The 141,961-nt window shown below is 47.7% G+C and overlaps 4 protein-coding genes across 13 annotated transcripts; 2 read left to right on the forward strand and 2 right to left on the reverse strand.

Annotated features, from left to right (window-relative positions):
* The first annotated feature begins 583 nt into the window (after positions 1-583).
* On the forward strand, positions 584-29,868 carry MANEA (mannosidase endo-alpha). 3 transcript variants are annotated; one of them, XM_007523788.3, is made up of 5 exons: positions 584-816; positions 6,118-6,702; positions 19,043-19,152; positions 26,337-26,413; positions 27,367-29,868. In XM_007523788.3, exons 2-5 carry the CDS (start codon positions 6,159-6,161, stop codon positions 28,034-28,036), a joined length of 1,401 nt encoding a protein of 466 aa, XP_007523850.1. In that variant the 5' UTR covers positions 584-816; positions 6,118-6,158; the 3' UTR covers positions 28,037-29,868. The 3 variants fall into 3 exon arrangements, with proteins under 3 accessions (XP_007523850.1, XP_060044656.1, XP_060044655.1); XM_060188673.1 differs by having other exon boundaries at positions 584-811; XM_060188672.1 differs by having other exon boundaries at positions 584-806.
* Positions 29,869-36,339: 6,471 nt separating this feature from the next.
* Positions 36,340-44,798, reverse strand: ADAT2 (adenosine deaminase tRNA specific 2). Of its 8 annotated transcripts, none has more exons than XM_060188680.1 (6): positions 44,586-44,798; positions 41,724-41,891; positions 39,583-39,733; positions 38,759-38,862; positions 37,125-37,197; positions 36,816-37,017 (listed from the first exon to the last, which is right to left on the reverse strand). In XM_060188680.1, the coding sequence occupies exons 1-6, from the start codon at positions 44,679-44,681 to the stop codon at positions 36,974-36,976; spliced, it is 636 nt and encodes a 211-aa protein (XP_060044663.1). In that variant the 5' UTR covers positions 44,682-44,798; the 3' UTR covers positions 36,816-36,973. The 8 variants fall into 8 exon arrangements, with proteins under 8 accessions (XP_060044660.1, XP_060044659.1, XP_060044658.1 ...); XM_060188679.1 differs by having other exon boundaries at positions 38,759-38,865; positions 44,586-44,796; XM_007523790.3 differs by lacking the exon at positions 41,724-41,891 and adding an exon at positions 41,551-41,655 and having other exon boundaries at positions 38,759-38,865; positions 44,586-44,787.
* Positions 44,799-44,855: 57 nt separating this feature from the next.
* Positions 44,856-88,181, forward strand: PEX3 (peroxisomal biogenesis factor 3). The gene is made up of 12 exons (XM_060188674.1): positions 44,856-44,989; positions 69,290-69,421; positions 70,863-70,944; positions 72,355-72,398; positions 73,504-73,628; positions 74,081-74,147; positions 74,257-74,311; positions 74,837-75,002; positions 76,930-77,000; positions 79,994-80,116; positions 81,643-81,739; positions 87,938-88,181. The coding sequence occupies exons 1-12, from the start codon at positions 44,917-44,919 to the stop codon at positions 88,019-88,021; spliced, it is 1,119 nt and encodes a 372-aa protein (XP_060044657.1). The 5' UTR covers positions 44,856-44,916; the 3' UTR covers positions 88,022-88,181.
* Positions 88,182-102,096: 13,915 nt separating this feature from the next.
* Positions 102,097-133,573, reverse strand: FUCA2 (alpha-L-fucosidase 2). The gene is made up of 7 exons (XM_060190770.1): positions 133,338-133,573; positions 128,851-129,038; positions 123,525-123,864; positions 119,442-119,652; positions 118,198-118,388; positions 107,078-107,186; positions 102,097-104,691 (listed from the first exon to the last, which is right to left on the reverse strand). The coding sequence occupies exons 1-7, from the start codon at positions 133,571-133,573 to the stop codon at positions 104,551-104,553; spliced, it is 1,416 nt and encodes a 471-aa protein (XP_060046753.1). The 3' UTR covers positions 102,097-104,550.
* Positions 133,574-141,961: the final 8,388 nt, after the last annotated feature.

Below are 141,961 nucleotides of genomic sequence, written 5' to 3' on the forward strand. Positions count from 1 at the left end.
ACTTGGGAGCTGGGGGGGCCCGGGGCTTCACCGCGGGGCCTGCGCACCTGCCTGCGGGCGGTCTGCGGACCTCGGGTGCTGGGTGCTGGGCGCTGGGGCCTCGGTCCTGCGGTTGCGAGCCTGGAGCCTGGAAAGCAAGCTTTCCAGCTTTTCCCTCCCCCCGTCCTCTCCTCTCCTTCCTTCCTTCCTTCCTTCCTTCCTTCCTTCCTTCCTTCCTTCCTTCCTTCTCCGAGCCGTGGCTTGCTGCTTCCCTTTTTGTCCGCCTCCCTGGCTGCCCTGCTCACTGCCGTCTGCCCCTCCGCCGGAGCGGATCTGCCATTCCCCTGGGGTCCCACTTCCCCAGCCCGGCCGCCAGATCCCTTTCTGCTCCTCGTCCTTGTGCTTTGGCCGGCAGCCGGCAGCCTGCAGCCTGGACCCCGGCTCCAGACCCGGGACACGGGGCTGGTTTTTCTCCGCCACCTGCTGCTACGGACTTAGACCCTCCTGCCGCAACTTAGGCTGCAGCGTGGCTGAATCAATATTATCTTGTCTTCATTTTTTTTTTTTTTTTCTTCCAGCAAATGGTGAGTCAGGCTGTGATCATAGTTTGTTTTCCTTTTGTTGCTGCAGGACCCAAGGGGATAAGTGTTAAGGGAAAAATCCTAAAGCGCTTTAAAAATGTAAACAAGGGAAGAATACTGCTGATGATGGGAACTGTAAAAAAGATAGAGCGGCCCTAGGAATCAGCCCGTTTGCATTGCCTGCTGCCTTGTCTTGTGTGTGACTAAGGTTCAAGTCCATCCCCATCCCCAACGCACGAAAACAAAGTTGGGTGATGTAAACAGTTTCTTTCTTTTCTCTCTGCTGGCTTGAAGAGCTCACCCGCCCCCCCCCCACCACCACCATGTGACAAAAAGAGGGAAAAGAGAAACACAGGGCTATAATGGCTAAACAATTTATACAGTCGTGTTTTTTAAAATTTTTAAATATAGGTAGTATTAAGCCAGATTGTTACTTTCTGTTACTTTCATGCTAATAGGTTCCATATTGAGTTATATGTAAACTCTGGAGGGGGAGGATTTGGGGCTGTTCCCATAAAACATGATCACTACATGATCAGAAAATAAACTCCCGTTAAACTTGAACCGTGGTGCATGGAGCAGAGAGATAGACATTGTCTCTGCAGATCATGAAACGTTGATGAAAACACGGTGTGAGTCATCCGCGTCACAGATTCGGCCTCTCAGCCTTTGTCTGTCTGCTGTCTTTGTCTGTCTGTCTGCGGGGGCTTACTTTTTTAGAGCCTAGTCCTCGAGAGTTCCTTGATGTCAGACAGGGTACTTAGCAATTTCTCACCCCAGGACTTTGAAGAAGTTACCTACTGTTCTGGAATTTAGTCAGTTGTAAAATATTTAAAAGGTCAGTTTAAGATTAATGCTAATTCATAGGTTGCTTTGAAAATGAAAATGGAAGGGTGAGATTTGCACTAAAATTGACCTGGGCAAGGAAGCTTTGGTGAAGAAACTGGTTTTGAAAGTTCCAGATGTGTCTTCTAGTCTTAATATCTGGAGTGCCTTTTTAGAAAATAAAATCATAAGAAAACAATACTAGAAAATAGGGGGGGAAATGCTACATGTCTTTTTTTTTTATTATTCCATAAGGTGATGTGTGTATGTATGTATGTGTGTGTGTATAAGATACGCACACGCATACACACATACACACACACACACGATTCCACCTGGGCTGACATTTTTCTCTATGTTTTTGTTTCAGATAGAGAGAGAGAGAGTCATACTAGAGCGCCTCCGAGTCCCCCAGTGCCCAGAACCTTGCAGATCCCAACAGCACATGGTCAAGTATCAAGTATGTGGGGGTGGGTTCCTGGCCCAGTCTGTTCCCCACTTGTCCAAAGGTGTGTCACACATAATCCCAGCAAAGGATTGAGGGGAAAGCATGGTTTTTTTTTTAGGAATCTTCAACTTTATTTAGGAAAACTGAGAACATTCACATCTTAGGCAGAGAGAGACAGACAGAGCACCTGCCTGTACTCACAAGGGGGCAGGGCAGCCTAGGCAGACCCCGCCCAAGCCCCGCCCACAGGGCTGGCTCATAACCATGCAAGCCCCGCCTCCATTTCCCTTTTAGAAGCCACGCCCACTTCCTGTGCAGGGGTTTCCTTCCCCCAGGCACACAGGTGCCACTGGGGAACATGAGTTCTGCTGTGGTGCTGCAGTGTCTGTGTTCCCCGAGGTACTTCCTGTCATTCTCGGTTTTGTGTTTGTGTTTTTGTTTCCTGCCAGCGCACTGCTTAGCTCTGGTTTCTGGTGGTGCGGGCTGTGGAACTTGGGGCTTTGGAGTTCATTGGGCGCGAACTTCCTATCATGTCTGACCTCAACATTTCCCCCTCCGGGAGTATGGGCCCAAAGTTGTTTTTTGGGGTGCTGAGGGACTGAGTTGGGTGAGTTGTCTCCAAGCCCCCAAATACCTTTTTATTGAAGAATTGAAAAGACTTTGAAGTAGATCCACTTTTTTTTTAAAGATTTCCCAGAACCTTAGTGGACCTCTAAGTAATCGACAGTGATGTATCATGCCGAAATTAAAGGTAGTGAAAGTTAAAAGCCGGGGGCTGGGTGGTAGCGCAGTGCAAGGACCGGCGTCAGGATCCCGGTTCGAGCCCCGGCTCCCCACCTGCAGGGGAGTCGCTTCCCAGGCGGTGAAGCAGGTCTGCAGGTGTCTGTCTGTCTCTCCCCCTCTCTGTCTTCCCCTCCTCTCTCCATGTCTCTCTGTCCTGTCCAACCACAATAAATAAACAAGGGCAACAAAAGGGAAAATAAATAATAAAAAAAAAATTTAAAACAAAGGAATTGTTTCTTCACCGTATAGGAAGTTGTTTTTATTTTTTAAAATAAATTTATTTATTTATTTATTATTGGATAGAGAAATTGAGAGGGGAGGGGAAGATAGAGAAGGAAAGAGGCAGAGAGACCCCTGCAGCCCTGCTTTGCCGCTCATAAAGCTTCCCCCCTGCAGGTGGGGACCAGGGGCTTGAACCTGGATCCTTGTGCGCTGTGATGTTGTGTGCTTAACCAGGTGCACCACCACCTGGCCTTCTTAGGAATTTATTTTTAATGGAAATGCGGGAGTGTAGGAAAAGATATAAAGGGTAGACATGATGACCATTTCTCGATAAACTATGGAGTTTATGCTACTTTTTTTTTAATATTTATTTATTCCCTTTTGTTGCCCTTGTTGTTTTATTGCTGTAGTTATTATTGATGTTGTTGGATAGGACAGAGAGAAATGGAGAGAGGAGGGGAAGACAGAGAGAGGGGGGAGAGAAAGACAGACACCTGCAGACCTGCTTCACCGCCTGGGAAGCGACTCCCCTGCAGGTGGGGAGCCGGGGGCTCGAACCGGGATCCTTATGCTGGTCCTTGCGCTTTGCCCCACGTGCGCTTAACCCGCTGCACTACCGCCCGACTCCCAAGAGCTTACGCTATTTGCAAAAGATGTGTGAGGTGTTTGGTAGCACTCGGGGTGGGCCCGGGAGGGGAGCTCTCAGGGCCTGGTGCAAGACGTTAAAGATGCAGAGAAATCCAGCATCATACACCAGGACCTGTAAGCGCCCCTCCCTGCCCCTGCCCCAGTCCTTTGCTTTGGCTCAAATACCTTCCTGTCAGAAAAAAAAAATTGTACATAACAGAGGACTGGACAGTGGTGCGCCTGGCTGAGTGACATTCCAGGTTCAAGCCACTGGTCCCCACCTGCAGGGGGAAGCTTCACGAGTGGTGAGGCAATGCAGCAGGTGTCTGTCTGTCTCTCTCTCCCTATCTCCACATCCCCTCACAGCTTCTCCATTTCCTTTCAAGTGAATGAATACAAAAGTTTAAAAATGCACAAAAAGGGACAGGTATTTTATACACACCTATGTACAGAGTTGCACACATATAAGTATGTATATATACACACTTATTAGTTCTAAACACACACATAAGGTCATTTTTTTTTTGAATAGTCATTTCTCTTATTACCGTAATGAGCGAGATAGAGAAAGACCAAGCAGAGCCCTACTCAGCTCTGAGGTCTGCCTGGTGACGGTGCTGAGGATTGAACCTACAATCTCAGAACTTCAGGCCTGAAAGGTGTTTGCATGACCACTACGCTGTCTTGCCATCCTGGCGATGTCACTGTGGAAGTTAAGAGTTAATGTTTATAGTCTCTGCCCAATGGGATCTTCAGAGTTATAAAATAATAATAGTTTGAATGGGAGATTTCTGATTCACATCATGCTCTCCGATGATGATGCCGGAGACTGAACCTGGCACTTTGGAGCCTCAGGCCTGAGAGCCTCTTTGCAGAACCGTTATGCTATTTAACACCGCCTTTCCCTCAATTTCACTTCTTTCTGTTCAATTTCAAATGTATCATTTAAAATGTGTTCTTTACTATCCTGTGAAATCGTTCTAGTTAAAAAAAAGACAGAAAAAAAAAGCTTGTTGAAAACCTGTTTAGCAGAAGCCTGTGTGACCTCTGCACCCCATATATCCGAGCTCACATTCAGATCAAATCATTGGGGTTACAGTTAACAGTATGTATATACTATTCCCATATTTGGCAGCTACTCTCTTCCCTGATCCAGTTTTCTAGTCCTTTTTCCAGCTGTGAGCCCATGTCCCCAGACAATAACCTGGGTCTACCTTCATATCAGATGTCAGGCTCAGGCAAAAATTAGTAAAGTCATGGACCTCTTGGAATATACCTAAAATAGACCTACTAGCTTTTCCCAAAATGGAGACTCCAAATGTTCATCTGTAGTATTCTTCCCTTCAGGTTCATGATTTAGTCTACAATTTGCTCTGCTTTATATCTTAACTCTTTTTCAGTCACCAGATTCCAGATGCTAGCATGATGCCAACCTGGCTTCCTGGACAGACAACCCCACCAATGTGTCCTGGAGCTCTGCTTCCCCAGAGCCCTGCCCCACTAGGGAAAGAGAGAGACAGGCTGGGAGTGTGGATCCACCTGCCAACACCCATGTTCAGCGGGGAAGCAATGACAGAAGCCAGACCTTCCACCCTCTGCAAACTACAACAACCCTGGGTCCATACTCCCAGAGGGACCGAGAATGGAAAAGCTATTGGGAGGGGATGGGATACGGAGTTCTGGTGGTGGGAATTGTGTGGAGTTATACCCCTCTTGTCCTATAGTCTTGTCAATATTTCCAATTTAAGAATAAAAATTAAATTAAAAAAAGAAAATCCTTTTAAGTATTAAGGATTTCATATATTCCTAACTTTTTAAAGCCTTGAACTTTTAATGTTATATTAACATTGAGGAAAATTTAATCTATATAGAAGATTGCCTATATGTACTCAAAACAGACAAATATTTTTCAAATGACTAACAATATGTTCATGTGCTCAAAACATTTATCTTAAATAATATGACATTTTCAAATAAATATTGTGTCTTGATTATATACAGATTCTTTTGCAGATACCAGGATTTGACAGTGTAGTAAACTGTGTCATAACCTACTATAACTCTTAGTATAATTGATGTTATGAATTTTATTTTTCATTTTGAATACACTTAAGAATTCTATTCATGGTGGTCCAGGAGGTGGCACAGTGGATAAAGCATTAAGATTCTCAAGCATGAGGTCCAAAGTTCAATCCCCGGCAGCACAAGTACCAGAGTGATGTCTGGTCCTTTCTCTCTCCTCCTGTCTTTCTCATTAATAAATAAATAAATTCTTTTTTAAAAAAATAAAAAAGAATGCTATTCATGGGAGTCTGGCAGTAGCGCAGCGGGTTAAGCGCAGGTGGCGCAAAGCACAAGGACCTGCGTTAAGGATCCTAGTTCGAGCCCCCGGCTCCCCACCTGCAGGGGAGTCGCTTCACAAGCAGTAAAGCAGGTCTGCAGGTGTCTGTCTTTCTCTCCCCCTCTCTGTCTTCCCCTCCTCTCTCTATTTCTCTCTGTCCTGTCCAACAACAATAACAATAATAACTACAACAATAATAACTACCACAATAAAACAACAAAGGCAACAAAAGGAAATAAGGAAAAAATATTTTTTAAAAAAGAATACTATTCATGCTATCTAACTAATTTTTATCTTTCAGTACATTACAGCCAACTGCTCACCATCTTGGAGTTTAAACAAGCATGTCAACATGGCAAAGTTTCGAAGAAGGACTTGTATCATCTTGTCACTTTTTATTCTCTCTGTTTTCTCCTTGATGATGGGTTTAAAAATGCTGAGACCTGACAGAGCTGTTTTTGGTGACCCTTTGGGACTTGACCTTCTTCCAGATCTTCGTAAACGGACATCTCACTTGCGCAAAAATTTTGATTCGCAAAGAAACGACAAAATCAACAGTGAAGCAAATACCAAGAATCTAAAAAGTTTGGGGATCACTATGAAACCTTCCAAAACCTCTGAACCTTCCCTAGGAGAACAATCACCTCTGAACTACTACTTCCACGTCTTTTATTACAGTTGGTATGGAAATCCTCAGTTTGATGGGAAGTATATACATTGGAACCATCCAATCTTGAAGCACTGGGACTCTAGGATCAGCAAGGATTTCCCACAGGGGAGACACAGTCCCCCGGATGACATTGGCTCCAGCTTTTACCCGGAGTTGGGGAGTTACAGCTCTCGGGACCCTTCCGTCATTGAGGTGCACATGAAGCAAATACATTCAGCGTCTATTGGTAATTATTCCACACTTGTTAACTCAGAAACATCTACATGTATAAGGTGGATATGATTTCTCTTGACATTTATTTATTTTGCATAGAGACAGAGACAAGTTTTGAGGGAAGAGCAAGATGGGGTGGGGAGAGAGACACCTACAACCCTGCTTCGCCACTTGTGAAACGTGTTACCCCCACCCCCCAACATCCGCAGTTGGGAAGTGGAGGCTTGAACCCCAGTCCTTGTGTGTGGTAACATACAAACTTAATCAGGTGTGCCACTCACTACTCGGCCCCCTGAATATATTTTCTTTTTTTTATTATTTATTTTCCCTTTTGTTGCCCTTGGTTTTTGTTGTTGTTGTAGTTATTGTTGTTGATGTCATCGTTGTTGGATAGGACAGAGAGAAATGGAGAGAGGAGGGGAAGACAGAGAGGGGGAGAGAAAGACAGACACCTGCAGACCTGCTTTACTGCTTGTGAAGCGACTCCCCTGTAGGTGGGGAGCAGGGGGCTCGAACCGGGATCCTTACGCCGGTCCTTGCGCTTTGTGCCATGTGCGCTTAACCCGCTGCACTACCGTCCGACTCCCAAATATATTTTCTTTCTAGCATATATATTTATAGATATTTTACAGGCCATCAAGATACTAATTAATCTCATTGTTATTTACTATAGATTTTAAATTCAAAATCAAACTTTATTTATTTCACCTTTTTAAGATATAATGTGTATGTATGAAATTATGTTGTTTTCTTTCCCTACTTGACTAATTTCACTGAGCATAATACCTTCTAGATGCATCCTTGTTATTGCAAGTGGCAGGAGCTAATTTTATTTTTTTGCCTCCAGAGTTATTGCTGGGGTTCTGTGCCTGCACCACGAATCCACTGCACCTGGAGGCTTCCCTTTTCTTTTGTTGTCCTTGTTGTGTTTTTATCCTTGTTGTGGTTATCATTGTCGTTGTTATTGTTGTTGGTTAGGACAGACAGACATGGAGAGAGGAGGGAAGACAGAAGGGGAGAGAAAGACAGACACCTGCAGACCTGCTTCACCGCCTGTGAAGCGACTCCCCTGCAGGTGGGGAACCGTGGGCTCAAACCGGGATCCTCACGCCGGTCCTTGTGCTTTGTGCCACGTGCGTTTAATCCGTGCCCCACCCCCACAAGAGCTAATCTTATTTAGCTTAATAGTATCCTATATGTATGTATAAGTACATGTATATATCAGTTCTTCATCTATCTTATGAGTCAGTGGATACTTGGTTATTGGTTTTACTTTTTCCTCCTTAATTCCTGTCTTTTGTACTAATACTATAATAAAACAGAACTGCACTTTTGTGCTGATTAGCTTGTGGTCACCAGAACAGAGGGAGGAATTGGGCCATAGGTTGAGACAGAGGAGATAATGCCTTTTGATTGTCAGTGTTATGCTCCTGAAATTTGTTATAATGCTGTTATTTTAATTAGAAAATAATAGTAACTCAGCAGAAATACTGCCATCTAGTGTTTGTGCTGTCAATTCACCCTGTCAACATATGAGCTAGACACAGCGTTCCCTCATGTGAAATCAACTAAAGTCAGCTCAGTTCAGTCAGTCATATGTCACAAAGCATAGTCTGTCACTAAGCCAGCTAGCTTCCATATAAAAACAACAACAAAAAAAAACACTTTGCTTTCTAATTTCTATATCACAGTTGTGTTAACTCTTAACATTTTTGTAGAAGAATTCTTGGACTACTTAGCTTAATGATTTGATTTTAAATCAAAGACACATTTGTGTGTGCCTATATGCCAGCATTTAAGTCTGCATAATCTCCATAGATGTGCTTATGTAATATAACAAATACATATTTAATCTGTAAGTGGGAGACCTTTACTTATTTTTAAATAATTCTTTTCTGAAGGAAGAGAGCAAGATCAAGCGAGACCAGAGCACTGCTGCAGCCTAAGTGTTGCTGGGAATAGAACACAGGACCTACACATGCAAGTCCTGTCCCCTGACCTTTATTTTAGAAACAAATGTATTTATTCTTGGTTCATCGCCTTTAGATTTCAGATTTGAATCTACTTAATATCTGCCAACCGTATTAAACTCCTCATGAATCGTTCAGTTTCACCCTTTATCATGTAGTTGATGCTGCGACTGAATTTATATCGACTGTTTCTTCTTTTCTGCTGACCTTTAATTTGACCTTCATGTCTAATATTTGTTTTGCTTTATTTAGTTTGTTTACTTATTAACTTTTAAAGATCTTTATTATTTACTTATCTATTTTTTATTTATTAGATAGATACAGAGAAAAACTGAGAAGGGAGGTAGAGACAGAGAGAGACCCCAGCAGCCCTTCTTCACCACTCGTGAAGCTTTCCCCCACAGGTGGGCACCGGGGGATTGAACCTGGGTCCTTGCGCACTATGTGTGCCCAGCCAGATGTGCCACCACCTGGCCTCCATATTATTATTATTATTTTAATGAAGGATATATATCTAGAGACCAGAGGACTGCTCAGTCTGGCATGTGAGGTGGTACTAAAGATTGAGCCTGGCATCTCAGAGCCTCAGGCTTGAAAGTCTTTTGCTTGACCATTAGCCCCAAGTCTATTTCATATAATATCACACATAGGTTGAAAGCATGTGGTGCTTGTCTTTCACCGTCTGATGTTATTTGACTAAGAATACTCTCTTGGCTCACCCATACGTGTTAGAAAACAGGATTGCATCTCTTTTTGCAGTCAAGTTGTAGTCACTGTTTAAAGACCACATCATAATCCACAGCCCTCAATCTTTTTCGAGTCTCACATATTGTACAGAATTTTGTAGATCAGTCAACCAAATTATGTTCCTTTGTATTTTGAGACTAAAATTCCCCAACAGAGAATGACTGGATCATATAGAATCAGTATTTTTAATATTTTGAAGAACTTCTGTACTGTTTGCAAATGAGTAGACGTCAGCTTACACTCCTCACTGGGCATACAAGGGCTCTCTCCTCAACATCCTCTCCAAGACCTGTTTGTCATTTTGATAAAAGTCAAAACAAAGGAACCCTAAAGCAACCTGAAGGACAGAAATCACTAAAGTTAGGGCAGAAATCAATAACATTGAAAATAAGAAAACCATACGAAAGTAAATGTTGGTTCTTTGAAAGAGTGAACAAAATCGACAAGCCTTTAGCCAGACTCACAAAACAAAAAAGGGAGAAGATCCAAATAAATCAGATCATAAATGAAAGAGGAAATATCACAACAGACACCGCAGAAATTCAACATATCATGTGAGACTTCTATGAACAACTCTATGCCACCAAGCTAGAGAACCTGGAAGAAATGGATGATTTCCTAGATAACTATGAACTTCCAAAACTAAGTAAAGAGGAACTAGATAACATGAACACGCCCATCACAGCTAATTAAATTGAAACAGTTATCAAATACCTCCCCAAGAATAAAAGTCCTGGACCAAATGGTTTTAAAAATGAATTCTACAAAAACCTTCAAAGAAGAACTAATACCACTACTTTTAAAAGTCTTCCAGAAGATTGAAGACACTGGAATACTCCCTGCCAGCTTCTATGAAGCCAATATCACTCTGATACCAAAAGCAGACAGGGACACAATCAAAAAAGGAAACTACAGACCAATATCTCTGATGAATATAGATGCTAAAATATTGAACAAAATTCTAGCCAACCAGATACAGCAGTATATTAAAAAGATTGTTCATCATGACCAAGTGGGGTTTATCCCAGTCATGCAAGGATGGCTTAATATACGTAAATCAATCGTGATCCACCACATCAGCAAGAACAAGACCAAAAACCACATGGTCATATCAATAGATGTAGAGAAAGCCTTTGTTTGACAAAATACAACATCCCTTTATGATCAAAACTACAAAAAATGGGAATAGATGGAAAATTCCTGAAGATAGTGGAGTCTCTATTATAGCAAACCTACAGCCAGCATACCCAATGGTGAAAACTGGAAGCATTTCCTCTCAGGTCACGTACTACACAGGGCTGCCCACTATCATCATTACTATTCAACATAGTGTTGGAAGTTCCTGCCATAGCAGTCAGGCAGGAGCAAGGAATTAAAGGCATACAGATTGGAAGAGAAGAAGGCAAACTCTCCCTATTTGCAGATGACATGATAGTATACTCAGAAAAACCTAAGGAATCCAGCAAGAAGCTTCTGGAAATCATCAGGCAATACAGTAAGGTATCAGGCTACAAAATTAACATTCAACAGTCAGTGGCATTCCTCTGTGCAAACAGAGTTCAGGGCGCCAGTATTCCGGGCTAGCTTCGCAGGCGGGAGACAAAGAGACGACCAGAAACTCATGGCTGAGCTGAGAACGCAGTTTAATCTTTATTTACCAGCGGGCAAGCAGTCCAACAACCTAATCATAACACAATCCTGTCCTGCCTTTTTCTCCTCTGGGAGAAGAGTCAGGAAAACCAGGCAGTATGTAGGATATGGGGGCGGGGAGAAGGAAGAAGCGCAAAAAGGCAAAGACTAAACCAAAATCTCCCGGAGGCAGGGGGAGTGAGACCAAACCAATGTAACAGAATTACCATGTAAATAGACCACAACGTCAAACAATGTAACAGAAGGGATCCCAGAAGCAGAACTAGAAGCATACCAACAATTCCCCTATTTCTTTTTAACTAATTGACCATAGTATCAGGAGTGTGGGGTGAACAGAAACCTATATCGTACAGGCATCTTCAAAAAAGAAAGTGGCACAAACATGGAGGAACAAGTAAGCGAGCAGCAAGAACCAGTGTGCTGCCAAGGGAAGGCCTGAGGGGGGCGTTTCGTGCCTCTGTGGGCAAGGATTTATCAAGCTAAAGGACATTTCCTGCCTCTGTGGGCTTTTCTTGCCTCGACGGACATTTCCTGCCTCTGTGGGCATTACCTAGCAAGGAGGGAGGGTATGGCCTATAGAGTCCCCAGGCAGCTGGCTGCAGTCAGTCTTTGAGAAACCCAGCAGCATAAAGGGAAGCTACTGTAGAGTTGTGTACCAATAAGTCCGATAGAAGTGCCAGTCCAAAGCAGATGTCCACAGAAGAATGGCCAGGCGGTGAATTGTTGCCCGAGGAAGGTCAGCCGCTGGAATTCCGCTTTTCTGTAGAGAACTTGACAGCTGCAATTTACTTAGTTGTGAAAAAAAATAAAACTTGTAACAAGTTAGTTCACTATAATTAACTCGATGATTATAATTGGTTTAAGTATCTTTATAAATTTGGAAGGTCTTTCTCGTTTCATTTCAAGGCTCCTTAACCAATCTAAGCGCAATAAAGTGTGGTAAGGCAAAAAACCACTGCTAGAGCCTCAGGCGTGAGAGTCATTAGCATAACCAGTGTGCAATCTGTCTTATGCCTGGGCTGGTTCTACCTCTAAATGAGAAGGCAATTGAGAGCTTTACATATCAATAACGTCTTTTTTTTTTAACCTTTGTACACCCATATAAGATGGAGACACACCCTAGGTGTGCGCAGGTTTTTTAGACCAACTCAGTTAAAATATATTGATTTTTAACTAATTTTTACCTCAGACTTTAAATGTAAATTAAGTTTACCTTTATGAGAATTATGTTGAAAACCTTTTTTCATTTAACTTTGCCTGGTAAGAATGCAGCCTTAAAGTTACATTTCTAACCTTAAAGTTAATGTTTACCAAACTTTAAACACACACATAAACATGGTCTTCAATACACAAGGAGAAAAACTTTTGTTATGAAGACATGTTGTTTTAAACACAAATTTAGATATGCACTGTCTTAGTTGTTCGGGGGGTGCGTTATCTGGAGGTGGCCATGCAACTTCACTTCCAGGAATTGCAGTGGTGCCATCACTGCACGTATGTCTGCGTATTATAGCTCCTCTGCCATCAGAGCCGAGCTGGGGATCTCGGCCAGGGGGCCCAGTCCTGGCAGGGAGCCTGCGGTCTCAGGGTGGTCCGGGATCTGCCCAGACTTCATAGCAGGAGGGCGGTCAGGCTGGCCATGCAGAAGGTGTGGGCCGAGGCACTCTGGGGGGGGGCCAGAATGGGCTGCAGCCCTGTCCGCCATGCCCGCTGCCCTGCTCCCGTCTCCCGAGGCTGCAGCAGCTGCACCAGTGGTGGTGGCGGCAACATGTCTCCGAGCCCCGCCCCTCGCCCCGCAGCAGCGAACAGTCTCCTGCGAGTGGGCGGTGGGTGGAAACCAGAGTGTGGCCCAAAGCGAAATGTTCCTGAAACAGAAACTGTCTCCTGAAGAAAGGGCAGAGGCCTTTGGAAGCCTCTAAATAAGTAGAAAAGCAGCCCATAGTGGATAGGGAACCAAACATCTTCACTTATTTGGGGGAAGGGCAGGTTAGGTCCCACATTGTGGCACCATATGTCGTCAAAGTTCAGGGCACCAGTATGCCGGGCTAGCTTCGCGGCGGGAGACAGACAACCAGGGACACAAGGCTGAGCGGAGAAGCAGTATTTCTTTATTCATGAGTGAACGGTTTAAAAACTAATCTAATCTAATCTCAACCCAGTTCTGTGCTGCCTCTCTCCTCCGGCGGCAGCGTCAGGAACCCAGGAAGTATCTAGGATAGGGGGCGGGGAGAAGCAAGAAGCGTGAAAAGGCAAAGATTAAACCAAAATCTCCCGGAGGCAGGGGGAGTGAGACCAAACCAGTGTAACAGAATGATGATGTAAATAGACCACAACATCAAGCAATGTAACAGAAGGGATCCCAGAAGCAGAACTAGAAGCATACCAACACAGAAATCAATTCCTTTTACTATAGCAACAAAAACAATGGAATATCTAGGAGTAAACCTAACCAAAGAAGTGAAAGACTGAAAATTATGAGTCACTCCTCAAGGAAACTGAAAGACACGAAGAAGTAGAAAGATATTCCATGTTTATGGGTTGGAAGAATAACATCAAAATGAATATACTACCCAGAGCCATCTACAAATTTAATGCTATCCCCATCAAGATCCCAACCACATTTTTCAGAAGAATAGAACAAATGCTACAAATATTTATCTGGAACCACAAAAGACCTAGAATTGCCAAAACAATCTTGAGAAGACAGAAAATGGAGGCATCCCACTCCCAGATCTCAAATTGCATTATAGGGCCATTGTCATCAAAACTGCTTGGTACTGGAACATGAATAGACACACTAACTGGTGGAATAGAATTGAGTGCCCAGAAGTAAGGGTACTGGAACATGAATAAACACACTGACCAGTGGAATAGAATTGAGAGCCTAGAAGTAAGCCCCCACACCAATGGACATCTAATGTTTGACAAGGTTGCCCAGACTATTAAATGGGGACAGGGGAGTCTCTTCAACAAATGGTGTTGAAAAAAATGGGTTGAAATATGCAGAAGAATGAAACTGAACCACTATATTTCACCAAATACAAAAGTCAATTCCAAGGGAGTCAGGCGGTAGTGCAGTGGGTTAAGCCCACGTGGTTCCAAGCACAAGGACTGGCATAAGAATCCCAGTTCAAGCCCCTGGATACCCATTTGCAGGGGAGTCACTTCACAGGTGGTAAATCAGGTCTGCAGATGTCTGTCTTTCTCCCCCCTTCTCTGTCATCTCCTCTCTGCATTTCTCTCTGTCCTATCTAACAAGGACATCAATAACAACAACAATAATAATAACTGCAACAATAAAACAAGAGCAACAAAAGGGAAAATAAATAAACATTTATAAAAAAAGTCAAATCCAAGTGGATCAAGGACTTGGATGTTAGACCACAAACTATCAGATACCTAGAGGAAAATATTAGCAGAACTCTTTCCACATAAATTCTAAAGACATCTTCAATGAAATGAATCCAATTACAAAGAAGACTAAGGCAAACATAAACCTATGGGACTGCCAGGCTAGCATGGGGGTGCCTCTTCCCTGGCGCGTACTCTCTGGGTTGGAGAGAATGCGACCGGAGCCAGCCTGGGTTGCTACTCACTCAGCAATGTGAGGGAGATTACTAAAAACAGACTCATGGTGGTGAGATAATTAATTCTTTATTGATCAGAGAGCCCAGGCTTTTAAATGTCAGACCCAGAAGTGTCAAGTTGAAAACGGAAATGGCTAGGAAAGGGGCGGAGAAAGGCAAAAGGGGCTGGAAAGGTAGGAATTTCCTTAGCAAATGTTTCGAGGGTTTTAACTGGTCGGATTAATAATACCCTGGAGGCAGGGAGAGTCTTGAGGGTAGATAGAAGATAGATCAAAGGAATGGAATGGGTGGGGATGTTTCAAGCAAAACAATGATTATGTAGATAGGCCATCGTATCAGGAATGCAGGATGCTTTGTGAGGCTCCTCACAATTTCCCGACATCTCCCCCTTTCTTTTCATCAAATGGCCATAGTATCAGGAATTTGGGGTGCTTTGTGAGGCAGGGAGTCTGATAAGACAGGGCACACTTTTGGAGTTACTCCTGTCCCTCCTTGCTCAACCTCTCGGTAGACTGACAGGATAGACACACTCCTCAGGTCCCAGGCTCTACCACATCCTCACAATTTCGCAACATGGGACTACATCAAATTAAATTAAAAAGCTTCTGCACAGCAAAAGAAACCACTACCCAAACCAAGAGACCTCTCACAGAATGGGGACGATCTTTACATGCTATACATCAGACAAGAGGCTAATAACCAGAATATATAAAGAGCTTTCCAAACTCAACAACAAGAAAACAAATAACACCATCCACAAATGGGGGGAGGACATGGACAGAATATTCACTACAGAAGAGATCCAAAAGGCCAAGAAACACATGAAAAAATGCACCAGTCTTTGATTGTCAGAGAAATGTAATTAAAGACAACAATGAGATACCATTTCACTCCGATGAGAATGTCATACATCAGAATAGGTAACAGCAGCAAATGCTGGAGGGGTTGTGGGGTCAAAGGAACTCTCCTGCACTGCTGGTGGGAATGTCAGTTGGTCCAGCCTCTGTGGAGAGCAGCCTGGAGAACTCTCAGAAGGCTAGAAATGGACTTATCCTATGATCCTGCAATTCCTCTCCTGGGGCTATATCCTAAGGAACCCAACACCCCTATCCAAAAGGATCTGTGTGCACATATGTTCTTAGCAGCACAATTTGTAATAGCCAAAACCTAGAAGCAACCGAGGTGTCCAACAACAGATGAGTGGCTGAGCAAGTTGGGGACTATATGTATAATGGAATACTACTCAGCTATTAAAAATGGTTAATTTACTGTTTTGAGCCGATCTTGGATGGCCCTTGAAAAATTCATGTTAAGTGAAATAAGTCAGAAACAGAAGCATGAATATGGGACAATCTCACTCTCAGAAGTTGAAAAACAAGATCAGAAGAGAAAACACAAGTAGAACCTGAACTGGAATTAGCATATTGTACCAAAGTAAAAGACTCTGGGGTAGGTGGAGGGGGGTGGTGGAGAATACAGGTCCAAGAAGGATGACAGAAGACCTAATGGGGGTTGTATTGTTATATGGAAAACTGGGAAATGTTGACCCTCTTAAAAGTTTAGTCCAGAGAGAACAGAAGCTGGTGGCACAGCTCTATACAGATAATGTCAAAGGACATAAATTATGGTGATGTTGTGTATGATACAGCAAATCCTAACAAAGGGATTTTTCAAAGTTAACCCAATTGCCAAACAATGTGATTATAGCAGTAACTATCTATTGCCTTCTTAAATCCTAAGATAGCAGGAACCTCCCGCTTCCTCTACAGAGCATAAATTTTCCCCTGTCCTGGAACCTCTGGGGTGGAGCTCACTTTCCTTCATGCTTCTCTCAAGTCATACCAAATGATATTGCATCCGCCAATCCCAACCTAAGCAGTGCAACGAGTACCACCTGTGAAGCGACTCCCCTGCAGGTGGGGAGCCAGGGGCTTAAACAGGGTTCCTAAGCCTGGTCCTTGCGTTTCGCGCCACATGTGCTTAACCTGCTGTGCTACCGCCCGACTCCCAGCCATTATTTTTTTAAGTCTTCTGATCCTCACAAAAATCTTCACTTTATGGCAAGTTGACTTGGAACTGTCAAAAAGGGGATACAACAAGATGTCATTCTGTTAGTGATTAGGATGCATCATATCCTATTATAGCAGCAGTAGTCTATTAGCAAGTAAGGAATATTAGCATATGGCAGTGTAGTTTAGCTTAACAAGACATCTAGCAGCAGCAGAGAGTTAGCAAACTGTAAAAAGATATGAATGCTTTGTTTTTTTATCTTTTTTAAATTTTTATTAACAAAAAGGAAACACTGACAAAACCATAGGATAAGAGGGGTACAACTCCACACAATTCCCACCACCAGAACTCCGTATCCCATCCCCTCCCCTGACAGCTTTCCTATTCCTTATCCCTCTGGGAGTATGGACCCAGTGGATATGAATGGTTTTAAGTGAGCTCGGGTGAAAAGGAAAGGAGGGATTCCTTTTTTAGAGAGGGGACTTAATGATCTCACTTATATACAGGACTTAGTGAGTAGGAACAGGAGGAGAGAGCACAGAGTGGAACAGGATGTGGATGTGAACTATGTCACCAAAGCAAAGGATTCTGGGGAGCAAGGGGGAGGGAGGCATGCCAGAGAACTGTGGGGCCTGGTGCATAATGAAATCTTAGTCCTGTGTCAGTGACTGCCCTGTGAGACATCAACTCCTTCAATGAAAAAAAAGAAGAAAAAAAAATATATATATATATGTCTGACTCTTAAGTATTTGTTACCAACTATGAGACCCTAGTCTTTTTTTTTCTTTTTCTTTTTCTTGCTTTATTATCTCACTTGTATGATACCCTAAAAGTCCGCAGAAGTATGGGAGCTATGTAGACAGGTCAGGTTCAAGGGATGGAGGAGGGAGGAAAGGAGGGATGAGTAGGTTTTAGGACACAAAGGGTCCCTAGAGCTGTGAAACTCTGGGGCGTGATGCTGTCGTGGTGGGCTCTGCTTCGTAAGGGCGCACCTGGACAGACTCTTGAGTGTAACTGCAGATCCGTCACACTAAAGTAAGGTGTTGATGACAGTGGGAGGTGTTATGGACTAAAGACAAGAGGCGGGGCTTCTGGAACTTTTTACTCTGCCATTTTTCTGTGAACCTCAAACTTTAGAACAGGAAGCCTACTGATTATAAAGTAGTGATATGTGATTTTAAAAAGTTCTAGGGAGTCAGGCGGTAGCGCAGCGGGTAAGCGCACATGGCACAAAGTGCAAGGACCAGTGTAAGAATCCCAGTTTGAGCCCCCAGCTCCCCACCTGCAGGGGAGTCGCTTCATAGGCGGTGAAACAGTTCTACAGGTGTCTGTCTTTCTCTCCCCCTCTCTGTCTTCCCTTCCTCTCTCCATTTCTCTCTGACCTATCCAACAATGATGACATCAATAACAACAACAGTAGTAACTACAATAATAATAAAAAAAAGGGCAACAAAAAGGTGTCGCTTTGCAGCGGCAGAATGCAGAGGAGAGAGGAAAAGAGGGTCCAGAGCGGAGAGGGGACACAGTTCTTTATTCGCGCGGGCACCTCAGGGTTGGGTGAGAGCGCAGCAGTTTGGGCCACCTGGAGCTAGCCAAAAATGGCCATCCCCAACTACGCACACCACCCTTCTTCACCGAGGTCAAAAACAGGCAAGAGAGAGGGGGGCAGAAGTAGGAGGGCTTTTTATAGGGCAACAGCCAGGAGTGACGTGTTGGGACAGGATTGATTGGGAAAGGTACTTGAGAATACCGTATTAGCTCTCATGGGAAGTGGTAGAGCCTGAGAGCAAAGACTGCATCTGCATAATTCCCCAGGAAAAAGGGAATAAATAAATATTTAATTTTTTTTTTTTAAGTTCTAACTAAAAGATAATGCTGGGAGTCAGGCAGTAGCACAGTGGGTTAAGCACACATCATGCAAAGTACAAGGACCAGACTGAGGATCCCGGTTCGAGCCCCCGGCTCCCCACCTGCAGGGGGTCACTTCACAAGTGGTGAAGCAGGCCTGCAGGTGTCTCTCTTTCTCCCCCCCCCCCGTCTTCCCCTCCTCTTTTCATTTCTCTCTGTCCTATCCAATGACGATGACATCAACAACAACAACAATAACTACAACAACAATGAAACACGGGCAACAAAAAATAAATATTTTTTAAAAAAGATAATGCTAGCTGATAAAGAGTTCTTATGTACTGATCGTACAAAATAGTTACTGTGATCTTTAGTAGAATCAAGTTAAGCAGTGAAGAGGCATTCTGTAAGCAGGTCACTTTTTTGTCATTGATGGTTTAGTGTCTGTTCTCCCTCTTAGCATGTTTGAATGCTAGAAGCCATTTCTGTTCCTGTGTTTACTGTTTTTGTTTATTTGTTTCTTTTCACTTTTTCCTGTTAGGTGTGCTGGCACTCTCATGGTACCCACCTAACGCAAATGATGAGAATGGAATACCTACAGATGACCTGGTACCAACTATTTTGGATAAAGCACATAAATATAATCTGAAGGTATTTTAATTTATTTTTGCTGAGAAATGATTGATGTGTAGCATCATATTGGTCCCATATGTGCAACACAATGGCTTGATATATGTGTATATTGTTGAGAATTCATCACAGCTAGGTCTCCTTAAAGTCATAGCTATGCATAGTACAAAATGTATTATCTTCCGATAAGACTTTCAAAATTTATTGGTGACTTTCAAACATACAGGGCAGTATTGTGAACTGAAGTCATCATGCTGTTAGCTGCCTTTACTGCTTCCCCTGCCTTTACTGATGTGGTAACTGGAAATTTGTACCTTTCATCTGTATCTACCCACTCTTGAACTGAGTTCACAAGTTGGTGAGATTCTAGGGCATTTATTTAATCTGGAATATTGACCTCAGCATCCATACATAGGGTAGGGAATAGCACGTGTGTCTCTCCTTTATTTTTACAGTTGAAAAGCACACACACCACGTTTTTGGTTCTCATGCATCACTGAAGAACAACAGACACTTGATTTTTTTGGTGGATATTATAAATAATGACACAGACAAATTCCTGAAAATATTTTTGTTTATTTTCATTACTGGATAGAGACAGAGAGACATTAAGCAGGTGCACCAATGTCTGCCCCCCAGTAACTTCTCAAAGTCAATAGCTTTATTTGCCTCAGATATACGAAAATTAAATTGCTAGATCAAATGGTAATTCTCTTTTACATTTTTGGAAGAAGCTATGTATTTTTTGTTTGTTTGCTTTTTGTGTTGTTTAATGGTGAATGTACCAATTTATATTCTCATCAGTCGCGAAAAGGTTTCCCCTACAGTTTCTTTGCATTTCACCTCTAACGCACTGTGTTGGACCTGTTCACCATCTGGTTAGTATCTTGGAGAAAATGTCTATTGTGAATTTTTGACAGTGTTGTAATTCAGTTGTTTGTTTTGTGCTAATGAGTCAAGACAAAGAAAAGAGAAATTCTGCATCTGCGATTTCTGCATCCATGATCATCAAGAAGGGTCCTCGGCTTTTCAGCATTCTTGTCTGGTTGTTGACAAAGCTAACACCATCTTTGAAAACTGAATTTGCATCTGTCCCCACTTTCATGGTTGGAAGAATTTGTGCCGCTTGGCTACTATTTCTATTTTAAGTGTTTCATACAATTCCCCAGTCAAGCCACCTGTTCCTGGACGGTTTCTTGGTGGGAGGTTTTTGATAAACTGATTTCCTTTCTTTCCTTGCTTTCTCTTTTCTCGTGATTCAGTCTTAGTAGAATGTGTGCTTCTAGAAATGGATCCATCTAGTTGGTCTGCTTCATGATTCTTTATATTCCTGTAGAAGCCATGGCAATACCACCTGCTTCATTCTGACTTGTAGTTACTTGAGTTCTCTCTTCTGTTATCAGTGATTTAATAATGATTGACAAGATTATAGGATAAGGGGCTTACTTGAGTTCTGACATATTCTTGCTGAATCTGACTAGAGATTTGTTTATCTTCTCTTTTTTAAAAATAGCATCTTTTCATTACTATCTTTTTCATCTTGTTTCCAGTTTGTATTTTTCCACTCTAATTATTTCTTCCCTTCCTCTACCTTTATTTTAAACTTAAGCTTTTAGCTACGTGAACTCTAAAATTTCATTTGAGAATTTTTAAATTTATTTTTTAATCACTTCTTCAGGGTTGGGGAAGGGGGGTGATGGTTTCCAGTATAGTTGCTGACACTTAAGCCCAATCTCTCATCTCTCTGTGATGATAACTGCAGGCAACACACTTTCAACACCAACTTGGGGGTTCCTTTCCACCACCAGGCACTGTGGGGCTGGCCACTCTGGGTCCCACCTGCCTCCCCCGGCCGTTGGGGAGACAGAGGTCAGAGCGGCCACCACATACCGAGGGTGACGTGCACAGAGAGACAGGGCAGTCAGCTCTGGGAAAGCCTCAGTGGGGCAATTCGCTTATTGAAAGAAAAGGCAGGTAAATATATCCATAACTGGGGGGAAGGTTGAGGTAACCATTAACCCAAACACAGAGCAACACAATTTATAGTCACATTTTGACCAACAGACTGTTTGATCACAAGTAAAAGGTTACCATGCAAGGTTTGGTCACAGCTTTACAATGTACATTTTTCCAGAGGTAGATTGCAGGCACTTTAGGGAAGCGGGGAGGTGGCGGGGGGAGGCAGCTGAGCAAGCAGGATGTTTACTGATGGTTGTAAGGTTAACCGCACACAGTAATCCATAGCTTTTAATTAAAGAAGGAAGGGGGGAAGTGGCATGTGTAGAAAGGTGCCCATGTCTGGGTGTCCAGCCGTCATAAATTCCAGAGACTGGGGGGACCTGGCCTTGTCTTAACCCAAAGGGAGAGTTGGGGGTCAACCCACTTGGACCTCATGGAAACAATATTCTGGACTTTCTGGGACAGTGGGCCCAGTCCCCAACAAGGCATGATCACCCTCAGAATGTTTACTTCTCATTGTGGGTATTTATTTCTATGAACTTTCTTACAAATCTGTGACTGCACCACACGATTTTGCTGCCATTTCATTTTGTTTGTGTCACAAGATACATTTTAAAAAAATTTTTCCTTCAATGACTTATTGAATCCAATTCCTGTTCAGTACCATTTTCCTTAGTTATTAGTGTTTGTGAATTTTCTAGTTGTTTGATTTCTAGTTTTTAGGCCTTTGTGATCTAGAAAGGTTGATGATGGAACTCCATCTTTGAGAATGTACTGAGACATGCTTTGTGACCTATCATATTGCCTCCGAGAGAATATACCACATGTTCTTGAGAAGAATGCGCATTTTATTGTTTGTACATGAAGTACCATGTTTGTGCCTGTTGAATATTACTGGCTAAGAATGCTGTTCAAGTCCACAATGTCTCTGTTGATTTTCTGTCTGAATGAATTAACCAGTGATGGAAGTGGGCTGTTCTGTCTTACTTCCGGCTTGTTAATAGCTGACTTATGAGCACAGTGCTTCCTGTCTTTGTAATTGTCATACTATGTAGTTGAATTTATTCCTTCATTACACAGTGACTTTCTTTGTATTTTTGCATCGTTTTTTGGTTTTTTTGTTTTTGTATCGTTGTAGTTCTATCAGTTTTTCATCACTTGCTATTTGTAATGGATCTCTATTGATCCTTTACTTTCACAGTAAATGTCCTGATATCTGAAATCAGTAATTTTAGTTTTGATTTTTATTTATCTATTTTGGATAGAGACAGCAAGAAGTTAAGAGGGAAAGGAGAAGGGAGTCGGGCGGTAGTGCAGCGGGTTAAGCGCAGGTGGTGCAAAGCGCAAGGACCGGCGTAAGGATCCTGGTTCGACCCCCGGCTCCCCACCTGCAGGGGAGTCACTTCACAGGCGGTGAAGCAGGTCTGCAGGTGTCTGTCTTTCTCTCCCCCTCTCTGTCTTCCCCTCCTCTCTCCATTTCTCTCTGTCCTATCCAACAACGATGTATCCAACAACATCAATAATAACTACAACAATAAAAAAGACCAACAAAAGGAAATAAATATTAAAAAAATAAAAAGAGGGAAAGGAGATAGGGGGATTCATGAGTGAGACCCCTGCAGCCCTGCTTCACCACTCATGAAGTGTCCCCTCTGCAGGTGGGGGCCAGGGGCTTGAACTTGGGTCCTTGTGCACTCAAGTGTGTGAGCTCAGCTAGGTGTGCCACAGCCCAGCTTAGCCCAGCCCCTAACGTCAGGACTCTTTTATAGGTAAGAGATTTAAAAAAAAAAAAAAACGATTTGGTCAGTCTTTTGTTTTCTGAATGATTTCATCTGTTTATCATCTATTATCCATTTCACCCATTAATCTTGAATTATTGATCGCACTCATTGTGGTTTTAGCTTTATGATCATCCTAAGACTCGTGTAAATGTCATAACTAAACAGTTAGTCCTACCCTGCTTAGAAGGAGAAATGGAATCCATTTAAAGTCTTGTGTTCTCACTTTTTATTATATATCATGCCACTACATCTTTTTCATCTTATATATTCCTTAAAAAAATATCCTTGGATTCATAGTTGTTTTTCTACTTTGTCTTTTAACATTCATTCCATCCTTAACTGTAACCCATCATTTTTACATAGTATGCTTTCTGTTTTTGAATTTGATTATATATTCACTTTTACTTGTGAATATTTATTTTCTTGTTATAATCAGTCCCCTACTGTTCCCAATAAACATGTCCTTTCACACTGCCTATTCAGCCCCTCAGTTGGTGAACGGTCTGGCCCTGCTACCTTTAGCTTGTTTGGGAAACATATCTCCTTTCATTAGTGCTTTGAATATAAGGTGAGACTCTGACTCTTTCTCTCTCTCTTTTTCCTCCTGTGACTCCTATAATTTGAGTGTTTTTTGCTTGATGCTGTCTCACAGGTTCTTTTTTTTTTATAATTTTGTATATCTATTTTCCCTTTTGCTACCCCTTTTTTATTGTTGTTATAGTTATTGTTGTTGTTGATGTCATTGTTGCTGGATAGGACAGAGAGAAATGGAGAGAGGAGGGGAAGACAGAGAGGGGGAGAGAAAGACAGACACCTGCAGACCTGCTTCACCGCCTGTGAAGCGACTCCCCTGCAGGTGAGGAGCCGGGGACTGGAACCAGGATCTTCATTCTGGTCCTTGCGCTTTGCGTGATGTGTGCTTAACCCATTGCACTACCGCCTGACTCCCACCATTATCTTCCAAGATCAGAGGAGATCGGGCGTGTTCAGGGTGGTATGGCCATAGACAACCATTATCTTTTAGTTAGAACTTTAAAAATTTTTTTTAAATACTTATTTATTCCATTTTTGTTGCCCCCTTTTTTTTTATTATTATTGTAGTTACTACTGTTGTTATTATTGATGTCATCATTGTTGGATAGGACAGAGAGAAATGGAGAGAGGAGGGGAAGACAGAGAGAGGGGGGAGAGAAAGACAGACACCTGCAGACCTGCTTCACTGCCTGTGAAGCGACTCCCCTGCAGGTGGGGAGCCGGGGTTCGAACCAGGATCCTTATGCCGGTCCTTGTGCCTTGCACCACCTGCGCTTAACCCGCTGCGCTACAGCCCGACTCCCTAGAACTTTTTAAAATCACATATCACTACCTTATAATCAGAAGGCTTCCTGTTCTAAAGTTTGACGTTCACAGAAAAATGGCAGAGAGGGGAGTCGTGGCGCAAAGCGCAGGGACCGGCGTAAGGATCCCGGTTCGAGCCCCCGGCTTCCCACCTGCAGGGGAGTCGCTTCACAGGCGGTGAAGCAGGTCTGCAGGTGTCTGTCTTTCTCTCCCCCTCTCTGTCTTCCCCTCCTCTCTCCATTTCTCTCTGTCCTATCCAGCAACGACGACATCAATAACAACAACAATAATAACTATTAACAATAAAACAACAAAAGGGAATAAATAAATACATTTATTTTTTTAAAAAAACTAAGTAGAAACATAATAGGAAGTGAGGTGTAAACTCTCCCTCAATCTCTGAATCCATCCTGTGGGGACACTGAACTCTGTACTTTCACAAATTCTTTTTTTTTTTTTCCCATCTGTTTTGATAGACTCTGGGAGGCTGCAGGGACCCAGAGACTGTCGTGGTTTTCTGCTCTGACAGAAAACCCCCTGAACTAATGGCAGGACTTTCACTTTCACAGTCTGGATTTAATTGACCCTCTACTGCCCCTGGATTCTGCAGGACCTGAATCGCCCTTAAATGAGTGCTTGTCTCTACTTTGAAATCTTTTTTTTAATTTATATTTATTTATTTTCCCTTTTGTTGCCCTTGTTGTTTTTCATTATTGTTGTAGTTATTGTTGTTGTTGTTACTGATGTCATTGTTGTTGGATAGGACAGAGAAATGGAGAGAGGAGGGGAAGACAGAGAGGGGGAGAGAAAGACAGACACCTGCAGACCTGCTTCACCCCGTGAATCGACTCCCCTGCAGGTGGGGAACCGGGGGCTCCAACCAGGATCCTTCCGCGGGTCCTTGCGCCTTGTGCCACGTGCTACTTTGAAATCTTATGTCTTCTGTGGAAAAGTGAAACTATTTCATGAAGAGACATTTCCTCTACTGCAAAACAGTATTTCCCTCTGAATTTCCTCTTCCCTGTTAAATTTTTTTATTATGTGAATGCAAGAAAAAAAATAGTCTTTCATAGAATAACAGATTTTTCAGTAATTTTGTTATAAAGTATCTGATATAGGGGCAGAGGGAGATGTAGCATAATGGTTATGCAAAGAGACTCATGCCTGAGGCTTCAAAGTCCCGGGTCAATCCCCTGCACCACCATAGCCAGAGCTGAGCAGTGCTCTGGTAAAAAAAAAAAAAGTGGGGTGAGGAGAAATAAATAAATTCTCTGATAGTACAAATAATAGATTATTTTATAAAATGCCATAGAAGACTTTTTCATTTAAAGACATATGTTATTGACTCCCTGAACTTAATAATCACACCTAATAGTAGTTGCATTTTTTTGTAATTTGTTTTGTTTTGCCATTTTTAGTTAGGGGAAGATATGTCTGAATATAGAAGAATATATTCCTAGTAACTATTGCATAGATCCATAGGAAGAAGTACTGCACATTGGTTGAACTCAGATTACCTGCTGCTCCCCGTGTACTTGGTGACAGTTCATTCTGCAGCTTGACTTTGATCCCCTCCTTTAGATTACAGGCTTGGGCTGGGCCAATAGCGTGTGGTGCCTGTGCTAAAAGACTGCGTCCCAGGTTCACCCCCACACCTGCTCACACACCACTGCCTTAAGCCAGAGTTGAGCAGTGATGGGAGGCAGGGAGGCAGCAGATAGCATAATGGTTACGCAAAGAGACTCGTGCCTGAGGCTCTGAGGTCTTGGGTTCAGTCCCCTACACCACCACAGATCATAGCTGATAAGTGATCTGGTCAGAGAGAAAGGGGGGGTGGGGCATGGTGGGAGGAGGGGACAGAGAGGAAGGGAGAAGTTAAAGAATGAAAGAGAGTAGGAAAGAGGTAGGAAGGAAGGAGATAATGAGACTTGAGGTAAATAGTATAAAGATTTAGTATACGTTTCAACAGAGAAAGTTCTTCATAAATGTCATTCCTAGGAATCTGAGTGTTCATTATGATATCATAATCTTAATTTTAGTTTATCTGTAACCTTACTAAACTATGGGACATGCTTTTTTCTTTACATAGTAATTATTTTTCCCTAATGACTTTTTTGTTTGTCTTAGGTCACCTTTCACATTGAACCATATAACAATCGAGATGATAAGAACATGCATGAAAATGTGAAATATATTATAGACAAGTGAGTTTCCTTTCTGTTTGTAATTATTGTCTTAGGACCCAAATGACAGCTAACATTATAAAACTCCATTTAGCTTATATCTGACTTGATTTCATAAAGAATCTTTTCGATAGTTTTGAGGAACATTTCTGAACTTCTGTACAATTTCCTGTGTAGTCAGAGACCATTTTGTCTTGTTTCTTGCTACTTTGTGTATATATCAGGCTACTAATTTCTGTCCTGTATTTTCAATTGATAATATTCTCAAAAAGCTTACCAATATTCTTCTATCTTTTTAAAAAGCAGCTTCAGATTATGAACTAGAAGTCCTTCTTGGCAACAGGCTGACTCAGGTTTTCATGTATTTGGTTCCATGAAAATATTTCTGAATGCAGTTTCGTTCTGTTCAAGGACCTACTGCTCCTAGTGTGGCACATGCCGTACTCTGACAGAGAAAGCCGGCTGCAGTAGTGGAGACTGAGGCTTTTTTATATTCACAGAGAAGATGGGCTTGCTTTTATTTATTTATTTATTGTTTTGTTCTGGTTTGGTGGGTTTTGTTTCTTTTTGGAGGAGAGTGAGTCACCTTCAGGGCTTCACCATTCATTCCCAACTTAGCTTTTCAGATAAAAAAAGAAGAAGGCAGAGGCAGAAAGAGAGGGAAAGACACAGCAGCCGGGGTGGAGAAGACACAGGACAAAGCCTCATGCCGTCCCGTCCATTTGAGCTGCCCTGCTGACCCCATCGTGGTTTTTAAATTTCAGTAGAAGATAGTCAAACTCTTAGAATGTCTAAATACACCTCCCTCCCCAGTGTATAACAGTAAATGTATCTGAACGATCACACTGACAGAACGAGTGAACCGTGCGCTCAAGCTACCACAGCCGCCTTCATTTTAAATATACAGAGACAGTACCGACAGGTGGTGCAGGAGCTGGGAACACTCACTTCATTCTTACACATTTGTGTTCTAGATACGGGGGCCATCCAGCCTTTTACAGATACAAGACGAAGACCGGCAAAGCCCTTCCTATGTTTTATGTCTACGATTCCTACGTCACCAAGCCTGAGAAATGGGCCAACCTCTTAACCAGCACAGGCTCCCAGAGCATCCGCAGTTCTCCTTACGACGGGCTGTTCATCGCTCTGCTGGTAGAATACAGGCAAAGATTTGACATTCTGCGGAGCGGCTTTGATGGCATGTACACCTACTTTGCGACCAACGGCTTCACGTACGGCTCATCCTATGAAAACTGGGGTAAGCTGAAATTCTTCTGTGACCAGTTCAACCTGATGTTTATACCAAGCGTAGGCCCGGGGTACATAGACACCAGCATCCGTCCCTGGAACTCCCAGAACACCCGCAACCGAGTCAACGGGAAGTACTATGAAAACGCTCTGAGCGCCGCCCTCCAGACCCACCCCAGCCTGGTCTCCATCACGTCTTTCAATGAGTGGCACGAGGGCACTCAGATTGAAAGAGCCGTGCCCAAAAGGACAAGCCAGACTGTGTACCTGGATTACCGACCTCATAAGCCAAGTGTCTATCTCGAACTGACTCGCAAGTGGGCTGAGAAATACAGCAAGGAAAGGGCGACGTATGTGACAGCTCACCAGCCGCCCGTTTCTCAAGACGGCGTCTGAAGTCGGAGAGTGGCGAGTCTCACCCGAGGTCAGAAACGTGCCTCTGATCGTCAGTCACGGCAGAAGAACTGTCAGGAGCTGTATTCGTCATCACTGTCATCACGAATCAAGACCCTTTGCGCTTGTGATCGCCACTGCCACCCTTCAGGATGCTGCGCTCAGGAAAAGGGGCGCAGATGACATCGCCTAAGTCGGGATTTGCTGAATCTCCCACAGAAATGGAGACCCTGCTTCCGATTGTCACGTTAACATTCCAAAACGGCGCTGGGTGTGTGTTTCTGTATCTGCCGGAAGCAGAAAGGCCCACCGAAACCTTGACAGGTGTTTCCTTTTCTTACTCCCCCGTGACCAGTCAGCTTCACTGAGTGAGTAGTGAGTGAGTAGTGTTCAGACTTGCACGTCACCATGAACCATCCTGCCAGGGAGGCTTGCTTTTTACAGCACGGTGTGCAAAAAAAAAATCGTCATTTGCATACATGGTTCCTTAGAACATGCTGGATGTTTAGCATGTCTAACATTTTTGCTTTTCATATTGACTGTCAGACTGTAGAACATAAGAGGGGTATTTTTATAAGATTGATGATTCCATTGCAGTGAATAAGAAAACATTATTTGCTTGACAATAATCCCTCAAATAGTATTAGTTTTAGGATACTTTGACACTAATTGACTTGTTATTCTTATGCTTAATGCAATGTCAGTAAGAACACAGCTGTCTGGTAGGAAGAAGAAAATTGAGACTAATACTGGACTGCCTTATATTGTTTGATTTATTTTTGTCAGATGGAATAGACAAAATTTACATAGCATTTTAGGGACATGAAAGTAAAATCCATTTATACCTTAAATGTGTACATTAAGTCTAACATTTAACAATGGAAGTAATACTTCATTAGACCATAAGTTATGTAATTATCTAAGTCTAAGTAGACACTATTTCATTATGAACGTAATACTGACTCACTACAGACTTCTGTATATCATGAGAGGGGGTGGGATACGGAGTTCTGGTGGTGGGAATTGTGTGAAGTTGTACCCCTCTTATCCTATGGTTTTGCCAATGTTTCCTTTTTAGAAATAAAATTTTTGGGAGTCGGGCGGTAGTGCAGCGGGTTAAGCGCACGTGGCGCAAAGCGCAAGGACCTGCCTAAGGATCCCGGTTCGAGCCCCCGGCTCTCCACCTGCAGGGGAGTTGCTTCACAGGCGGTGAAGCAGGTCTGCAGGTGTCTGTCTTTCTCTCCCCCTCTCTGTCTTGCCCTCCTCTCTCCATTTCTCTCTGTCCTATCCAACAACGATGACAACAAGAATATCTACAACAATAAAAAACAAGGGCAACAAAAGGGAATAAATTTAAAAAAAAAAAAGAAATAAAATTTTTTTAATTATATAATTATAGCCCCATCTCAAAGCATGATATCTTTATGGTACCTGTCAGATTAAAAACTTGTCAACAGTTGTCTTATCTGACAAGTTAAATTACCTGTAAGTAATTTTAAAAAGTGGCGCAGAATAAAATGGACTCTATTCTAGTAAATCTCTACAACTAAAGCTATTTGAAAATGCCAATAGATGACGCTGCAACAGCATTTCTTAAGCTATTTCTGAGGGAGAGGCCGTGGAAATAGTAACCCACCCTGTAATACTTAGAAATGGCCTGAGACAAATCTGCAGGAGCATTTGTCATTTAAAAGCTGATCAGAAATCAAAATTATTCAAGCAGCAGTTTGAAGTAAACATGCCTTTGGAAAGCATGATTAATACTAAAATTAGTTACAGCTTACAAATTTAACACTTTGTAGAGAATGCTCAAGGCAGGGAGATTGTTAGGAACCCCGAAAGAGGCTAAGAAGATGCTCCTAGACTCAGTGCAATGATATAACCAGGCAGCATTGTAGGAACGGTCCTGCGCATATGACCTGTGGATTTTTTTTTTTTTTTAATTTAACTAGCTGCTGTTTGTGAGAGGGTAGGCCTTAAATATGCTGTGCTTATTAATCTTTTATTGCACGCATAAGGGGATGTTTGTCTTTGTTTGTACAGACTTGAACCCATGGTAACAGAAGATCAATTTTATGAACTAGTTCTGGGATTGAAGGGGGAATATATAAGAGCCGGGTCAGCAAGTCCTCAGCATGGCCCCTGGCACCAGCACCGTGTGGCCTGCCGTCCCTGCAGGCAGACAACTCACCACCGCACACTCTACCTCAGCCCTGCTGAGCTTTCCAACACACACAACTAAATGCCCAGTAGCACAAGTCAGATTTCAAAGCGGATGAATCATTTTCAGTCTTCACTGCAAGAGGAAAGTGTTTGTTATCGGATAATCCTTTGCTGATTTATAGTGCATGTATCTTTTCTCCGTTTTAACAATTTCTTTTAACAGCTATTAAGAGACAATAGCTCTTAATACTTTTGGGGACTCATAGGTAGGAATACTTTCCAAAACTTGCCCCAGGCATTCACTGGACTAATAGATGTCTTGCCCTTTATCATTAGGCGTGTAAGATTAGACCATGATGAGCACAAGTAATCGAGAGCAAAGTACTCATTTCCTAACTTAACAATAGGTTTGAATAAAATAATGTGAAATCACTGCACACACACACACACACACACATATATATATATATATATATATATATATATATATATATATATGCCATATATGATAATAGGTTTTTTTTCATGGTTTAATCAGTATAACTGTTTTCACTATATAGTATAGACCAATCCTTTCTTTTACTACTCCCTTTAAGGACTGATATTGACAAAAAAAAAATTTTTTTAGTGGTTATTTCAATAATAAATTAATTTTTTGCTGCTTGCAAATATGTAACTAAAAGTTTACTATTTTGCTGTGTGGACTAGCTAACATCTCTAATAAAACATATATGCAGTGTAGTATACTGTAAATATAAACATCAGTTCCTTTTTTGACTATTAAATGTCTTTTTTGTTTCTTTTTAACCAGACCACTGCTCAGCTCTGGTTTATGGTGGGGGGGGGGGTTGAACCTCGGATTCTGGAGCCTCAGGGATGACAGTCTCTTGCATAACCATCATGCTATCTACCCCCGCCATACTTTTATAATTAACATCAAACCAAAAAACAGTTTTTAATTTTGAAGATCTTTTCTTATTTTTTTATTCTGTGAGCAAAATAGCTGTGAAATCCTTTTGATAACAAAGCAGCCTCTAAAACAGCAAAAGAAGCAGAACAGCCTGGGCACGTGCATCACCGCACACGTTTTCATACTGACCAGCTTTCCCACTAGAGATTATCACTGTTTCTAAACTCCAGAAGTCGTCCCTAATGGTCTGTATCTAAGTTTTGAACTAAGGTCAGACAGTCTCAGATTCCACAGCACAGAAGCAATACTGTATGTGTGAACAGAATGATCTGCAATTTCAAAGTGAAAACGTGATCTGGCCACAAGCAATATTTTTGTGCCAATGCTCATGTTTAAGAATGGACTCTATATGAGATCTGGATGAGCGTGGTCGCATAAGACCTAAATGCTATTTGCATGCTTAACACAAAGTTGTTGTCCATGAGAATTCAGGCACTGCTTAAGCGTGACAACTTCAGAGACTTATTCCACCTTAGTCAAAAAAAAAGAAAAACAAACTATGCTCAGTTAGCTCTAGTGAAGGGAGAATGTTCTTTCAGTGTTTAGCTTGTTGTTGCTGTATAACTGCTATTTGATTTATGATATCAAAAACAGTAACATCTAAAAAGAAAATAAAGAAATAGATTTTCTCACGTCGAAACACAGTGGTGACTTTATACTAGGAGCACTTTTCATTCGAAAGTGTCCTACAGATTTTAAGTTTCTCAGTTTGTGGGGGGGAAATGGACTTTAAATTTACCCATTAAGTTAAAAAACAAACAAACCAGTTTTAGAAACTACCTCATTGCAATAAATATTCTGTGATACCAACATGTCCTTGGTACAGAATTGTATCAGCAAGCTTTTGTAGTTTTTTTTTTTTTTGAGCATTTGAGAAAAGTTTAAAATCTAATCCATGAGCAATGCAAAATAAAGTAGCAATCTTTAACTACTCGTTCACTTTTTCACTAAACATTTTAATTTTGTCCACGTGGAAATGTTTTCAAGTCACTTTTATATGTCCAATATCAAAGCACTGTATCATGCTCCTAATTTTCTAGTAGTGTCTAATGAAATGTGAACCTTACCCTACTCGTGAGAATGTCAAAGAATAAAACATGGTCACCACATGTCACATTGTACAAAAGCCAACTCCAGATGATTGCAGACTTGGGTGTCAGACCAGAAACCGTGCAGCATATAGCTGAAAACACTGGTAAAGCCGTTCATGGTATCTACTTAGATAGCAGAGAGTTTCTGACGTTAGGATTCAATAGGAAGGCAAAAGATGGGGGGGGGGGTTTGATGTGACAAAGCCAAAAGATATCCTACTGATTGGGAGATCTTTACAGGTCATTATCAAAGGATCAATATATAAAACTAAAATATATAAAGAACTCACACAAGGAAAATAAAATCAAAAGTATAAAAATTGGGGGGGGGGACAAGAAGCAAGTCTCCAAAGATAAGCACAGGGGGGAAAGGCTCCACATTACAGATTCTCATTGCAGTAAATGTTCTGTAACACCCAACAGTGATGCCTTTGTGGAGAGACAATACGGCAGCATGCAATCTAATTGAGGATATATGACTGTATCATCAGGCTTTTGTGGTTTTGTTTTTTGAGCTTTTGAGAAAAATCTATATAGGGATTATTTTAATGAGATATTTGTACACCTGTGTTCATAGTAACACCATTTGTAATAGCCCAAATCTGGAAATATATCCAAGGGCAGAGCAGTGGTTAGGAAGGTTGTGGTTGGGGGCCTGGCAGTAGCACAGCAGGTTAAGCGCACATGGTGCGAAGTGCAAGGACCGGCGTAAGGATCCCGGTTCGAGCCCCCGCTCTCCACCTGCAGGGGAGTCGCTTCACAGGAGGTTAGGCAGATCTGCAGGTGTCTGTCTTTCCCTTTCCTTCTCTGTCTTCCCCGCCTCTCTCCATTTCTCTCTGTCCTATCCAACAACGACAAAAATAACAAGGGCAACAAAATGGGGGGGGGGAGAAAGGCCTCCAGGAGCAGTGGATTTGTGGTGCAGGCACCGAGCCCTAGTGATAACCTTGGAGGCAAAAAAAGAAAAACCCTACACTGTGATCAGGAGCCCACGGAGGCACACTCACTGCGCACTCAGCATCAATCACCGTGCTCGAGAACCGCAGTGGAGCCCTGGTGCCCGCCTGTAGTAACAAGTCTGCAGCTGCTTCTCATTCTCTCTGACCTGCTCTCTTCTCCACCCGCTTCTCTGCCTCTCACCCTCTATAAAAAGTAAAAAAAAAAAAGTGGGGAGTCGGTGGCAGCACAGCGGGTTAAGCGCATGTGGCACTCAAAGCACAAGGACCGGCATGAGGATCCCGGTTCGAGCCCCTGGCTCCCCACCTGCAGGGGAGTCGCTTCCCAGGCGGTGAAGCAGGTCTGCAGGTGTCTGTCTTTCTCTCCCCCTCTCTGTCTTCCCCTCCTCTCTCCATTTCCCTCTCCTATCCAACAACAGCATCAATAATAACTACAACAATAAAAAAAAAAAAGGGCAACAAAAGGGAATAAAAAAATAAATAAAAATCAAAAAAGTGTCACCAGAAATGTAACAGGCAGTAAGCCCCAGTGACAAACCGGAGACAGAGGAAGGAAGGAAGGAGGGAGGGAGGGAGGCTGTGTGTATGTGCACAAGGGAATAGTCCCCGGCTGTAAGGAATGACGAGGTCTCTGCCACCTGGGCGGGACTAGGAGGAATCCAGTTAAGCCAGAGACGTCAAAGGGAGAAGGGCAGATGGCAGACGACCTCACTCAGGTGGAAGTGAAGGGCACAAACATGATGAGACCGGCAGGTCTGGGGACAAGGGGCAGCCAGTACACCCTGGTGGAGGAAGGCCACACCTGGGCTGGGAATAACGCACACAGCTGGCGTGGGGAGAGGGGGGAATCTACATATGTGACAAGTCTCTTGTAAATCATTATTTTTACCAATCCAGAAATCTGAGAACTAAGACAGTAGGACAAACTTTAAAGATATTTAGGAGAAATAAATGTGACGCATGGAGTAAATCTTTTAGAATTGTGAGCACAGTCATGTCACAATAGCATGTATTTGTATTTTTGTATTCATAAAAAATTCATATTTATGGAATGTTGGCCTACTGTGTATTTTTATTTGCCCAGACTGCTATCAACTGAATGGTGTATTCTGAAAATAATTCTGAAGTGAGGCGATCTAATGTGACTTCACGTAGAAAGTAAATTACTAGTCTTGATTGATGGGGGGCCAGGCGGCGACACACCCGATTAAGCACACATGGCACCAAGCCCAAGGATCCAGGTTCAAGCCCCGGCTTCTCCACCTGCAGGGTAGAAGCTTTACAAGCAGTGAAGCAGGCCTGCAGGAGTCTGTTTCTCTCTCCCTCTTTTTATCTCCATTTCCTCTCTCAATTTCTCGCTGTCCTAATAAAAATTAGAAAGAAAAGGGGAGTCAGACTGCAGCAGGTTAAGCGCAGGTGGCGCAAAGCGCAATGACCGGCGTAAAGATCCCGGTTCGAGCCGCCAGCTCCCCACCTGCAGGGGAGGTCACTTCACAGGTGGTGAAAACAGGTCTGCATGTGTCTCTCTCTCTCCCAGCTCTCTGTCTTCCCCTCCTCTCTCCATTTCCCTCTGTCCTGTCTAGCAATGATGACATCAATAACAATAAACAAGGGCAACAAAAAGTGAAAGTAAATTTTAAAAAGAAAAAAAAATGAAAGAAACCAGTTAGTTAATGTTGGATTAGTAGTGCTGGCACTGAGCCCCAGCAATAACCCTGGTAGCCAACAAAAGAAAATCCTGGATGAACTCTTACTTGAAAAAATTCCACAGATTTACTTCCATGTCAGGACCGAGGAATTGACTCAGCAGTGAAACACAAGCTTTACAGGGCCTGACTTTGGTCCCCAGTGTCACCTAAAATGACAGGGCTGCTCTGGTCTTAGTCTTTCTCAGTGTTTAGTTAAAAAGAAAAAAATACATCACTTTTTTTTTTTACCTCTATTTATTTATTGGATAGAGAAAGCCAGAAATTGAGAGGGAAGGGGGTGACAGAGAGACAGAGAGACACCTGCAGCCCTGCTTCACTCGCAAAGCTTTCCCCCTGCAGGTGGGGACCAGGGGCTCAAACCCAGGTCCTTACTCACTGTAACACGTGCGCTCAGCCAAGTGCGCCACCAATATCACGTATTAAAAGAAAGTAAGTTACATTCTTGAAAATCATGCTTTTGACTTCTTAATTGCCTTATAACAAAATATTTGGTGACGGCCATGATTAGTGGCTGAGTTCAACTTGTATTTTATGTTTCTTCATATGATGAGTCGTCTGGGTAGCGCACAAGACTTCATCTTCAGATAAAATATTCTGTAATGCACACTGGTTTTCTTGGTGTCATTATTAGAGATTAGGGAAAAATACACACTCTGGCATTTCACACACACAAAAAAAGCTGATATATCACAAAGCCAATCTATAAATGTTTGATAAAATCTTGGGCAGAATGTGCCTTGAGAGTCCTGGCTACTCGCACGTGGTTTGCTTAGCCGTGGTTTGGGGCTTCTGACATTTATGGAACATACACCGGAGTAAGGACTCCCACCTGCAGGGGACTCACTTCACAGGAGGTGAAGCAGGTCTGCAGGTGTCTGTCTTTCTCTCCTCCTCTCTGTCTTCCCCTCCTCTCTCCATTTCTCTCTGTCCTATCCAACAACAAATGACATCAGCAATAACAATAATAATGAGGCTACAACAACAAGGGCAACAAAAGGGGGAAAAATGGCCTCCAGGAGCAGTGGATTCATGGTGCAGGCACCAAGCCCCAGCAATGACCCTGGAGGCAAAAAAAAAAAAAAAAGAATGAGATTTGGAGTGCTGACAACACACTGAAGGGCTGTAACTACATACCCGGCTCTTTCATATTTCATAGGAAACAGAGAAGAGGAAGTGAAAATGCAGATCCCCCAACTTTACCTTTCTGTTCAGAGTTATCATTTTCGTCTTTTAGTTTCTCAGTTTTTTTGAAAAATAAAACTCATTTCCCATTTGATGCGAGATTCTTAAGAGAATTTCTCAACATTGGATTTTATGCTGGTTACATTTGACAGAAAAAATAGTAAATCACAGCATGTTGCCTGGGCTGATGGGTACGTCAGTTTCCCAGAGCTGCCACGTAAAAGTCCCAGCTCGGTTCTTCAAATCAACAGAAAGATTTTATTTCACAATTTAGAGGCCAGAGATCTGAAATCAATATGTAATATGTGGGTGGGGAAGGGTCCTTCTGAAACTGACACATCTGAGGTTTCTTTACAGGAACACGCTGTAATTTAACAATAACACTTGGGTACTTGCTTTTAAACAGTATGTGTCTGAAAATGTCTTACAAAAGCGAAAAGTTTACTCTACGGGATCCTTGTTTATAAAAATTCCTACACAATTCCCAAGCAAGTCCAAAGTCCCCAACGCCCTGGAAAGCCGCAGTGACTGCAAAGAACGAGCAGTCCAGCTTCCCTGCTAGGCCTGAGCAGCTGGGCACAGAGGCGCACCCGCGATCCCGTGCGGATGAACGTGCTTTTGGAAGTCGGCATGTCTGTAGACTGGAGATAAGGTCAGGTTCTGGCCACAGACTGTACTCATTGCTTACTAGTTTCTGGGTTCTCACAGTTTGTGGTAAAGTCCGTAGCTGTTTCTACCTGTCAGGTCATATATTCTCGTGGGTCGAGGACAACACGGGGACACTTGACTCAGCAGGGCCGCCGCCGCCGCCGCCGTCTCCAGTCCCAGAAGTTCACGGGGGGGGGGGGGCAGTCTTTCATCACAACAGTTTAAGGTTTCTGACGTTCCTTTTTCCGGACTTTTGATTTGGGTGCTGTGAAAAGAACAGAGACACATGAGGAGGCTGGCCAAGGCTGGGCTCTCTTCATCCAGTTTGCTGTCAATGAGGCGAGGGACTGACACACAGCAGGGGAAACTGACCGTTCGGATTTTCCTGCTTGTAGAAGTCCTTCAACATCTCCACGGCTTCCTCAGCCCGGTACCCAGGGAGGCACTGATGAGGAAATGGAGACACACGGAGGGTGAGGGAAGGACAAAGCACACGTGCTGGGTGCAGAACAACAGTGTTGGGGCGCACACCACAGATCTGTTCTCAGGAAATCTTACCCCCCGCCCATATACAAATGTTTTTTATTTGTAAAATGGAACCGCTGGCAAGACTATCGGGTAAGAGGGGTCCGTTTGCACATGACGCCCATCGCCAGAACGCATATGTGTCTTTTCAGTCCTCCAGCTAAGTCTGATACGCAGCCTGTGATAAGAAGATTCGTGCCTCATAGCCAAGGAGCCGTCTCTGTTCTCCCTGGAAGTTTTGAGGTCGTCCTTAGAGCTTTCTCGGAAGTGAAGTCCGGAGCAAGAGATTCCTTCGCCAAGAGTTACGAGCAGAAGTCAAGTTGCTGACCTCTGTGCCTGCTGGGAAAACCAAGCTACGTGGCAGGTTCAGCGCCTCTCCCCACCCCCAGCCCCAGGAAGATGAAGTCGGGGCCTTGGGCACGCACGATGCCTCGGCTGGATGGCCTCCCCGGCGTGACTTTAAAAACCGAGGACAGGGAGTCGGGTGGCAGCACAGTGGGTTAAGCGCAGGTGGCGCAAAGCGCAAGGAGTGGCTCTAGGATCCAGGTTCAAGCCCCCGGCTCCCCACCTGCAGGGGAGTCGCTTCACAGGCAGTGAAGCAGGTCTGCAGGTGTCTGTCTCTCTCCTCCTCTGTCTTGCCCTCCTCTCTCCATTTCTCTCTGTCCTATCCAACACCACCACCAATAATAATAACTATAACGATAAAGCAACAAGGGCAACAAAAGAGAAAATAAACAAAATCTTTAAAAAAAAAAAGAGTCAAGGAGAGAGGGACACGGGAAGGGGGGAGAGATGCAGGACCAGCACCGAGCACTTGCAACGCCCCTGGTAAAATATCTTTAAACATCTTTAAAACTGGGAGACGTGCGCTCTGGCCCCTGGCCCCTCCTCTGCAGACTGGCTGTTAAACGTCCGTCCTTGCGACTGTCCTGCGCACTCGTCACACTGTTGCACCTTTGCTTCTGCTTTCTTGTCAAGAGTCATCTGCTCTGACGCACTCGGGAGTTATGGGAGAGCCAGTCTGCAGCTCGAGAAGCTCACAATGTTCTAAAGCTCGTTCACAGAGAGGTTCCTTCAGATTTAGTCCTTCAAGGTACTTAAACTTCTCCAAGGAATATGCAGGGTCTTTGAAGTTGACCACCTCTCGTGTTCGGCGTTTCTTAAACCCTGATAATTTCACTGTATTACTTTTAAGATTGCTATTACATCTTGAAAAGAAAGATATTCAAACCAGTTCATGCAAGCTGCTGTGTCTACAGGCCAAAGTCTGAAAGGAAGACATTCCTAGAGACTTCGTTGCCTGGCAGAGCAGGTCACCTGTCCTGCTGTGCTGAGGCCTAAGTGAGCTCAGCCAAGGGGTCCAGGAGCGGGTCTGCTTTGATCACGGCTTCCTGGAACACGAATCACCCACTACTTTGAAGTTCACAAGATCCAGATATTGGAAAGCAACAACAAAACAGACGGCGGTGCGATCACATTACCTGAAACGGTCTCCCTGTGTTTGGCAAGTCAGCAGAGGCGATGTCAAGAACAGAACCGCAGCCACCGAACCGCTCGTTCTGACAGCCGTACACCACCAGCGGGACTTCTGGCCAAGAGTTAAGGGGCTTGTCTGTTAAGTGCAGATGGTGACCGAACCAGGCTGTTTACACCAGCCATCCTGAAGAAGAGCTCACGCCACGGGGCCCGGTGGTGGCGCACCTGGTTGAGCGCACGTCACAGGGGACAAGGACCTGCGTTCAAGCCCCCGGTCCCCACCCACAAAGGAAAAGCTTCTCGAGTGGCGAAGCAGGGCTGCAGGTGTCTCTCTGGCTTTCTACCACTCCCTTCCCTCTCAATTTTTAGCTGTTTCTATCCAATATACAAAAAGAAAAAAAAAGTTCATGCCTGTTAGAAGCAGTGGACTGTAGGTTTAGTCTTTAAAATCATACAGTCTAGGGGCCAGAGAGATAGCCCACCGGGCACAGCACCTGCATTGCCCTGTGCATGGTCCCCGGTACCCCCCACAGGAACACTGCGGCACTACAGAAACCTGGGTCTTGTGTTCTCTCTCTGTCCATCTGAAAAAGTCAGCCCAGAGCAGTGAAGGGCCAGTGGGAAAAAAACATACATCTATAATGATAAAAAAAAAAAAAAAAAAGACAGACGTTTTAAAATATTTTTGGCCAAAGGAATACGATACTTTCTAAAGTTTCCTAGAATTTTTTCCCCTTCAGTCTCTGTTTAGTTAGCAGTGGGACGTGTGCGGTCATTTTTAAGATCACGAGAATGGTTCTGCACGCGAAGCCACGGTGTCAAAGGATACTCACGAGACGGAGAGCGGCCGCACACATGATGCAGGGCTCCACCGTGACGTACAGCACTGCGCGCTCAAACACCTCCGACGAGTCCCTGCCGTTCCGCCGACACCAGGCTAAGGCCTGGTCGATGGCCACCAACTCTGCGTGGCGAGTAGCCTGGAAAGAACCGCACTGTTGGCTGCAGGTGACTGGGCTTTTACAAATATCCAGAAACACACGCACACACACACATTTCTCTTCTGCTTCTGCCAACAACTTAGTAAAAGTTTCTAGATGCTCTTAAATTGACAATGCCTGGCACTGCGTGCTCTCCACCAGGTGCACCTCTGCCTGGCCCTGATCTCCGTGAGATAACTCCAGGCAGAGCAATCTCTACCACCTGCAATGTCGTAAATGTCCGAGGCAAGCTTAACAGCCCCTGTGGCCTTTAACTCACTGCGTAGGCTGAGAACTGGAGGGGTTAAGGTAACACATGTGGAACGTGCTATCAAAACACTATTTCACAATTGGTGTGAATTAAATGCCAATTTACTTCACAAAACAAAACCTCACCAATGAAAAGAACACCTAACCTGAAATATCACACAAAGTCTGATCTATTTTTACTTGAGTACTTATGTGCCTTATGAAGTTCCCCTTCCACCCCCCCCAAAAAAAAAAAAACTTTTTTTTGTTTCCAGGAGTATTGCTGGGGCTCTGTGCCTGCATTATAGCATTACAAATCCACTGCTCCTAGAGGCCATCTTTTTTCCACTGTTGTTGCTGCTGCTTCTGCTGTTGCTGGAGAGGACAGAGAGAAATGGAGAGAGGAGGGGAAGACAGAGAAGAGGAGAGAAAGACAGACACCTGCAGACCTGTGAAGCGACTCCCCTGCAGGTGGGGAGCCGGGGGCTTGAACCGGGATCCTTTGCTTCACAAAGTCCGTGGGAATGGTCTTCCAAAGACCAAAGTCCGTGGGAATGGTCCAATAAAGACCAAAGTCTGTGGAAATGATCTCACAGTGACAAAGTCTGCTTCAGGGCCCCTAGTCCCCCTTGCAACATACAAGTTGGCATTTAATTCACACCAATTGTGAAATAGTGTTTTGATAGCACGTTCCACAGGTGTTACCTTAACCCCTCCAGTTCTCAGCCTAGGCAGTGAGTTAAAGGTCACAGGGGCTGTTAAGCTTGCCTCAGACATTTACGTGCAAGGGAGCAGGTGGTAGAGATTGCTCTGTCTGGAGTTATCTCACGGAGATCAGGGCCAGGCAGCCCAGGCAGCGGCGCACCTGGCGGAGAGCACGCAGTGCCATGCAGAAGAACCTGGGTTCAAGGCCCTGGTCCCCACTTGCAGGTGGAAGCTTTAGGAGTGGGGAAGTAATGCTACAGGTGTTTCTCTTTCTCTACCCTTATCTTCTCTCCCCCTCTCGATTGCTCTCTGTCCTATCAAATAAATAAATGTTGGATTATTTGACAGAGGAATAGTTTCCTTCACATAATTCTTTTCTCACTGAGTTTAAATTTGAGGATGAGACTATGTTATTTAAAAGGACATAAGCGTGAGACATGAGTTGAATTGATGTGTGCTTAGTAAGATGTAACTTCCATATATTAGATTTGTTTAAATAGACGTAAACTTGTTTCTGGCAAACCAACAACACGATCATGTAATATAGCCCCCCCCACACACACACACCCTTGGGTTTTACTCAACTAAAACTCCATGAAGAGAAGATTCATCTCAATGATTCTACTGCTTCATTAAAGTTTTATGAATTATCCAAATTCAAAAGAACTCACATGTTCCACCTTAATAATAATACATATAAAATATTGTTTAAGGCACTCATAAGCCTTTAAGAGTAACAATCATTCCTTTATACCCACAGGACTCTACACAGCACCACCCTCTCGCCATCTGTAGCGAGGCCACTCCACTCCCACCATGACCGCTGTAAGTTCGCCATTAATTAGACCCTGCAACTCACGTACATTTTTGGTTTGGTTAACTTCATTTCTCCCCTTCCCCACGACTTCGTCGTTATAGACCATAAGGCAGCCAACAGGAACTTCACTACTCTCCAGGGCATCTCTGGCCTGAAGGACAAAGTGGGAAGTCAAAGAGTCAAAGACGGGGGGCTGATGAAGGCGTTCACAGGACTTACACTCAGCACTTCCCAGGGGCGAGTCCCAGCACCGCCAACGGCCAGAGCTGATCTGTGCTCTGGTAAAGACACAAGGGCGGCACACCCCCAAGGACCCTGGGTTAAGTCCCTGGTCACACATGGTGGAGCACAGTCGCAGATGTCTCTCATTTTTCTCTGTCTCGCCCTCTATCAGAGAAAAAGAAATAAACAAAAAGCCGTTTGGTTGTTGGGGAGTCAGCATGCAGGCACCGAGCCCTAGTGACAGCAAAGCAAAATAAGTAAATAAAAGATAAGAAAGGAATGGAGGTGGATGTAACAATAACCTAATATATGTACTGTATATATATTTTAAAGGCCATCTGAGATATGATGTTGACTCCTTGAGAAGACTCAAGAGGAGCTGGAAGACAGTCTGGCCGGGCCAGAGCAGCACACACCCCACACCCCCAGAGCGTGGGAGCGCTATGCCAGTACCGGGGGACACTTCACCAAGGGTGGAACAGTGTTGAGGTGTCTGTCTTTCTTTCTACTTCTCTGTCTCTATTTAAATAAAAAAGAGCAGAAAGAGACCTCCAGGAGTGGTGGAATCACAAAAACAGAAAGCCCCAGAGCAAGACAAATAAATAAATGGCAAACCCTTGGAAAGCAGTCATAAGCAAAATGCATACACACAAACACTAGAACAAAAAATAATGCTGAATTTCCTCTTTCAAATGGTTCAGGATTTGGTGCCTTTTTTTTTTTTTTTCCCTCAGTGACACCAAAGTAAGAAAGACCCTTTGACTACATCAAATTAAAAAGCTTCTGCACAGCAAAAGAAGCCACCTCCCCCCAAAGAGACCCCCTCACAGAATGGGAGATCTTTACATGCCATAAATCAGAAATGAGGCCAGTAACCAAAGTATATAAACAGCTCACCCAACTCACCAACAAGAAAACAAATGACCCCATCCAAAAATTAGGAGAGGACATGGACAGAATATTCACTACAGAAGAGATCCAAAAGGCCAACAAACATGAGAAAATGCTCCAAGTCTCTGATTGCCAGAGAAATGCAAAAAAGACAACAATGAGATATCACTTCACTCCTGTGAGAATGTCACACATCAGAAAAGGTAACAGCAGCAAATGCTGGAGAGGGTGTGGGGTCAAAGGAACCCTCCTGCACTGCTGGTGGGAATGTCAATGGGTCCAACCTCTGTGGAGAACAGTCTGGAGACTCTCAGAAGGCTAGAAATGCACCTACCCTATGATCCTGCAATTCCTCTCCTGGGGATAGATCCTAAGGAACCCAACACATCCATCCAAAAAGATCTGTGTGCACATATGTTCATAGCAGCACAATTTGTAATAGCCAAAACCTGGTGTCCAACCACAGATGAGTGGCTGAGCCAAGTTGTGGTCTACATACACAATGGAATACTACGCAGCTGTAAAACATGGTGACTTCATCTTCCTTATCTCATTTTGGATGGATTTTGAAGGAATCATGTGAAGCGAGATAAGCCAGAAACAGAAGGTTGAATATGGGATGATCTCACTCATAGACAGAAGTTGAGAAATAAGAGCAGAAGGGAAAACACACAGCAGACCTGGGACTGGAGCTGGTGTCCTGCACCCAAGGAAAGGGCTGGGGTGCAGGGGGTGGTGCTTGGAAGAGGGACTTTTAGGTCTGGTGTAGAGGTTAGAGTGTTTCGCAGAAAACTGAGAAGTGTTACACACATACCAACTACAGTACTTTACTGTCGACTGTAAACCAATAATTCCCCCCCAATAAGAAATAAGTAAAATAAAAAAGGCCCATGAAAACATTCTCTTCGTGGGCCAAGTCCCAGACGTTTTTCTTCTCATTGTTAACAGATGAGATTACAAAAGCAAACGAAAAAGCATACTGACTTGCATTCTGAAACCACCTAAGTGTGCGATTTTCAGGGACGGTGCACGTATTTGTGAAGAAGTAGGTTATTAATGAGGCGTTTATAAAACCCTTCAGTAAGATCTACTTGATTTTTTTTTTTTTTTTTTTTTGCTTTACTTTTCTAAACACCATAGGAAACAGCCTCTCAAGCTCCAACAGCATCAGGTGAATGACAAGATGTCTTCTTTGTGCCCGTAATTTCTGCTCTGACGGAAACAGAAGTCTAGGAGCTTGCTGTGTCAAGACTGCACAATGAAAAGGGGGGGGGGGGGAAGGGGAAGAAGAGAGAAACAAAAACAAAATGACAAAAAAAAAGCTGAACGTTCCATTCACTTAAAAGACGTTTGCCAGCGTTCCTCTATTATCTTCAAGTTTCACCGGTACTGTTGGAGAGTTTGACGACCTTTTAATTCTCATTACTGTCTACGTGACTGCTGTCGCTCAACATTCTGAATGACGCGTGTGTTTCGAAAGATGATAATAATAATAATAATAATAATAATAATAATAATAATAATAATAACTGCAGAGCCCCCAAGCGGAGCGTTCTGCACACCCCTCTGCGAGGAACACGCGCTTGCAGGCAGCCATGCCCAGATACAGAGACGACAACGAGCATCTCGTGGCTGTGCCGGGACCCGGGGCGGAAGCACGGACGGAACCAGACGGAAGCACGGACAGGACTCGGCTGCACGGGGGTCAGCGTGCCGGCGCCCCACACGAAAGACACCCCAGGGTCGCCCAACAAACGCCCCTAACGAGGAACTCGCAGCGGCCGCCGGTGCAAACGCAGAGCCCGGGCGCAGAAAGCACCCCCGGGCGAGTGTCCGTCCGCCCCGGAAGTGGCGCCGGAAGCGGTCCCTCAGCAAAAGCCGCCCGGACTCCGGCGACCGAAACGTACACACGGGACGTCAGGTCCCACGGCTCGCGCCGCGCGAACATCGGCCTCCAGGGCCCCTCACCATCTGCATGGCCGCTTCCATCCACTTGGCGACGTCCGGCGCCGACGCCCCGCAAGCACCGTCCGCTCCGGGCGCGCAGGCGGCCCTCCCCGCCATGCCGCGCCCCAGCCGTACGCGCGCCACCCGGCGGCGGAACTCGGCGGATGCGCCGCCCCCGGCGCAGGGAGGACCGACCCGCGACGCACCCCGGGAGCGCGTACAGGACGCAGGCGCGACGGGGCGGGACCGGAAATGGGGGCGGGACCGGAAGTGGGGGGGCGGGCCGCGGCGGGTTCGGTCCGAGCTCGGCCTGGAGCTGCGTCCCCGCCGCCGCCGTGGCCGCAACCGCAACATGCTGCGCGCCCTGTGCGGCTTCCTGCGCCGCCACAAGAAGAAATGCGTCTTCCTGGGCGCCGCGCTCGGAGGTGGGTGCCGGGGGCGGGGGCGCAGACCGACGGACGGTCCTGTCCTTCCGGGGCGGCTTGGGGGGGACCCGGGGCGGCTGGGGGGGGACCCGGGGCAGGTGGGGGGACCCGGTGTGGGGGGGACCCGGGGCAGGTGGGGGGACCCGGGGCAGCTGGGGGGACCCGGGGCAGGTGGGGGGGGACCCGGGGCAGGTGGGGGGGACCCGGGGCAGCTGGGGGGACCCGGGGCAGGTGGGGGGGACCCGGGGCAGGTGGGGGGGACCCGGGGCAGGTGGGGGGGACCCGGGGCAGGTGGGGGGGACCCGGGGCAGGTGGGGGGACCCGGGGCAGGTGGGGGGACCCGGGGCAGGTGGGGGGAACCCGGGGCAGCTGGGGGGACCCGGGGCAGGTGGGGGGGACCCGGGGCAGGTGGGGGGGACCCGGGGCAGGTGGGGGGGACCCGGGGCAGGTGGGGGGGACCCGGGGCAGGTGGGGGGACCCGGGGCAGGTGGGGGGACCCGGGGCAGGTGGGGGGACCCGGGGCAGGTGGGGGGGGGACCCGGGGCAGATGGGGGGGACCCGGGGCAGATGGGGGGGGACCCGGGGCAGGTGGGGGGGACCCGGGGCAGGTGGGGGGGACCCGGGGCAGGTGGAGGGGGGACCCGGGGCAGGTGGGGGGACCCGGTGTGTGGGGGGGACCCGGGACGGGTGCAGAAGACGTTGGCACTCAGCTGGGGGCTGGCTGTCCGGTTGACTCCGGGGCTTATTGCGCTGTGCAGTCGTGCTGTTCCCGTGTGTCCTGTCTGTAGGTTTATTTCTCTAAAAGCGTGACTTTGCCTGCTGGCTAGAGCAAGCCGAGAGGGGGAGACAGAGGGACCCCGCGGCCCTGCTCCGCCACTGGTGAAGCTTCCCCCCTGCAGGTGGGCACGGGGGCTCGAACCCGGTTCCGCGTGCACCAGCACCCGCCCTGAGCCAGGGCGTCCGTGCTCTCTGTCCGGCTCTGGGGCCCCTGTCCGTCTCTCCCATCCGGTCGCTGGAGCCTCGGCCGCCCTCCTGCCTGCTCTGTGCAGAGTCGCAGCCGGCACAGCCGCGCTGCCCGGGTGGCGACGCCAGAGCCCAGGCAATCTGGAGAGACTGTGTCCCGTGGGATCTGGAGAGTCTGTGTCCCCGTGGGATCTGGACAGTCTGTCCCCGTGGGATCTGGAGAGTCTGTCCCCGTGGGATCTGGAGAGTCTGTCCCCGTGGGATCTGGAGAGTCTGTCCCCGTGGGATCTGGGGAGTCTGTGTCCCCGTGGGATCTGGAGAGTCTGTGTCCCCGTGGGATCTGGAGAGTCTGTCCCCGAGGGATCTGGAGAGTCTGTCACCGTGGGATCTGGAGAGTCTGTGTCCCCGTGGGATCTGGAGAGTCTGTGTCCCCGTGGGATCTGGAGAGTCTGTCCCCGTGGGATCTGGAGAGTCTGTCCCCGTGGGATCTGGGGAGTCTGTCCCCGTGGGATCTGGGGAGTCTGTGTCCCCGTGGGATCTGGAGAGTCTGTGTCCCCGTGGGATCTGGGGAGTCTGTCCCCCTGGGATCTGGGGAGTCTGTCCCCCTGGGATCTGGGGAGTCTGTGTCCCCGTGGGATCTGGGGAGTCTGTCCCCGTGGGATCTGGAGAGTCTGTGTCCCGTGGGATCTGGAGAGTCTGTGTCGCCGTGGGATCTGGAGAGTCTCTGTCCCCGTGGGATCTGGAGAGTCTGTGTCCCCGTGGGATCTGGAGAGTCTGTGTCCCCGTGGGATCTGGAGAGTCTGTGTCCCCGTGGGATCTGGAGAGTCTGTGTCCCCGTGGGATCTGGAGAGTCTGTCCCCGTGGGATCTGGAGAGTCTGTCCCCGTGGGATCTGGAGAGTCTGTCCCCGTGGGATCTGGGGAGTCTGTGTCCCCGTGGGATCTGGAGAGTCTGTGTCCCCGTGGGATCTGGAGAGTCTGTCCCCGAGGGATCTGGAGAGTCTGTCCCCGTGGGATCTGGAGAGTCTGTGTCGCCGTGGGATCTGGAGAGTCTGTGTCCCCGTGGGATCTGGAGAGTCTTTGTCCCCGTGGGATCTGGAGAGTCTGTGTCCCCGTGGGATCTGGAGAGTCTGTGTCCCCGTGGGATCTGGAGAGTCTGTGTCCCCGTGGGATCTGGAGAGTCTGTGTCCCCGTGGGATCTGGAGAGTCTGTCCCCATGGGATCTGGAGAGTCTGTCCCCGTGGGATCTGGAGAGTGTGTCCCCGTGGGATCTGGAGAGTCTGTCCCCGTGGGATCTGGAGAGTCTGTCCCCGTGGGATCTGGAGAGTCTGTCCCCGTGGGATCTGGAGAGTCTGTCCCCGTGGGATCTGGGGAGTCTGTGTCCCCGTGGGATCTGGAGAGTCTGTGTCCCCGTGGGATCTGGAGAGTCTGTCCCCGAGGGATCTGGAGAGTCTGTCACCGTGGGATCTGGAGAGTCTGTGTCCCCGTGGGATCTGGAGAGTCTGTGTCCCCGTGGGATCTGGAGAGTCTGTCCCCGTGGGATCTGGAGAGTCTGTCCCCGTGGGATCTGGGGAGTCTGTCCCCGTGGGATCTGGGGAGTCTGTGTCCCCGTGGGATCTGGAGAGTCTGTGTCCCCGTGGGATCTGGGGAGTCTGTCCCCCTGGGATCTGGGGAGTCTGTCCCCCTGGGATCTGGGGAGTCTGTGTCCCCGTGGGATCTGGGGAGTCTGTCCCCGTGGGATCTGGAGAGTCTGTGTCCCGTGGGATCTGGAGAGTCTGTGTCGCCGTGGGATCTGGAGAGTCTCTGTCCCCGTGGGATCTGGAGAGTCTGTGTCCCCGTGGGATCTGGAGAGTCTGTGTCCCCGTGGGATCTGGAGAGTCTGTGTCCCCATGGGATCTGGAGAGTCTGTCCCCGTGGGATCTGAAGAGTCTGTCCCCGTGGGATCTGGAGAGTCTGTCCCCGTGGGATCTGGGGAGTCTGTGTCCCCGTGGGATCTGGAGAGTCTGTGTCCCCGTGGGATCTGGAGAGTCTGTCCCCGAGGGATCTGGAGAGTCTGTCCCCGTGGGATCTGGAGAGTCTGTGTCGCCGTGGGATCTGGAGAGTCTGTGTCCCCGTGGGATCTGGAGAGTCTGTCCCCGTGGGATCTGGAGAGTCTGTGTCCCCGTGGGATCTGGAGAGTCTGTGTCCCCGTGGGATCTGGAGAGTCTGTGTCCCCGTGGGATCTGGAGAGTCTGTCCCCGTGGGATCTGGAGAGTCTGTCCCCGTGGGATCTGGAGAGTCTGTGTCCCCGTGGGATGTAGAGAGTCTGTCCCCGTGGGATCTGGAGAGTCTGTCCCCGTGGGATCTGGAGAGTCTGTCCCCGTGGGATCTGGGGAGTCTGTGTCCCCGTGGGATCTGGGGAGTCTGTGTCCCCGTGGGATCTGGAGAGTCTGTCCCCGAGGGATCTGGAGAGTCTGTCACCGTGGGATCTGGAGAGTCTGTCCCCGTGGGATCTGGAGAGTCTGTGTCCCCGTGGGATCTAGAGAGTCTGTCCCCGTGGGATCTGGAGAGTCTGTCCCCGTGGGATCTGGGGAGTCTGTCCCCGTGGGATCTGGGGAGTCTGTGTCCCCGTGGGATCTGGGGAGTCTGTGTCCCCGTGGGATCTGGGGAGTCTGTCCCCCTGGGATCTGGGGAGTCTGTCCCCCTGGGATCTGGAGAGTCTGTCCCCCTGGGATCTGGGGAGTCTGTGTCCCCCTGGGATCTGGGGAGTCTGTCCCCGTGGGATCTGGAGAGTCTGTGTCCCGTGGGATCTGGAGAGTCTGTGTCCCCGTGGGATCTGGAGAGTCTGTGTCGCCGTGGGATCTGGAGAGTCTCTGTCCCCGTGGGATCTGGAGAGTCTGTGTCCCCGTGGGATCTGGAGAGTCTGTGTCCCCGTGGGATCTGGAGAGTCTGTGTCCCCGTGGGATCTGGAGAGTCTGTCCCCGTGGGATCTGGAGAGTCTGTCCCCGTGGGATCTGGAGAGTCTGTCCCCGTGGGATCTGGGGAGTCTGTGTCCCCGTGGGATCTGGAGAGTCTGTGTCCCCGTGGGATCTGGAGAGTCTGTCCCCGAGGGATCTGGAGAGTCTGTCCCCGTGGGATCTGGAGAGTCTGTGTCCCCGTGGGATCTGGAGAGTCTGTGTCCCCGTGGGATCTGGAGAGTCTGTCCCCGTGGGATCTGGAGAGTCTGTGTCCCCGTGGGATCTGGAGAGTCTTTGTCCCCGTGGGATCTGGAGAGTCTTTGTCCCCGTGGGATCTGGAGAGTCTGTGTCCCCGTGGGATCTGGAGAGTCTGTCCCCGTGGGATCTGGAGAGTCTGTCCCCGTGGGATCTGGAGAGTCTGTCCCCGTGGGATCTGGGGAGTCTGTGTCCCCGTGGGATCTGGAGAGTCTGTGTCCCCGTGGGATCTGGAGAGTCTGTCCCCGAGGGATCTGGAGAGTCTGTCACCGTGGGATCTGGAGAGTCTGTCCCCGTGGGATCTGGAGAGTCTGTGTCCCCGTGGGATCTGGAGAGTCTGTCCCCGTGGGATCTGGGGAGTCTGTCCCCGTGGGATCTGGGGAGTCTGTGTCCCCGTGGGATCTGGAGAGTCTGTGTCCCCGTGGGATCTGGGGAGTCTGTCCCCCTGGGATCTGGGGAGTCTGTCCCCCTGGGATCTGGAGAGTCTGTCCCCCTGGGATCTAGGGAGTCTGTGTCCCCGTGGGATCTGGGGAGTCTGTGTCCCCGTGGGATCTGGGGAGTCTGTCCCCGTGGGATCTGGAGAGTCTGTGTCCCGTGGGATCTGGAGAGTCTGTGTCCCCGTGGGATCTGGAGAGTCTGTGTCGCCGTGGGATCTGGAGAGTCTCTGTCGCCGTGGGATCTGGAGAGTCTGTGTCCCCGTGGGATCTGGAGAGTCTGTGTCCCCGTGGGATCTGGAGAGTCTGTGTCCCCGTGGGATCTGGAGAGTCTGTCCCCGTGGGATCTGGAGAGTCTGTCCCCGTGGGATCTGGAGAGTCTGTCCCCGTGGGATCTGGAGAGTCTGTCCCCGTGGGATCTGGAGAGTCTGTCCCCGTGGGATCTGGAGAGTCTGTGTCCCCGTGGGATCTGGAGAGTCTGTCCCCGAGGGATCTGGAGAGTCTGTCCCCGAGGGATCTGGAGAGTCTGTCCCGCCGTGGGATCTGGAGAGTCTGTGTCGCCGTGGGATCTGGAGAGTCTGTGTCCCCGTGGGATCTGGAGAGTCTGTGTCCCCGTGGGATCTGGAGAGTCTGTCCCCGTGGGATCTGGAGAGTCTCTGTCCCCGTGGGATCTGGAGAGTCTTTGTCCCCGTGGGATCTGGAGAGTCTGTGTCCCCGTGGGATCTGGAGAGTCTGTGTCCCCGTGGGATCTGGAGAGTCTGTGTCCCCGTGGGATCTGGAGAGTCTGTGTCCCCGTGGGATCTGGAGAGTCTGTCACCGTGGGATCTGGAGAGTCTGTGTCGCCGTGGGATCTGGAGAGTCTGTGTCCCCGTGGGATCTGGAGAGTCTGTGTCCCCGTGGGATTTGGAGAGTCTGTCCCCGTGGGATCTGGGGAGTCTGTCCCCGTGGGATCTGGGGAGTCTGTCCCCGTGGGATCTGGGGAGTCTGTGTCCCCGTGGGATCTGGAGAGTCTGTGTCCCCGTGGGATCTGGGGAGTCTGTCCCCCTGGGATCTGGGGAGTCTGTCCCCCTGGGATCTGGGGAGTCTGTGTCCCCGTGGGATCTGGGGAGTCTGTCCCCGTGGGATCTGGAGAGTCTGTGTCCCGTGGGATCTGGAGAGTCTGTGTCGCCGTGGGATCTGGAGAGTCTCTGTCCCCGTGGGATCTGGAGAGTCTGTGTCCCCGTGGGATCTGGAGAGTCTGTGTCCCCGTGGGATCTGGAGAGTCTGTGTCCCCATGGGATCTGGAGAGTCTGTCCCCGTGGGATCTGGAGAGTCTGTCCCCGTGGGATCTGGAGAGTCTGTCCCCGTGGGATCTGGGGAGTCTGTGTCCCCGTGGGATCTGGGGAGTCTGTGTCCCCGTGGGATCTGGAGAGTCTGTGTCCCCGTGGGATCTGGAGAGTCTGTCCCCGAGGGATCTGGAGAGTCTGTCCCCGTGGGATCTGGAGAGTCTGTGTCGCCGTGGGATCTGGAGAGTCTGTGTCCCCGTGGGATCTGGAGAGTCTTTGTCCCCGTGGGATCTGGAGAGTCTGTGTCCCCGTGGGATCTGGAGAGTCTGTGTCCCCGTGGGATCTGGAGAGTCTGTGTCCCCGTGGGATCTGGAGAGTCTGTCCCCATGGGATCTGGAGAGTCTGTCCCCGTGGGATCTGGAGAGTGTGTCCCCGTGGGATCTGGAGAGTCTGTCCCCGTGGGATCTGGAGAGTCTGTCCCCGTGGGATCTGGAGAGTCTGTCCCCGTGGGATCTGGAGAGTCTGTCCCCGTGGGATCTGGGGAGTCTGTGTCCCCGTGGGATCTGGAGAGTCTGTGTCCCCGTGGGATCTGGAGAGTCTGTCCCCGAGGGATCTGGAGAGTCTGTCACCGTGGGATCTGGAGAGTCTGTGTCCCCGTGGGATCTGGAGAGTCTGTGTCCCTGTGGGATCTGGAGAGTCTGTCCCCGTGGGATCTGGAGAGTCTGTCCCCGTGGGATCTGGGGAGTCTGTCCCCGTGGGATCTGGGGAGTCTGTGTCCCCGTGGGATCTGGGGAGTCTGTCCCCCTGGGATCTGGGGAGTCTGTCCCCCTGGGATCTGGGGAGTCTGTGTCCCCGTGGGATCTGGGGAGTCTGTCCCCGTGGGATCTGGAGAGTCTGTGTCCCGTGGGATCTGGAGAGTCTGTGTCGCCGTGGGATCTGGAGAGTCTCTGTCCCCGTGGGATCTGGAGAGTCTCTGTCCCCGTGGGATCTGGAGAGTCTGTGTCCCCGTGGGATCTGGAGAGTCTGTGTCCCCATGGGATCTGGAGAGTCTGTCCCCGTGGGATCTGAAGAGTCTGTCCCCGTGGGATCTGGAGAGTCTGTCCCCGTGGGATCTGGGGAGTCTGTGTCCCCGTGGGATCTGGAGAGTCTGTGTCCCCGTGGGATCTGGAGAGTCTGTCCCCGAGGGATCTGGAGAGTCTGTCCCCGTGGGATCTGGAGAGTCTGTGTCGCCGTGGGATCTGGAGAGTCTGTGTCCCCGTGGGATCTGGAGAGTCTGTCCCCGTGGGATCTGGAGAGTCTGTGTCCCCGTGGGATCTGGAGAGTCTGTGTCCCCGTGGGATCTGGAGAGTCTGTGTCCCCGTGGGATCTGGAGAGTCTGTCCCCGTGGGATCTGGAGAGTCTGTCCCCGTGGGATCTGGAGAGTCTGTCCCCGTGGGATCTGGAGAGTCTGTGTCCCCGTGGGATCTAGAGAGTCTGTCCCCGTGGGATCTGGAGAGTCTGTCCCCGTGGGATCTGGAGAGTCTGTCCCCGTGGGATCTGGGGAGTCTGTGTCCCCGTGGGATCTGGGGAGTCTGTGTCCCCGTGGGATCTGGAGAGTCTGTCCCCGAGGGATCTGGAGAGTCTGTCACCGTGGGATCTGGAGAGTCTGTCCCCGTGGGATCTGGAGAGTCTGTGTCCCCGTGGGATCTAGAGAGTCTGTCCCCGTGGGATCTGGAGAGTCTGTCCCCGTGGGATCTGGGGAGTCTGTCCCCGTGGGATCTGGGGAGTCTGTGTCCCCGTGGGATCTGGGGAGTCTGTGTCCCCGTGGGATCTGGGGAGTCTGTGTCCCCGTGGGATCTGGGGAGTCTGTCCCCCTGGGATCTGGGGAGTCTGTCCCCCTGGGATCTGGAGAGTCTGTCCCCCTGGGATCTGGGGAGTCTGTGTCCCCCTGGGATCTGGGGAGTCTGTCCCCGTGGGATCTGGAGAGTCTGTGTCCCGTGGGATCTGGAGAGTCTGTGTCGCCGTGGGATCTGGAGAGTCTCTGTCCCCGTGGGATCTGGAGAGTCTGTGTCCCCGTGGGATCTGGAGAGTCTGTGTCCCCGTGGGATCTGGAGAGTCTGTGTCCCCGTGGGATCTGGAGAGTCTGTGTCCCCGTGGGATCTGGAGAGTCTGTCCCCGTGGGATCTGGAGAGTCTGTCCCCGTGGGATCTGGAGAGTCTGTCCCCGTGGGATCTGGGGAGTCTGTGTCCCCGTGGGATCTGGAGAGTCTGTGTCCCCGTGGGATCTGGAGAGTCTGTCCCCGAGGGATCTGGAGAGTCTGTCCCCGTGGGATCTGGAGAGTCTGTGTCGCCGTGGGATCTGGAGAGTCTGTGTCCCCGTGGGATCTGGAGAGTCTGTCCCCGTGGGATCTGGAGAGTCTGTGTCCCCGTGGGATCTGGAGAGTCTGTGTCCCCGTGGGATCTGGAGAGTCTGTCCCCGTGGGATCTGGAGAGTCTGTCCCCGTGGGATCTGGAGAGTCTTTGTCCCCGTGGGATCTGGAGAGTCTTTGTCCCCGTGGGATCTGGAGAGTCTGTGTCCCCGTGGGATCTGGAGAGTCTGTCCCCGTGGGATCTGGAGAGTCTGTCCCCGTGGGATCTGGGGAGTCTGTGTCCCCGTGGGATCTGGAGAGTCTGTGTCCCCGTGGGATCTGGAGAGTCTGTCCCCGAGGGATCTGGAGAGTCTGTCACCGTGGGATCTGGAGAGTCTGTCCCCGTGGGATCTGGAGAGTCTGTGTCCCCGTGGGATCTGGAGAGTCTGTCCCCGTGGGATCTGGGGAGTCTGTCCCCGTGGGATCTGGGGAGTCTGTGTCCCCGTGGGATCTGGAGAGTCTGTGTCCCCGTGGGATCTGGGGAGTCTGTCCCCCTGGGATCTGGGGAGTCTGTCCCCCTGGGATCTGGAGAGTCTGTCCCCCTGGGATCTAGGGAGTCTGTGTCCCCGTGGGATCTGGGGAGTCTGTGTCCCCGTGGGATCTGGGGAGTCTGTCCCCGTGGGATCTGGAGAGTCTGTGTCCCGTGGGATCTGGAGAGTCTGTGTCCCCGTGGGATCTGGAGAGTCTGTGTCGCCGTGGGATCTGGAGAGTCTCTGTCGCCGTGGGATCTGGAGAGTCTGTGTCCCCGTGGGATCTGGAGAGTCTGTGTCCCCGTGGGATCTGGAGAGTCTGTGTCCCCGTGGGATCTGGAGAGTCTGTCCCCGTGGGATCTGGAGAGTCTGTCCCCGTGGGATCTGGAGAGTCTGTCCCCGTGGGATCTGGAGAGTCTGTCCCCGTGGGATCTGGAGAGTCTGTCCCCGTGGGATCTGGGGAGTCTGTGTCCCCGTGGGATCTGGAGAGTCTGTGTCCCCGTGGGATCTGGAGAGTCTGTCCCCGAGGGATCTGGAGAGTCTGTCCCCGTGGGATCTGGAGAGTCTGTGTCGCCGTGGGATCTGGAGAGTCTGTGTCCCCGTGGGATCTGGAGAGTCTGTCCCCGTGGGATCTGGAGAGTCTGTGTCCCCGTGGGATCTGGAGAGTCTGTCCCCGTGGGATCTGGAGAGTCTTTGTCCCCGTGGGATCTGGAGAGTCTGTGTCCCCGTGGGATCTGGAGAGTCTGTGTCCCCGTGGGATCTGGAGAGTCTGTGTCCCCGTGGGATCTGGAGAGTCTGTGTCCCCGTGGGATCTGGAGAGTCTGTCACCGTGGGATCTGGAGAGTCTGTGTCGCCGTGGGATCTGGAGAGTCTCTGTCCCCGTGGGATCTGGAGAGTCTGTGTCCCCGTGGGATCTGGAGAGTCTGTGTCCCCGTGGGATCTGGAGAGTCTGTGTCCCCGTGGGATCTGGAGAGACTGTGTCCCCGTGGGATCTGGAGAGTCTGTCCCCGTGGGATCTGGAGAGTCTGTCCCCGTGGGATCTGGGGAGTCTGTGTCCCCGTGGGATCTGGGGAGTCTGTGTCCCCGTGGGATCTGGAGAGTCTGTGTCCCCGTGGGATCTGGAGAGTCTGTGTCCCCGTGGGATCTGGGGAGTCTGTCCCCCTGGGATCTGGGGAGTCTGTCCCCCTGGGATCTGGGGAGTCTGTCCCCCTGGGATCTGGGGAGTCTGTCCCCCTGGGATCTGGGGAGTCTGTGTCCCCGTGGGATCTGGGGAGTCTGTGTCCCGTGGGATCTGGAGAGTCTGTGTCCCGTGGGATCTGGAGAGTCTGTGTCCCGTGGGATCTGGAGAGTCTGTGTCCCCGTGGGATCTGGAGAGTCTGTGTCCCCGTGGGATCTGGAGAGTCTGTGTCCCCGTGGGATCTGGAGAGTCTGTGTCCCCGTGGGATCTGGAGAGTCTGTGTCCCCGTGGGATCTGGAGAGTCTGTGTCCCCGTGGGATCTGGAGAGTCTGTGTCCCCGTGGGATCTGGAGAGTCTGTGTCCCCGTGGGATCTGGAGAGTCTGTCCCCGTGGGATCTGGAGAGTCTGTCCCCGTGGGATCTGGAGAGTCTGTCCCCGTGGGATCTGGAGAGTCTGTCCCCGAGGTATCTGGAGAGTCTCTGTCCCCGTGGGATCTGGAGAGTCTCTGTCCCCGTGGGATCTGGAGAGTCTGTCCCCGTGGGATCTGGAGAGTCTGTCCCGTGGGATCTGGAGAGTCTGTCCCCGTGGGATCTGGAGAGTCTGTGTCCCCGTGGGATCTGGGGAGTCTGTGTCCCCGTGGGATCTGGAGAGTCTGTGTCCCCGTGGGATCTGGAGAGTCTGTGTCCCCGTGGGATCTGGAGAGTCTGTCCCCGTGGGATCTGGAGAGTCTGTGTCGCCGTGGGATCTGGAGAGTCTGTCCCCGTGGCATCTGGAGAGTCTGTGTCCCCGTGGGATCTGGAGAGTCTGTGTCCCCGTGGGATCTGGAGAGTCTGTGTCCTCGTGGGATCTGGAGAGTCTGTCCCCCTGGGATCTGTAGAGCCCGTGTCCCCCTGGGATCTGGAGAGTCTGTGTCCCCGTGGGATCTGGAGAGCCTGTCCCCGTGGGATCTTAAGAGCCTGTCCCCGTGGGATCTGGAGAGTCTGTGTCCCCGTGGCATCTGGAGAGCCCGTGTCCCCGTGGGATCTGGAGAGTCTGTGTCCCCGTGGGATCTGGAGAGTCTGTGTCCGTGGGATCTGGAGAGTCTGTGTCCCCGTGGGATCTGGAGAGTCTGTGTCCCCGTGGGATCTGGAGAGTCTGTCCCCGTGGCATCTGGAGAGCCTGGTTCCCCGTGGCATCTGGAGAGCCTGGGTCCCCGTGGCATCTGGAGAGTCTGTGTCCCCATGGGATCTGGAGAGTCTGTGTCCCGTGGGATCTGGAGAGCCTGGGTCCCCGTGGGATCTGGAGAGTCTGTGTCCCCATGGGATCTGGGGAGTCTGTGTCCCCGTGGGATCTGGAGAGTCTGTGTCCCCGTGGGATCTGGAGAGTCTGTGTCCCCGTGGGATCTGGAGAGTCTGTCCCCGTGGGATCTGGAGAGTCTGTGTCGCCGTGGGATCTGGAGAGTCTGTCCCCGTGGCATCTGGAGAGTCTGTGTCCCCGTGGGATCTGGAGAGTCTGTGTCCCCGTGGGATCTGGAGAGTCTGTGTCCTCGTGGGATCTGGAGAGTCTGTCCCCCTGGGATCTGTAGAGCCCGTGTCCCCGTGGGATCTGGAGAGTCTGTGTCCCCGTGGGATCTGGAGAGTCTGTCCCCGTGGGATCTGGAGAGTCTGTGTCCCCATGGGATCTGGAGAGTCTGTGTCCCCATGGGATCTGGAGAGTCTGTCCCCGTGGCATCTGGAGAGTCTGTCCCCGTGGCATCTGGAGAGTGTCCCCGTGGGATCTGGAGAGTCTGTCCCCGTGGCATCTGGAGAGTCTGTCCCCGTGGGATCTGGAGAGCCTGGGTCCCCGTGGGATCTGGAGAGCCTGGGTCCCCGTGGCATCTGGAGAGTCTGTGTCCCCGTGGGATCTGGAGAGTCTGTGTCCCTTGGGATCTGGAGAGTCTGTGTCCCCGTGGGATCTGGAGAGTCTGTGTCCCCATGGGATCTGGAGAGTCTGTGTCCCCGTGGGATCTGGAGAGTCTGTGTCCCCGTGGGATCTGGAGAGTCTGTGTCCCCGTGGGATCTGGAGAGTCTGTGTCCCCGTGGGATCTGGAGAGTCTGTCCCCGTGGGATCTGGAGAGTCTGTGTCCCCGTGGTATCTGGAGAGCCTGGATCCCCGTGGCATCTGGAGAGCCTGGGTCCCCGTGGCGTCTGGAGAGCCTGGGTCCCCGTGGCATCTGGAGAGTCTGTGTCCCCGTGGTATCTGGAGAGTCTGTGTCCCGTGGGATCTGGAGAGCCTGGGTCCCCATGGCATCTGGAGAGTCTGTCCCCCTGGGATCTGGAGAGCCCGTGTCCCCGTGGGATCTGGAGAGTCTGTGTCCCCGTGGGATCTGGAGAATCTGTGTCCCCATGGGATCTGGAGAGTCTGTGTCCCCGTGGGATCTGGAGAGTGTCCCCGTGGGATCTGGAGAGTCTGTCCCCATGGGATCTGGAGAGTCTGTCCCCGTGGCATCTGGAGAGTGTTCCCCGTTGGATCTGGAGAGTCTGTCCCCATGGGATCTGGAGAGTCTGTGCCCCCGTGGGATCTGGAGAGTCTGTGTCCCCGTGGGATCTGGAGAGTCTGTCCCCTTGGGATCTGGAGATTCTGTCCCCCTGGGATCTGGAGAGCCCATGTCCCCGTGGGATCTGGAGAGTCTGTGTCCTCGTGGGATCTGGAGAGTCTGTCCCCCTGGGATCTGGAGAGCCCGTGTCCCCGTGGGATCTGGAGAGTCTGTGTCCCCGTGGGATCTGGAGAGTCTGTCCCCGTGGGATCTGGAGAGTCTGTGTCCCCATGGGATCTGGAGAGTCTGTGTCCCCGTGGGATCTGGAGAGTCTGTCCCCGTGGCATCTGCAGAGTCTGTCCCCGTGGCATCTGGAGAGTGTCCCCGTGGGATCTGGAGAGTGTCCCCGTGGGATCTGGAGAGTCTGTCCCCGTGGCATCTGGAGAGTCTGTGTCCCCGTGGGATCTGGAGAGTCTGTGTCCCGTGGGATCTGGAGAGTCTGTGTCCCCGTGGGATCTGGAGAGTCTGTGTCTCCGTGGGATCTGGAGAGTCTGTGTCCCCGTGGGATCTGGAGAGTCTGTGTCCCCGTGGGATCTGGAGAGTCTGTGTCCCCGTGGGATCTGGAGAGTCTGTGTCCCCGTGGGATCTGGAGAGTCTGTGTCCCCGTGGGATCTGGAGAGTCTGTCCCCGTGGGATCTGGAGAGTTTGTCCCCGTGGGATCTGGAGAGTCTGTGTCCCCGTGGGATCTGGAGAGCCTGGGTCCCCGTGGCATCTGGAGAGCCTGGGTCCCCGTGGCATCTGGAGAGCCTGGGTCCCCGTGGCATCTGGAGAGTCTGTGTCCCCGTGGTATCTGGAGAGTCTGTGTCCCGTGGGATCTGGAGAGCCTGGGTCCCCATGGCATCTGGAGAGTCTGTCCCCCTGGGATCTGGAGAGCCCGTGTCCCCGTGGGATCTGGAGAGTCTGTGTCCCCGTGGGATCTGGAGAATCTGTGTCCCCATGGGATCTGGAGAGTCTGTGTCCCCGTGGGATCTGGAGAGTGTCCCCGTGGGATCTGGAGAGTCTGTCCCCATGGGATCTGGAGAGTCTGTCCCTGTGGCATCTGGAGAGTGTTACCCGTTGGATCTGGAGAGTCTGTCCCCATGGGATCTGGAGAGTCTGTGTCCCCGTGGGATCTGGAGAGTCTGTGTCCCCATGGGATCTGGAGAGTCTGTCCCCTTGGGATCTGGAGAGTCTGTCCCCCTGGGATCTGGAGAGCCCGTGTCCCCGTGGGATCTGGAGAGTCTGTGTCCTCGTGGGATCTGGAGAGTCTGTCCCCCTGGGATCTGGAGAGCCCGTGTCCCCGTGGGATCTGGAGAGTCTGTGTCCCCGTGGGATCTGGAGAGTCTGTCCCCGTGGGATCTGGAGAGTCTGTCCCCGTGGGATCTGGAGAGTCTGTGTCCCCATGGGATCTGGAGAGTCTGTGTCCCCGTGGGATCTGGAGAGTCTGTCCCCGTGGGATCTGGAGAGTCTGTGTCCCCATGGGATCTGGAGAGTCTGTGTCCCCATGGGATCTGGAGAGTCTGTCCCCGTGGCATCTGGAGAGTCTGTCCCCGTGGCATCTGGAGAGTGTCCCCGTGGGATCTGGAGAGTGTCCCCGTGGCATCTGGAGAGTCTGTCCCCGTGGCATCTGGAGAGCCTGGGTCCCCGTGGCATCTGGAGAGCCTGGGTCCCCGTGGCATCTGGAGAGCCTGGGTCCCCGTGGCATCTGGAGAGTCTGTGTCCCCGTGGGATCTGGAGAGTCTGTGTCTTGTGGGATCTGGAGAGCCTGGGTCCCCATGGCATCTGGAGAGTCTGTGTTGCCGTGGGATCTGGAGAGTCTGTGTCGCCGTGGGATCTGGAGAGTCTGTGTCCCCGTGGGATCTGGAGAGTCTGTGTCCCCGTGGGATCTGGAGAGTCTGTGTCCCCGTGGGATCTGGAGAGTCTGTCCCCGTGGGATCTGGAGAGTCTGTCCCCGTGGGATCTGGAGAGTTTGTGTCCCGTGGGATCTGGAGAGTCTGTGTCCCGTGGGATCTGGAGAGTCTGTGTCCCCGTGGGATCTGGAGAGTCTGTGTCCCCGTGGCATCTGGAGAGTCTGTGTCGCCGTGGGATCTGGAGAGTCTGTGTCCCCGTGGGATCTGGAGAGTGTCCCCATGGGATCTGGAGAGTCTGTCCCCGTGGCATCTGGAGAGCCTGGGTCCCCGTGGCATCTGGAGAGCCTGGGTTCCGTCGGATTTGGAGAGCCTGTGTCCCCGTGGCGGCCGGGCAGAGGCCGCAGGAGAAGGCAGTGGGCGAGGGGCTGGGTCGCTTTCCGGGACTCGGGACGTTGAGAAATCCTCTGAGCAGACACTCCAGGCTTCGCCCACAGCAGCGGCGTCTCCCAGAGGACTTTGTCGCTCTCCTCTCCCGTGGCCCTTCGTTCTCCCCAGCCGTCGCAGCCGACGCGCTCTCTCTCAGACGGCGGGTGATTCAGGCTGGTGGCGTCTTGAAAAGTCGGGGCGGGCTCTTTTCGGCTGAGGGAGGGCGACGGCTCCGTGGCTTTGGAGCGTGGCAAGTCAGTGAGCACGTGGCAGTTACCACTGTGTTCTGGATCCGGACATTAATATAGATTTAAAGTACTTCAGGACTACTGGCAAGATCGTATTTGTAGAAGCTAAATGCGTATGATGGGATAAATATAAACAAAACGTCCATATCATCGTCGACGGGAAGAAAGTAGTGTTTCTCTAGCCGTCCTCCTTGAGACGTGCGGGACAAGCCTGGGTACGGCGAGGCTGAGCACAGGCCGTCCGTCATCAAGCAGCACAGCTTGCAGAGCGCCCGCCGCCCGGGCTCCCGGGCCACAGAGGGCAGGGCAGGGCAGCGGGTCTCTCGCTCTCTCCTTCTTTCTCCTGGTCTGTATCTGACATTTTAAAATAATGGAGAAGAATCTGCTTAGGTAGGGAGAATTGCACAGCTGCGATGCCCTGGCACCACACACGTCACGGGAAGCAAGAACATACTGAAAGGTGATCACAGGTTTCTGTAAGGCCTAGTGAGGGCTTCCTATTAGAGGGCCGCCAAGAGGGAAAGGTTCGGAGGAACAGGAAGAAGACGATGCGGGTGTTTTCAACGGGGCTCCTCTTGTGCAGGTCTCGTACTCTACCTGCTAAGCCACCTGCCAGCCCACAGCAAAGATTTGGAAGAACAAGGATACTCAGTCTGGGGTGCTGGCCATGCTAGGCACAGTGCTCGGCTTTTCTGTCTTGGGAGCGTGACAAACTGGGTGTTCTTGTCCCCGTTCGGAAATGTGGGAACTAGATCCTTCACCGTTTAGGAGGCCTGCCCCGCACGTCAGAGTCGGCAGAGGAAGCTGAGACGCACACCTGCACGCCCAGGCGTGTCAGACCTCAGTACATGTCTCCCTCACCTGGTCGTCGTGCCTTCATGGCCGAGAAGCTGCGGCCGGGGAGGTAGCACGCAGGCCCCAGCGCCAACATAAACCAGAGCCGAGCGGGGCTCTGGTAAAAAGTTAAATGGGTGCTATTTTTTAAGTAATGGTGATGACAGAAAACGGTTATCTGACCACCTGGAGCTGCTGTAAGAAAACACTACTGAGTGGGCCGGGAGGTGGCACAGTGATGACGCTTCAGGCTCGCGAGCATGGGGTCCCGAGTTCTATCCCCGGCCGCACATGTGTCAGATTGATGTCTGGTTCTTTCTCATAAATAAATAAAACTTGAAGAAGAAAGAAAGGAAAGAAAAATAAGAGAATGCAGTCATACATTTAAAAAAGAAAGAAAGAAAGGAAAACACTACTGATTCTGACCTTTGAAGCAGTTATTTCTCAGCTGTGAAGCCTGGAAGCCCAAGCGAGGGTGATGGGGTGATGAGGTATTATCTCGAGGGTGATGGGGTATTATCTCGAGGTTGGTAGGGTATTATCTCGAGGGTGGTGGGGTATTATCTCGAGGGTGATGGGGTATTATCACGAGGATGGCAGGGTATTATGGCGAGGGTGAGGGGGTAGTATCACGAGGGTGAGGGGGTATTATGGCGAGGGTGAGGGGGTATTATCACGAGGGTGAGGGGGTATTATGGCGAGGGTGAGGGGGTATTATGGCGAGGGTGAGGGGGTATTATGGCGAGGGTGAGGGGCTATTATGGCGAGGGTGAGGGGTATTATGGCGAGGGTGAGGGGGTATTATGGCGAGGGTGAGGGGGTGTGAGGGTGAGGGGGTATTATGGTGAGGGTGAGGGGTATTATGATGAGGATGAGGGGTATTATTGTGAGGGTGAGGGGTATTATGGTGAGGATGAGGGAGTATTATGGCGAGGGTGAGGGGTATTGTGAGGGTGAGGGGTATTATGGCGAGGGTGAAGGGGGTATTATGGTGAGGGTGAAGGGGGTATTATGGTGAGGATGAGGGGGTATTATGGCGAGGGTGAGGGGGTATTATGGTGAGGGTGAGGGGGTATTATGGCGAGGGTGAGGGGTATTATGGTGAGGGTGAGGGGGTATTATGGTGAGGGTGAAGGGGGTATTATGGTGAGGGTGAAGGGGGTATTATGGTGAGGGTGAAGGGGGTATTATGGCGAGGATGAGGGGGTATTATGGCGAGGGTGAGGGGGTATTATGGTGAGGGTGAGGGGGTATTATGGCGAGGGTGAGGGGTATTATGGTGAGGGTGAAGGGGGTATTATGGTGAGGGTGAAGGGGGTATTATGGTGAGGGTGAGGGGGGTATTATGGTGAGGGTGAGGGGGGTATTATGGTGAGGGTGAGGGGTATTATGGCGAGGGTGAAGGGGGTATTATGGTGAGGGTGAGGGGTATTATGGCGAGGGTGAGGGGTATTATGGTGAGGGTGAGGGGGGTATTATGGCGAGGGTGAAGGGGGTATTATGGTGAGGGTGAGGGGTATTATGGTGAGGGTGAGGAGGTATTATGGTGAGGGTGAGGGGTATTATGGTGAGGGTGAGGGGGTATTATGGTGAGGGTGAGGGGGTATTATGCTGCACCCTTGTGCATGCCTGTTTGCCCTGGATGCCGCATCTGCCCCCCGCCCTCAGTCTGTTCTGTCCCAGGAGCCAGGCGGCCGCACAGTTGTGGAGAAAAAGCCTCAGTCAAAACAGAGCTGCTTGCGTTTTGGGCGAGTAACTGCTGTATCCTGTTCAGTTTGGCGTACTTGGGAGAAGGGGAGGGCCGTGGCCCCCACCCCCTCCCCCTTTGACTTCAGTTCTTCTTTGTACTTTTTTTCTTTAACTTTTATTTATAAAAAGGAGGCACTGGGAGTCAGACAGTAGCACAGCAGGTGAAGCGCATGTGGCAACGAAACACAGGGACTGACATAAGGATCCTGGTTCACCTGCAGGGGAGTCTCTTCCCAGGCGGTGAAGCAGGTCTGCAGGTGTCTATCTTTCTCTCCCCCTCTCTGTCTTCCCCTCCTCTCTCCATTTCTCTCTGTCGTATCCAACAACGACAACATCAATAATTACAACGACAATAAAAAACGAGGACAGCAAAGTGGGAAATAAAGAAAGAATGAAAGAAATCAGTCTGGGCGCACTTAAAAAAAAAAAAAAAACACTGACTAAACCATAGGATAAGAGGGGCACAACTCCACACAGTTCCCACCACCAGAACTCCGTATCCCACCCCCTCCCCTGATAGCCTCCCTATTCTTTATCCCTCTGGGAGTATGGACCCAGGGTCACTGTGGGGTGCAGAAGGTGGAAGGTCTGGCTTCTGGAACTACTTCCCTGCTAAACATGGAATTTAGCAGGTTGATCCATACTCCCAGCCTGTGTCTTTCTCGTACTTTTAAAAGTTAAGTTGTAAAGCCAGCAAAGTAGAAATCGGCACGACAGGGAAAGGGGTTGCAGCAAGTCCCGAGACATGAGGTTAAGGAGCAGGTGTGCAGCCCCAGCGTTTCAGGACAGGTGTACATGGGGCGATGCTGGGGCTCACGCGGGTGACTCAGCCAGGAAGGTAAGCTACCAAGCTACCGGTTCTCCCTCGCTAGCTCGAGGACTCAGCGATGCAGACAAGAGACATCGGGGAGAATTGGAACACTTACATTTATTAGAAGGTGGGCTTGGGTTTATATAGGGATGCAGACAAAGAACATTTTTCAAATACGACAGAAATTACAGGTTTCTTAAAGGTCAGCTTGCCCCTGTGGTAGGGGGCTGGTATGACAAGAATTGATGAGATACATAAAGGCCAAGATAATTAGTCTCCTGATGCAGGCATTTAATTACCCAGAGGCATTTGAGAGGAGAATAGGGGTTGAGCCAGTTAAGGCGAGATAGAGAGAAGATAAGCAAGGCTTGGTGCACATCGAGGACATCAAAGGGCGCTGCTAGGAGTGTGTGATAAGCTGTGTTCTCCTCTGTGATCAGAAGGTGAGGTGAACTTGGAGTGAATGAACCTTAAAGCAGACAGCCATGTGGCCTGCAGCTAGGGGAGAAGCTGAGATCTCTGTGGGCTTGAGAGTCTGATAAGGGGAAATTGAGTCTGAGAGACATTTTCCCCTTCACTCATTCGGTGAGAGAGGCTAACAAGCCCGGTGTCTTTCCAGACCTCCATCCAAGGATGGGAGAGCTCCCCCTAGCTCTACCAAGCTTTCACATAGTCCCACAGGGAGGGGCTAGCGGTGCCCTGGGAGAGCTCCTTAAAATGCAGATTGCCAGGCGCGCTCCTTGTCAGAACGCCACAGAGTTTAGACACATGCCGATGTCTGCCCTTCTAAGCACAAGCGCATCAGGGCATTTTTGACTCTAATATGGCTTAAAACCACTTGAGGGACTTTATAAAAATACAGAATTTTGGGAGCCGGGCGGTAACGCAGCGGGTTAAGCGCAGGTGGCGCAAAGCGCAAGGACCGCCATAAGGATCCCGGTTCGAATCCCGGCTCCCTACCTGCAGGGGAGTCGCCTCACAGGTGATGAAGCAGTTCTGCAGGTGTCTGTCTTTCTCTCCTCCTCTCTGTCTTCCCCTTCTCTCTCCATTTCTCCTGTCCTATCCAACAATGACAACAACAATAATAACTACAACAATAAAACAACAAGGGCAACAAAAGGGAATAAATAAATAAAATAAATATAAAAAAAGAAAAAAAATGCAGAATTTTTCCCAGATGCTGTTCCGGCCCACAGTCCATTAATTCATCTGGTGAACATTGAGTCCCTGTTATGCTCCAGGGTTGTGTGCTGGAAGGTAGCATCATACAAAAGAGAACATTTGGGAATTTTTCAAGGAACTTGATATGTAACCTTGGAGGCTACATTTTTACCCAGTACCCCAATTTATGCTCACTTAAGTCGGACAGGAAATCCACATGAAGAGACCTGACAGGGTACTGGAGAATTCTGCATGCAGGACTGACTGACAATCTCCCAGCATGTTAGAATATGGGTCAGAAGGTTGCAAGACCAGAAACGGAGGAGAGTTAGGAAGTTGTCGAGCCAGTTAGTCAGTGTCTGGGTGAAGACAGAGGGAAAAGAGTGGGGTGAAGCGACAAACAGAAAATGATTCTTAAAGAAGATCAGAGGAATGCAGGGTTTGGCGACATGGTGGATTGAAAATTATCTTGATAGTTTTTCAAGTCTTATTGAAATGATTAACCTTTTAAAAAGTCACATGTAGGGGCCAGGCAGTAGCGCAGCAGGCTAAGCGCAGGTGGCACAAAGCACAAGGACTGGTGTAAGGACCCCAGTTCGAGCCCCCAGCTCCCCTCCTGCAGGGGAGTCGCTTCACAGACACTGAAGCAGGTCTGCAGGTGTCTTTCTGTCTGCCTTTCTGTCTTCCCCTCCTCTCTCCGTTTCTCTCTGTCCTATCCAACAACAACAACATCAATAAGATTAACAACAACAATAGACAACAAGGGCAACAAAAGGGAAAAGGTGGCCTCCAGGAGCGGTGGATTCGTGGTGCTCACCGAGTCCCAGCAACAACCCTGGAGGCAAAAAAAAAAAACAACTCACATGCAAGATTTTCCATCTAGGAAGAGAAAACAAAGTGACAGTTTTTAAGAAACTGACTTGATAAATTGGAAGGACTGGCAGGGCAGGTAAAGTAGCTCTCTGAGATAGTGTGCTGCTTCACCGCATCTGTGCCTCGGGCTGGGGCCCATGAGGCTGAAGGAAGCTTCAGTGCTGTGGTGTCTCTTCACACACACACACACACACACACACACACACACATATACATTCATACACACACATTCACACACACACATATACACACACACACACACACACATATACACACTCACACACATATTCACACACATACACACACACACACACACACACATAAACACCCTCTCAAAAAAAAAATTCAACTTCTGAAAATATATTTTTGCCTCTCCAGTCATGTTCTAAAAGGTAAACATAAAAACGCCTTACATTCACTTCTTCAGATATTGAATGAATCATTTGATTGTTCATAAAGTCATACTTTGAGAAGAAACTCTAAATTCTTGTGATTACACCTTTTCGTTTTATAAATGAAGAAATAAGAGTCCTAGTGAGGAAGGAAGGGACTTGCCTGGAGCTCTAGCGAGGGGTTCTCTGCCCTGAGTGTTACTGCTCTAGGTCAGCAGGTCTGACAAACCCAGACTCAGTGAATTCAAGGTCTGAGAGCTTAGGTCAACTGAGCCTTGCCATAGAATCCCATGAAGTGTTAACACAAGAAAAAGCATCGATTTTTGGAATCTTAGCCTAACTCCTTGTGTTGGTTTGCTGGGCTTGGCATAAGAATATGACAGGTTGCCTGATGTCCGCAGCAGAGGGGGCAGTCCCACACATCTGGGAACTTGACGCCCAAGATCCAGACGTCGGGGCAAGGTTTGTACTGTCTGCGGGCAACACAGAAATCCCTGCCAGTGCCTTTTCCCCGGTTGTAGTTGGCTGTCCACTCCTTGTGTCTTCATCTCTTCTCTCTGTGCCTGTGTGTTGCTGGATTCCGCCATTCTTTAAAGGTTCATTTTATTGATTACAAATCAGGGAGAGTTTCACACGAGACGGAAGAGAAAAAGAAGCGAGGGCCCACTGTGGTCTGCAGTCCTGGGAGTGAGTGGGAGGCCGGGGGCTGCAGTCATGCAAGCCAAGCCTTCTACAGGTGAGCCCGATGCTCCTCCCTTCCTCCTCCTCCTCCTCCTCGCCTTCCTCTTCCTCGTCCTCCTCCTCCTCCTCGTTGTTTTGAGCACTGCTGAGACCTAGTTTCTTTCATTTTTATTCCTTCAGGGGCCAGCACTATGAATCCACTGCTCCTGGCGGACCTTTTTTATTGGACAAGACAGAAATAGAGAGAGAGAGAGAGACACCTGCAGAGCTGCTTCACCACTTGTGAATCAAGCCCCCTGCAGATGGGGAGCCGGGGGCTCGAACTGGGGTCCTTGCCATGGCCCTTGAGCTTCACACTCTGCGCGCTTGACCTGGTGCGCCCCGCCTGGACCCCTGATATGCTTTATGGTTGTGCCGGGCGGACCTGGGCATCCGTTCACAGCCGCCCAAGTCTTCTGTGTGCCCTTTGCCCTGTCTCCCTGACCCCAAGTTTCCTTTTTTTTTTATTTTTTTTTATTTTTATTTATTTATTCTTTTTGTTGCCCTTGTTGTTGTTTTTATTGTTGTAGTTATTATTGAAGTCATCGTTGTTGGATAGGACAGAGAGAAATGGAGAGAGGAGGGGAAGACAGAGAGGGGGAGAGAAAGACAGACACCTGCAGACCTGCTTCACCGCCTGTGAAGCGACTCCCCTGCAGGTGGGGAGCCGGGGGCTCGAACCGGGATCCTTCCGCTGGTCCTTGTGCTTAGCGCCACCTGCGCTTAACCCGCCGCGCTACCGCCCGACTCCCCCCAAGTTTCCTTTTATTGACACCAGTCCTGTTGGGTTAGGATCTAGCCTGCGGACCTACTTTCAGTTCTATTTACATTAAATCGTACAGTTAATTAGAGTCTGAGAAGACACTGTTCCTCTGTCCCGCATTTTCCACCCATGTCTCTAACGGCTTACGTCCGTTTAGCTGTCTGCCTTTCTTTCTGCCTCTCTGCACGTGCGTGTTGCGCCGGACATCTATGCGAACAGATACCGGGTAGGGGGCTTGGCACAGTAGCCGAAGGGTCAGATGTGCTGGCGTGGCCCCTCAGTGCAGCCCCAGCACGTGCCACAGTGGCGCTGCCTGCCTCTGATTCTCCCCTCTGCCTTCATTTCTCTCGCTCTCTTTTATAAGTCTTGGGGTGGGAGAGAGAGCTAGTGGCTATACAGAAAGATGCTGCCTCCAGCAGCATCGGGTGGCGGTGCACTGGCTTAAGCACATAGTATGAAGCGGAAGGATCCTGGTTTGAGCCCCCAGCGCCCCACCTGCAGGGGTCGCTTCACAGGCAACAATACAGTTCTGCAGGTGTGTCTGTCTGTCTTTTTCCCCCTCCCCCCTCCCTCCCTCTCTGTCCCCCCCTCCTCTCTCTGTTTCTCTCTGTCCCATGAAAAAAAAGTGGCCTCCAGGAGCAATGGATTCGTAGTTCAGACACTGAGCTCCAGCAGTAACTCTGGAGACAAAAAAAAAAAAAGAGAAAAAAGACTTTCATGCCTGAGGCTCCAAGGTCCCAGGTTCAGTCCTGCACTGCTTTAAGCCAGAGCTGAATAGTGCTCTGGTAAATCATTTAAAGAAAATGAAATATATAATTAATAAATAAATATTAAGTGGGGGGGACAGACAACTTGGTGGTGTGCATGGTATGACATTATGCCCCTGTTTTAAATGATGTTGTAAATCAGTAATACAAAATAAATAATGCAGAAAACCTCCAGAAGCGGCATAAGAGATCACTTGCCATTTCACCGGTCAGCAGTGATCATTACTTCTCACACGGCAGAAACCTAAGTCCATGTTCTTTTCTGTGCCTGCTTCTACTAGCAAGCAAAATTTACAGGATCATAGTTTAATCATATAACAATATAACACATTTTTTGACGTCATTAACTACTCGGCATTGTGACTTTTAACAGCCACATAAGCTTAAATGGTACGGCTGCCCCAAAGACGCTGGCTGCAGTGCAGAATGTTGATTGCCCAGGCTTGACGTCCCAAGAGCCAGAGCTAGGCTCTCTGTGTGTCTCCCCTCCTCTCTCTCTCTCTCTCTCCATCTCTCTCTCTCTCTGTCTCTCTCTCTCACACACACACACCTAATAAAAAGATTGTGTGAGTAGCCTACAATTTATTTAAATGACTTCCTGCCATTGAACTTTTAGACCATGGCCAGTTGACTATAAAAGGTTTTACAGAGGGAGTCGGGTGGTAGCACAGTGGGTTAAGAGCAGGTGGCACAAAGCGCAAGGGCCAGCGTAAGGATCCCAATTCGAGCCCCCGGCTCCGCACCTGCAGGGGAGTCGCTTCACAGGCGGTGAAGCGGGTCTGCAGGTGTCTGTCTTTCTCTCCCCCTCTCTGTCTTCCCCTCCTCTCTCCATTTCTCTCTGTCCTATCCAACTACAAGGACAACATCAATAATAACCACAGTAGCCATAAAACAACCAGGGCAACAAAAGGGAAAAAACTGGCCTGCAGGAGCAGTGGATTCATGGTGCAGGCACAGAGCCCCGGCAGTAACCCTGGAGGCAAAAAACATATGAAAAGGTTTTACAGACTTTGAGAGCATTTTTTTTCTGTCTCTTCGAATCTAGTCTTTATTAACCCACCTGTCACTGGCTTTTAAATACCAAGTCCTGCCCCCCCATTTGTGTCATGTTATTTATTTTTAGCATTTAGTTGACTTTTTAAGGTCATGATTTACACACAATTCTATAAGGTTTTCAATTTTTTACTTTTCACTACATTATATTTGGATACAACAGGTTAAATGTCGCTTGTAGTCTTTAATCCTCTAGCTGTACTAATACAGTATATTGTTTGTAAAAATTATTTTAGGAATATACGTTTTGGGGAAGTACGGACAGAAGAAAATGAGAGAAATCCAGGAAAGGGAGGCCGCAGAGTACGTTGCTCAAGCACGCCGCCAGTATCACTTTGAAAGTAACCAGAGGACGTGCAATATGACAGGTAAGGCTCCTCCACGTCCTCCTCGTTCAGCCCCAGCGGCATGTGTGTGGGAAGGACAAGGGGAGGGAGAGTGGTGGGTCTGGCCATAGTCGTATTATCTGCGGAAACACATCATGTAATGTGGGTTCAAAACCAGTACAGGCTGACAGACGATGTCCACGCCTGTTCACTCATTTTATTTATCTTTGTGTACTATATTTATTCATTTATTTACTGGATAGAGACAGCCAGAAATCAAGAGGGAAGGGAGAGAGACACCCGCAGCCCTGCTTCACCACTCAGAAAGCTTTCCACGTGCAGGGACTGGGGGGCGGACTCAAACCCGGGCCCTTGCGCACTATAACATGGGTGCTGAACCATCACCCGGCGCCTCGCTTTATTTATTCAGCAAACAGATGCAGTGCTCAACACTAGAAAGAGGACAATTAAAAAAAATTTTTAAAAACCTCACTTTCAGAGTTTGTATGTCAGTGAAAGAAAAAAATGTCAAACAACAAGTGAAGTGAAGCTCTGTGACGGGGGTGACGTTCTGTCGGGACATTCAGGAGAGGCAGGTCTCTGAAGAGGTGACGGGTCTGTGGGACAGGAAGAAGCCTGACACGTTCTGAAACCAGCAAAAAACTCGGGCTGAGGAGACCGTACAGTGGTTTGTGTACCACGCTCTTAGGTCTGAGGCCTCAAAGGTGCCAGGTTCAATCCTTGTCACCACTGTGAGACAACTGAATAGCTGAACAGAGCTCCAGTGTCTCTGTTTCTGTCTCTGTCTCTCTGCCCCCCCTCCGTGTGTGTGTGTGTGTATGTGTGTGTGTGTGTGTATATATATGTGTGTGTGTGTGTGTGTGTGTGTAGATACACATACCTCATTACAATAAAATACTTAGTCTGTGTGGCTAGAGCCGAATGAGCAAAAAGACAGGAAGCAGACCTCATGCTTTGGGGCCTTGTAAACCATTGTGGGTGGGTTGACTTGGATCCGTCTTAGAATATGGCCTGTATACAATTTCACTAAAAGGGCAGGGGAGACAGCATGACAGTTTATAAAAAAGACTTTCAAGCTTGAGACGCCAAGAAAGAAAAAGAAAAGGGAGAAAAGTTTACTTAGCTCATGCTCCGTTTGTAGCTAAAAAGACCGAGGGTCTCTGAGCATGTAGACTTCTTTCTTTGATCGTGCCCGAGAAGCTACTGGAAGCAGCGTGGCAGGCTGCTCTCTTGCCGTGCGCCCGCCGGACTCCCAGTGCAGGATACTGCTCCACGCGAGTGGGTGCCCTGAGGGTGTCACGTCCCTTATCAGGCCCGAGGCTTCCCATGCGAAGCGTCTCCTCACTCCGAGCTATGCCTGTGCTCTGTGTCCTTTCCACTCGTATATGTCCCCAGACGAAGTCCGTTTCTCCATGCCGGCAGTCACGTCACCGGCGGCTCTTCCGTTGTGTTTGTGTCACAGTGCTGTCCATGCTCCCGGCGCTGAGAGAGACCCTGATGCAGCGGCTCAGTTCCGAGAGCCTCACGGCCCTGCTCAAAAACAGGTAACCCCAGTCTCGGCACCCCGTCTGCACTGCACTGCACTAGGTCGCTGCCCTCTGCCAGCTTCAGATTCTCTTGTTCATGAGCGCTCAGTGGCTGACTGTGAATGATGCAAGAGTTAAGGTAAACGTTGTGCCATTTAGAGAATTCACACTGTGTATGTGAAGCGCACGTTTTTACTTGCTTAGTCTGCAAGGGGGGGAGACTTAGAAACAGTGACCAAATGGCGGTGAATGTGTCGGTGAAGCTTTAATATCTGAAGACGCATTCCCCCAGATGAGGGGCCAGAGTTCAGAGAGTCAGGTGACTAGGGTTCTGCTTCGAGACTTGAACACGATGAGCCCAAAGAACTTTTTGTATCAAAAAAGTAGATCCAGAGCAAGGACTGCAAGGGCTGGATAAGGGCAGGAAACTGGCAGACTTTCACGATGACTCTTTAGTCACTATCAGGCCACCCCATCAGCTGAGGCCCTAATTGGGGAGTCCTGAGATTCCCAAACAGACGTGATGGGCCTAAACCTCGAATAAATCCCTCTCTCCATTGTTACTGGTCATTCCTATCAGGAACAACACAATAGACCCCTTTGTGGGCCCTATAGGACCTTGCCCTCAACTTGGATCAACAACAGTAGAGAGTGTTCCAATCCTCCAAAGGGAGGCTGGACAACATACTCTATGCTTCACCTGAGGAAGATGGGTCCTGATATTGGGGCAGCTTGGAATGTCAGTTGGTCCAGCCTGTGTGGAGAGCAGTCTGGAGAACTCTCACAAGGCTAGACATGGACCTTCCATATGACCCAGTAATTCCTCTCCTGGGGTTATACCCCAAGGACTCCATAACACCCAACCAAAAAGAGGTGTGTACTCCTATGTTCATAGCAGCACAATTCATAGTAGCTAAAACCTGGAAGCAACCCAGGTGCCCAACAACAGATGAGTGGCTGAGAAAGCTGTGGTACATATACACAATGGAATACTACGCAGCTATGAAGAAAAACTGACCTTGCCTTCTCTGACCCATCTTGGATGAAGCTAGAAGGAATTATGTTAAGTGAGCTAAGTCTTTTCCCTTTTTTAATGACAGACGTTTTCTACTCCTCTAGGAGCATGAAGCTAGGCTTTCCTCATTCTCAGCATCACAACCACACTCTGCCTTTTGTCTAGATAGATAAATCTAGTTTCTGCTAAAAAACAAACAAACAAACAAAAAAACGGAAGGTTACATGAGAATATAACAGTAAAAATTGTGACTGGCCACTGAAATGACACTTTTTTTTATTTACCTTTTATGGGATTTTTCTGCAGTTATCCTATAATAAAATATTAAATGTAGAGCTTCAAGTTTAAAGTTTTTGTTTAATTATCATGGTTGATGTTTTTTTCCTTTTAATTTTCTGATATTTTTTCTTTAGGCCTTCCAACAAGATAGAAATCTGGGAGGATCTGAAGATAATAAGTAAGCTGGCATAGTCTTCTTAACAGATTTATGGAGGACTTGATGCTCTGAGACGTCACTGACTCTTTTTCAGCCACCTCAGGAAGTTGTTGCCCAAAACTTTTCTGCGTCGAAAAAGCACTAGGGACAGTCCCCACGGCTTTGTCTTTGATGAGGAGAGGTGTCGGCTTCCTTCCCATCACTCCCACTCACCCCATGACATACTGACTGCAGTCTGACGCCCACTCTGTCCGCCCCAGCTCACCTCACAGGGATCCTCAGTAGCTTCTGTGTTGCCCCGTACCTTCTGCCAGACTCATAAATCCACATCTTTATTCTCTCCTATATTTTAAACACCGCCCTAGAGGCTGCGACTCTTACTCTGGGGTTTTCCCCTTCCTAGGCCGTTCCCCACCCCTGTGCTAGGCCCATCCTCTCCTGCCACTGAAGCCTGGAGCTCAGCGATCAGCCCTTTCATTCATTCTGAACAAGCTCTTAGTTCTGAGTTGTAAGACTGCTACCCTAAGATCCTCAGTCCTTTCTTTGTTGACACTATATGACCCTTCACTCAGGATACTTAACTGGTAATTGTTTCCATTGGTTTCTGTTTCAGTTAAGAAATACCCGGGCCAGGGAGAGAGTATAATGATTATGCCTTTTGTTTAAATCTTTTACTTTCATACCTGAGGTCTCAGGGTTCCAGGTTTAATCACTGGCACCACTGTAATACAGAAGTGCACGGTGCTCTGGTTAAAAAAAAAAAAAAAAAAGTGAGGTAGCATAGTGGTTATGCAAAGAGACTCTCAGGCCTGGGGTTCCAGAGTCCCAGGTTCAGTCCCTGCGTTAGCATAAACTACAACTAAGCAGTGCTTTGGCAAATAGACTAGAAATAAAATATTTTAAATAAGAAAAGATGCTTGTTACTTACTGGGTCTTGCAAAGGACAAGTATTCCAGTTTTTATTAAAGCTGTTCTAAGGCAATCAATCATAAAAATGGCAGTGAACGTGTATGAAAGCATCTGTGGATGTATTTTGAAGTCATGCCATCAGAGCGCAGCCCCGGGGTGGTGCGGGCTCTGCTGCTCACTGCGACGGCACCGACCCCGCGTGCCTGTGCTCCCGCAGGCTTCACCAGAAGCATAGTGGCCGTGTACAGCACGTGCATGCTCGCCGTGCTCCTGCGGGTGCAGCTCAACATCATTGGCGGCTACATCTACCTGGACAACGCGGCAGGCGGCAGCAGCGGCACAGTACGTCTCGCGGCCAGCAGCCTTGGTCTCTGTTGAGCTGATGCTCTGTCTCTGTCTGGTGTGGGCTGTGTTCACATGTCATGTTTCTGCCATCCTAGGTCCTGAGAGCCTCAGCTTAAGTTATACTGAAAGTACTGTTCACTGAACTAAGAACATTGGGTGATTTAATTCATTTCTGGGTGGTTGTTTTTTTTTATATATAATTTATTATTTTCTTGTTGTTGCTATTGATGTCGTCGTCGTTGGATAGGACAGAGAGAAATGGAGAGAGGAGGGGAAGACAGAGGGGGAGAGAAAGACAGACACCTGCAGACCTGCTTCACCGCCTGTGAAGCGACTCCCCTGCAGGTGGGGAGCCGGGGGCTTGAACCAGGATCCTTAACACCCTTATCCACCTGCGCTAAACTTGCTGCGCTGCTGCCCGACTCCCTATTCGTTTGTGTTTTGTGCAGACAATCCTGGCCCCTCCTGACGTCCAGCAGCAATATTTATCAAGTATCCAGCATCTGCTTGGAGATGGTGAGGTTTTTCCATAGGACCAATAAATAAGTTTTCTTTCATTCATTTTACTACTGAGGAATTCCCAAAGTGAACAAGCCTTTTTTTTACTGTGTCTTTCCCATAACAGGCCTGACCGAATTGATCACTGTCAGTAAACTGGCGGTGCAGAAGATCCTAGGCAGGTAAGGCATCTTGCTCTGCTTTCTCTGACTGCCCGATTCTGATGACTAAAGGTGGTCAGAATCGTCTCCGGGAACCTACTGACTTGACAAATGGTGGTGTGTGAAGTCTCGTCCAGGTGAAGACAGTCATGGCCCTGAGTATTGATCTGTATAGTCCCATTCTCTTCACTAGTGCCGCCTACTGCCTTTTGTTACCAAGGAAAAAGTTAATGTTTCATCACTTAGTGGCTGATTTCAAAATAAATCAGAGGCATTGCAGTGCTAAGATAGATAAACAGCCTGTTTGACAATTTCTCTGTGGCGTTTATCTCCTGTTTGGACTAGTAATAGCTATAACTACTGTGGAAATTTCCTTGTGAGCCTTGCAGCAGGATTTCTCTTAGCTCTGTGACGATGACTCTTACCTAGCAGCTGATTTCATAGTCTTACAAGAGTGTGCACAGGTGTGTGTGTGTGTGTGTGTGTGTGTGTGTGTGTGTGTGTGTAGTCTTGACTTAACCCCAATTCCCTTTGCTCTATTTCTAGTGTTTCCCTTAAACACTCTCTGTCCCTTTTGGACTTGGAGCAGAAACTGAAAGAGATCAGAAGCCTGGTGGAGCAGCACACACCCTCTTGGGCCGGCCAAGACGAATCCAGGTCTTTCCTGTGCTCCTATTTGCTGCCCGACGAAGAGACTCCGTTAGCTGTTCAGGTACCCGACCAGATCTGTTGCTCTGCTCTCATCATCTCTGGGTATTTCTGAATCTCTTAAGTGACTGACAGTGTAGTTCTATAGTTGAAGCAATAAATCATAAAGCAGATATGGCTGATTTCCACTTTAAAGCACGTATAGTTTTAGATAGCAAACTTGTTTTAGTTTTCTTTTTCGCTCCTCCTTTGGAAGCTCAGCCAAAAAAAAAAAAAACTGTTTTGAATGTAGTTATGTCACACTGTGTGTAAGTGTGGTTGGGATATAAGAGGAATAAGTCCACCTTAGGGAACTCGGAAGACATTCCGCTTGTGTGGGTAGGACTTGCCTCCATGCATGAGACCAGGTCGCAGAAGACAGCTGACATTTGTGTCAGGACCCTGCAGTACTCGGACGCCGAGATGAAGAGCCCTAAGTTTGCCTGCGAGGCAGAAAGGCTCACCCTAGCCAGGTCTGCACTGCAGTCATACGTTCTTCCTGATGATGCCATGGCTGGGGCTTCACCACTGTAAGATGAGACAGGCAGAGAGGCGGAGAGAGACCAAAGCATCAAGGCTTCCTCCAGTGTGGTGCGGCCAGGTCAGGCACACAACAGAGCGGCTCAGGGTCCCAGTGAGTCACCTTGTCAGCCCTTACTTCTGTTGTTAAAGAGAAACCAGTGCTGAGACTGGGAGAAGTTGGTACTGTCAGTAGTTGAGACAGAGAAAACCTAACAGTTACCAGCCCAGCTGTGACTGTAGGCTTCTGTGATGTCGGTTATTCATTGGTTCGGAAAGAAAGAAACTCAATCTCAACAGGAACAACAACAAAAACCAAACGGCCCCTCCCAGAAACGGGGAGACAATATGAACCAAATATTCACCAAAGAAGAGATCCAAAAGGTCAACAAACATGGAAAAAATGCTCCAAGTCATTCACTGTCAGAGAAATGCAAATAAAGACAACAGTGAGATGCCATATCAAAAAATAGAAACAAATAGTGGAGGTTCCTAGTTATAGGCCTGTTTTTAAAGGATTACTGGTCTTCTGATTCATAAGTAGAGTAGAACCCATTCTTGGTTATTGAGAGGTTACCTTTCAGTTGACAACTAGGGAACCATTAGGCTGGAGGCTGGGGCCTGTGCTGTACGTCAGCATGGAGAACCCATCAACACAGACGGTACCATGTTTGACCCTGCAGGCATGAGTTACCCGCCCCCCCCACCCACACACACACACCAAACTCTGAAGATGGGCCTGTTTAGGAGGTAAGAGGCCCTGCATTCATAATTCTCATGAAAAAAAAAAGTTTCAACCAATTTAAGGAAACTCTGACTTCCAGATTGTAAATTAAACATAAAAAGTAGAATAGGACAGAATTAATGAAAAAAATAGAAGAAAACGTACAAAATATGATCTGAAGGAGATACACAGAGAATCTCTCTAGAAGGAAAAAAAAATCCAGATTTTGATATTGAGCAGTGGAGCTAGAAATGAAAATGATTCCCCAGAACAGGCTAAGAGAGAAATGATGAACACACTTTCCGTCAACTAAAAAGACCTGAAGCATGAGGTTTAAAAGATATGGAGAACCCCAGGTGAAGTTAATGTAAAAAAAAAACATCTGTCCTGACCGGAAGATGTAGTGCTGAAAAGAGAGAGAAAAAGTTGACGTAAATCACAAGGCCAGTTTTTTTTTCTTTATAAAGATGTTCTGAAATTGTGCCTGAGAGGCCAGAAAGATAACTTACAAAGATTGGTGTGACTTGTATTTTAAATAATATTTCCCTATGCACATGAACCTTCATAGTTTTTTTTTTTTTAAGTTTGATATTTTTTACTAGCAGAATTTAGTCTTTGTTTCCCAAACTCTTGAATTTACTGACATTCTTATCTCAGTACCCCTGTGCTAATATCTGAAATCCTAACGGATGACATTTTAACGTTCCAGGCCTGCGGGCTTTCTTCTAAAGATGTCACGACTATTAAGCTGCTCAATGAAACGCGGGACATGTTGGAAAGGTATGTGGCACCATCTGCCATAACACAGGCTTTTATGTGTACTTACGCTTTTTTTTTCCCAGTTTTGAATAATATATTAAATGTAGTGTTTTCTTGCAATTAGAATTTGAACCTGTTTCTCTGCCTTTACATAGGATTTCCTCCCTAAACTAGTCATTGTCTTGCTTGAGTGAGAAGACAGTGTCTTTGAAGATACCCGTTTCTTGTCCTCCTACTGCCTGACGTAGTTGAGTCCTTCCTCACCTGGCGCAGTGGGGTGCCTGGGAGATGGAGTACGCCAAGGGCGTCACTTCCTCTGTGGCCACAGCAGAGCCGGCTCCCTCCTGTGCCGGCCTCCAGGGTGGACACCCCTTTGGCTGAACGTCCCACTCCCCACGCGGCGCTCTGCAGCTCACCAGTCACGTCCAGACTCGGGCCCTCTCCTCTCTGTAAGGGACTAAATTTAGCCTTTTCTGATTTAGTCAGCCTTACGGGTGGAGATCAAAGTTCTTGGCATTTCTCAAGATCAAGCCCACACTCCGCCTGTTGCCGTGTTGTGTGCCTTCGCTCAATCAGTCGATGCTGCTTGGCAAAACAAGAGATGAATGAGTAAATGATAACATGTTCCCACTACCAACATGAAGTGTTTCATGCTGACCCGGGAAGAGGGGCTCTCGGAAAGAGAGCCATGGGAGCCAGCTCCAACATATCTGTCTGTCTGTCTGCCTGGCTGTCTGTCTGCATATATTTTGCTGCTGCTGAGGTGTGTACACACACAGTTTGAACAACTAGCCCCCTAACCATTTCAGGATAGATTAGAACGCTCCTAAAACTTTAAGGAAGCCAGGTGATAGTGCACCTGATAGGCGCACACAGGTCATGTGCAGGGACCCAGGTTCGAGCCCCAGCCCCTCATGCTCAGGGAGGATGTTTCATAAATGGTGAAACAGTACTGCAGGTGTCTCTCCTTCTCTCTCTCTCTCTCTCTCTCTCTGTCTCACCTTCTATCAAAAGAAAAATGGGAAATGGTTGCCAGGAACAATAACCTTGTAGCCTCCAACCTCAGAGAAAATCTCGGGGGCAAAAAAATAAAAATAAAATCTTAAAATTTTTTCTGTTTTCAAGGAGTTGGATGGTAGCGCAGCGGGTTAAGCGCAGGTGGTGCAAAGCCAAGGACCGGCTTAAGGATCCTGGTTCGAGCCCCCGGCTCCCCACCTGCAAGGGGAATCGCTTCATAGGCGGTGAAGCAGGTCTGCAGGTGTCCATCTTTCTCTCCCCCTCTGTCTTCCCCTCCTCTCTCCATTTCTCTCTGTCCTATCCAACAACAACGACGTCAATAACTACAATAATAAAACAACAAGGGCAACAAAAGGGAATAAATAAATATATTTTTTTAAATGTTCTATCTTCTGTTACATTGAATAGCACTATATGAAATCAGCCAGAACAGCAGTGACCAGGGTGTGAAGAACGGAAAAAGCACCAAGCAAGGGAATGGGAAATGAGAGGGCCTAGATGCGGGGGCAGTGCTGCCGTGGTCAAGACGCGTGATCTCTTCAGCCTTGTGAAATCTCAGTTATGCCAGTTACACCAGTCCTACATACTTCAGCCAACTCTTTAAAGAGAACTTAGCCCCACTTCCCCTAGTTTGTTTCCTGCTTCTATTTTTATGATCTTAAAGAAGAACCAGCAAATGTCTAGGTTACCGCAGCTCCTGAGTTCTCCTGAAGCAGCAGTTGCCAGTCTTCTTACTCGGATTTCCACCAGATCACCCCTTGAGCCCCTTAAAGCTCTGGTGCAGGCCATCAGGATCTACTCAGCCCGTGATCCTGATCTTAGCTTATGATAATCCACAGTCGGTCACACCTTTCTTGAAATTCTTTGATCATGTGGCTAGACTTCCCCAGCTGTGTCAGTTCCTGATTTCTGTTGGAGTTCTTAAAGAATTCCTTCTTGGGTTCCTCTGTCTGTTGACTTTGTTTCCAAGGCCTGTGTGTTCCAGCTGTTTCTCCTCATTTCATCCTTAGCTAACATAGCTGCTCTACACCTCCCCCAGATGTGTCAGCTGCTGTCTGTACAGTAATTCTCAGCTGGACAGCTCTGACCCGCCCCTTTCGGGAGCTCTTCTGGATTGAGACTATGGTGTATGAAAAGGTAGAAATAATTCATACAGCAACCATTTCAGGGTTATCGCTGGGGCTCGGTGCCTTATCTATGAATACACTGCCCCTGTGGTCACTTTTCCAATTTTTTGGATAGGACAGAAAAATTGAGAGAGGAGGGGAAGACGGGGGAGAGAAAGACAGACACCTACAGACCTGCTTCACCGCCTGTGAGGCGACCGCCCTGCAGGTGGGGAGCCGGGGGCTCAGATGGGATCCTCTTGTGGGTCCTTGCGCTTCCTACTCTGTGTGCTTCACCTGGTGCACCACCTTGAGGCCCCCACAGCCATTTTTTAACTCCTACACACACTTTTATTCTTTACATCAGAAAAATTTAGTGGGGAGTTGGGTGGTAGCGCAGCAGGTTAAGCGCACGTGGCGCAAAGCACAAGGACCTGAGTAAGGATGCCAGTTCAAGCCCCCGGCTCCCCACCTGCAGGGGAGTCACTTCACAGGCGGTGAAGCAGGTCTGTAGGTGTCTGTCTTTCTCTCCCCCTCTCTGTCTTCCCCTCCTCTCTCCATTTCTCTCTGTCCTATCCAACAACAATAACATCAGTAACAACAATAATAATAACTACAATAAAACAAAAGGGAAAATAAAGATTGAAAAAAAGGTAGTGAGGTTATTTAACATAGTATAATGACAGGAGCTTGAGCTTTAAATCGGAAAGGCCTGGATTCAAATTCTAACTCCTCACGAACTAATACATGATAGTGACATGCTGTGTCTCACTGGGTCGTCATAAAGTATGTGAAGCGAACCATCAAACGAAGTACGAGAGAGTGCTCCAAGAACTTTGCTTGCTTCTCTGCGGAGACTAAAATGTGACTCGTGCTTGTGCTTTCGTGTAGTCCAGATTTCAGCACCGTTCTGAACACCTGCTTAAACCGCGGCTTCAGCAGGCTGCTAGACAACATGGCAGAGTTCTTCCGGCCGACCGAGGAGGAGCTGCGACATGGAAACTCCATGAGCAGGTAAGACGACAAGCAGACCGCCGTCAGGGAAGCGGGCGCCCCTAAGAAAGAGCAGTGCTGGGGCCGGGCGGCAGCGCAGCGGGTTCAGCGCACGTGGCGCAGAGCACGAGGACCGGGGAAGGGATCCCAGTTCGAGCCCCCGGCTCCCCACCTGCAGGGGAGTCGCTTCACAGGCGGTGAAGCGGGTCTGCAGGTGTCTGTCTTTCTCTCCCTCTCTCTGTCTTCCCCTCCTCTCTCCATTTCTCTCTGTCCTGTCCAACAACCATGACAGCAGACAACCACAGTAATACAGCGACAGCAATGATAAACAACAAGGGCAACAAAAGGGAAAAAATGGCCCCCAGGAGCTGTGGATTCGTAGTGCAGGCAACGAGCCCAGCGATAACCCTCAAGGCAGAAATAAGAAAAAGAAAGAGTAGTGCTGGGGATGTGGCCATGGAGTTACAGGGCTGTAGCTCCACACTGCAGCCACCCCAGGAGAACCCCATCGTTTAGTTTAGAAACATTTTGGCTACTCTTTATTTTATATGATTTTTTTTTTTTTTTATGATTTCATGTGCTTGAATTCTTCATATTGCACATATGAGTTTGTCAGAAGTACAGGTCGTTTGGTAACAAATAGCAATAGCAATAAAAGTCTTGAACACAAAAAAACTAAACGGTCTGACTCTGTGGCTTGACCTCCCCGCCCTTACGTTTTGGGAAGGGAGCACAGTCATCATGCAAAAGATTTTCAAAACACAGCACAACTTGGGCAGGATTGGTGCCTTGCACCAAAGTACAGGGAAGGGAGGGTTCGGGTCCTGGAACATGATGGAGGGGGACATAGTAGGAGGCTAGAGTGGTATGTGGAAAATTGAGAAATGTCATACATGTACTAATTACTGTATTTTTCTTTTTTTGTTATTGGATAGGACAAAAATTGAGAGAGCAGAGGAAGAGAGAGGAGAGAGAAAGACACCTGCAGACCTGCTTCACCACTTGTGAAGTGAACCCCCTGCAGGTGGGCAGCCGGAGGCTCAAACCGGGATCCTTACAAGGATCTTTGTGCTTCGTACTATGTGCACTTAACCTGCTGCATCACGGTGTGAACCTCCGCCACAACTATTATGTTGCTGTCTGTCGACTGTCAACCATTGGTCCCCCCCTGTTAAAAAAAAAAAAAAAAAAAAGTCTGAGGCTCCAGGGTCTCAGGTTCAATCCCAGTCATCACCATAAGCCAGAGTTGATCTGTACTCCATTGCAAAGAAGGGAAGAGCAGGGCAGGGGCAGGGACAAAGAGGAGGAGGAGGAGGAAAATAAGAGTCGGGATGAACGCGTATCAGATACATATATCGCGTCGTATGTATAGACGTTCTGAGATGAGGTAAACCGTGGTAACTACAGTTACTTCTAGGTGGTAGAACACTGTTTTTTATGAATCCATGTCTCTGAGTGCCCGGTGGTGACTGTCTGTTCACCAGCTGAGGTGCTGCCTCCCTGTAAGGTCATCTGGAAGCTAACTCGCTGCTGTGACGGTTTTGCAGCCTGTCCAGCGTCAGCCTGCCTCTAGCCAAGATCATCCCCATAGTGAACGGGCAGATCCATTCAGTCTGCAGCGAAACGCCCAGCCACTTTGTTCAGGTAAGAGGGGAACTTGGCTGGGGGCATGATAAAAAAAAAAGTTCGTGTTAAGTTCTGGTTTTGTTTGTCTAACATAAAATTGTTTTCTCCTGTGGAGTTTGGTCCAGCAAACCCCAGGCTTGATCACACCTTGAGTGTGACAGGTCCTTGTAAACGAAAGCGTGCAGCCATTGCTAGTCAGAAGGAAGGAAGACTGGGGGCTGGGCGGTGGTGCAGCGGGTTAAGCGCACGTGGCACAAAGCTCAGGGACCAGCAGAAGGATCCCGGTTCAAGCCCCCGGCTCCCCACCTGCAGGAGAGTCGCTTCACAGGCAGTGAAGCAGGTCTGCAGGTGTCTGTCTTTCCCCATCTCTGTCTTCCCCCCTCTCTCCATTTCTCTCTGTCCTACCCAACAACATCAATAACAACAATAATAACCACCACAACAATGAAAAACAAGGGCAACAAAAGGGAAAATCAATGTAAAAAAGAAAAAAAAGAAGGACCTCAGGCAGCGTGTTGGAGACTTCAGTGCAGATCCAGCTGAGTGAGCAGCTGCCACACATAGGCAGCGTGTTGGAGACTTCAGTGCAGATCCAGCTGAGTGAGCAGCTGCCACACAGACTTGATTTTCCTGAAGAGCTTTGCAAAATATTTTCTTCTGTACATTGAAATATAAATATTCTGCTGTACTTGGGGTTTCTTCTAAAGATATTATTGCTCCTTTTTTTTTTTTTTTTTTTGCTGTTATTCAAGAACACCAATGCATGTTTTTTTTTGTTGTTGTTTGGTTTGGTTTTTACCGGAACGACCAGCTCTGGTTTTTGGTGGTACAGGGGATTGAACCTGGGACTTTGAAGCCTCAGGTATGAGAGTCTCTTAGATAACCATTATGCTGTCTATCTACCCCTGCCCACCAATGTATGTTTTAATGAATACTGCAAATGTACTTTCTTAACTAGAATAAAATTAAGCTCTAGTTTTTTCATTTCTAGGGTATTAACTTGAGGATATTTAAACTATTATTTCTATTAAGAGTATAGGTATTTATTATTTTTTTGTTTGTTTAGGAATTGGTGATTTTGTTCATCTTTATTTTTCCTTTAGATAGAGGCTGAGGCAACGGGAGAGGAGAGGGAGAGAGAGGCAGCCGCAGCATTGCTCCAGAGCTCATAAAGCTCCCCCTTTGCATGAGGGTCCGCAGCTTGGACTTCGGTCCTCGGGCACCGTGATGTCAGCCGGCCCCAGCAGTGTGTGAGCAAAGTAATCCCGTGCTAGTGGGAGCGCTAAGCAGAGCTGGCCTGACGTTTGAGCTTGAAGCACATCAATGATTTCAGTTCCTCAGGTTTGAGAGAAAACTGAAGAAAACATTTTGTGAAGGAGGAAAATACTTTCGTCGCTAATCAAGTAGCACTGTGGACAGCTGTCACTAATCTTCTCACTAGATCGATTACCTATAAACACCATCCCCCTTGGGGAAGCATTTTGGAGTGCAGTGAGACTGATGTTATTCAAGTGAGAATATGGAATCCACATAAGTTCCTTTTTTGATTTGCAAATTTGGGAATTCTATAATTAACATTTAAAAAAAGGCTTAAAGCTCAGTCCTGCACCACTACAATAATATCCGGTGAGAAGAAATGCTGTGGTGTGGTCACAAAGGCAGCATCTTCTCCTCTTGATGCTGCTGCTCTCAGAGGAGCTGGGTCTCCTGCCTGTGGGCTGGCTACTGGCGAGTTGAAGAGCACAGATGAGGAATTGCATTTCTCCCATTTCTGAAGTCTCACACTTATGCCTATGTGGGGGGGAAAAGGTGTAATCTCTGACATTTATGCCTTTAACCCTCTCTGCTTTTATGAAAGTCTTTGGCTTCATTTTTTGGGCATTTATCTTACGAGCCAAGTAGTGAAGAAATAAGTTTTGATTAGGTAACCTACGTGCTGCATGAATTAAAATATAGAATAATGAAAATAGAAATCTTTAGTGAATTTCTCAACTGTAATTTATAAATTAATTAAATATTAATATTTAATAAATATTCATTTCTAAATTAATTAATAAATACCAAGTGGTCGTCAGAGAATCAGACGAAGAATTTTTGGCTTCAAGACTTGTATAAAACTCACTTGCGCTTTCTGATATTCAATGAGAAGGAACACGGAGGAGAGGCTCACTTCCTCATCCTCTCACCTCCCAGGCGCACAGCACCCCACTTCTGGGGCTTCCACAACTTGACACAGGGCCCGTGGGCCTCTCACAATGACCTGCAATGCAGCCAGTTTCCAGGATATACAGGTGTTTTGTTCAGTCTTGTTTTAATAAAGAGGAAAAAAAATGATTTGGGCTGGGGAAGGAATAGTTCACAAGTGACAAAATTAAGTCAGTGTCATTTGTACGGATAGTCTTATTTAGGAACAAAATCTTCCTTCAGATGATTTAGAAATATTTCGCCACCTGCAGGGTGGGAGATTCAGGAGCGGCAAAGCAGTGCTGCAGGTCTCTCTCACTCTCTCTCCATCTCTCTTGCTCTCTCTCGCTGTCTCCCCTTTCTCTCTCTTGATCTCTCTGTCTCTACCCAATAAGTAAGTAAATAAATAAATAAAATATTAAATGTCTTAAAGATAAAACATTTCATGATCACAACAGAAACACAACTTAAAGTTTCTAAAGTTGCAGCACCTGACGTAATAAAAATCACCCCGTAGCGTCTCCTGTTTTCCTCCCCCCACAGCGGCCATTGTGCAGGAGGATAGCAGAGGGTCTCTTGCTCCAGGGCTTGCTGAGATCAGCAAGAAACCCGGGGCAAATCAGATGCTGGGGGCTCGGGACAGCCACTTCTCGGGTCCTGGACTAACCACCCTTCGACATCCCTGTCACTTGTTAGGTTGACATCATGTTTTAGACAAGATGGTCTTCCAACTAGATGTATTTTCCAAGTCCTTGATTGAAACTGGAAAGTTGTTCTTTAAATATTCCTGTTAATATTTTCAGATGACTTTCCAGTGTGCTTTCCTGGTGCTTTCAGAGAATATGAAGCACGATACCTGCTTCTTTTCTTTTTATTGCCACCAGGGTTATTGCTGGGCCTTAGTGCCTGCACGTGACTTTACCCATGCCAGCTGCCATTTTTCCTTTTTTTTTTTTTTTTTTTTTTTCCTTCTCTATTTGACAGGAGAAGAATTGAAAGGGATGGGGAAGATAGAGGGAGAGAGACAAACACCTGCAACCCTGCTTCACCTCTGGTGAAGCTTTTCCCTTGCGGGTGGGGAGTGGGGGCTTGAGCCCGAGTCCTTGCACTTGTGGGTTGTGTGTGCGTTTAACCGGGCGCCATCGCCCGGCCCCCAAAGTCTCCGTCTTCTGCTTGTCCTCTGACAAAGCACATTCGAAGGCGCTTCTGACCGGTCTAACCTCCCATAGCCACTTTGTCTCCTAATTGTGCTTCTAATCGCACCACACCTTGTCAGGAGTTTGCTTCTCCTGGCCTTAAATATCTGACCTTGCTGTAATTAAGAAACAAAACCAAAAGATCTGTTACTTTTATAAATGCGGTATTATCATTATCACTTTTTTTTTTTTTTTTTTCCTCCAGGGTCATTGCTGGGCTCGGTGCCTGCACCATGAATCCACCGCTCCTGGAGGCCATTTTCCCCCCCTTCTGTGGCCCTTGTTGTTGCAGCCTTGTTGTGGTTATTATTGTTGTTGATGTCATTCGTTGTTGGATCGGACAGAGAGAAATGGAGACAGGAGGGGGAGAGAAAGACCTTAACATTTCCATTCTACAAATCATAAACATATTCCAGGTGTTTTGTGCATGATACTGGCTTAGATCCATGGAGAACTAGTCATCACATCTTTTTGCAATAAGTACTCCTAGAGCTAAAATAACGCGTGTGCAGGCTCAGGGGTGGCTGCTGTCACCCTTACAGGCAGCTGTTTTCTGGTCTTCACTTGAGTCTGCTCACTGGTAAACGCAGAGCTCACCGTCCTAGGGTTGTAATCACTAAATAAAGGATGGCAGAACTCCAAAAACAGGGCTGAACTAGCTAACTAGTGTTAAGAGATTAGGGGGCCGGGTGGTAGCACAGCAGGTTAAGCACGCATGGCACAAAGCGCAAGGACCAGCATAAGGATCCGGGTTCGAGCCCCCGGCTCCTCACCTGCAGGGGGGGGGGGTCGCTTCAGAAACGGTGAAGCAGGTCTGCAGACGTCTATCCTTCTGTCTTCCTCTCCTCTCTCCATTTCTGTCTGTCCTATCCAACAACAACAGCAATAACAAGGGCAACAAAATGGAAAAAATGGCCTCCAGGAGCAGTGGATTTGTATTTCAGGCACCGAGCCCCAGTGAAAAACCCTGGAGGCAAAAAGGGAAAAAAAAGAAAGAAGATATTTTAAAGGAGTTAATGGCATGTTTGAAGCATTCTCACAAGCGAGTTGAGGTTGCTGCTCCATCCTGTGATGCTGGGGTCAAGCTCGGGCCTCACGGCAGCAGGTGGCCCTGAGCTCTGCTGCTCAGAGGCTTCTAGCCCCCAGGTGCTCTGCACACCTGCTCGGTCATTGAATAGTGAGCTAGCATTCGCCGCCCGTGTAACTCCCACAGCTATTTCATGATCTCTGTTGAAGGCCAATCCAGAGGCTCAGCCAATACTACGTTTGCTGCTACTTTCTCTAGTAGAAAAACAATCCTAGACTTTAAAAAGTAATAGAATAAAAGTGTCACTTTTTCCATACTTTCTGTTCACAAAGTCCCTTAAGATCCCTCACTCTAAGCTAGCTCACTGGTGCAGCACACGCGTCAGTCGCCATGTGTGAGTGTGAGGACCCAGGTTCAAGCCCCCGTGCCTCACTGGCAGAAGAGGAAGCCTCACAGGTGGTGGAGTAGTGCTGCAGAGGCCTCTTTCTCTTTGTCTCTCCTCCTCTGTGTCACTCTGTCTCTCTAAGAAAAGAAAACACCAGGAACAGCGGTAGAGTCATGCAGGCACCAGATCCCAGCAGTGATGCTTACGGGAAAATCATTCTAGGGGGCCGGGCGGTAGAGTCATGCAAGCACCAGATCCCAGCAGTGATGCTTACGGGAAAATCATTCTAGGGGGCCGGGCGGTAGAGTCATGCAAGCACCAGATCCCAGCAGTGATGCTTACGGGAAAATCATTCTAGGGGGCCGGGCGGTAGAGTCATGCAAGCACCAGATCCCAGCAGTGATGCTTACGGGAAAATCATTCTAGGGGGCCGGGCGGTAGAGTCATGCAAGCACCAGATCCCAGCAGTGATGCTTACGGGAAAATCATTCTAGGGGGCCGGGCGGTAGAGTCATGCAAGCACCAGATCCCAGCAGTGATGCTTACGGGAAAATCATTCTAGGGGGCCGGGCGGTAGAGTCATGCAAGCACCAGATCCCAGCAGTGATGCTTACGGGAAAATCATTCTAGGGGGCCGGGCGGTAGAGTCATGCAAGCACCAGATCCCAGCAGTGATGCTTACGGGAAAATCATTCTAGGGGGCCGGGCGGTAGAGTCATGCAAGCACCAGATCCCAGCAGTGATGCTTACAGGAAAAATCATTCTAGGGGGCCGGGCGGTGGCGCAGCGGGCTGAGCGCAGGGACCGGCATGAGGATCCCGGTTCGAGCCCCCGGCTCCCCAACTGCAGGGGAGTCGCTTCACAGGCGGTGAAGCAGGTCTGCAGGTGTCTGTCTTTCTCTCCCCCTCTCTGTCTTCCCTCCTCTCTCCATTTCTCTCTGTCCTATCCAACAACAACGACATCAACTACAACAACAATAAAAAGACAACAAGGGCAACAAAAGGGAAGATAAATAAATAAAAATTACAAAAATAATTTTTTTTAAATCATTCTAAAGTAGCATCTATGTGAGATATAGATATATATATTTATATATGACATACTATGTTTATCCCAATAACTCATCGGTATTCTGTCTGCGCGCGTGCCCGCACACACACACACACACACACACACACACACGCACTGCACTGCATTGTGGGGCGTCTTCTCGACATCACACTTGAATACTTAGCACGCCTGCCATCCCTTGTATAAGAATCTAACACTGTCTCCTATAATTGTTATTTTTCAAAAACCACTTACTAAATTCTTTACTTTGGGGACGTTTACCACAAATTTGCAAGCTCAATGTATTGTTTGGCTATAAAGATGAACTATTTGTCTCTTTCACAAACTGAAACGCTGTGTGTCACTCCCACTAGGAACTGCTGATGGCGGATCAAGTGAAAGACTTTGCCGCTAACGTGTACGAAGCTTTCAGCACTCCTCAGCAGCTCGAGAAGTGACTGCTTCCTCCAAGGAAGACGGTGGAATCCTACTGCTTACAAAATAGACTGAGTAAATCAAATATAATTAGGGTGATGATTCGTTACCAAGATTCTAATAAAAATATTAATCAAGATCTTCAGCGAATAATAAAGCAGACTCGTTTGGCATCTGAATATATCTCTAAAGTCACCAACAGACTGGTTTTTGTGGACATACCTGAATATCTGCGTTTACAAAGTACGAATAGCTGAATGATCAGTAATTTGTTACACTCTGGGTAGCAGTTCCAAAATGACTAACCATTAGTGTAGATATTTTTGATAGAACACGACGTGCAGCGTACTCCTGACGTCAATAGTGAGGGAAAAAATCCATTCAGGAAGTATTTTCAAAAATACACTATTCACTTATATTAACTGCTCTTAACTTTGGTCCAGTGGACACCAGTATGCGAGCGAATCGGGCTTTTCAATTATTCTTCAAAGAACTAAATCATTCATCTCTAATATAAGTCGATGATGGACTTTTTTTATGGGAATGAGCAACTCTAATGACCACGACCAGCCAGTGTTTCTCTTGTACAGCCAACGAGCCTGAGCAAACTCCTCTGTCGGTTCAGAGGCTGAGACGCTGTCCGCACTACCCCCAGCGGTGGCTGAACACATGGCCCCACTGTAAGTAAAGCATTTTAATGACTCACTTTGTATTGCTCTTGACCACAGCAAATACACCACTACAGTAAAATATTCGGATAAGAAAAGTGTGGCTTTGTTTTAGTTATGTTATTCGTCCCGTAGCCTTTCTTACTGTTATTTGGGGACCTACTGGTGTTCAAACATTATTTAGACCAGTGATGTAGCTGAGACTTTTCACTTAGCTGTTTAAGCAGGTGAGTAGCAGGGCCAGCTGGTGGCACATTTGCATGTGTGAGGACCTGAGTTCAAGCCACTGGTCCCCGCCTACAGGGGAGAAGCTTTACAGGCAGTGAAAACAGAGCTAGAGGTAGATCTCTCTCCCTTCCTATGAATGTCTCTGTATCTAAAATAAATAAGTAAATACAAATAGCATTTACTCATGAAAAAAATAATTCACTTTCCCTAGTTGTCTAATTATAAGAGCAGTTAAGGCAAAAAAAAAAAAAAAAATCATGTATCAGCATAGTAGGGGTCTTCTCCAATATCAAATACTTCCAGTAACATCACTTTTTTATCAGTGATTTAATAATGATTGACAAAATTGTGGGATAAGAGGGGGACATTCCACACAGCTCCCATTACCAGAGTTCCCTGTCCCCCTCCATGGGAAGTGTCCCTGTTCTTTATCCCTCTGGGAGTCTGGACCAGAGATCTTTGTGGGGAGCAGAAGGTGGGAGTTCTGGCTTCTGTCATTGCTTCTCCGTTGGACATGGTTGTTGGCAGGTGGATTCACACCCCCAGCCTGTTTTTTTTTAAAAATATTTCTTATATTTATTTTTCCCTTTTGTTGCCCTTGTTGTTATTGATATCGTCATGGTTAAATAGGAAAGAGAGAAATGGAGAGAGGAGGGGAAGACGGGAGAGAAAGACAGACACCTGCAGACCTGCTTCACCGCCTGTGAAGCGACTCCTCTGCGGGTGGGGGGCCGGTGGCTCAAACTGGAATCTTTACGGTGGTCCTTGCTCTTCGCGCCACATACACTTAACCCGCTGCGCTACCGCCTGACTCCCTCCCAACCTGTTTTCTGTCTTTCCCTAGTGGGGCAGGGCTCTGGGGAGGTGGGGTGAGGTCGTCTGCCCAGGGAGGTCAGGGTGGTGTCATGGTAGCATCTGCATCTTGGTGGCTGAAAAGCATTAAAGATATAAAGCAGAACAAACTGCTAAATAATCAGGAAGCTAAAGATAAGAATAGAACAGGTGAAGTTTGAGGTCTTTATGTTGGAAGAAGCTAGGAAGCCTATTTTAGATGTATTCCAAGGAGCCCCTGACTTTACTCATTTTTGTCTGAGCCCGATAGTTAGCATGCAGGTGAGCTAAAGGTACTGTCTGAGACCTTCAGATAAAGTAGATCTACAATAGCTGGATAAAGGCAAGAGACCGGCACAATCTAAGGATGCCCTTTTGGTCACGGCCAGGCCACCCCATCATCCGGGGCCCTAGTCAGGGAGTCCTGGAATTCCCACATAGACATGATGGGCCTAGACCTCTAACAGATCCCTCTCTCCACCATCACTGGTCACCTCCATCAGCAACAAAAATTCCGTAGGATAAGGGGTGCGATTCCACACAATTGCCGCTATCAGAGTGTTCTGTATGTCCATCCCCAGATCAATGGGATTTACAGTTAATACCATTTATAGACTTGCCCCATATCTGGGAGCTACTCTCTGCCCTGATCCAGCTTTCTAGTCCTATTCCCAACTCTGACACCATCTCCCCAGACAATACCCTGCATGTGAGCTGTCAGGCTCAAGCAAGAATTAGTGAAAGTCATGGGCCCCATGGAATATACCTAAAATAGACTTCTTAAATTACCCCAAAATGGATAGTCCAATCATCTATATTCTTACCTTTAGGTTCCTGATTATTAAACAGTTTGTTCTGCTTTATAGCTTACTGCCTTTCAGCCATCAAGTTACAGATGCTACTATGACGCCATCCTGACTTAACCTGGGCAGACGACCTCACCCATGTGTCCTGGAACCCCACCTCCCCAGAGCCTTGCCCCACTAGGGAAAGACAGAGACAGGCTGGGGGTGAGGATCCACCTGCCAACACCCATGTCCAGTGGAGAAGCAATTACGGAAGCCAGACCTCCCACCTTCTGCTCCCCATAAAGATCTTGGTCCATACTCCTAGGGGGAAAAAGTATATGGAAGCTTGAAGCTTCCACATTGAGAGCAAAGTCCTAGAGAGGGCTAAGCCCTCTTGTGGGCCTCTCCAGGACCTTGCTCTCAGTGTAGAGCAGCAGTGGTAGAAATGGCCCCACTCTCTGAAGGGAGGCTGGGTCAACACACTCTGCCCCTCGAGGAAGACGGGTCCTGAAATGAGCACAGCCCAGAATGTCCCCAGCTGTGACTGTGGACTGTGAGCTCAGACCTGCAGGGATGCAGAGGTCACACAGGCTCCGGTGCTGAATGTGAACAGATGTGGCTCCCAGATCAGATCAGTGGAGTTGACAGTTAATGCCATCTGTATACTTTTTCCATATTTGGGAGCTACTCTGCCCTGATCCAGCTTTCTGGTGCTGTCTCCAACTCTGACACCATCCTCGCAGTAACATCACTTTATATCACTCCAAAGTGAAGCTAAATATCAGAAGATACAAAATGAACTATTTACTACCCCATCACTTGGGGCTCCAGTCAGGGAGTCCTGGGATTCCCACACAGACACGATGAGCAGACCCCTCTCTCCATCACTGGTCACTTCCATCAGGAACAGCATCATAAGCCCTTTTGAAAGCCTCTCCAGGACCTTGCCCTCAGTGTAGAGCAGCAGTGGTAGAATCTGCCCCTATTCTCCAATGGGAGGCTGGTCAGCCTGCTCTGGCCCTGGAGGAAGACGGGTCCTGACATGAGAGCAGCCTAGAATGTTCCCAGCTGTGACCATGGGCTGTGAGCTCAGACTGACAGGGACTCAGAAGTCACACAGGCTCCTGCACTAAATAAAATAAAATATATATATATATATATATATATATATATATATATATATAATGTCAGGTGGATGGGATAAACAGTTAAGTATATAGATTTTCTTCAAGATTGGCAGTTATCTCTGCCCTAGTGCAACTTCCTAGACCTATACTCTTGAGAGCATCTTCCCAGACAATATTTTTGTTCAACTCCATGTTGGCTATCAAACTCTAGCAGAAGCTGCAATAGTCCCGGGCCCCTAAGAACATTCGTAAGACACTGCTCACTGCTTTATACCCTAAGATCTCTGTTCTCGTCTGCTGTATTCGCACCTTGGGGTTCCTGTTCATTAATACATTTTTCTTGCTTTGTATCTTACTGCCTTTCAGCTACCAAGTTTCAGATGCTACTCTGATTCCACCCTGACTTCCCTGGACAGACAACCTCACCCATGCGTCCTGGACCCCCACCTCCCCAGAGCCCTGCCCCACTGGGCAAGAAAGAGACAGGCTGGGGGTGTGGATCCACCTACCAACACCCTTGTCCAGTGGAGAAGCAATGACAGAAGCCAGAACTCCCACCTTCTGCTCCCCATAAAGAATTTTGCTCCATACTCCCAGAGGGGGAGAAATCTTAAGGGAAGATGCCTACAGGCATCTAAACTCCAACTCCATCAGGCCCCAAAAGAAAGAGAAAAAAGGGAGGGACATTTGGATGTAGTAATAGGTGTAAGTGTAACTTGGAAAGGAAGAGAAGATGGGACCATGGGAAAATATATGCAAATAGAGACAGCTAATTGTATGTATGGATAGATGCAGAAATAATAGTCAACCCGTATTTACAGCCGAGGGAGGGAGAAGTGCTGTCGCTTCCAGTGGAGGGAATGGGGACACAGAACTCTGGTGGTGGGAGTGTGTGGAGTTAGACCTGTTATAATTTTGTCACTCAATATTAAGTCAGTAATATAAAAAATAAAGGGGGTCGGGCGGTGGCGCAGCCAGTTAAGCACATGGGGCGCCAAGCGCAAGGACCAGCGTAAGGATCCCGGTTTGAGCCCCCGGCTCCCCACCTGCAGGGGAGTCGCTTCACAGGCGGTGAAGCAGGTCTGCAGGTGTCTGTCTTTCTCTCCCCCTCTCTGTCTTCCCCTCCTCTCTGTCCTACAACAATGGCATCAATAACAACAATAATAGTACCTACAACAATAAAATGACAAGGGCAACAAAAGGGAAAAAAAATAGCCTCCACTGGATTGGAGCAGTGGATTCGTGGTGCACCCCAGCAGTATCCCTGGAGATAGAGAGAGAGAGAAAATGAATTGTGAAGTCTCTTGTAAAGATAGGTTAAACTCAGTGGTCTATACATGGAATATTACAAAACAGCAAAACAAAAGATACAAGGAGAGATCAGAAAGCAAATTTTTTTTTTTTCAAAACGACAGTATAATTGATATTATTTCTAGTAGGGTAGCAGGAGAGCTGAATTTTGGAAATGTAGTGAATATGTGTCTATGTAACAGGGAATGCACCTCTCCCAGCGACATTAGCCCACAAGTTCAACCCAGGGAAGTTTAAGACTGAACATCAGGGGAACAGGAAGGACAGAAAGTGAGATGCACGTTAACACTCGAGGGCCAGAAGGGGGCGCACCCGCTTGCGTGCACACATCCCCACATCCCGAGTGAGGCGCCGGCTTCAGCCCCTTGCCGGCAGGTGTCGCTCTTTCTCCCTTATCTTCTCTCCCCAATGTCCGTCTGTCCTAGCAAATAAATAAATAAAAGGGAAATGGCCGCCTGGCGCGGTGGATTCACTACAGGCACAGAGCCCTGGTGATAGGATAACCCTGGGGGCAGGCGGTAAAAACAGAAAAACTGAAATTCCTTGCCCCTGGAAAGTTGCAGCAGTTGCACCGACGGCTAGGCCCACAGGCGTGTGCTTAACTGGCTGAGACAGACAGCATGCTTCGCCTTGTGAAGGCAGGAGCCTTCTTGTGGGGTTCATTTAAAAAAACAATTTAAAGTAAGGTGGCATCAACGTGGCCCGTGTATTATTCTTGGGTAGGCTTTCTGTTGTTGTTTTATTTCTACCTATTTTGACAGGACAGAGAGAAACCGAGTGAGGAAGGGGAGATAGAAGAGGGAGAGAGGCAGAGACACCTGCACGCACTACCTCACCGTCATGGATCGCTGCCCCTGCGGGGGCGGATCTCGAACCCAGAACCTCAGCTAAGTGTACAGTTACCGTGCACAAGCACCTGGGTACCCAGCCCCACGTCCCTACCTGCAGGAGGGACACTTGATGGTGAAATAATGCCGTAGGTGTCTCTTTCCTTTTCTATCTTCTCTGTTTTAAAATCTTCTTAGTGTTTAATGTTACAGAATTACAAATAACGGGGCTATAATTCAGCACCGTTCCCACCACCAGAGTTCTGGATCCCCAGTCCCTCCACTGGAAGCTACCGCAGTTCTCCCAAGGCTGCAGATATGGGCTGACTATTATTTCTACAGCTACCTGTCTATCTTTGTGTCTATTTGTCCATTTTTATATAAAGTTCAGCTAAGAAGTCTTATTTATTTATTTTCATACTTATTGGAATAGAGACAGAGAGAAATTGAGCGGGATGGGGAGATAGACAGACAGACACCTGCAGCCCTGCTTCACCATTCCTGAAGCTTTCTCCCTTGCAGGTAGGGAGCAGGGCCTGGAACCCGGGTCCTTGTTCACTGTAGTGTGTGTGCTCAAACAGGTGCGCCACTGCCCGGACCCCCATATTTGTCCATTTTTTTTCCATGGTCCCGTCTTCTTTTCGAAGACACACCTACACCCAACTGTTTCTTTTTCCTCTTTTCTCTCTGGGTCCTGATGGAGTTGAAGTTCAGAGTCCTCTGGTCATCTTCCCCTAGCATTTCTCCCCCACTGGGAATATGGACCAAAATTATTTCAAGGGGTGCAGAAGATGGGAGTCTCTCCTCTTTCCATTTCGATTTCTGTCCCTAATAAAATAAATATGAAACATAGGAATATTCTGTACTTGTCAGTTCATATAAGACCTGGGCCCTTCATACCTTTTGAACACCAGCCTGGATACAGGTGTTTCCTAAGTGTGTTTCTTGTACAAATCATGTGTGTTACATACATGTAAAACGAGAGGCATGATCAATCCAGTAGTTTTTTTACTTTATTTTCTCCCTCTTTTAGAATTGGTTTGCTCACAATTAATTCACCAATACTTTTTTTATTATATTTATTTGTTTGATAGAGACAGCCGGATATTGAGAGGGGAAGGGAAGACAGTGAGAGAGAGACACCTGCAGCCCAGCTTCACCGCACATGAAGCTTCTCCCTGTAGGTGAGGACCGGGGGTTTGAACCCGGGTCCCTTACGCATTGCAACATGTGCACTCAACCAGGTGCGCCACCACCCGGCCCCCTGAGACCTTTTTTAGCAATACGTTTTTACCAGGCTCATCAAAGCCTTCCACTTGGCTTTCACAGCACAGAGCCATAATCTTGCTGTCCAATTTGAATCGACAAAGCTGTTTCTAAAACTTACGTCAAAGAGAGTCCTGCCAACGTTCCCCTCCAAGTGTCTGACAGTTTCCAGCCTGGCATCTAAATCTTTGGTCCATTAAGAGTTTGCTTCGGGACAAGGTGGAAGGTGGTGGCCCAGTTTCACTCTTGTGCCCAGTTTTCCCAACACCCATGCAGAATACTCTCCTTTCTCAGTGTGATGCTTTCACACCCCCATCAAAGATCAGGTGTCCGTAGCTGTGGGGGTTCATTTCTGAGCTCTCGGTTCCATTCTCCTGGTCTGTGTGTCTGTTTTGGCTCCAGTACCAGGCAACTGTGACGACCGTGGCTCTGTGATAGGCACTGAGGTCAAGAAGCGGGGTGCCTCCATTCTTGCTCTTTTCTCTCCGGATGCTTCGGCTACTGACCTCGCTCATAGATGGAACTGAGTTCAGGACACGAGGTGAAACTCGGACTGGGTGTGGTCCAGACAAAGGACTCTGGGCAGGGGAGAATGGGATTCAAGGGACTCTATGTGATGGGGGAGAGAGCCCTAAGTTGAGGGAATGGCTGGATAGCTGTCAAGGAGTAGATGAAGGGTTGTGCATATGTCCCTGGGCAGACGCCCTCACCAGTGAGTGCTGGAGCCCCAGCTCCCCAGAGCCCTGCCCCACTAGGGAAAGACAGAGACAGGCTGGGGGTATGGGTCGATTGACTTGTCAACACCCATGTCCAGCAGAGAAGCAATGACAGAAGCCAGACCTCCCACCTTCTGCATCCCATGATGATCCTTGGGTCCATGCTCCCAGAGGGATAAAAAAAGAAGAGGAAATCTTCCAGTGGAGGGGATGGGACACGGAATGGTGGTAGCAGGAACTGTATGGAATTGTATGCCTATTACATACATTGTATGCCTATTACATACAATTACATACGACTGTAAAATCTGTTAATCATTATTAAATCACTAGTAAAAAAATTATAAAGACTGTACTACCATTTACACTATGGAAATAATCCATATAAATTTAATAATAATAATCCAATAAAATTTTTAAAAATATAAAGGCATAATCTGGGAACCGTACTAGGTTCCTTGGATGATTATAACACATTTCCACTAACTGGACGACTTAGAACAATATAAATTATCTCACGGGTGGGGGTAGATAACATAATGGTTTTGCAAAAAGGCTCTCATGCCTGAGGCTTCAAAGACCAAGGTTCAATCCCCCCGTACCACTGTAAGCCAGAGCTGCACAGAGCTCTGGTTAAAATAAATAAATAAATAAATATTACCTCACCACCGTGGCCCTTACTAGCCTAAAATCTGAGTGGACAGTCCAAAGGGGAGATGAGCAGATCATGCACTGACTGGACTGTCCTCCCTGAAGCTTCCGAGAGTCCATATTCAATCCCCAGCACCAGCCTCTCTCCCTTCTCTGTTGCTGGCGAAAAGAAATGTAAATACCTGTGTTTAAACAGTTCAAAATCCAAGCTTCCCTAGGGTCTTGCTCCCGCAGGTAGCTTCAGTCCTTGCTGGATTTACAGCTTCTGACCCCTTGATCCCTGGCTTCAGCTTCCGTCCACCCTGCCTGTCCTCACAGGGACTTCTGTCTGGCTTCTTTCCCGTCTCTAAAAGACACTCACTCAGGACCTACCACATCCAGAATGCCAGGTATGCCTCCATACCTGGCACCTCAGTGACCTCTTCAGAGATACTGTGTACAACTAAGATCACATCCTGGGGGTTGGGCTGTAGCGCAGCGGGTTAAGCGCACATGGCGCAAAGCGCAGGGACCGGCACAAGGATCCTGGTTTGAGCCCCCGGCTCCCCACCTGCAGGGGAGTCGCTTCACAGGCAGTGAAGCAGGTCTGCAGGTGTCTATCTTTCTCTCTGCCTCTCTCCATTTCTCTGTCCTGTCCAACAACAATGACATCAATAACAACGATAATAATAACCACAACAATGGTAAAACAACCAGGGTAACAAAAAGGAAAAAGAAAGAAAGAAAGGAAAAAAGACCACATCCTACTGGTCTTCTGGGGGAGATGAAAGCACACCCAAGGGTCCCAGGGAGTTGGGGTGGGGGAGCAGAAGGAGTGCAGGGTCTTGGCGGCCTATGGTGGCAGTTACCTGTGCATCTGTCTTGGGGCAATGAGCGACTGTGTCCACTATTATAGCAGCACTTCCTGAAAAACAAAAATCAGGTCTCCCCGACTAGGGCCCCAGCTGATGGGGTGGCCTGATAGTGACTAAAGAGTCATCGTTCAAGTCTGCCCGTCTCTTGCTTTTATTCAGCTTTTGCAGTCCTTGCCTTGCTAAGGTTAGCTTTGGAGTGAGTGGGGGAAGTGGAATAGGAAGTAGGTGAGGAGGGTGTCTAGGTCTTATTATAAACTATTTCATTAGATACTTTAAAGTGTCGATTTAGGTCTTTCTACTTGCTTGCTTCATTGACTGACTCGCTGCAAACTATCGCACACTTTTACTTTCAGGTCTATATTTTCCCCTAACTTATGGAGACATGTGTACATGTGCCCTGTCTCATGGGCCCTGGTCTACATCTAGGTTGTGAGGCCTTGTTAGGAAGTGAACCGTCCAAAATGGGACTGAGGAGTCCTATGAGCTAGGAAACGTCTCACCAGAGTGAAGAATGAAGCTGGAGGGTTGATATTCCACGCCTGACAGATTCCCACACAGACACGATGGGCCTAGTCCTCTAACAGTCCTAGTCCTCTATCCCTTTCTCCGCTGTCACTGGTCATCTCCATCAGGAACAACATAATGGACCCCTCTGGGGGCCCCTACAGGACCTTGCCCGCAATGTGGATCAATGGTCAGGAATGTTCCATTCTCCGAAGGGAAGTATGTTGGGCAACATACTCTACTTACCACCCAAGAGGAAGATGGGTCTGGAAATAAGTGCAGCCTGGAATGTTCCTAGCCGTGACCACAGAATGCGAGCTCAGACCTGCAGCACTCATGCCTGAGGCTCCAGGTTCAATCTCCTGCACCACTATAAGCTAGTGCTAAGCAGTGCTCTGGCAAAAATTAATTAATTAATTAACTAATTTAAAATGGCAGACTAAAAAAAATCATATTCTAAGGTGAATGGACATGAATCGTAACGGAATGCACATCCCATTTAAAATGTATTCGACCCACTGCAGTTAACAAGCTCAACTAGCCCTTGGTAGATGTGCGTGGCGGCCAGTACAAATCCAGGAGTAAGGAATGTTATGCAGAAACTGTTAACCTGTAAACCTGCCCTCGTCATGGACACGCCAGTCTCCGAGCTTTTCCAAAGAAATAGGTCAGTCAACCTAGTAAGTTGATTAAAGTGAAGATTACTTAACACATCTCAATTTTTCCTCCTTCAAAACTGTCTAAAGTATTCATTGATTAAGTTTATATACAAATCAAATATATATTATGTAAGCATTTTATTTCGAAGTTAGGCAGGATGATTTTTGTCAGGCTGAGCTTCACTGACGGGAGACAGACAACCAGGGACTCATGGTTGAGCTGTAGGCAGTATCTCTTTATTCATTTACAATCTATACCAAGCTAGACTAAACTAACAACTAACTAAAACGAACAATGTTGTCTTTATATATACTTCCCAAGTAGGGTGTGAACAGGATGTGATGCAGAGAGGGTGGAGAGAAAAGTGACTGGTGAAAATCAGGGTGTGACAAGGAGAGGATCAGGGTGTGACAAGGAGAGGATCAGGGTGTGACAAGGAGAGGGGGTGGAGCAGGTGAGAACTCTACCACTAAACCACCAATGCCCTGGAGGGAAGGTGGTGCTTTATGTAAATGTAAAAGTGATTTATGTAAATAGATGGCAGTGGTTATGTAAATAGAATGCAGTGTTGAGCAGGGGGGATTTAAACCAAATGAAACAGAAGGGATTTTTAAAAGCAGAATTAGAAGATACCAACAGATTTTTACCTTGTCGGATCTTTTACTTACAAAATCAGAATGCTCAGAAGACAAAAATACCTGCCTTGTTTTCTGCTGTTCCATTTCATATTTATTTGAATATTCTGACTTTCTAGAATAACTGTTTTTGCTTGAGTATGACACTCATAAAAAAAAGAGTATCTTACTAAAGAAAAATAAAACCCATATTTTAAATAACACCAATGTTTAGACTGTCCATTCTAATAATATAGTTTGATTTTTCCTGTGGGACTGTGTGAAAGCTTGGTAGAGCTTGGGGAAAACTCCCCCCATCCTTGGATGGAGGTCTGGAAAGACACCAGGCTTGTTAGCCTCTCTCACCGAATGAGTGAAGGGGAAAGTCTCTCAGACTCAATTTGCCCTTATCAGACTCTCAAGCCCACAGAGATCTCAGCTTCTCCCCTAGCTGCAGGCCACATGGCCGCCTGCTTTAAGGTTCATTCACTCCAAGTTCACCTCACCTTCTGATCACAGAGGAGAACACAGCTTATCACACACTCCTAGCAGCCCTTTGATGTCCTCGATGTGCACCAAGCCTTGCTTATCTTCTCTCTATCTCGCCTTAACTGGCTCAACCCCTATTCTCCTCTCAAACGCCTCTTGGTAATTAAATGCCTGCATCAGGAGACTAATTATCTTGGCCTTTATGTATCTCATCAATTCTTGTCATACCAGCCCCCTACCACAGGGGCAAGTCGACCTTTAAGAAACCTGTAATTTCTGTTGTATTTGAAAAATGTTCTTTGTCTGCATCCCTATATAAACCCAAACCCACCTTCTAATAAATGTGAGTGTTCCAATTCTCCCCGATGTCTCTTGTCTGCATCGCTGAGTCCTCGAGCTAGCGAGGGAGAACCGGTAGCTTACCTTCTTGGCTGAGAGTTACCCTGCGTGCTGTATTTTGTCACTGGACACCCTCAAAGCTAGTCATAACATTAAATGAACCCTGTAATTATAGTTTACTTAACCATTTTCTTTTTTCACCTTTATTCTCAATTCATGGAAGTAAAGGATGGGCAGGCTAGGGGGTTGGACAGTGGCAAACCAGCTGACCACTCATGCTTGGACGTGCAAGGACCCAGTCCCCGCCTACAAGTGGAAGCTTCATGAACACTGAAGCAGGTCTCTCTCTCTCTCTCTCTGAAGCAGGTCTCTCCCTGTCTCTCTAAAGCAAGTCTCCCTCTCTGAAGCAGGTCTCTCCCTCTCTCTTTTTTACATTTTTATCATTCAGAAAGAGGGAAGGGCAGAGATACCACATCACCAAAGCCTCCCCCCCAGTGCTGTGCTGTGGAAGCTTCCACGTGATGTCGAGACTCAGATCTGGTCCGCGTGTGTGATAAGACAAGCCTCCTTCCAGGTGAAATAGCTCTGTGGTCACTATTCACTTTTTCTTAGTCATGTACCATTTCATTCTTTCTTCTGTGTGATTTCATTCACAATTTCTGCCCCAATATAATGTCCAATTAATATAAAAAATAGTTTAGGGTCCTATTATCTAGAATGAGTGAATCTTGATAAAAGTGAGAGAAATAAGATCTCAATGGCTATCCCTTTCACCTGGAGCTTTATGAAGTTCTCAGCTTTGTTGGCATAAAGTCACACACCATATTCCATTCTTCTCTTCCTGGCCTAACTTTTGATTTTTCTTCTTTTCTCTCTTGACTCTTGTTTCTTACTTTACTGATTTCCAGTCTCTCCTTCTTATTCCTTTTTTAATTTACAGTTTATAATATATGTTTCACTTGTTCATCTTTTTCTAGTTCCTTATGACGAAACTGGTTATATTAAGATTCTTCTTTGGGGGCCGGCCGGTAGCACAGCGGGTTAAGCGCACATGGTGCAAAGCGCAGGACCGGCGTAAGGATCTTGGTTCGAGCCCCCGGCTCCGCACCTGCAGGGGAGTCGCTTCACAGGCGGTGAAGCAGGTCTGCAGGTGTCTGTCTTTCTCTCCCCCTCTGTCTTCCCTCCCTCTCTCCATTTCTCTCTGTCCTATCCAATAACAACAGCATCAATAACAACAACAACAACAAGGGCAACAAAAATGGGGGGAAAAAATAGCCTCCATGAGCAGTGGATTCACAGTGCCAGCACTGAGTCCCAACAATAACCCCGGAGGCAAAAAAAAAAAAAATAAAGATTCTTCTTCTCCTTCTTCTTTTTGCCTCCAATGTTACTGCAGCTGAGTGCCAGCGCTATGAATCCACTGTTCCTGGGGGCCGTTTTTCCATTTTATTGGTTAGGACAGAGAGAAATTGAGAGGAGGGGGAGAGAGAAAGATGGACACCTGTAGACCTGCTTCACCACCTGTGAAGTGTCACCCTGCAGGTGTCTCTCTTTCTCCCTCTCTGTCTCCCCCTTCCCTCTCCATTTCTCTCTGTCCTATACAATAAATATTTTTAAATGAACAGAATAGGAATTTAAGTGACTGACAAATATTATTCTCAAATTCTGTCTTCACATAGACAACCCTACTTTTATATTAAGCTTCCTGTCACATCCTTGGTTGGCTGTTTGCGTTTTTGTTTGTTCTTTCTTTCCCTTGATTTTCTATTTGTAATCAACCATGTGATTCTATCCACTTTGGGTCTTTAATAAAATGCTGATCAAAACCTGAAACTATTATTTAGCTTCCTGGTTTCGAAATTAGGATGTTAAAAAGTCTGTAATGAATATTTTAAAATTTAATTTATCACTCTTGTTATTATTTATTTGCTGTCAGGGTTATCACTGGGGCTCAGTGTTAACACAATGATCCACCACTTCTGGAAGACATCCCCCCCCTTTTTTTTCTAATTTTTACTAGATGGAACAGAGAGAGAATGAGAGGACAGGCAGATAGGAAGAGAGACAGACACCTGCAGACCTGCTTCACTGCTCATGAAGTGTCCACCATGCAGGTGGGGAGCAGGGGCTTGAACCGGGGTCCTTGAGCTTGCTATGATGTGTGCTTAAATGGGTGCACCCCTGCCCGGCCCGGCCCGCGTAATGAGTAATTTTCAGGTTTAGCATAATTTTAATAAATATGAATTGTTTTATTTCACTCATTCAAAGCATCTTTTAAACAGAGCATTTGATTTATATAACAAAATGAATCCTATAGCACTTCAAATAAGAGACAGGCCAGACTTAAACACCTTTCCTCAGGAGGAAGAGTTTTTGAATCAGTATTTTCTTAAGTTTACATCAAATTCATTGGTACTTTCATTCCATTATTATTTTGCTTCATTTTTAGAGATCTGATTAGACCTCCCAATTGTCAGCTGGGTCTTCAACTTTAATATTCTTTTTTAAATTTTTTTATTTATTTAAAAAAGGAGAAATTAACAAAACCATAGGATAAGAGGGGTACAACTCCACACAGTTCCCACCACCAGCCCTCTGTATCCCATCCCCTCCCCTGACAGCTTTCCTATTCTTTATCCCTCTGGGAGCATGGATCCAGGGTCATTGTGGGATGCAGAAGGTGGAAGGTCTGGCTTCTGTAATTGCTTCCCCGCTGAACATGGGCGTTGACTGGTCGATCCATACTCCCATAACTTTAATATTCTTGAAGGTGAAGACAACAAGTCAATCGGTTAATCCAGCCACAAAAACTAAATCCACATCTCTAATCCCACTTTCTCTCTCCAGCCCGGGGGGTGGGGGGTTGGGCACCAAACAAGTGTGTACTAAGTGTGTGCTAAGGTATCACTAAGAGCAGGGCCAATAAGATAGCTAGCTCACTAGGGACAGTGCACCGCCTTGAGCTGTGTGTGTGTGACCAGGAAGCGTGGGCCTGCTGTGTGTATGTGTGTGTGTGTGTGTGTGTGTGTGTGTGTGTGTGTGTGTGTGTGTGATGAACCAGGAAGCGTGGGTCTGGTTGTGTGTGTGTGTGTGTGTGTGTGTGTGTGTGTGTGTGATGAACCAGGAAGCGTGGGTCTGTTGTGTATGTGTGTGTGTGTGTGTGACAAACCAGGAAGCGTGGGCCTGCTGTGTGTGTGTGTGTGTGTGTGTGTGTGTGTGTGTGTGTGTGTGTGTGACAAACCAGGAAGCGTGGGCCTGCTGTGTGTGTGTGTGTGTGTGTGTGTGTGTGTGTGTGTGTGTGTGTGTGTGTGACGAACCAGGAAGCGTGGGCCTGCTGTGTGTGTGAGTGTGTGTTTGTGTGTGTGTGTGTGTGTGTGTGTGTGTGTGTGTGTGTGTGTGTGTGTGTGTGACGAACCAGGAAGCGTGGGTCTGCTGTGTGTGTGTGTGAGTGTGTGTGTGTGAGTGTGTGTGTGTGTGTGTGTGTGTGTGTGACGAACCAGGAAGCGTGGGCCTGCTGTGTGTGTGAGTGTGTGTTTGTGTGTGTGTGTGTGACGAACCAGGAAGCGTGGGTCTGCTGTGTGTGTGTGTGTGAGTGTGTGTGTGTGTGTGAGTGTGTGTGTGTGTGTGTGTGTGTGCGTGTGATGAACCAGGAAGCCTGGGCCTGCTGTGTGTGTGTGTGTGTGTGTGTGTGTGTGTATGTGACAAACAGTGGTTTTACCTTTCACCATGTCTCCAAGCATCTACAGAAAATATGTATCAGTTTCATTAGCAAGAGCAAGAAAAAGGCTAACCTATTCTTTAGTTTACTATAAGAACTTCTGTAAAGTAATAATCACTATGAGCAATATATATATATATATATATATATATATATATATATATATATATATATATATCAAGTCCGTCTATGGTCTGATTCCGTCTGCACTAGCCTGTGAAGGTTGCCATAGCAAAACGCCAAAGTCTATGGTTTATTACAGTGAGAGCTGATCTTCTCACGTTTCTACACACAAAAAGCCCAAGGTGAAGGTGTCAGCAGAACTGGTTATTTTTGATGGTTTGTTTCCATTTTTTTTTTTAAATATAGAGAAAGAGGAGGCAGAGAAGCAGAGAGAGAGAGAGAGAGAGAGTGAAAGAAGCATCCTTCAGTGCAGTGTGGGCAGAGCTGGAAACGGGGCCACACAAGTGACCCTACAGGGAGCTACTGCAGCAGCCCACAGAACCACGGTTCACCCACCTTCACGCTGTTCTGAGGTGTCTTTCTTCCCTCGGTACGTGTGTATCCGTGATGTTTCTCCCCCATCTTAGAAACACACCGGCCCTGTTGGTTTCATGTCATGGCAGGTCATGGCAGTCGTGTCAGGGGCTAGGGGCTTCCATGTGGTGCTGGCCGGAAGGCACCCTTCAGCCCTGCGTGCGGCCACATCCTCGCTACCTTCAGATGACGCCGAGAGAGAGAGGGGTTCAGTTGGAGGTGACTTCATGTCAAGTGTGCGCTTTAGACAGGCACGTGGCTAAGACAAGTTAGGGAAGAACTCGGAGACAGAGGGAAAGGGGCTGAGTGACCGGAACCATTCTTCACCCAGTTTGACATTTGCTTTCGCCCTATCCTCCGGCGGGGGGGACCTGACATTTTCGAGTCTTAGATACAAGTGCAGCTCTAACCACATTCCTGCGATTCAGACCACATTGGTTAGAGCTACAGCCCAGCCCCATTTACAAGGCAGCTGCTGGAAGGTGAGGGCTGGCAGTTCTACCACAAGTCCTCTCTGCGCCGAGGGAGTCCAGTTCAGTGGCTCTGCATACCCTAGCAGTCTGACCTGAAATTAAAAACAAACAGCACATGCGTCACGACTTCTCTCTGACTTACCCACCTTATTTGGAAGCAGTGGCTGGGACTGTCCATGAGTGTAGGTGGGAGGTTCATTTTCCACTTGTGTTTAGTGGTTCACAAGGGGCTTTTTGTTTGTTTGTTTTTGTTTTTTACCCCCAAGTGATTCTGTACAGCTGTCTTGCTTTGAATCGTCTCAATAAGGAAATAAAAGTCTACAGGAGTTTGAGGGAGAATTGTCAAGACTAAGTACAGCTTCACAGTTGGGACAATACCACAGACAGCCCTCTTTTCCATCTAAATTTCATAGGCATCTTCAATGATACAAATCTAATTACAAGGAACACTAAGACAAAAATAAACCAATGAGATTACAACAAATTGAAAAGCTTCTGTACAGCAAAAGAAACCACCACCCAAACAAAGAGACCCCTCACAGAATGGGAGAAGATTTTCATATGCCACACATCAGAAAAGAGGCTAATAACCAAAATATATAAAGAGCTCACCAAACTCAGCAATAACAACAAAAGAAAACACACAAAAAATAGGGAGAGGATATCAACAGAATATTCACCTTAGAGGAGATCTGAAAGGCCAGAATGTCATACAGGAGAAAAGGTAACAGCAGCAAATGCTGGAGAGGGTGTGGGGACAAAAGAACCCTCCTGCACTCCTGGTGGGAATGTCAATGGGTCCAACCTCTGTGGAGAACAGTCTGGAGAACTCTCAGAAGGCTAGAAGTGGACCTATCCTATGACCCTGCAATTCCTCTCCTGGGGATATATCCTAAGGAACCCAACACACCCATCCAAAAAGATCTGTGTGCACATATGTTCATAGCAGCACAATTTGTAATAGTCAAAACCTGGAAGCAACGCAGGTGTCCAACAACAGATGAGTGGCTGAGCAAGCTGTGGTCCAGATACACAATGGAATACTACTTGGCTATTAAAAATGGTGACTTCACCTTCTTCACCTCATCTTGGATGGAGCTTGGAGAAACCATGTGAAGTGTGATAAGTCAGAAAGAGGATGAATATGGGACGAACTCACTCTCAGGCAGAAATTGAAAAATAAGACCAGAAGGGAAAACACACTGCAGAACGTGGACCGGAGTCGGCATATTGCAGCAAAGTGGAAGACTCCGGGGGCTGGGGGGGGGGGGGGTGTTCAGGTCCTGGGACAGGACGGTGGAGGAGGATCGGGGGGGGGGGGCTAGATTGTTCTGTGGAAAACTGAGAAGTGTTACACACATACCAACTACTGTGTTTTACTGTCAACTGTAAACCATTAATTCCCCCCAAAAAGAAAAAAAAAGTTCACTAACTCAGGTTCAAGCCTGATCCCCCTACACGGGAGGAAGGGACCAGACTGGTTTCTCTGCTCCTCAGACCCCTCCCCCGTCTTGGTCTGTCTCTGTCTCTCTCTGTCTGAAGAGGTCGACTCACAGTGGAGAAGTCCTGGAAACAACAAATACATATATTTATTCTTTTTAAAAAATATTTATTTATACCCTTTAGTCGCCCTTGTTGTTTTATTGTTGTTTTATTGTTGTAGTTATTGATGTCGTTGTTGGATGGGACAGAGAGAAATGGAAAGAGGAGGGGAAGACAGAGAGGGGGAGAGAAAAACAGACACCTGCAGACCTGCTTCACCGCCTGTGAAGCGACTCCCCTGCAGGTGGGGAGCCGGGGGTTCGAACCGGGATCCTTACACTGGTCCATTAACACTTTACGCCACATGCGATTAACCCGCTGCCCTACCGCCTGACTCCCATATATTTATTCTTCTAAGATATATATATATATATATTAAAATCTTCACTTGGAAATGGTGATGCAGGGCTGAAGACATTTCTCTCCCTCTCTGATACCACACCCTCCTTCTCAATTTCTGGCTGTCTCTATCCAATAAATAAATAAAGATAAAAAATCTTTATTTTTATTATTTATTTATTTATTATTTTTGCCTCCAGGATTATCAGTGGGGCTTATGCCTGCACTACAAATCCACTGCTCCTGGAGGCTATTTTTTCCACCTTTCTTTGTTGTTGCTGTTGTTGTTATTGCTGTTATTGATGTCGTCGTTGTTGGCTAGGACAGAGAGAAATGGGAGAGAGGAGGGGAAGACAGAGAGGGGGAGAGAAAGACAGACACCTGCAGACCTGCTTCACTGCCTGTGAAGCGACTCCCCTGCAGGTGGGGAGCCGGGGGCTCGAACCGGGATCCTTGCCCTGCCCCTCGTGCTTCGTGCTAGTGTGTTTAACCCAGTGCTCCAGTGCCTGGCCCCGGCCCCCTGAAATCTGAACTTTAATATTGAAAACAGTGTAGTTGTCAGTGTAAAGAGACAGTAAAAATCCAATACCCTCTTACCTTAGTTTCCCCTTCAGCAGCCTTAGGTTGGCCAAGAAGCAGCCGTCCTGATAGGGGCCAGTTAAGGAACACAGCATAGACCAAGCCTTCTTCGGGTCTGGCAGTGTACCTGGTCAAAACCGGGGGGAAGCAGGGAAATGTCTCTGACATGACCTGTGGGGCGGGGCGGGGACTATTCTGTAAAGATACTTTCAGTTAGTCAAGATTTCCTCAAGTCTTTGTTGACAGAAGGAAGAAACATAAGCAACCCTGTGGTGGCAACAAGAACCACCTTTAGGGAGTCGGGTGGTAACGCAGCGGGTTAAGCGCAGGTGGCGCAAAGCGCAGGGACCGGCGTAAGGATCCCTGTTCGAGCCCCCGGCTCCCCACCTGCAGGGGAGTCGCTTCACGGGCGGTGAAGCAGGTCTGCAGGTGTCTGTCTTTCTCTCCCCCTCTCTGTCTCCCCCCCCTCAGTTTCTCTCTGTCCTATCCAAGGATAGCAACAACAACAATAATAATAATAACCACAACAATGATGGAACAGCAAGGTCAACCACAGGGGGGAAAAATGGCCTCTAGGAGCAGTGGGTTCATGGTGCAGGCACCGAGCCCTGGCAATAACCCTGGAGGGAAAAAAGTTCTCTTCCCTGGTGAGGAGGAAGTGAGCAAACACATGGAAGAAACCTCCTGTGGACAGTTTGGACTCAGATGGCTGAGTCGGCAAACAGCTGGGACATTCAGCTATCAAAATTCTGCAATTAAAGAGTTTTTAAAAATTATTTACTTTGGGGACTGGGTGGTGGCGCAGCGGGTTAAGCGCATGTGGCACAAAGCGCAGGGACCGGCATAAGGATCCCGATTCGAGCCCCTGGCTCCTCACCTGCAGGGGAGTCGCTTCCCAGGCGGTGAAGCAGGTCTGCAGGTGTCTGTCTTTCTCTCCCCCTCTCTGTCTTCCCCTCCTCTCTCCATTTCTCTCTGTCTTGTCCAACGACAGCAATAGCAACAGCAACAACACTAATAATAACCACAGCAGTGATAAAACAACAAGGGCAACAAAAGGGGAAAGAATGGCCTCCAGGAGCGGTGGATTCATGGTGGCAGGCCCTGAGCCTGGAGGCAAAAAAAAAAAAAAAAAAAGAACCACCTTTGTGCATCTCCTCAGTCCTACAGGGTGCCGGGCAAGTCAAGCCACCTGCTCTTGGAATACAGCCCTCTGCATGCACGCTGCTCTCCTTCCGTTTCCAGAGAAGCTGAAAGAGGTGCAGACACATGAACAAAGCCAGGACACTCAAGCTGCTGTCTGCCCAGCGCTGAGTCCAGTCTAAACGGGACTGTGGTCAGTATGTCTGTGTCAGTTACCCTGTGCCTCCAGATCATTCTCAGTGGAGGGGGGAAATGGGAATCACAGGGGCCGGGTGGCGCACCTGGCTGAGCGCACACGTTACAGTGCGCAAGGGCCTGGGTTCGATCCCCGGTTCCCACCTGCAGGGGAAAAGCTTCACGAGTGGTGAAGCAGGGCTGCAGGTGTCTGTCTGTCTTTAACCCCCTTCCCTCTGGGTGTATGGCTGTTTCTGTCCAATAAATAAAGATGATAAAAAGTAAATGAAAAGTTACCATGTGAGTTGGTGCATTGCACCAAATACTGGACTTGGCGTAAAAGACTCTGGGTGGGCTGGGGGGTGGGGGGGAGAATACACGTCCTGGAAAAGGATGACAGAGGACCTAGTGGGGGTTGTACTGTTATGTGGAAAACTGAGAGATGTTATGCATGTGCAAACTATTGTACTTACTGTTGACTGTAAACCTTAACCCCCCAATAAAGAAATTAAAAAAAAATACTATGTGGTGGCACAGTGGATAAAGCACTGGACTCTCAAGCATGAGGTCCCAAGTTCAACCCCCGGCAGCACATGTACCAGAGTAATGTCTGGCGCTCACTCTCTCTGCCTATCTTCTTCATGAATAAATAACTAAATATTTTTAAACAAGAAAACAAAGCATATTCACTTCTCATTCTTTTTCTTTCTTTCTTTTTCTAAGACTCACTCCTAAGTATCAAGAGAGAGTTTCACATGCGACAGGGAGACTAAGCCAGGGCAGCACTCCCGGGACGTGCAGTGCTAGGGATCAAACCAGGAACTTCAGACATGAAAGTCCGATGCTCTGCCAGGTTGGCCAGTTCCCAGTCACCTCACTTCTTATTCTCAGGGAACTTCCATTAGAAGGAGGGAGGCAGACATTAAAAAATGCAAGTAAATGTAGTCGAAGTGACACAGACGAGATCGTCGTAACAGCACGGTGGTGGTGGTGGTGGTTGGTTTTGTTCAACTTGTTGTTTTTTTTTGAGAGCAAAAGACCAGATCCTTTTTGCAGTGCCAAGCTAAATCCAAACTTCACTGCCAAAGCATGAACTTTCCTGCTGAGTCACCACCCAACCCTAAAGACGCAGTTTTTACAAGGCCTCGTGAATCCCTGTAAGAACTGGCTGTTTGTCCAAGACTAGAAGTCATTAGAAAAAATCTGAATGGGAGTGACATCATCTGCCATGTTATTCAGAACTTTTTGTGGCAGATGGATTGAAGAGACAAGAGCTAAAAGGCGAGTCAGTAAACGACTGAAATAATCCAGGAGACAATTACTAGTGGTGCTTTAAAAGGGAGAGGGGGGCCCAGGAGACAGCTCTCCCAGCAAGCGAGTGGGGAAAATTGTTTTTCTCTGTCTGTCTCTATCTGGAAAAAAGAGCCCCAAGTGGTGAGGTGCTGCTGACAACGATAATAACAAAAAGACAAAGAAAAGTCAACTGACGACCGAGGGAGAGAGAGAGAGGTCGCACAGTGAAGTGATGGGCCACAGAGTCTGACCTGGGGAACAAAAAGAGAAAAGATATGAGAGAGAAAAGGAGCAGAGAAGGCAAGTGATGGGGGGGGCCAGGTGGTGGCGCACCTGGGTAAGCGCACACATCATAGTGCCCAAGGACCGGAGTTCAAGCCCCTGGTCCCCACCTGCAGGAGGAAAGCTTCACGAGTGGTGAAGCAGAACTGCAGGTGTCTCTCTGTCTCTCTCCCTCTCTATCTCCCCCTTCCCTCTCAATTTCTGACTGTCTCTAGCCAACAAATAAGTAAAGACAAGACAAAGAAATTAGTGGTATAATGAACGCATTATAGATTATAGATGCCTTTAGAAGCCCAAGTGCTGGGGGTTCCCGGAAGATGGCGGACTGAGAAGCTGCTGGTGGCTGAGCTCTGACCACATCTCCTGGAAACGGTAGGATTTTCTGCCTTTAGCAGGCCAGCCAATAAGGGGTCCTAGCGGTGACAACAAGGAGGTGACTATAACTTAATTTGGGTTAAGAATTAGAGTAGGGAAAAAAGGGGGAAAAATTTTTTTTTCTTCCTTTTAATTTTCAAGCAAACCTCCTACTCCGCACCCCCCCCATAACAAGTCCCTGGGGACCAGCTCCTAGCAGGGGAGGGGAGCTCCTTTTGTTTACCAAATTCCTGCCCCACCAGGGAGTATCATTCATTCTAAGTCTATACCCTTCTGAAACCTCTGGCCTTTTTTCTTTCTAAGTAGACAACCCCCCCACCTCACCCCGCATAGCTAATTAAATAATTAAAAATAAATACAAAAAAAACCCCTTTCCTTTCACTGCCCTTTTATGACTGTTCTTTTTCTTATCTTTTTCTTTTTCTCTCTCTCTCTTTCTTTTTTTCTTTTTCTCATTCTTGTCATCCCTTCTTCCTTAATCCTACAGCTTCCAAAGTCACAGCCCCCAGCCCCCACACCACAGTGTGCTTTTTTGAATTCACTGATACACATTTGGGAATTTCCTTTCACTGCTCTTTAATTACAGCTCTTTGTCTTATCTTTTCCCTTTTCTCTCTCTCGTCTCTCTCTCTCTCTCTCTCTTTTTTTAATCTTGTCATACACTTTTTCCTTCTTCTTTGCCATTCTGAATTTGTGAATTATTTTGGGGAAGAAATCTGACTCAGAGTGGACTCTCTGTGTATCTCTGCTCTATTTCCCTTTCCCCTCTTGTTAGCCCTAGAATATGCAGTGGATAGTAGATTTGCATAACTGTCTATTCTTGCTATCCTCTCTTTCTTTTCTCTTTCTTCACTGGGATTTAGTTACTATTTTTTCATGGATTGGAGAAATTGGCTAACTGGTAACGATTAAACTACTTCAATACTTGCTTCAGTTGCTACTGTAATTCCTGAGGTTGGTGAGTGCAATTGTCATAAAGGTATTTAGTACAGTGTTACTTGTACTCAAGACACAACAACTGAGGAACAACAGAGCATAAAAAAAAAGGAAACACATAAATCAAAAAAATGGGTAGATCAAAAACAAATAAAACTGCTACTCCAATGAATGAAGACAAGAGCCCAGAAGAAACTACAAATCAGCCAGAAGTAACCATAGATAAGAAAAGTATGCAAGCAATAATAAACTTATTAATCACAGAAATGAAAACAACATTGGAGGAAAGGAATGACAGTATTAGGGAAACAACAGTTGAGACCCCCCAAGGAAAATACTGATTATCTTGAGGCAATAAGAGAACAGAAAGCTGAAATAGCTGTAATGAAGAAAGAAGCTGAGGCAAGGGAAAGCAGACTAACAGAAGCAGAAAACAGAATTAGTCAGAAAGAGGTTGAGTTAGAGAAAATGAAGAAAGAGGAGAAAGAGCTTAAAAAGAGATTGAGAGACACTGAAAACAACAACAGAGACATATGGGATGATCTCAAAAGAAGTAACATTGGTATAATTGGCCTGCCAGAGGAAGAAAGAGAGGAAGGGGAAGCAAACATTCTAGAGGAAATAATAGAAGAAAACTTCCCAGACCTGAATAACAGAAAGGATATCAAGGTTCAAGAGGCCCAGAGAGTACCAAACAGAATCAACCCAGACCTGAAGACACCAAGACACATCATAGTCACAATGAGAAGAAGTAAGGATACAGAAAGGATCCTAAAGGCTGCGAGAGAAACAAAAAGTCACATACAAGGGAAAACCCATAAGACTATCTGCAGACTTCTCCACTCAAACTCTAAAAGCCAGAAGGGAGTGGCAAAATATCTATGGAGCCCTGAATGAAAAAGGGTTTCAACCAAGAATAATATATCCTGCTAGACTTTCATTCAAACTAGATGGAGGGATCAAAACCTTCTTAGACAAACAACAGTTAAAGGAGGCAACCATCACCAAGCCGGCCCTGAAAGAGGTACTAAAAGACCTCTTATAAACAAGAACATCACTATAATACTTGCAATATATCAGAGCAAACAAATTTTTTTTAACAATGGCACTACAATACATTAAATCCATAATATCAATAAATGTCAGTGGCTTAAACTCACCCATCAAAAGGCACAGGGTGGGGGGATGGATCAGAAAACATAACCCAACCATATGCTGCTTGCAAGAATCCCATCTGTCACAACAAGATAAACACAGACTTAAAGTGAAAGGATGGAAAACTATCATACAGGCTAATGGACCACAAAAAAGGGCAGGAACAGCCATTCTCATCTCAGACACGATAGATTTTAAATTAAATAAAGTAATAAAAAATAGGCAAGGACATTACATAATGATTAGAGGATCAATCAGCCAAGAAGACTTAACAATTATTAACATCTATGCACCCAATGAGGGACCATCTAAATACATTAAGCACCTACTGAAAGAATTTCAAAAATACATCAATAGTAATACATAACAGTGGGAGACATAAATACCCCACTCTCACACTGAGACAGATCAACAAAGCAGAGAACCAATAAAGATACAAGAGAATTGAATGAAGAGATCGATAGACCTCTTGGACATTTTCAGACTCCTCCACCCCAAAAAACTAGAATACACCATCTTTTCAAATCCACATAACACATACTCAAGGATAGACCACATGTTAGGCCACAAAGACAGCATCAATAAATTCAAGAGCATTGAAATCATCCCAAGTATCTTCTCAGACCACAGTGGAGTAAAACTAACATTTAACAACAAACGGAAAATTATTAAAAGACACAGAATTTGGAAACTAAACAACATGCTCCTTAAGAACCACTGGGTCAGAGACTCACTCAAACAGGAAATTCAAATGTTCCTGGAAACTAATGAAAATGAAGACACAACCTATCAAAATATTTGGGACACAGCGAAAGCAGTACTGAGAGGGAAACTTATAGCCATACAATCACATATTAAACACCAAGAAGAAGCTCAAATGAACGACCTTACTGCACACCTCAAGGACTTAGAGGAAGAGGAACAAAGGAACCCTAAAGCAACCAGAAGGACAGAAATCACTAAAGTTCGAGCAGAAATAAACAACATCGAAAATAAAAGAACCATACAAAAGATCAATGAAGCCAAATGTTGGTTCTTTGAAAGATTAAACAAAATTGACAAACCCCTAGCCAGACTCACCAAACAAAAAAAAAAAGAGAAGATTCAAATTAATAGAATTGTAAACGATGGAGGAGATATCACAACTGAGACCACAGAAATCCAGAGAATGCTGCGAAACTTCTATAAAGAACTATATGCCACCAAACTAGAGAATCTGGAAGAAATGGAACAATCCCTAGAAACCTATGCACTTCCAAAACTGAACCAAGAAGAACTACAAAATCTAAATGCACCAATCACAGACAAAGAAATTGAAACTGTTATTAAGAATCTTCCCAACAACAAAAGTCCTGGACCAGATGGCTTCACAAACTAATTCTACAAAACTTTCAGGAAACAGTTAATACCCATACTTCTTAAGCTTTTCCATAAGACTGAAGAAACAGGTATACTCCCATCCACCTTCTATGAAGCCAACATAACCCTGATACCAAAAGCTGATAGGGACAGAACAAAAAAGGAAAACTACAGACCAATATCTCTGATGAACATAGATGCCAAAATATTAAACAAGATCTTGGCCAACCGGATACAGCAACATATCAAAAAGATTGTTCATAACAACCAAGTGGGATTCATCCCAGGAATGCGAGGCTGGTTCAACATCCATAAGTCAATCAATGTCATTCACCACATCAATAAAAGCAAAGCCAAAAACCACAGGATTATCTCAATAGATGCAGAGAAAGCCTTTGACAAAATCCAACACCCATTCATGCTCTACAAAAATGGGAATAGATGGGAAATTCCTCAAGATGGTGGAGTCTATATATAGCAAACCTATAGCCAACATCATACTCAATGGACAGAAGTTGAAAGCATTCCCCCTCAGATCGGGGACTAGACAGGGCTGTCCACTGTCACCGTTACTCTTCAACATAGCATTGGAAGTTCTTGCCATAGCAATCAGGCAAGAGAAAGAAATCAAAGGAATACAGATTGGAAGGGAGGAAGTCAAGCTCTCACTATTTGCAGATGATATGACAGTATACATAGAAAGACCTAAAGAATCCAGCAGAAAATTACTGGAAGTTATTAGGCAATATAGCAAGGTATCAGGCTACAAAATCAATGTACAAAAATCAGTGGCATTTCTTTATGCTAACACTGAATCTGAAGAAGAAGACATCCAGAAATCACTCCCATTTACTGTTTCAGCAAAATCAATCAAATACCTAGGAATAAAGTTGACCAAAGAAGTGAAAGACTTGTATGCTGAAAACTCTGAGTCGCTACTCAAGGAAATAGAAACTGATACCAAGAAATGGAAAGATATCCCATGCTCATGGATTGGAAGAATAAATATCATCAAAATGAATATTCTCCCCAGAGCCATATACAGATTTAATGCAATACCCATCAAAGTTCCAACAAGCTTCTTTAAGAGAATAGAACAAACACTACAATCATTTATCTGGAACCTGAAAACATCTAGAATTGCCAAAACCATCTTGAGGAAAAGAAACAGAAATGGAGGCATCACACTCCCAGACCTTAAACTCTGTTATAAAGCCATCATCATCAAAACAGCATGGTACTGGAACAAAAATAGGCACACAGACCAGTGGAACAGAATTGAAAGCCCAGAAGTAAATCCCAACACCTATGGGCATCTAATCTTTGATAAGGGGGCGCAAAGGATTAAATGGAAAAAGGAGGCTCTCTTCAATAAATGGTGCTGGGAAAACTGGGTTGTAACATGCAGAAGAATGAAATTGAACCACTTTATCTCACCAGAAACAAAAATCAACTCCAAATGGATCAAAGACCTAGATGTCAGACCAGAAACAATCAAATACTTAGAGGAAAACATTGGTAAAACACTTTCCCACCTACACCTCAAGGACATCTTTGATGAATCAAACCCAATTGCAAGGAAGACTAAAGCAGAAACAAACCAATGGGACTACATCAAATTGAAAAGCTTCTGCACATCCAAAGAAACTATCACACAAACAAAGAGACCTGTCACAGAATGGGAGAAGATCTTCACATGCCAGACATCAGACAAGAAACTAATCACCAAAATATATAAAGAGCTCAGCAAACTTAGCAACAAAAAAGCAAATGACCCCATCCAAAAATGGGCAGAGAATATGAACAAAACATTCACCTCAGAGGAGATCCAAAAGGCTAACAAACATATGAAAAACTGCTCCAGGTCACTGATTGTCAGAGAAATGCAAATTAAGACAACACTAAGATACCACCTCACTCCTGTAAGGCATACATCAAAAAGGACAGCAGCAACAAATGCTGGAGAGGCTGTGGGGACAGAGGAACCCTTTTACATTGCTGTGGGAATGTAAATTGGTACAGCCTCTGTGGAGAGCAGTCTGGAAAACTCTCAGAAGGCTAGACATGGACCTTCCATATGATCCAATACTTCCTCTCCTGGGGTTATACCCCAAGGACTCCATAACACCCAACCAAAAAGAGGTGTGTACTCCTATGTTCATAGCAGCACAATTCATAATAGCTAAAACCTGGAAGCAACCCAGGTGCCCAACAACAGATGAGTGGCTGAGAAAGCTGTGGTATATATACACAATGGAATACTACGCAGCTATCAAGAACAATGAACCCACCTTCTCTGACCCATCTTGGACAGAGCTAGAAGGAATTATGTTAAGTGAGCTAAGTCAGAAAGATAAAGATGAGTATGGGATGATCCCACTCATCAACAGAAGTTGAGTAAGAAGGTCTGAAAGGGAAACTAAAAGCAGGATCTGATCAAATTACAGCAGGAACCTCACATCTCCACTATAGAGCCCCTACTTCCCCCAGTCCTGGAACCCTTGGATAGGGCCCACTTTCCCGTATGCGTCTCCAAATCCATACCAAATAATATTGCATCTGCCAATCACAACCTAACCAATGCAACGATTGCCACCTCAACATGCTTCACCTCAGACTGTGTCCAGAGACTTCGCGTGTGGAATGACAACCCTTCAGCTTCATTACTCGGGTGAGACCTTTCCTTTCATAGTATACTCTAATTCCATCTCAGGTGGTTCACTTTCTAACAAAGTCCCAAAACCTAGATATACACCAGTTTCTGTGAGAGAGAGCACATGTTCACACTTATCCGTAAACTACTGCAAAATATATACCTGAAAGCAGAAATACACTAGAGTTTGCAGTGAGTACCCCCCTAACACTTCCTCTCCACTATTCCAAGCTTTGGGTCCATGATTGCTCAACAATTTGTTTGGCTTCATATGTTAACTCTCTTTTCAATCACCAGGTTCCAGATGCCACCAGGATGCTGGCCAGGCTTCCCTGGATTGAAGACCCCCACCAATGTGTCCTGGAGCTCAGCTTCCCCAGAGCCCCACCCTACTAGGGAAAGAGAGAGGCAGACTGGGAGTATGGACCGATCAACACCCATGTTCAGCGGGGAAGCAATTACAGAAGCCAGACCTTCTACCTTCTGCAACCCTCAATGACCCTGGATCCATGCTCCCAGAGGGATAGAGAATGGGAAAGCTATCGGGGGAGGGCGTGGGTTATGGAGATTGGGTGGTGGGAACTGTGTGGAGTTGTACCCCTCCTACCTTATGGTTTTGTTAATTTATCCTTTCTTAAATTAAAAAAAAAAGAAGAAGAAGCCCAAGTGCTACGGGTGTGAGCTGAAGTCTAAGAAGTGGTGATTCATCACAGAATGCTTCGAGCTGGCACGGCAGGAGGTGGGAGGTACTGGTTCCTCGAGGTCTGAGGGGGCAACGGGAAGCCAAGGTGCAGTGTGCAAGACTCTTGGCAGCGAGGAGGTCACAAGCTGAGTGGCCAGCAGAAAGTGAGCATGGGTGCTGGAATTGCTGCTGCTATGCATGCTGAGCAGTTCTGGAGATTCGCAGCTACAGTGACCCAGAGCTCAGACCGGGGAGCGAATGCACTAAGTAAATGCCAGCTAGAAGCAAAATGAGCAAGACGACTTTAAAGACACATCGGGTGTAGACACATTAGAATAGTGCCGACAGTTCCAAGGTCTTCAGGCAGTTGAAATGTTCGTCTTACTGTAGCCGACCGTCCCCCCGTCTGTCTCTCAATGCCTCTCACCTGCTGACTTGATGTGGTGCGGTGTCTGCGAAAGCTGGTATTCACCGCATGGACTCACCTGGTAGGTGTTCTTTGGGTTGACCACTGGGTCGATTTCACCTTCTAAACGGTTTATAGTTTTAATGTGAGAGCTGACTACTATTTATTTTTTTTGCCCTGAGTGACTGCTGGGGCTTGGTGTCTGCACTACGAATCCACTGCTACTGTGACCACTTATCTCCCCCGCCCCCGATATTTTGTATAGGACAGAGAGAGAGGAGGGGAAGACAGAGAGGGGGAGAGAAAGACAGACACCCGCAGACCTGTTTCACCACCTGGGTAGCGACTCCTCTGCAGGTGGGAAGCCGGGGGCTCGAACTGGGATCCTTAGGCCGGTCCTTGCGCTTTGTGCCATGGGCACTTAACCGAGTGCCACTGCTCGCCCCCCTAGAGATGACTACTTTTCACTAAATTTTGCCCAAACTGGGAATTATATGAAGACACATTGGTTGATTTGATTGAAAACATAACTAGCCTCTCTGAATAAAAAAGTTTGGGAAGTGTTTTATATTGGTAGCCATTCAATCATTGTTTTCTTTTTACCTGACTTTTCTCTCTCTATCTCTGAAAGCCATCTAAAGGCCTCCCTCTGTCCTGTAGTACTTGGAGCAACAGCCACTTACCAGACATCTGCGCTGACAGTGTCGTTCTGGGATCTCCAGGGTTTGCTGTGAAATATGGCTTCACCGTTGACCTGGAGCCAGGCACCCATCTGCCTTAACCGTTCCTCAAATATTGGAGAGATGGTACCATCCTGTGTGGGCCCAACATTCAATAAAAGATTCCCTCCACATGAGACTGTCACTACAAGTTGCTTTAAAAAAAAAAAATCAAAGTTACTACACAGATAAAATCAGATTAGCAACAGCTCACCTGAATAGGGTGTGTGCTTTGCTATGTACACCACCCTGTTGAAAACTGGCTCCTACCATGCCAGGGACAGCCTCGGTGCTGTGGTGCCTCTCTCTCTCTCTCTCTCTCTCTCTCTCTCGTAGTCCCAGGATGATGAGTAAACACATAAAGCAATTACAAAGTGAATGCATTGGCTTACTTATATGTTTACACCTGCATATGCGACCATAATATACAACAAACACAGAGAATAGTAGAGATGAGCGGGGGAGACAGCATAATGGTTCGGCAAAGATACTCTCATACCTAAGGCTCCAAAGCCCCAGGTTCAATCCCCTGCACCACCAATAAGCCAGAGCTGAGCAGAGCTCTGGTGGAAGAAGGAGAAGGAGAAAAAGAAGAAGAAAGAAAGAAGGAGGAGGAGGAGGAAGTAGAAGAGAAGTAGAGACTATTGGGTTCTATATGTGCCGACACACACACTCACACACACACACACACATTCACACACTCACACTCACACACACACTCACACACACTCACACACACACATTCACACACACACACTCACACACACACTCACACATTCACACACACTCACACACTCTCACACACACATTCACACACACACACACACTCACACACACACACACACACATTCACACACACACATTCACTCACACACACATTCACACACACTCACACACACTCACATACACACACTCACACACACACTCACATACACACTCACACACACACTCAAACACACACACTCAAACACACACACACTCACACATACACTCACACACACTCACACACACACACTCACACACTCACTCACACACACTCACACACACTCACTCACACACACACACACACACACACTCACTCACACTCACACACACACTCACACTCACTCACTCACACTCATACACACACTCACACACACTCACACACACACACACTCACACACAAGTTAAGGGTCTCGCCGTGGTGGTGAGCAGACGCTGGGCCGCACCTTCACCAGCTCTTCTGTGGTCAGGTAGTCCTGGATCTCAGCGTTCCTCCGGTACCCCCAGGAGAACCTGTCGATGGTCATGCAGTTCTCCCACTTGTGTGTCAGAAGACGGCCCGGGTTATAGCGATCCCTGCACGTGAAGTAGCCGCCGTGTGTGCAGATGGTGCCGGCGCCCCAGCGGTCGTTGGTGACCACTGTGTCCCGAACGGGGCTGAAATGACAGGGAGCGCGTTTTATCGAAGAAGACACAAAACTGAGACTCTGGGAACTTAACGCTGACCACCCGCGAGTGGGGACCGAAGGGAAGAAGGAAGTGGACAGAAAATCGGAACGATGGAGCGCTGTCTGGGAGGGATGAGAGGCAACGCGGGGTCTAGACACGTGGATTCTCAGTGACACGCCTGGCGCTTCTAAAATGCCCGACTGCAATAGCACTTATTTGCTCTTTTATTTTTTCCAGAGCACTGCTCGGCTCTGACTTAGGATGGTGTGAGGGGTTGAACCTGGGACCTCTGGAGCCTCAGGCCTGAAAGTCCTTTGTTTTACCGTTATGCTGTCTCCCACCCCCATTACTTCAGTGAAACAGCGCAGTGCCCGGCACACATGTCACAGTGCAGAGACCTGGGTTCAAGATTCTGGTCCCCACCTGCAGGGGGAATGCTTCAAGAGTGGTGAGGCAGGGCTGCAGATGTCTCTCTGTCTCTCTCCCTGCCTATCTCCCCATTCTTCTCTATTTCTGGCTGTTTCTATCCAAGAAGTAAATAAAGGTGACACAGAACTTAAATCGTATTTGGTAAAAGTCACAGTGTCTGCATAAAATGGGTAGTTCCTCCTGGCTAACATTTGGGTTTGAGAACCAAAGCCACATTTCCATTCAAGATACCCTCCTCACGCATGACTAAATAATCTCATATATGTGGCTACAGACACACAGACACCAATTCACTTCCCGACTTTCATGCCTCAGGCTCTGAGGCCCTAGGTTCCCTCTCCCCCCACCACCAGAAGACAGAGCCGACATGTGCTCTTGTCTCTCTCTCCTGTTAGAATACATTTTTTTAAATTATTTTTTTAAAGCAACCCTGTCCCGAAGTCTCACCTCTCCAGAGTCCTTCCCCATTAGAGAAATACAGAAAGAAAGATGATAAGGGTTATGGATCTACCTGCTAACACCCATGTCCAGTGCAGAAGCAATGACAGAAGCCAGAACTCCTACCTTCTGCTCCCCATAAAGATCTTAGGTCCACACGCCCAGAGGGATAAAGAGGAGGGAAGCTGCCAGTGGAGGGGATGGGACATGGAGCTCTGGTGGTGGGAACTGTGCTCCTCTTATCTTACAAGCTTGTGAGTCATTATTAAATCACTGATTAAAAAATTTAAGAAAGAAAAAAAAGAACCTGCAATTTCTGCTCAGGTCTGCTAGCAACCCAGACAAGGTGTGCTCGCTGTGTACACAGAAGGAAGTGTGGTCTGTTAAGCCTGCAGCTAGGAGTCCATCGCTGCAGAAAAGCGCAGTGCTCGGGGCCCGATCTTGGTGGACACGAGTTCGGCTGGGTCTGCTGACGTAACAAACACGGCTTCCTACACCAGAGGAGGAGAATCAGGAAGGGGAGGGGGAGAATGAAGAGGAGAGGGAAGAGGAGGAGAATGAAAAGGTGGAGAAGGAGGAAGAGAAGGATAAGGAGGAAGAGAAGCAGGAGAAGGAGGAGGAGAAAGAGGAAGAGGAGGAGGAGGAAGAGAGAAGGAGAAGGAAAAGGAGAAGGAAGAAGAGGAGGAGAATGAAGAGGAGAAGGAGGAGGAGGAGAAGGAGGAAGAGAAGGAGAAGGAGGAAGAGGAGGAGGAAGAGGAGGAGGAAGAAGAGGAGAATCAGGAAGGGGAGGAGGAGAATGAAGAGGTGGAAGAGGAGGAAGAGGAGAAAGATGAGAAAAATGAAGAGGAGGAGGAGGAGGAAGAGAGAAGGAGAAGGAAAAGGAAGAAGAGGAGGAGAATGAAGAGGAGGAGGAGGAGAAGGAGGAAGAGGAGGAGGAAGAGCAGCAGCCTTTTCAGGCCATGGTACAGGGTGATGGAAGGGCCTGAGCGGGAGAGAGTTTCGCAGACAGCTGTCCTGGCAAGATGAGAAACTGCCCCGTGCCAACAGTTGTTCTGTGAACCACTAAGCTCCCGACAAAATAAAGACACGCAAGGGACGTTTCGATATCCTGTGGCGTGAAGAGGTCACAGAGAGCACGTGGCCTCCGGTGGAGTCCATAGACTGGCGGAGCTCACTGGGAACAGGCCTCCCCAGCACAGCCGTGGGCGCAGTGTGTCGCGGGAACCATCTGGTGGTGTGTGGGATTCAGCCCAGGGAAGAGAGTCTCTCGTGGACTCGCAAGATTTTAAGCCATTTCTCCTTCGATCTGGAAGAGCGTCAGCGTCTGGAAGCGGAGCCATCGTGGGCTATTTGATGAAAGCTCGGGGCACGGCAGCTTGCTGGGAGCTTGTCGTGGCGGATTCAAGCAAGCAAGCAAGCATATTGAGATGTCTACAGAAATCGAGACGCATGAAAGACTGTGAGGAGAGGAGGAGAGCTTCTGCCTCTAGAAACAGGGTCTGGGCAGTGACATGCCCATCAGAACACAGACGTCAACCACACACAAGGACCCTTGTGCCCTGCCTGTAGCGGAGAAGCTTCACGAGCTAAAGCGGGGCTGCTATACGTCTCTTTCTCTCACTCTCTACCATCCCTTCCCTCTCAATTCATCTCTGTCCAAAAGAGAAGAATGTATATATATATATATATATATATATATATATAGAGAGAGAGAGAGAGAGAGAGAGAGAGGGAGAGGGAGAGGGAGAGGAGAGAGGGCTGGGTGGTGACACACCTGGTTGAGTGCACAAGGACCCGGGTTCAAGTCCCTGGTCCCCACCTGCAGGGGGAAAGCTTTGCAAGTGGTGAAGCAGGGCTGCAGGTGTCTCTCTCTCTTTCTCTACCTCCCACTTCCTCTTGATTTCTGGTGGTCTCTATCTAAGAAATAAAGATAATAAAAAAATTTAAAAAGACAGAAAGAATGAAAAGAAAGAGATAAAGAGATAAGAGAGGAGGAGAGAGAGAGAGAAAGAAGGAGAGAAATGGCCCCTGGCAGTGGTAATCAGTGACTCTTTAGTCACTATCAGGCCACCCCATCAGCTGGGGCCCTAGTCAGGGAGTATTGAGATTCCCAAACAGACATGATGGGCCTAGACCTCAAATAAATCCCTCTCTCCATTGTTACCGGCCATCTCTATCAGGAACAACACAATAGACCCCTTTGTGGGCCCCACATAGGACCTTGCCCTCAACTTGGATCAACAACAGTGGAGAATATTCCATCCTCTGAAGGGAGGCTGGACAACATACTCTATGCTCCACCTGAGGAAGATGAGTCCTGAAATTGGGGTAGCTTGGACTGTTCCTACTCATGAGCACAGAATGTGAGCTCAGATCTATAGGGATGCAGAGGTCACAGAGGCTCCTAAGCTGAATATGGGCCCCAGATCACATCAAATAGATGGGGTTGACAGTCTACAACATTTATACAGCTCTCCCATATTTGGGAGCTAATCTCTTATCATTCTGGACAGGCCGGCTTCTTTCAGTCTGTCCCTAGCCTCCATGCTGGCAGCCAGCATCCGGTCTCACCTGGGAGACCTTTTTCCTGCAAGCAAGCATCCCTGTGCCAGGGCAGCCCCTTGCAGACACACACACACACACGCACACGCGCACACACGCGCACACACACGCATGCGCGCACACACACACGCACATGCGCACACACACACGCACACACACGTGCGCACACGCGGGCACACACATGTACACGCACGCACACGCACGCACACACACGCACACGCGCATGCACACACACGCGCACACACATACACGCACACACACGCACACATGCACGCACACGCGCACACACACATGCGCACACACACGCGCGCACACACACGCACACATGCGCACACACACACGCACACACGCGCACGCACACGCACGCACACACACACGCACGCACACACACACGCACACGCGTACACATGCGCACACACACAGGCACGCACCTCTGATTGTACAGCCAGGCTAAGAAGCCGGTGCTGTTCCAGTAACAGTCCGGAGCCCCTCCGTCGCCGTCTGCCCACAGGATCTCCGGCTGGTACCTGGTCACTAACTCACGGAGCTCCGGCAGCATCTTGGAAACCGGAAAGCGGCGCTTTTGGAACGAGCTGAGCTCGTCCTCAAGGAAGAAGGGGTGAAACCATTCGAAGAGGGAATAGTAGAGTCCGAAACGCAGGGAGGTCCTATTCCTGATGGCCACTTCAAGCTCCTTGATGACGTCCCTCTTCGGGCCCTGGTCCACGGCGTTCCAGTTCCACGAATACTCTGAACCCCACAAAGTGAAGCCTGAAACGAGGATTTAGAAGGAAGGAAGTCACTGTAAGCAGATGCGCCCAGCTGCGCAGAGAGCGTGATGTGAGAATGGCTGCTTCTCTCGGTTCCTGACAGTTTCTCCCGGGGTGCGTATTCTGCTTTCACACAATACATAAGTGGGCATTTGCAAAGTGAAACAAAGGTGCTTAAAGGGAATACCCAAGAGGCTGGGTGGCTGCCACATCTGACTGAATGCACACATTACAGAGTGCAAGACTCCTCCAGACACTTCACCTCGAAAGGTCCTGGTCCCAGGAAGTGCGGAAACATCCACTGGGTTTCCCTTTGGAAGCATCACCAGAAACTCACACCGTAGTTTTTTTTTCCCCCCTGAATTGAGTTTCGCTGTGTCTCTTCCATAAGCATGACGCACGGCTCCCAGGAGATGTGTAAGTGTGGGCTGCTCTGACTGTGTTGCACGGCTGTGCTGCATGGCTTGGCCGAGCTCCTAGACCTCAGGAAGTCAACATGCTCACAGGCAAAGGCACTTTGCAAACGGCTGTCTCGGCGTGTGTACGTACACACACACACACACACACACACACACACACACAACATCTACAGAAAAAAATTCATTAAATTCCCCCCAAAGGGGGCCTAAGGGCCACTTTCTAAAATAATTCCACATTTTCTGTTTGGTTTGAGCCCTCCCCCACCCCCTTACTCTCCTCCCTGTTCTGGGGAAAAACTTAGGAAGCAAAATGTCTTATACCAAGACAATGGTGGTGATACAGGGGATGTATTCTAGTGAATTCCGTGTGGCTGTGGAAATAGCAATTTGGTGATGTTTCTTTTCTCACAGATGTTATATATAAAAAAAAATCCACCCTAGTAAGATAATGGTTAACTTTACATGTCAAAGTGGCAGGGTTCTGGTTAGAGGTTTATTCTAGGTTTGTTTAGAAAAGCTTTGGGTTTGTTTGGTTTGGGTTTTTTTTTTTTTTTTGCATGAGACCAATGGATGGAGAAGTCGACTGAATAAAGCAGACTGCTCACCTCAGAGCAACAGCACTTGTCAACTCATGGAAGGTCGGAATGGAATTTAAAAGGCTTCTAGGGAAAGATAAAAGCAAGCTGGGGGTGTGGGTCTACCTGCCAATGACCATGTCCAGCAGAGAAGCAATGACAGAAGCCAGACCTCCCACCTTCTGCTCCCCATAATGAATTTTGGTCCAGGGGGGCCCAGGTGGTGGCACAGCTGGTTAAGCACACACATCACAGTGTACAAGGACCCAGGTTCAAGCCTCTGGTCCTCACCTAAAGGGGGAAAGTTTTATGAGTGGTGAAGCAGGGCTGCAGGTGTCTCTCTCTCCCTCTCTCCCCCTTCCCTCTGGATTTCTGGCTGTCTCTATCCAATAAATAAATAAAGATTAAAAAAAAAGTTAAAAATGAAGAATTTTGGTCCATACTCCCAGCAGGGGAGAAATGTTAGAGGAAGATGATCAGAGGGCTCTGAAATCCCATTCCATCAGGCCCCTGAGAGAAAAGAGGAAAAACAGAATGACATTTAGAAGTAGTAACAGGTGTAGGTATAATTGGAAAGGAAGAGAAGATATGGACCACGAGGAAAAAATGGGCAACTATATACAAACAGAGACAGACAGCTGTAGAAAAAGCAGGCAGCCCCCCTTACCTACAACCTTGCGAGAACTGCTATAGCTTCCGGTGGAGGGGAGGGGAGACAGAGCCTGGTGGTGGGAACAGTGCGGAATCACACTCCTGTTGTCTTATTCATTTATTTCCCCTTGTGTTGCCCTTGTTGTTGTTGTCTTCTTGTAGTTATTGCTCTTGTTGTTGATGTCGTCGTTGTTGGAAAGGACGGAGAGAAACGGAGAGAGGAGGGGAAGGCAGAGAGGGGGAGAGAAAGACAGACACCTGCAGACCTGCTTCACCGCATGGGAAGCGACTCCCCTGCAGGTGGGGAGCCCGGGGGCTCGAACCGGGATCCTTAGGCCGGTCCTTGCGCTTTGCGCCACGTGCGCTCAGCCCGCTGCGCCGCCGCCCGCCGACTCCCCTGTTATCTTCTAATTTTGTAAATCAACATTAAATCATTTAATCTTTAGGTCCATGGTTGTTCAACAATCTGTTTGGCTTTGTATGTTAACTCTCTTTCCAGCCACCAGGTTCCAGATGCCACCATGATGCCGACCAGACTTCCCTGGACAGACGACCCCACCAATGTGCCCTGGAGCCCAGCTTCCCCAGAGCCCTGCCCCACTAGGGAAAGAGAGAGACAGGCTGGGAGTATGGATCCACCTGCCAACACCCATGTCCAGTGGAGAAGCAATTCCAGAAGCCAGACCTTCCACCTTCTGCATCCCACAATGACCCTGAGTCCATGCTCCCAGAGGGATAAAGAATAGGAAAGCTGTCAGGGGAGGGGATGGGATACGGAATTCTGGTGGTGGAAACTGTGTGGAACTGTACCTACCCCTCTTATCCTATGGTTTTGTTAACGTCTCCTTTCTTAAATTAAAAAAAATATATATATATATATTTAAAAAAAAAGAATTTAAGAGGCTCAAGTAAGAAAGAGTTACCTCTCCCACCTTTCTGCAGGCTGAAACAGCAGTTTTCTGCTGTCTTTGTACCCAGAGTTAAACCAGGACAAATACCAGCAACTCTGCTGGTTCTCAGTCCCGAGATTTGGACTTTTCTTTAATTTTTTTTATATTTATTTATTTTCCCTTTTGTTGCCCTTGTTGTTTTATTGTTGTAGTTATTATTGTTGTTTTTATTGATGTCGTTGTTGTTGGATAGGACAGAGAGAAATGGAGAGAGGAGGGGAAGACAGAGAGGGGGAGAGAAAGACAGACACCTGCAGACCTGCTTCACCACCTGTGAAGCCACTCCCCTGCAGGTGGGGAGCCGGGGGCTGAACCGGGATCCTTACGCAGGTCCTTGCGCTTTGCACCATGTGAGCTTAACCCGCTATGCTACCACCCATCTCCAGGACCTGGGCTTTTCAAGCCTCTCTATTTGAGTGAGAGCGATTTCTTACAAATCCCCTCCTATGTGTTAAATGCCCTGCTGACTCTGTTATTCTGGAGAACGCTGATTAACACAACCTCTCTCCCCTCAGCTCTGATAGCATCTGAGTGCCATTCCACTCCCAGCGCCCCTCATAAGCCTCTACTTGCAGGCGCTCTGTGTCACTTCCATCACAAAGAAGCTGCCCACCGTGAATCCGTGAATCCATCTGAGAGCAGACTGAAGACAGAGTCAGCATGGCAAGACAATAGCAGCACAACACCTTGGGGCCCTCTGGAAAGAGCACCACAGGGGCGGAACTAAAGGCGAGAGGGCGCGTTCCATTATACACTGTTGCCACCCACGTGCCACATTGAATAGCTTTCAGCAAAACTTAGGGGAATAAACTTTTTTTTGTCATATCGGGACTTCACTGCTGCTGACTTTTTCCGATGGAAAGAAACGGAGTAGACTGGTGACTGGCAGAAAGGCCTTCATGCCTGGGGCGGCAGAGATCTGGGTTCAAACCCCAGTCCCACCAGACTTCACTCTGGTGAAAAAAAAAAGAAAAAAACAACTTTGGGGGTCGGGTGGTGGCGCACCAGGGTAAACGCACATGGTGTGAAGCGCAAGGACCGGTGCAAGGATCCAGGTTCGAACCCCTGGCTGGCTCCCCACCTGCAGGGGAGTCGCTTCACAAGCAGTGAAGCAGGTCTGCAGGTGTCTATCTTTCTCTCCCCTTCTGTGTCCCCCTTCCCTCTCTTCTCTGTGTCCTATCCAACAACAACAGCAGCAGCAGCAGCAGCAGAAAAAAACAACAACAATGGGGGAGGGGGGAGATGGCCACAGGAGTAGTGGATTCGTGGCAAAAAATAAATAAGTGAATGAATAAATAGACAGATAGATAAGCAGACAGAGAGACAGTGAGTGGGTGAAATCTTCCAATGCCAAAGCGTCCCTTGGCATGGTGGGAGCCAGGCGAGCCTGGGTCAGCTTCATGGCAGAGTGGGCAGCCTCCCAGACGGCCTATTTTGCTGCCCATAGAAATTTGATAAATATACATAGAACAAAATATTTATTTATATATGACTTTTTTTTTTTTTTTTGCCTCCAGAGTTATCACTGGGCTCCATACTGGCACTACAAATCCATTGCTTCTGGCAGCCATTTTCTCCATTTTATTGGACAGGGCAAAGAGAAACTGAGAGAAAGGGGGAGACAGAGAGGAAGAGAGAAAGAGAGACACCTGGCAGACCTGCTTCACCGCTTGTGGACCAGGGCTTGAAGCCTGGATCTTGACATGGGTCCTTGTGCCTTGGACTATGTGCGCTTAATCGGTTGTGATATTATCCGGTCCCCTAATCATCTTTTCATCTCTTTCTCTGATACACGGTGAAGGGTCTGATCTCCCCTTTTCTTTTAATTAAAAAACAAGACAAATAATAATAATAATAATAAAAAGACTGCCAAGAACAGGGGAGTTGTGCCCTGGTGTGTTTGGGGCCAGGTGGTGGCCTACCTGGTTGAGTACACACATACTACTACCATGGGCAAGGACCCGGGTTCAAGCCCTCCGCCCCTCCCCCCTCCCCTAACCTGCAGGGGAAGCTTCGTGAACTGTGCTAATCTAAAGCGTGTAACTGATTTTTAGATACAGTTTTCCTCATGAAGAATTGCTCCCGTGGATAGAAACGGCTAGAAATTGTGAGGGAAGGGGGAGATAGAGAGAGACAGAGAGACACCTGCAGCCCTGTTTTGACACTCGCAAACCTTTCCCCCTGCAGGTGGGGACTGGGGACCGGGGGCTGGAACCTGGGTCCTCGTGCACTGTAACAAGTGTGCGCTCCACCAGGTGCGAAGGGCCTGATGCTTCATAGGCCTCCCGCCTACAGCTGGATAGGCTGCGTGCTCCTTTACAGCCAGATGTCTCAGCCACTAGCTGACATTTCACAGTCACGGTTAGAGTCCATCAGTGTTGTACATACCTACCTTCATGGTGCTTGGATGTTAAGACGACGTATTTGGCACCAGAAGCCTGGAAAAGATCAGCCCATTGCTGGGCGTTGAAGAATTTCGCGGTGAATTGTGGTGCAAAATCTTCATATTTAAAACCGGCAGGGTAGTTGTTCTTCATGAAGTCTACAAACTCTGGTATCTTTTGCTTTTGCCAATACCACCTGCAGGAGGAATTAAAACTGCATGAGCCAGGGACACGTCGACGTGTGGACCGTTTTTCCCACTCTCCTGACGAGTTCCCTCTTATTCAGATGCTGCCCGGTGGCCTTGCCATTTCCTTTTTCTGTTTAACTTTGCTTAAAGAATGTTTCTGTGGGGCCAGGTTATTATCATGTGCAAGGCTATAGGTTCAAGCTCCCCACCTGCAGAAGGGAAGCTTTGCAAGCGGTGAGGCAATATACTACAGGCCTCTCTTTCTCTCTTTCTCTCTCTCTCCCCACACCTTCCTGCTCTCTCAGTGTCTGATTCTAAAAAAACAAGCCAATAGGAGCAGTGGACTCATCATGCAAGAACCCGGGTCCTTGTGCACCGTCATGTGAGCACTTAAACAGGTGCGCCACTGCCTGACTCCCCTATATTGATATCTTTGCTGTAGTTAAGTCCTTTGTAACGTAAATGATGAAGACGTCAAAAAGAAGATTCCATGCCAAAAAACAAAACAAAACAAACAAAAAAAACAGGACATGCGTCTGCCATATGCACTATCAAAGAACAAGTGAGGGAAAGAGACGGTAACTATAAAGTTTAAAAGATGCTCTTAGGGAGTCGCAGTGGCGCAGCGGGTTAAGCGCAGGTGGCGCAAAGCGCAGGGACGGGCGTAAGGATCCTGTTCGAGCCCCCGGCTCCCCACCTGCAGGGGAGTCACTTCACAGGCGGTGAAGCAGGTCTGCAGGTGTCTGTCTTTCTCTCCCCTCTCTCTCTGTCTTCCCCTCCTCTCTCCATTTCTCTCTGTCCTATCCAACAACAAAGCAATGTCAACAATGGCAAAAATAACCGCAACAACTAGGGCAACAAAAAGGGGGAAAAAATGGCCTCCAGGAGCGGTGGATTCATGGTGCAGGCACTGAGCCCAGCAATAACCCTGGAGGAAAAAAATTTAAAAAAAAATTTAAAAAAAGATGCTCTTACTCGAATATACTGACTGGACCCTCAAGGATTACTGTTATGTGGACTCATCCCAAGAAAGGCTACATACTACTTAAACCACGGAAGCAACTCTTCATGAGGAAAACTGTATCTAAAAACCAATGACACGCTTTAGATTAGCACAGTTCATGACGCTTCCCCTGCAGGTGGGGAGGGGTAGACTGAGGGCTTGAACCTGGGTCCTTGCCCATGGTAATAATGTGTGTGCGCTCAACCAGGTAGGCCACCACCTGGCCCCAAACACACCAGGGCACAACTCCCCTGTCCTTGGCAGTTGTTTTTTTCTTGCTATTTTTGACAGAGGGTTGGCGACACCGAGAGAGGAAGGAGGAGAGACAGCTGCTGCCCTGCTGCCCTGCTGGTGAAACTTGTCCCCCGCAGGTGGGGACTGGAAGCTTGAACCCGGGTCAAGATGCCTGGTAACCTGTGTGTCCCACAACCAGCTGGCCACCCACACCAGAGCCCTCCTACACCCAATGTAATGGTTAGTGTAATTCATTGACTATGGTATTGAAAGTGGAAAACAGATGCCCTAAATTGAAATTCTGAAGTGTCATTTCTACTGCGTGCGTATACTGCTCTCACGTGGCAGAATGACTCAGGTTGACAAATACCAGCACAAGTGTCGAGACACTGGTTTGAGTCTCGCCACTCCCCGTGATGCTGCACTCTGGACTGGTCTGTGTTTTGGTCACTGAACATCAGACCGGCTCCACTGCACCTTTCAAACAGCAGCTGTCACTTGATGCATTCTCAACTGTCTTTATCTTGCTATGGCACCACTAGGAAGCGACGATTTCTCACGCTACGTATGTGTGTCTGCTCAAACAGCGGTCACCGTCTTATGGAAAGCAGAAACACAGTCAAGAACTGTCCTTCAAGGTTTCAGACACTCTGTGGGAAGACCTCCAGATGAAGGTCTTGCAAAAACTTGTCTTTTAGGGAGTCCGGCGGTGGCGCAGCAGGTTAAGCGCAGGTGGTGCGAAGCGCAAAGACCGGCGGAAGGATCCCGGTTCGAGCCCCCGGCTCCCCACCTGCAGGGGAGTCGCTTCACAGGCGGTGAAGCAGGTCTGCAGGTGTCTGTCTTTCTCTCCCCCTCTCTGTCTTCCCCTCCTCTCTCCATTTCTCTCTGTCCTATCTGACAACGATGACATCAATAATAACTACAACAAGGACAACAAAAGGGAATAAATAAATATATAAAAAAATTTTTAAAAGGGAAAATAAATATATAAATATTTTTTTAAAATTTTAAATGTGTCTTTTAGTAAGTTGGACTGAACAGCTCCCCCACCCCAGCTCCCTCTCCATAGATCTAGAGGGACAACCACCTTTACTGGCCTCTTCACCTTCACCAACAAACAGTCCTTTTCCCAAACTGCTTCCCATTCTGCTCTTACACACTGAGCTTCAGCCCAACAGGAAGGTGGATTTGGAAGATGCCAAATTCTGCAGCTTCTCCTCAGGTTAACATCTCAAGAAAACTGTTTCCAGGAGTCAGCCGGTGGCGCAGTGGGTTAAGCGCAGGTGGCGCAAAGTGCAAAGACCATGAAAGGATCCCGGTTCGAGCCCCCGGCTCCCCACCTGCAGGGGAGTTGCTTCACAGGTGGTGAAGCAGGTCTGCAGGTGTCTGTCTTTCTCTCCCCCTCTCTGTCTTCCCCTCCTCTCTCCATTTCTCTCTGTCCTAGCCAACAACGAAGACACCAACAATAACAATAATAACCACAACAAGGGCAACAAAAGGGGGAAAATAGCCTCCAGGGGCAGTGGATTCATGGTGCAGGCACTGAGCCCCAGCAATAACTGTGCAGGCAAAAACAAAAAACAAACAAACAAAAAAAAACCTGTTTCCAACTCTGACACCATCTCTCCAGACAATAACCTGGGTCCACCTGCATGTTAGCTGTCAGGTTCAGGTACAAACTAGTAAAGTCACGGGCCCCTTGGAATAGACCTAAAACAAACCTACTAGCTTTTTCCAAAATGGAGACCCCAAATCTTCACCTACAATGTTCTTGCCTTTAGGTTCATGATTAGTCAGTAATTTGTTTGGCTTTGTATGTTAACTCTCTTTTCAGCCACCAGGTTCCAGATGCTGCCATGATGCCAACCAGACTTCCCTGGACAGACAACCCCACCAATGTGTCCTGGAGCTCTGATTCCCCAGAGCCCTGCCCCACTAGGGAAAGAGAGAGACAGGCTGGGAGTATGGGTCCACCTGTCAACACCCATGTTCAGCGGGGAAGCAACTACAGAAGCCAGACCTTCCACCTTCTGCATCCCACAGTGACCCTGGGTCCATACTCCCAGAGGGATAAAGAATAGGAAAGCTGTCAGGGGAGGGGATGGGATACGGAGTTCTGGGGGTGGGAAGTGTGTGGAGTTGTATCCCTCTTATCCTATGGTCTTGTCAATGTTTCCTTTTTATAAATAAAAATTTAAAAAACTGTTGTGCTGGAGAAACAGGAGCAATATTAGACAGTATGTAACAGACTTTCATGCCTGATACTTATGGTCAGAGACTCAGTCCCTGGCATCACCAAACACCAGAGCAAAACGGTTCATTTCTTTTGCCTGGTTTTCTCGCAATTATCCCATTCCCAATATTAACCGAGATGACCTCCCGGTATTGGCTTTGGGAACAGAAGTGAGCAGACGAATCTCGCCATCCGCGTCAGTCACGTTGTGGTTTGGGCCCCTGTTCGTGCCACCATCACGAGGCTGAGAGGCCAGAATCACGGGACGGCCGGACACGGCAGGGACACCCCGGGTCCATCCAGCACTCACCCCTCGGCGAACAGAAATGATGCTGGGCCAGGCGGCGCCGCCCCCGCCAGCGCACACACAGTCCTGAGCGCAAGGCCCCGGGTTCAAGCCCCAGCTCCCCACCTGCACCGGGGAAGTTTCACGGGCGGTGAAGCCGGGCTGCAGGTGTCTGTCTACCACCTCCCCCTCTCCTCAATGTCTCTCTGTCCTATCTAATAAAATAATGAAATGTGGGGGGAAAAGGGCCTCCAGGAGCAGTGGACGCATAGTGCCGGCACCCAGCCGCAGCAATAACCCCGGGGGCAAAAATGAATGAAGGAATGGATGAGTGAATGCATGGATGAGTGAGTGCATGCATGCATGAATGCATGAATGAATGAATGAAGGAAACGGTTCATCTGGACACGGTGAAATGATGCGGGTTCAAAGCCCGGCCATGCGAGGCGAAGCTGACAAGAGGGTCCTGGGGCAAAGGCAGGCGCAGGGTGGCAGGGGGAGGCAGCTCGGCTCTGAACAGCAGGTTCGAGGCCCGCGACCGGCCGGCTCACCAGAACCACTCGCTCTCAAAACCGGGCACGGAGTACACGCCCCAGTGGACGAAGATGCCGAACTTGGCCCGGTCGAACCACGCCGGCAGCTCCCGGGCGTCCAGGGACTCCCAGGTGGGCTCCCAGGGGCCGCCGCGGGCGGGGTGGGGCTGCACCTGCAGCAGCACCTGCGGCAGCACCTGCAGCAGCACCTGCGGCAGCACCTGCAGCAGCACCTGCGACCGCGGCCTCCGCATGGCGCCGCGCGCAGCCACCTCCCAGCCACTTCCGGGTTCTCCGCCGCGGCCTCGGCGGCAGTCAGCTGACCCGGCCGTGATTGGAGGAAGGGCCGGTGGGCGTGGCCTCGGCCTTAAAGGAACACTGCCCTTCCCGGCTGCTGGGAACTACGGAGGCCCGCAGAGCCCCCACGCTGCTGACTTGAGCTCCCAGGTTGATGGATTGCAGAGCAGTGGGGAACCAGGCTGTGCAGCGTCCGGTTTAAGGTCCGTGGGGACGCCTCCTTCCCCTCCGACCCGCACCCCCCAGCCTGGAACACACAGAAAGAAACAGCTTGGCGGGGGCAGGCGGTGGCGCACCTGGTTAAGCACACACATCCCAGGGCACAAGTTCCCGGGTTCAAGCCCCTGGTTCCCCGCCTGCAGGGGCAAAGCTTCTTGAGTGGTGAAGCAGGGCTGCAGGTGTCTCTCTGTCTCTCTCCCACTCCCCTATCAATTTCTGTCTCTATCTAGTAAATAAATATTTCAACATTTTTGAAGATACAGTGACCATCATTTTTTGTAATCCCTGAATTTACAACAGAATTTAGCATGGAACAGCATTCAAGGCATGTTTGCTGAAGTCAATTAAACTGGGATTCTAATTATCAAGTGTAATGAAAGAATTTTTGCACCAGAGCTGCGTCTATCTATCTCTCTTATTTCCCTCTTACCTCTAAATTTCTGACAGTCTATCTAATAAACATAAAATAAAGACAATAAGGTAAAACTGGCTTTTTTATTGATTTAATAATGATCGACAAGACTGCAGGATAAGAGAGGTATAACTCTACACAGTTCCCACCACCAGAGTTCAGTATCCCATCCCTGACATTGGAAGCTTTCCTATTCTTTATCCCTCTGGGAGCATGGACCCAGGATCATTATGGGGTGACTGGGTCATAAGGAAGGTCCATTTCAAGCCTTGTGAGGATTCTCCAGACTGCTCTCCAAAAACTATTTTAAAAACAGAGAGAGAGAACACAACACCATAGCTTTCTTCAGTGCAGTGGGGGTGAAGGTCTAACCTGGATTGTTTGCTGAGCAAAGCAACATGTTACTCAAGTGAGCTATTTTTCTAGCCCTGATGTTTCACTGTAATTATTTATTTACCTATTTATTTATTTATTTATTTATTAAATATTTATTTATTCCCTTTTGTTGCCCTTGTTTTATTGTTGTAGTTATTATTGTTGTCGGGTAGGACAGAGAGAAATGGAGAGAGGAGGGGAAGACAGAGGGGGGAGAGAAAGATAGACACCTGCAGACCTGCTCCTATTTATTTTTTAAAGATTTTTAAGTTTTGGCATTTAGTTCAGATAGAGACAGAAATTGAGAGGAAAGGGGAAAGAAAGAGGAGAGGGAGAGGAACACCTGCAGCCTTGCTTCACCAGTCACAAAGCTTTCCCCCTGCAAGTGTGGACCCAGGGCTTGAAACTGGGTCCTTGTGCACTGTGATGTGTGCCCTCAACTAGACGCACCACCATCCAGCCCCCTGGCTCTTCACTTTTACAACATAATCCTCTCCAAAATCTTTTTTTTTCTTTTCTTTTTTAAAAAATATTTATTTAATTTATTTATTCCCTTTTTTATATTTATTTTATTTATTTATTCCCTTTTGTTGCCCTTGTTGTTTTATTGTTGTAGTTATTATTGTTGTTGTCGTTGTTGGATAGGACAGAGAGAAATGGAGGGAGGAGGGGAAGACAGAGAGGGGGAGAGAAAGACAGACACCTGCAGACCTGCTTCACCGCCTGTGAGGCGACTCCCCTGCAGGTGGGGAGCCGGGGTGGGGTTCGAACCCGGGATCCTTATGCCGGTCCTTGTGCTTTGCGCCACCTGCGCTTAACCCGCTGCGCTACAGCCCGACTCCCTCTCCAAAATCTTTGTACCTCAGGTTCCCACTGAGTGAGAAATAGAACCACATCAACACTCCAACTCTGACTCTGTATTCAAAGTTCTGAGAAGAGGATCCAACAGGTCAGAAACAGCAATTTTCCATGTTCATGGTTCATTTGCAAGGTGCTGGGGAGTGGGAGGGGTTGGTGCATCAGTGAGGAATACTGTCAAGGAATCCTGTTCCTATCCTGTTTTTCTGAGATCATTTTAAAAATATTTATCTATTTATTTCCTTTTGTTGTTCTTGTTGTTTAATTGTTGTAGTTATTGTTGTTGTTATTGATGTCGTTGTTGTTGGATAGGACAGAGAGAAATGGAAAGGGGAAGACAGAGAGGGGCAGAGAGAGACAGACACCTGCAGACCTGCTTCACTGCCTGTGAAGCGACTCCCCTGCAGGTGGGGAGCCCGGGGCTTGAACGGGATCCTTAGGCCGGTCCTTGCGCTTTGCACCATGTGCGTTTAACCCGCTGTGCTACCGCCCGACTCCCTGAGATCATTTTTTAATAATGGAGAAAGAGAAAGAGAGAGAAGAGAGAAGAAGGGTGGGAGGGAGAGGAAGAGGGAGGGGGAAAGAATACTAACTCACCCTTCTGGAACATGCAATGCTGGGGATCTCATGCTTGTTTATCCAGAATTCTACACTGTGCCACCTCTTATGCGGCTGTGTGAGGTCACCCGAAACACAGATAAAGAAAGCAGCAGGATAAGGTCTTTACCCCTGTAACAGAACATTTATTTATTATTTTTGTTAGTGATTTAATAATGATTAACAAGATGGTAAGATAATAGGGGAACAATTCCATACAGTTCCTGCTACCAGAGTTCCGTGTCCCACTCCCTCCATTGGAAGCTTCTCTATTCTTTATCCCTCTGGTAGTATGGGCCACAGTGCTTTATGGGGTGCGAAAGGTGGAAGGTCTGGCTTCTGTAACTGCTTCTCTGCTGGACTTGGATATTGACAGGTGGATCCATCCCCCAGGCTGTCTCTGGCATTTACCTCCCGGTGGAGCAGCACTTAGGAAGCCTTATCCTCCCAGCAGACTAGAGAGAGTAGGAGGTCAGCTCCACAGGATGCCATGTTGCTGCCAGAGGAAGCAGTTGATGTCCTCGGGGCTATCTAGCTTCGGGAGCAGAAACTGTGACATGAAAGAGGAGGACACATTCTGGATCTCCAGATGGGAGTTGGGTGACTGCCACCAACCAGTCTCTGCAGAGCCCAGAACTCGTCTGAAGTGGACAAGAAGTGAAACAGTTGCCTCACGGCTGACATCAACTCAGTTTTTTCTGAAAATGCAGAAGAAACTTGTGCAAAAGAAACTTGAACCCACTTGGTTCTTTATATGGTGAGGGAATCCACATCATGGGAGGAAAAACGTTTGACCTGAGGGAAATGAAACCCTGTTTGATTTTACTGGCAAGGTGACAGGAGTCCAGAGATGTCGCAGGAAGTAGAAGGAGGAGGGGTGGAGGAAAGAGTGATCAGGGCTTGGGAGGAGGCAGAAGAGCAGTGCTCAGTCTGAGTGCACCAGCCAAGCCAACAGGGTTCTACCATGTGCCTCAATTGAGCTGGGGGTACTGTGCACCCCCAGCTCAATGTCTGTGCTCCTACGCCTATTAAATATGACTGACAACATTACTGTCTTCCTGAAGGCTTTACTGTGGAATTAAATCATACAGGACACCTATTAAACCTTGTCTGAGTACAAACGAACATTACTGGGGGTGCTTGATAAAGACGGGGTTGTCTAAAGGTAGGGGCATTTCTGTCCAGAATCCCACTTAGGGCTCTTGAGGAAGCCTCTGCTTGACAAGCAGATGTAATTAGCTGGGGTAGAGTTATTCGGAGGGAGAAGCTGCTTTGTTTTTCCTTGGTGGCCTTGATGCTTGAGTGATGCAGACAGGACCCAGAAGTAGCCAAGAGTCCAGCCAGACATCAGACTCAAGCTGTTCTTCTGCGCCAAGGCCTCAGAAGACTCCTTCATCCCAGGGAAAGCTGAGGTGGATGTAGTAGTGATCAGACTTTCAGTTGTTGCAATGTCAAGCTTTGTCTGGGAACGCTATTGGACAAAGAACTGGCGATGCAGGACACCAGGCAGGGGTGTCAGGAATCCTCCCTGAGGCTTTCCCACTCCACTAAGCAGACTCTTCCAGATGGCGACACAGAGACAAAAGGAGAGAAGAGAAGATGCCACAGCACCAATGTTTTGTCCCGTGCTGTGGGAGCCAGACTCAAACCTGGGTTGTGCACAGGACAAGTAGGAAACCGTCCACGTGGGCTGTCTTGCTCGTCGTGGTTTCTCTTCCCCTTTGAAAGAAGGGTGGGGGTTCCAGAGCGAAACAGCAGGTGGACAAATGCCGGCCATACTCTGCTTGCTTGGATGCTGAAGAAATTTGTTTTCCTGGGACCTTTTGTCTTTTATTCCAAAAAACAAATCAGAAGGTCTGTGTTATGACTGTATTAGTATAAAAGTGAATGTGTTAATACCACAGCTTAAAATGATCCCCTGAAGTGAAAAGTTGTTTTGTTTTTCTTCCTTTTGGTTTTAGAGAAAAAAAATTAAAACATTTTCATGAGCCATCAGATACATTAAGGGCCTGGGCACTGTGCCACAAAACTTAACAGATAAGTCAGTCCTGGAGAACTCACAGACGGGGATGATGACCACTAAAAATATACCAAGAGATTAGATGGTGTATTAATATTAGTGTGAGCCAGGGCACAGGCATTAGAATAGTAACAAGGCGTCTGATGAATCTGAACGGTCCGTGATTGTAGAGGGTGGGGTTTGAAGGTGCTGGTACAATTTAGCGTTTTCTGTTTGCTGAGCACTCAAGTCTTGTTCCATGATGTATATGTACTCAGCTCAGGCATGATCACACTGTCCTGTGATCAATAAAGTGCTTACTCATCAAGAGAGATTACCATCCAGGTCCAGAACCAAAGTGAAATCCCAAAAGGAGTTCCGCCCAAGTTTGGGCGTGTGGGAGGTTGGTTTTTGTTGTTGTTGTTGTTGTTTGTTTTCCTGCAAGGTTTTCTGGCATTTTTTAAAAAGATTTTTTTAAAAAATATTTACTTATTTCCTTTTTGTTGCCCTTGTTGTTTTTATTGTTGTTGTAGTTATTATTGTTGTTGATGTTGTCGTCGTTGGATAGGACAGAGAGAAATGGAGAGAGGAGGGGAAGACAGAGAGGGGGAGAGAAAGACAGACACCTACAGACTTGCTTCACTGCCTGTGAAGTGACTCCCCTGCAGGTGGGGAGCCGGGGCCTAGAACCAGGATCCTTGCGCCATGTGTGCTTAACCCGCTGCGCTACCGCCCGACTCCCCAGACTTTTTTTTTTAAATAGTGGTTTAATAATGATTAACAAGACTGTGAGATAACAGGGGTTACAATTCTATACAGTTCCCAAGACCAGAGCTCCGTATCCCATCCCCTCCCCTGATAGCTTTCCTAGTCTTTATCCCTCTGGGAGCATAGACCCAGGGTCATTGTGGGATGCAGAAGGTGGGAGGTCTGGCTTCTGTAATTGCTTCTCCGCTGACCATGAACATTGGCAGGTCAATCCACACCCTCTAGCCTGTTTTTATCTTTCCACGGGGGCATTTTAAATAATTAGCAGGAGACTAGTGGGAACTCAAACTTATGCAGGCCCTTTGGAGACTATATGGAGAATCCTTAAACAAATAAAAATGGAATTACCTCATGATCCATCAATACTGCTCTTAGGTATTAATCCAAAGGACACTCAAACATTAATTAGAAGGGACACATGCACCCCTGTGTTCATAGCTGCATTATTCACAACAGCCCAAGAGTGGAAGCAGCCTAAATGCCCATCAGGACAACTGGATAAAGAAGTTATGGGAAATATATTCCATGGAATACTACTCTGCAATTAAAAAGGAGATGGTGCTGTGTCATTTGGGACAAAATGGATAGAACTGGAAGTGATTATGTTTATCAAAATAAATAAAGATGAAAGACAACTACTGGATGGTTTTGCTCATATGTGAAATGTAGAGAACTGATACGCACTGACTTGCACAAACAAAACAAACAGAAGCAAACAGTTTCTAAGATTTTGTGAGAACTACAGTGGTTATCTTTGGAAGGCTGGAGGGTGGGAACACAGAATTTTGGTGGTGGACTTTGTGTTGACCTATGCACTGTAATCTTTCAATCTTGTAATCCATTATTAATCACAAATGAAAAAATAAAAAAATAAGCAGGGAAAGAAAGAAAAAAAAGACAAGTGAAACTTGGACTGGGTGTGTTGTGTTGCAGCAAAGCAAAGGATTATGGAGGAGGAGGGGATGGAGGGAGCAGAGAGGGTATGGGCTCCCAGGAGACGATGGTGAAAAGGTCTAAGTTGGGTCTGTGCAGCAAACACCTATCACACGGAGCTAAGCAACCCTACTCCCGTATCAACAAGTGTCCTGTAAAGCAAAGTCCCCCCTTAAAAAATATTTGGAAACAACATCAGCTGGGGAATGTTGTTGCTAAGCTTATGGCATTTGTTTGAAATGGTTGGATGGATTGACAGGAGTCTGCAGTGCGGGGCCTTCTTGTAGCAACTGATGCTTCTGTTTCTTTCCTCATCGTTCATAGGAAGAAAGATGTTGTAGTCCCTTCTTTCCTGAGATTGATTTATTTATTCACTTATTTATTAACACGAGGGAGAGAAAGAAAGAACAGAAGCATCATTCTGGCATAGATAACGCTAAGCACTTAGTTCAGGACCGCTGCACACACATTCAGCACGCTAACCACTGTGCTACCTCTGAGGTCATTGCTGTTCTTTTATTTTTAATTTATTTAATTATTTATTCCCTTTTGTTGCCCTTGTTGTTCTTTTTTATTGTTGTAGTTATTATTGTTGTCATCATTGTTGGATAGGACAGAGAGAAATGGAGAGAGGAGGGGAAGACAGAGAGGGGGAGAGAAAGACAGACACTTGCGAACCTGCTTCACCGCCTGTGAAGCGACTCCCCTGCAGGTGGGGAGCCGGGGGCTCCAACCGGGATCCTCACGCCGGTCCTTGTGCCCTGTGCCACATGCACTCAACCCACTGCGCTACCGCCCGACCCCCGGTCATTGCTGTTCTTTTGGTGTCATTGATAAAGAGAAATCAGTGAGTGGGTGCTTGTTCACAGGAGCCAACAGTCCACTGGGTAGGAGGGTTTTCTTTTCGCTCAGAATTCTCGAGTGAGGCAGACTGGAAGTATGGACTGACCAGTCAACGTCCATGTTCAGCGGGGAAGCAATTACAGAAGCCAGATCTCCCACCTTCGGCATCCCACAATGACCCTGGGTCCATGCTCCCAGAGGGATAAAGAATAGGAAAGCTGTCAGGGGACAGAATGGGATATGGAGATTGGGTGGTGGGAACTGTGTGGGGTTGTACCCCTCCTACCCTATGGTTTTGTTAATTTATTCTTTCTTAAATAAAAAATCAATTAAAAAAAAGATTTCTCAACATAGCAACTGAAAAACAGGATAGTGTTTCCTTAGGTCTTTTTTTTTTTTTTTTTTTTTGCCTCCAGGGTTATAGCTGGGGCTCAGTGCCCTCAGTATGAATCCCCTGCTCCTAGAGGATATTTTCCCCATTTTGTTGCTCATCATTATTATTATTGTTGTCGTAGTTGTTGGACAGGACAGAGAGATCAGGAGAGGAGGGGGAGAGAAAGACAGACACCTTCAGACCAGCTTCACTGCCTGTAAAGTGACTCCCCTGCAGGTGGGGAGCTGGGGGCTGGAACCAGGATCCTTGCACTTTGCGCCAAGTGCGTTTAACCTGCTGGGCCACCACCCGGCTCCCTCCTAGGTCTATTTATTCATCTTTGCTCTGAGTTAGGCACTGTGTTGTTCCCAGAGTTGCAGCTGTAAAGATGGCTCCAGTCCATGGTTGGCTTTCTGATAGAAATGTGACCCTTAAAGAGATGGTAAAAGTCGTGGCACAGAACTGCAATCTCGAGCGTGGCGTTAGAGCAGGTATTCCTGAGATTTAACGTGGGAAGTGGCTTGAGAATGAATGTCTGTGAGGTGAAAGCATACAACTGAACAACAGAGCAACCAGAGATGCCAGACAAAAAGTGGACACAAGATCTGAAGAGTTTTCTAAAGAAGATATGCACATGGTTCACAGACTACAAAAAAAAAGTGATTTCAGTTATCATTAGAGAAATATGAATTAAAGCAAGGAGAAGATACCCCCTCACCAACCTTGAGAGCGAGAGCGGCTCCCACATACAGAGCAAGAGATGGCAAGGGCTGGACAGGGAGCAGCTCTGGCTCCCTGGTTCTGGGAATGCAAACTGTGGTGACCATGGAGAACAGAGCGGAGAGTCCTCAAACAAGTAAGACTGAACTTACTTTCTGAGATAGCAATGCCACCACTACGTATGTACCCCAAACACACGAAAACACTGAGTCAAAGGGACATGTGAACGTCTGCGTTCAGACCTCCAT

The sequence above is a fragment of the Erinaceus europaeus genome, chromosome 4 (assembly GCF_950295315.1).
Source record: "Erinaceus europaeus chromosome 4, mEriEur2.1, whole genome shotgun sequence".
NCBI lineage: Eukaryota > Metazoa > Chordata > Mammalia > Eulipotyphla > Erinaceidae > Erinaceus > Erinaceus europaeus.

Bases quoted from the DNA above. Each gene is read 5' to 3' on its own strand.
- MANEA (XM_007523788.3), top strand. From the start codon at position 6,159: ATGGCAAAGTTTCGAAGAAGGACTTGTATCATCTTGTCACTTTTTATT. The intron at 19,153-26,336 runs GTATTTTAATTT...TGTTTGTCTTAG, and splicing joins CACATAAATATAATCTGAAG to GTCACCTTTCACATTGAACC. The intron at 26,414-27,366 runs GTGAGTTTCCTT...TTTGTGTTCTAG, and splicing joins GTGAAATATATTATAGACAA to ATACGGGGGCCATCCAGCCT.
- ADAT2 (XM_060188675.1), bottom strand. From the start codon at position 44,681: ATGGCGGGGAGGGCCGCCTGCGCGCCCGGAGCGGACGGTGCTTGCGGG. The intron at 41,892-44,585 runs GTGAGGGGCCCT...TTTCTCTGATAG, and splicing joins TGGAAGCGGCCATGCAGATG to AGGGCGAGACAGAGAAAAAT. The intron at 37,018-38,758 runs GTAATGTGATCG...TTCTTTTCACAG, and splicing joins ACACAGGGAGACCGTTTCAG to CACCCAAATCAAAAGTCCGG.
- PEX3 (XM_060188674.1), top strand. From the start codon at position 44,917: ATGCTGCGCGCCCTGTGCGGCTTCCTGCGCCGCCACAAGAAGAAATGC. The intron at 74,148-74,256 runs GTGAGGTTTTTC...TTCCCATAACAG, and splicing joins CCAGCATCTGCTTGGAGATG to GCCTGACCGAATTGATCACT. The intron at 77,001-79,993 runs GTATGTGGCACC...GCTTTCGTGTAG, and splicing joins ACGCGGGACATGTTGGAAAG to TCCAGATTTCAGCACCGTTC.
- FUCA2 (XM_060190770.1), bottom strand. From the start codon at position 133,573: ATGCGGAGGCCGCGGTCGCAGGTGCTGCTGCAGGTGCTGCCGCAGGTG. The intron at 119,653-123,524 runs GTGCGTGCCTGT...CTGTCATTTCAG, and splicing joins GCCTGGCTGTACAATCAGAG to CCCCGTTCGGGACACAGTGG. The intron at 118,389-119,441 runs GTGCGGCCCAGC...TTTTTTTTAAAG, and splicing joins CCACAGAAGAGCTGGTGAAG to CAACTTGTAGTGACAGTCTC.